The 122,840-nt window shown below is 34.0% G+C and overlaps 15 protein-coding genes across 23 annotated transcripts; 5 read left to right on the forward strand and 10 right to left on the reverse strand.

Moving 5' to 3' along the window:
* The first annotated feature begins 8,420 nt into the window (after positions 1–8,420).
* On the forward strand, positions 8,421–12,207 carry LOC110647457 (tubby-like F-box protein 3). The gene is made up of 6 exons (XM_021801299.2): positions 8,421–8,959; positions 10,100–10,187; positions 10,397–10,526; positions 10,614–10,793; positions 11,010–11,492; positions 11,931–12,207. Exons 1-5 carry the CDS (start codon positions 8,663–8,665, stop codon positions 11,479–11,481), a joined length of 1,167 nt encoding a protein of 388 aa, XP_021656991.2. The 5' UTR covers positions 8,421–8,662; the 3' UTR covers positions 11,482–11,492; positions 11,931–12,207.
* Positions 12,208–12,897: 690 nt separating this feature from the next.
* On the reverse strand, positions 12,898–18,076 carry LOC110647451 (inactive beta-amylase 9). Of its 2 annotated transcripts, XM_021801281.2 has the most exons (4): positions 17,868–18,076; positions 14,897–15,134; positions 14,019–14,501; positions 12,898–13,923 (listed from the first exon to the last, which is right to left on the reverse strand). In XM_021801281.2, the coding sequence occupies exons 2-4, from the start codon at positions 15,122–15,124 to the stop codon at positions 13,036–13,038; spliced, it is 1,599 nt and encodes a 532-aa protein (XP_021656973.2). In that variant the 5' UTR covers positions 15,125–15,134; positions 17,868–18,076; the 3' UTR covers positions 12,898–13,035. The 2 variants fall into 2 exon arrangements, with proteins under 2 accessions (XP_021656973.2, XP_057992557.1); XM_058136574.1 differs by lacking the exon at positions 17,868–18,076 and having other exon boundaries at positions 14,019–14,458; positions 14,907–15,113.
* A 1,085-nt stretch (positions 18,077–19,161) lies between these two features.
* Positions 19,162–23,646, reverse strand: LOC110647450 (probable serine/threonine-protein kinase At1g54610). The gene is made up of 7 exons (XM_021801280.2): positions 22,744–23,646; positions 22,138–22,422; positions 21,737–22,054; positions 21,084–21,311; positions 20,572–20,672; positions 20,045–20,162; positions 19,162–19,706 (listed from the first exon to the last, which is right to left on the reverse strand). The coding sequence occupies exons 1-7, from the start codon at positions 23,110–23,112 to the stop codon at positions 19,422–19,424; spliced, it is 1,704 nt and encodes a 567-aa protein (XP_021656972.2). The 5' UTR covers positions 23,113–23,646; the 3' UTR covers positions 19,162–19,421.
* Positions 23,647–26,353: 2,707 nt separating this feature from the next.
* On the forward strand, positions 26,354–39,374 carry LOC110647458 (uncharacterized). 3 transcript variants are annotated; one of them, XM_058136445.1, is made up of 9 exons: positions 26,354–26,648; positions 26,762–26,874; positions 36,793–36,968; positions 37,222–37,315; positions 37,529–37,636; positions 37,749–37,841; positions 38,487–38,572; positions 38,679–38,743; positions 38,924–39,374. In XM_058136445.1, the coding sequence occupies exons 1-9, from the start codon at positions 26,432–26,434 to the stop codon at positions 39,031–39,033; spliced, it is 1,062 nt and encodes a 353-aa protein (XP_057992428.1). In that variant the 5' UTR covers positions 26,354–26,431; the 3' UTR covers positions 39,034–39,374. The 3 variants fall into 3 exon arrangements, with proteins under 3 accessions (XP_057992428.1, XP_057992430.1, XP_057992429.1); XM_058136446.1 differs by having other exon boundaries at positions 26,355–26,648; positions 36,796–36,968; XM_058136447.1 differs by lacking the exon at positions 36,793–36,968 and having other exon boundaries at positions 26,762–26,912.
* A 3,258-nt stretch (positions 39,375–42,632) lies between these two features.
* LOC110647460 (uncharacterized) lies at positions 42,633–44,706 on the reverse strand. 2 transcript variants are annotated; one of them, XM_021801304.2, is made up of 5 exons: positions 44,491–44,706; positions 44,253–44,402; positions 43,809–44,057; positions 43,564–43,608; positions 42,633–43,180 (listed from the first exon to the last, which is right to left on the reverse strand). In XM_021801304.2, exons 1-5 carry the CDS (start codon positions 44,563–44,565, stop codon positions 42,908–42,910), a joined length of 792 nt encoding a protein of 263 aa, XP_021656996.2. In that variant the 5' UTR covers positions 44,566–44,706; the 3' UTR covers positions 42,633–42,907. The 2 variants fall into 2 exon arrangements, with proteins under 2 accessions (XP_021656996.2, XP_021656997.2); XM_021801305.2 differs by lacking the exon at positions 43,564–43,608 and having other exon boundaries at positions 44,491–44,701.
* Positions 44,707–45,282: 576 nt separating this feature from the next.
* Positions 45,283–48,880, reverse strand: LOC110647453 (double-stranded RNA-binding protein 2). Its single transcript, XM_021801286.2, has 3 exons — positions 48,081–48,880; positions 47,049–47,268; positions 45,283–46,624 (listed from the first exon to the last, which is right to left on the reverse strand). Exons 1-3 carry the CDS (start codon positions 48,324–48,326, stop codon positions 45,444–45,446), a joined length of 1,647 nt encoding a protein of 548 aa, XP_021656978.2. The 5' UTR covers positions 48,327–48,880; the 3' UTR covers positions 45,283–45,443.
* A 1,085-nt stretch (positions 48,881–49,965) lies between these two features.
* On the forward strand, positions 49,966–51,631 carry LOC110647459 (divinyl chlorophyllide a 8-vinyl-reductase, chloroplastic). The gene has a single exon (XM_021801303.2). The coding sequence runs from the start codon at positions 50,174–50,176 to the stop codon at positions 51,422–51,424; it is 1,251 nt and encodes a 416-aa protein (XP_021656995.2). The 5' UTR covers positions 49,966–50,173; the 3' UTR covers positions 51,425–51,631.
* A 9,198-nt stretch (positions 51,632–60,829) lies between these two features.
* On the reverse strand, positions 60,830–62,715 carry LOC110673941 (CASP-like protein 1D1). The gene is made up of 3 exons (XM_058136927.1): positions 62,384–62,715; positions 61,330–61,456; positions 60,830–61,237 (listed from the first exon to the last, which is right to left on the reverse strand). The coding sequence occupies exons 1-3, from the start codon at positions 62,629–62,631 to the stop codon at positions 61,013–61,015; spliced, it is 600 nt and encodes a 199-aa protein (XP_057992910.1). The 5' UTR covers positions 62,632–62,715; the 3' UTR covers positions 60,830–61,012.
* Positions 62,716–66,937: 4,222 nt separating this feature from the next.
* Positions 66,938–67,994, forward strand: LOC110673943 (CASP-like protein 1E1). Its single transcript, XM_021837191.2, has 2 exons — positions 66,938–67,283; positions 67,536–67,994. Exons 1-2 carry the CDS (start codon positions 67,036–67,038, stop codon positions 67,864–67,866), a joined length of 579 nt encoding a protein of 192 aa, XP_021692883.2. The 5' UTR covers positions 66,938–67,035; the 3' UTR covers positions 67,867–67,994.
* Positions 67,995–68,995: 1,001 nt separating this feature from the next.
* Positions 68,996–73,160, reverse strand: LOC110631472 (uncharacterized). The gene is made up of 11 exons (XM_021779311.2): positions 72,810–73,160; positions 72,495–72,590; positions 72,246–72,400; positions 72,030–72,123; positions 71,741–71,811; positions 71,494–71,600; positions 70,626–70,747; positions 70,281–70,369; positions 70,130–70,189; positions 69,586–69,690; positions 68,996–69,459 (listed from the first exon to the last, which is right to left on the reverse strand). The coding sequence occupies exons 1-11, from the start codon at positions 72,985–72,987 to the stop codon at positions 69,343–69,345; spliced, it is 1,194 nt and encodes a 397-aa protein (XP_021635003.2). The 5' UTR covers positions 72,988–73,160; the 3' UTR covers positions 68,996–69,342.
* A 1,131-nt stretch (positions 73,161–74,291) lies between these two features.
* Positions 74,292–77,959, reverse strand: LOC110631476 (E3 ubiquitin-protein ligase MIEL1). Of its 3 annotated transcripts, none has more exons than XM_058136819.1 (13): positions 77,717–77,959; positions 77,416–77,576; positions 77,230–77,317; positions 76,516–76,572; positions 76,379–76,411; positions 76,188–76,265; positions 75,968–76,011; positions 75,827–75,867; positions 75,546–75,628; positions 75,372–75,463; positions 75,202–75,271; positions 75,019–75,060; positions 74,292–74,614 (listed from the first exon to the last, which is right to left on the reverse strand). In XM_058136819.1, exons 2-13 carry the CDS (start codon positions 77,469–77,471, stop codon positions 74,489–74,491), a joined length of 810 nt encoding a protein of 269 aa, XP_057992802.1. In that variant the 5' UTR covers positions 77,472–77,576; positions 77,717–77,959; the 3' UTR covers positions 74,292–74,488. The 3 variants fall into 3 exon arrangements, with proteins under 3 accessions (XP_057992802.1, XP_057992803.1, XP_021635008.2); XM_058136820.1 differs by having other exon boundaries at positions 77,699–77,959; XM_021779316.2 differs by lacking the exon at positions 77,717–77,959 and having other exon boundaries at positions 77,416–77,692.
* A 3,678-nt stretch (positions 77,960–81,637) lies between these two features.
* Positions 81,638–87,245, reverse strand: LOC110631468 (lipase). Of its 2 annotated transcripts, none has more exons than XM_021779307.2 (11): positions 87,083–87,245; positions 86,881–86,953; positions 85,914–85,999; positions 85,701–85,766; positions 85,567–85,614; positions 85,381–85,448; positions 83,251–83,323; positions 82,998–83,159; positions 82,650–82,844; positions 82,410–82,498; positions 81,638–82,205 (listed from the first exon to the last, which is right to left on the reverse strand). In XM_021779307.2, exons 2-11 carry the CDS (start codon positions 86,948–86,950, stop codon positions 81,992–81,994), a joined length of 1,071 nt encoding a protein of 356 aa, XP_021634999.2. In that variant the 5' UTR covers positions 86,951–86,953; positions 87,083–87,245; the 3' UTR covers positions 81,638–81,991. The 2 variants fall into 2 exon arrangements, with proteins under 2 accessions (XP_021634999.2, XP_021634998.2); XM_021779306.2 differs by having other exon boundaries at positions 87,059–87,243.
* Positions 87,246–94,201: 6,956 nt separating this feature from the next.
* LOC110673954 (ISWI chromatin-remodeling complex ATPase CHR11) lies at positions 94,202–102,206 on the forward strand. Of its 2 annotated transcripts, none has more exons than XM_021837207.2 (25): positions 94,202–94,531; positions 95,123–95,245; positions 95,654–95,760; positions 96,279–96,391; positions 96,713–96,810; positions 96,961–97,140; positions 97,272–97,493; positions 97,687–97,821; positions 97,904–98,186; positions 98,276–98,349; positions 98,535–98,755; positions 98,884–98,971; positions 99,048–99,141; positions 99,232–99,420; positions 99,540–99,571; positions 99,680–99,756; positions 99,870–99,959; positions 100,043–100,112; positions 100,233–100,287; positions 100,362–100,420; positions 100,500–100,665; positions 100,991–101,169; positions 101,285–101,500; positions 101,700–101,798; positions 101,905–102,206. In XM_021837207.2, the coding sequence occupies exons 1-25, from the start codon at positions 94,322–94,324 to the stop codon at positions 101,920–101,922; spliced, it is 3,198 nt and encodes a 1,065-aa protein (XP_021692899.2). In that variant the 5' UTR covers positions 94,202–94,321; the 3' UTR covers positions 101,923–102,206. The 2 variants fall into 2 exon arrangements, with proteins under 2 accessions (XP_021692899.2, XP_021692896.2); XM_021837204.2 differs by having other exon boundaries at positions 94,212–94,531; positions 95,111–95,245.
* A 2,308-nt stretch (positions 102,207–104,514) lies between these two features.
* LOC110673955 (serine/threonine-protein kinase PBL27) lies at positions 104,515–111,063 on the reverse strand. Its single transcript, XM_021837208.2, has 5 exons — positions 110,608–111,063; positions 109,592–109,791; positions 109,178–109,367; positions 105,870–106,261; positions 104,515–105,704 (listed from the first exon to the last, which is right to left on the reverse strand). Exons 1-5 carry the CDS (start codon positions 110,744–110,746, stop codon positions 105,078–105,080), a joined length of 1,548 nt encoding a protein of 515 aa, XP_021692900.2. The 5' UTR covers positions 110,747–111,063; the 3' UTR covers positions 104,515–105,077.
* Positions 111,064–119,303: 8,240 nt separating this feature from the next.
* LOC110631461 (monothiol glutaredoxin-S10-like) lies at positions 119,304–120,182 on the reverse strand. Its single transcript, XM_021779297.2, has one exon. It carries the CDS (start codon positions 119,866–119,868, stop codon positions 119,560–119,562), a length of 309 nt encoding a protein of 102 aa, XP_021634989.1. The 5' UTR covers positions 119,869–120,182; the 3' UTR covers positions 119,304–119,559.
* Between the last annotated feature and the right edge of the window lie 2,658 nt (positions 120,183–122,840).

The raw sequence follows: 122,840 nt of genomic DNA on the forward strand, positions 1-122,840 counted from the left end.
TGTTTGCTCTTAAGATCTGGAGGCACTATTTGTATGGGGAAAAGTGTTACATCTACACAGATCATAAGAGTTTAAAGTATTTGGGCACCCAAAAAGAGCTGAATTTGAGACAGAAGAGATGGTTAGAGTTGATAAAAGACTATGATTGTCTGATAGACTATTAGCCAGGAAAAGCTAATGTTGTGGCTGACGCCTTAAGTCGCAAGACTATGGCAAGTCTACGGGTTACTCCTTTGTCTTTGATACATGAGTTGAGATCATTGCATGCCAGCTTAAAGATTAATGATGATGGGCAGATGGCAGTTGCATTGCATATTGATTGATCAGTTAGAATGCATTTGTTGGAAGAAGTCAATTCTCAATCGGAGATGATGGTCTCTTGCTACAAATATGTGTTCCTAATGATGTTGAATTGAGGAAGATCATTTTGAAGGAAGCACATGAGTCTCCTTTGCCATGCACGTGGCACAAAAATGTATAGAGGGCTAAAGGAGCATGTGGATGGGTATGAAAAGAGATGTGGCGAGTTTGTATCCAAATGCCTAATTTGTGTGAAGGTAGAGCATCAAGTACCGTTATTACATCCACTACGAATGGAAATGGGAGAGAATAACGATGGATTTTGTGATGGGATTAAGAGTCATGATGCGGTTTGGTCATGCTCATTTGGATGGACTTTAGAAAGATTGGCCAAGTTGTACATTGATGAGATTGTGAGCGCATGGAGTGCTATCCATCTTATCAGATCCTAGGTTCACTTCTAGATTCGGGTAGTCTTGAGAGCCCTAGGAACTAGATTGAACGATCGCATTCCATCCGAGAGGGTAATTCAAATTTTGGAGAACATGCTACGGGCTTTTGTGATTGAGTTTGAGGGCAGTTGGAATACACACTTACCTTTGATTGAGTTTGCTTACAACAACAGCTACCAATCAAGCATTGGGATGCCTCCATATGAAGCTTTGTATGGCAGAAAATGTAGAACCCCGTTGTGTTGGGATAACGTGGGCAAAAGAAAGATGATTGGACCCGAAATTGTTCAGCAGACTGAGGAGAAGATCAAGGTGATCCGAGATCGACTTAAGACTGCATCAGACCGTTAGAAGTCCTACATTGATCTGAAGAGAAGGGATATTGAGTATGTAGTGGGTGAGAAAGTTTTCCTCAAAGTTTCTCCTTGGAAGAGAATTATGAGATTGGGAAGCGAGTCCCCTTTCATTGGGCCATATGAGGTTACGGAAAGGGTGGGTCCTTTGGCATATCGGTTGGCACTACCTCGAGTTGGAGAAGATACATAATGTCTTCCATGTGTCTATGTTGAGGAGGTATCGACCCATCTCATGTACTGAGAAATTGAAGTGAATCCGGACCTCACATACGAAGAAGAACCCATAGGGATTTTGGCTTATGAGGTGAAACAAGCATATACCATTGGTGAAAGTGTGGAATCATCATTGAGGCTACTTGGGAGCGAGAAGAGGACATGAGGAGACAACACCCTATTAGATTAGTACCAAGTAAAATTTTGAGACGAAATTTATTTTAAGGGGGAGAATTATAACACCCCGTTTGCATGTAGATTTCGGACAATTAAGGAGATTAGAACCACACTTAAGTCAATTAGAGAAGCCATAAACACAAATAATTAGTAATGTTCAATTAGTTAAGTATAAATAAGAAAAGCAGAAGAAGTTAAGCGAGAGTCACGATGGGTGACCTTCTGAATGACTGCAAAGTCATTTTAAACTCAAATAAAATGTGACACCGCGGTCCTTAGGACCCTTATAAACGAAAATCATGAAACAAATAATTAGGTAAGAAATATGGAATTAATGGGCAATTTGGTCAATTGACCCAAATAAAATTAGAGAAAAGAAAATTTTGGAGTTGGGAATTAAATTAAAGAACTAATAGAAAAATAAAAAAAAAAGGAAAAGAAAAGAAAAAGCTAATTACATCACTTTATGACATTAAAATGATGTCAAAATACAATTTTAATTTGCCTACCCAAATTGACCAAGTTAATTCTTGTTAATAAGACATAAAATAACAAAAAAAAAAAGAAAAAAAATCACTTTTTGGTCTTCTTCTTTCTAAGTGTCGTCCCAATTTTCTCTCCACTCTTTCTCATTTTTTTCTTCCACCATTTTTAAGGAACAAAAGCTTGAACTCTTTGGTTCCTTTTCATAAATCCCCTAAATCCCAACATTAAATCTTACCCTTAAACCTAGATAAACACTTTGGGAGCAAGAAGGGAGAGAAAACTTGGAGAATTGAAGAACTAGGGAATCTACAAATTGAGGTAAGTGCAACTTCAAGTTAGATTCTTATTGAACTCATGAATTTAAGTTTATGTGTGATGAAATTGCATTAGAAATAAAGGAAACCATGCTTAAATAAGGAAAGAGAGAATGTGGCAGCCATGGAACCTTAAGGTTTTGATGGTATTTAGTTAGGCTAAACATGAAATCTTGGTGAGTAGATGTTAGATATGTGAATTGTATAATTAGATTACATGAATTGTGAAGATTGGACAAACTTAGGGTTTTGGACATTAGGGTTTGGAGACCAAAAATGTGAAAAACTTGTAAATGGTGTTTTTGACCTAATGTAAAGTGAGAAATGGTCATTTGTGACCTAATTAAATGTGTTAGAAGTGTTGGAATCAAAAGCCAATTCGGATTGGCTATGAAGCATGACAAAAAAACCTCCTTTGAGGGACCAAAAATGAAATTTTACAAGTCCAATGGATATGGGATCAATTGGGGATGAAAATAGGCACTAAATGACACAATTTTCATTTAGGAAGCCTGCCCAAAAAGTGACTTAGATTTTGTGATGGGACTTCCGAGGACACAGAAGAGTCATGATGCGGTTTCGGTCATTGTTGACAGACTGACCAAGTCTGCTCATTTGGATGGACTGATTGGCCAAGTTGTACATTGATGAGATTGTGAGGCGCATGGAGTGCGGTATCCATCTTATCCAGATCCTAGGTTCACTTCTAGATTCGGGTAGTCTTGAGAGCCCTAGGAACTAGATTGAACGATCGTTCCATCCGATGGCCACCCGAGAGGGTAATTCAAATTTTGGAGAACATGCTACGGGCTTTTGTGATTGAGTTTGAGGGCAGTTGGAATACACACTTACCTTTGATTGAGTTTGCTTACAACAACAGCTACCAATCAAGCATTGAGATGCCTCCATATGAAGCTTTGTATGGCAGAAAATGTAGAACCCCGTTGTGTTGGGATAACGTGAAAGATGATTGGACCAAATTGTGAGGAGAAGATCAAGGTGATCCGAGATCGACTAAGTCCTACATTGATCTGAAGAGAAGGGATCTTGAGTATGTAGTGGGTGAGAAAGTTTTCCTCAAAGTTTCTCCTTGGAAGAGAAGGATGAGGAGTCCCCTTTCATTGGGCCATATGAGGTGGAAAGGGTGGGTCCTTTGGCATATCGGTTGGCACTACCTCCAGAGTTGGAGAAGATACATAATGTCTTCCATGTGTCTATGTTGAGGAGGTATCGATCAGACCCATCTCATGTACTACCAGTAGAGGAAATTGAAGTGAATCCAGACCTCACATACGAAGAAGAACCCATAGGGATTTTGGCTTATGAGGTGAAGCAGCTACGGAACAAGCATATACCATTGGTGAAAGTGCTGTGGAATCATCATTCGGGCCAGGAGGCTACTTGGGAACGAGAAGAGGACATGAGGAGACAACACAGATTAGTACCAAGTAAAATTTTGAGACGAAATTTATTTTAAGGGGGAGAATTATAACACCCCGTTTGCATAACTGGTAGATTTCGACAATTAAGGAGATTAGAACCACACTTAAGTCAATTAGAGAAGCCATAAACACAAATAATTAGTAATGTTCAATTAGTTAAGTATAAATAAGAAAAATGGGTGACCTTTGAATGACTGCAAAGTCATTTTAAACTCAAATAATCGTAAAATGTGACACCTTAGGACCCTTATAAATCATGAAACAAATAATTAGAAATATGGAATTAATTGTAAGCAGGATGAGGCGTAGGGGCAATTTGGTCAATTGACCAAATAAAATTAGAAAAGAAAATTTTGGAGTTGGGAATTAAATTAAAGAACTAATAGAAAAATAAAAAAAAAGGAAAAGAAAAGAAAAAGCTAATTACATCACTTTATGACATTAAAATGATGTCAAAATACAATTTTAATTTGCCTACCCAAATTGACCAAGTTAATTCTTGTTAATAAGACATAAAATAACAAAAAAAAAAAGAAAAAAAATCACTTTTTGGTCTTCTTCTTTCTAAGTGTCGTCCCAATTTTCTCTCCACTCTTTCTCATTTTTTTCTTCCACCATTTTTAAGGAACAAAAGCTTGAACTCTTTGGTTCCTTTTCATAAATCCCCTAAATCCCAACATTAAATCTTACCCTTAAACCTAGATAAACACTTTGGGAGCAAGAAGGGAGAGAAAACTTGGAGAATTGAAGAACTAGGGAATCTACAAATTGAGGTAAGTGCAACTTCAAGTTAGATTCTTATTGAACTCATGAATTTAAGTTTATGTGTGATGAAATTGCATTAGAAATAAAGGAAACCATGCTTAAATAAGGAAAGAGAGAATGTGGCAGCCATGGAACCTTAAGGTTTTGATGGTATTTAGTTAGGCTAAACATGAAATCTTGGTGAGTAGATGTTAGATATGTGAATTGTATAATTAGATTACATGAATTGTGAAGATTGGACAAACTTAGGGTTTTGGACATTAGGGTTTGGAGACCAAAAATGTGAAAAACTTGTAAATGGTGTTTTTGACCTAATGTAAAGTGAGAAATGGTCATTTGTGACCTAATTAAGTGTGTTAGAAGTGTTGGAATAAAAAGCCAATTCGGATTGGCTATGAAGCATGACTAACAAAACCTCCTTTGAGGGACCAAAAATGAAATTTTACAAGTCCAATGGATATGGGATCAATTGGGGATGAAAATAGGCACTAAATGACACAATTTTCATTTAGGAAGCCTGCCCAAAAAGTGACTAAAACCTAGTGAACAAAGTGGCCGAAGTCGGAAAATCGCGACCAAATCAACAGTGTTTGTTCATTTGGTCATAACATGAGCTAGGCAGGTCAAAATGACCTGAAAATTTACCAGTAATTAGATAAGATATAAATCTAAAACTTTTATGAAGAACACCAACCCAAATTATGCCATTAACCCAATCAAAGATTTCCATATTAAAGTTTCAATGGCTATAACTCTCTCTAGAAAACTCCAATTTAGGTGATTCTTGAACCTATGGAAACCTAAGACATAGTAGAACATTTCATATGAAGAAAATTAGACCAAATTATGGATCTAACTTGATCAAATTGCTGAACGAAGTTGGAATCAATAATCTGCGAATAAATAAATATAATTTGCTTATAACTTGAGCTACAAAACTCCAATTGGGGTGATTCAAAAGAAGAATAAACTTAAGACAATAAGGAACATTTTCTATGAAGAAAGTTTTGCCAAATTTGACCAATGAAACAGTACAATTAGGGACACCAAAATTGAAAATTTGGCAATTTTGCCTAAAAGGCCTAAGTTTTGAGAAAATGACCAAAACCAACAAGTTTAGTGACCAAAATGTGGTATGTGGGTGAAGTTGGAATTTTCATACCTATTAAGCCTTAGAAAGTCAATAAATTGACTTGAATAGTGCAGTGAATAGTAACCCGAAACACAAAATTTCAAGAACGTCGAATTTTGAAGTTAAATTTATTATTGGATTTATGCTAAGTTATGGTACTGAAACACTGTGAAATTGTGTATTTCAGTGGAAAAGAATCACAGGAGTCGAGTCAAGGCCAATAGGCGACTCGTTTGAGGTTTGTATATTTTTATAATCATCTTTTGCTTTGTTTTGAATAATGTGAAATATTAAATTATGGCATTCTTATGATGTTTTGATTTAAATTGTTGAAAGTTATTATGTATATTGAAATGACAATGTTTAGCAAATTGTTAAGATAAGTTTTGAAACCACAGTGTCATGACCATATATTTGAACACCTGACTAGTGGAGGTAATTAGTTTAATTTTAATTCCTTCTCTAGAGAAGTGTTGAGGTGTGGAAGAGGATGTGAATGGATATCCATATATTTGAGCTAGCTAGCCTTGTGATGTGATTTCTCTTATTGAGATTCTATTTGTTTGAATGGCATGATCTTGGATTTTATGAAATGTGTTTTGATACTTCGAAATGAACTTAGTTTGCATTAAAATTTCATAATTCATGTTTTGTGTTTAATGCTCATGTTTAGTTAAATTTTTGAATAAATGTGATTTATATTCTGCATAAAGATTATTTTAGTATGTTGTACACTTGAGGTGTGAGGAGTTATCAGCTTAAAGTCTTCGGGTATAATTTATACCATAACTGTAAATATTTCTTTTGATGTATGTATTGCATATAAATGTATGGACATGTAAATGGGTATTGAGTAGCTTGTACAAAAATTTGTATGAAGTTTGTAATAAAGTTTAGTTTGTGTTTCTTTTGATATAAATTTGTAAGAATGTATATAAATTGTTTTGTCTCTAATGAAATATGAGTACAACTATTTTATTTAATTTAAATGAAATGTGTTGCTAGTATGCTGAGGATTATTGAATTTTGAACTTGAAAAATTTATTGAAATGATTGTGAAATTGATTGAGTTTGATTGTGAAATTGAAGTAGTAGTTGAGAAAAATTTTTAGAAGTGCTTTTTTTTTAAAATTTGCGTAAAAATAAAATGGGCTAAAATTTCCAACTAGCTTTCCACTTAATTACATGTTTTAAATACTTATTAGAAATGCTCACCACTTATCAAAAATAAGAAAATTATTTCAAAATCCAATGAGTTATCGATAGATGAAGTAGGTGTGACAAGATTAAGTTTTATGTGATCGTAAGATAATAAATTGAAACATCTAAGATAAGAGTTGCAGATATGAGAATGTTAAGGTGGATGAGTGGCCATACTAGACTAGATGAAGTCCATAATGAGAGTATTAGAGAAATTGAAGATAAGTTGAGAGAAATTGAGGTGGTTTGGTGTTGTGAGCGCGTACATCAGGGGAGCTCAGTTAGACAAGTAGAGCACATTAGGTTAGAGGATAGAAAGAAAACTTGGATGAGAGTAGACAACAATTATCCATTTATGATGATTTAACCCAAAATCGTTCAGAGTGGAGAAAGCGAATCCATATAGTCGACCCTAAATTTTTGGGATAAAGGCTTAATTGAGTTGAATTGAGTTGAGTTATAATTTGAGTTAAACTCAAAACTGATTAATGATTTAAAAGTCTAAATTAAACTATAATTACGACTCTAATTGTCAAATTTGGTTCTCCCCTCTTAATTTTATGATATAATATGGGAATAATTTCCTTTATATTTTATTTTAATTTTAAATTAAATTAAGTTAAAGGTGACCGGTTGCACACGGAAGGAATAATCGGAGACGCCAAGCAAGAGCAAGCACAGACAGCATTTAGGTTGTGCTATCCGCCCACGGTCTGAGACTGAGAGGGAGATAAGAGAAATGTCTTTTCTTCTTCATCCTCGTGTGTGTGTGGTCCCCACGTTTAGATATTACTAGGTCAGGACATTTCATTATTGATGTGGGCCCTCCTAATCACCCACTGCTTCTCTTAATTACCTTTCATTAATCCCTAATTATTGTTTGCTTAAACCATTTGATTTCTAATGAATGATTAGCAAGGTGGATGCAGACGCTAGACAATTCTCAAACCCATCAAATTAAATAAATAAAAAAATAAACGTTACCTTAAAGTTTTTGCAGAGATAATATTTAGTATTTTAATTATAATTAAAATATTATTTTTTTATAATTTAAAAGATTAATTTAATTAATTAAAATTAAATAAAATAATAATATTATTTTTATATTTAATAATTAATCTAATGATAATTTTTATGAATATTATATAAATATTGAATAAAAAATAATTTTATAATGAACGAATGATTTTATGTAAGTAAGTTAGATGAAATGATTAGTTATTATAAAATTAATATATAAATAATTATAATTATTAAAATTAATTGAAAAAAAATTATATTATAGTTCCACTTTTATAGGATCCATTTATGTATGTATATTTAATGCTAATTAGATAGCTATTACACTCAAGTTATCCCATATAGAATTGCAAATGTATTGTATAATTTCACGTTGAATAGATGATGGTGTTAGAGTTTGTTTAGAATTATGAGATTTTGAATTAAAATTAAAATTAAAATTAAATTATAATATATTTAAAATAAAAGGCAGATTGTTTTAAAAAAAATGGAATTAGGATGAAAAAAAAAAAAATTAGAGGATAAGGTACTAAAACTATAAGTGGTATCATTAAACAAGCAGACCATATGATTCAGCCTCCTACCACTGACCACTTCCCCTCAACTCTCTCTCTCTCTCTCTCTCTCTCGCTCTCTCTGTCTCTCCTTTTATCTTCGTTGAAAAAACAGTCATTCTCTTTCTCCTACCAGACCCAACAAAAATCCATATTTAAAGACATGGGATTCAATGTTCTTGGGTAATTTAATATTATATTACAGTTTCTAGATTTTTGTTTTCTTTTGTTGGGAAGAACAGGGTGGAAAAATGTCTGCAATTAGGAATATGATAATAAGGTCGAGGTCCCACCGGGTGGTGCAGGAAGGGCCGGCGCCGGAGGCGGAGGAGTGGCGTGGAGGGGATACGTCTTCCTGGGCAAACATGCCACAGGAGCTCTTAAGAGAGGTTCTATTGAGAATAGAAGCATCGGAAAGCAGTTGGCCACCCAGAAAAAGTGTGGTGGCTTGTGCGGGTGTTTGCAGGACCTGGAGACACATCACTAAGGATCTAGTTAAAGTCCCTGAACTTTCCGGCAGGCTTACTTTCCCCATCTCCGTCAAGCAGGTACCCCACTTACCAAATATGCGTGCTGTTATGATTTGTAAAATTAGGAATTTTTTTTTTTTTAAATGTATGGAGGTAATTTAACCTAGAAAAATTGTGTCTTTGATTTGTTATTGGCGGCGAAATTGTGGATTGAGTTCAAATTATGGGCATATAAACTCAGCTCAATTGTTTCCGGTTGATGTTGTGCAATTGTTCTTTTTGGGATTCTGAAAAAAATCCATGCTTTTTGTTCTTTTCTTGGAGGGGTTCGAATGGATTAACTGAGTAAAATTTTTCTCTGTGATTCGAAAAGAGCTGTTCCTATACAGGTATTGTTTCTTTCATTTCAAAGAGCGTTTTTCCCAGTGTAGTTTGGTTGCAATCTGGTGGAAACATGCTCACAACGGCTAATTTCGGAATACAAGGAATTGTGATTTCTCTTCTAAATCCTGATTTCAATAACTTGTAATATTTTTGCCTGGCGATTCAATTAGTCATTTGTGGTTGTCTGAGACATGTAGTTTTTTTCATGTTCTTTCGGTCCGTGATATAAAAGTTGGTATGGATAAGTATTGACTTGCTGTTGATCTCCGATTTCTGTATATTGGGAAAGTTGTGTGGGAAGTGATATCAGCATGTCTTGAGCCTTACCGTGGTGTTTATGGCAGCTTGTTTGTTCAGGATATTTCTGGATGAAGTTTTCAACAATTTCATGTGTAACTACTAATTGCAAGAGCTTGGGAGTTGGGACCACCTTTTCCAAGCACGACAATTTCCCAATTGCTGTGAGGTTTACACTGGAAATTGCTTGAAAACTTCCCTTATAAAGTGTTGCGTCCCCTTTAGGGACCACCTTTTGCTTCAGTAGCGCAGGTCCAATGCTTTTTTAGCTGCAACTTTGGCAAAACTGATGTGGATATTTTCTTCTATGGTTTCTAATTTTCCTAATTATAAAAAATGTTTGTAGTTTTTTGTGCCTTGAGATATATTCTGATTAATGCTCATGCTGATGAACCTCTAGTTCTTTAAGTGTTGTGGGTTGCGATATGAGAACTATATAATGGCTGCTTTTTTGAGTTTAGATTTCATTATAAACTTTTCTTTTCATTTGGAGTCTCCTTGTCATGCATTGTCACATTTTATGGCCATTGTTTGCAGCCTGGTCCAAGGGATTTTCTCCTCCAGTGCTTTATAAAGCGGTGCCGGTCCACTCAAACGTACTATCTCTACCTCAGTTTAACAAATGGTGAGAATTTGGTTCTCATTACTTATTTCTTCTGAGATTATTTTTACATCAGATCACAATTTATAAAATTCACCATCACTGATCCTTGTTTTATTTAGATGGGTTGTCTAAATAGTCAATGTGATTAAGCTCTTGATTGTATGAGGAATAGGCTATCTTAATCCTGGTAGTCGTTGAATTGAACTTACTTTCATTTTTCCCTAATGCAGCACTAGCTGATGATGGAAAGTTCCTTCTTGCTGCTCGCAAGTGTAGACGCCCCACCTTCACGGATTATATCATCTCTCTAGATGCTGACAATATGTCAAAGGGAAGTAGTACTTATGTTGGGAAGCTAAGGTATAATATGACTTTCATAGAGTACAACTTCTATTTTCTTACTCATATTTGCTAAAATCTTTAACATCTTCTCTTCCTTTTGGCAAGATCAAATTTTTGGGGAACCAAGTTCACAGTTTTTGATGGGCAGCTCCCTCATGCTGGGGCAAAGATGACAAAAAGTCGCTCCACTAGGCTAGTAAATTTGAAACAAGTTTCACCTAGGGTCCCTGCTGGCAACTATCCTGTGGCACACCTCTCATATGAATTGAATGTGTTGGGTTCCAGGTAAGATTTTAGTATATGCATTTATAGATTTACTTTGATAAGAAACAGACTAGTTGTTATCTTCCTCAATTCAGTGTCACTCAACTAGTAAATTTGTTGAACTGTGATTTTCTGCTGGCAGTAGCAGTGTGGTGCAACCAAATTAATAAGTTAGTAAGCTTGCTTTTCTACAGGCTAGCTAATACTTATGAAGTTCATTGTATATTAAAAAAACAGGGGTCCTAGGAGAATGCAGTGTGTTATGGATGGTATCCCGGCCACTTCTATTCAACCTGGTGGAGTGGCCCCCACACAGACTGAGTTTTCTCATCACAGTGTAGATTTCTTTCCATCACTCCCATTCTTCCTTTCAAAACCAAACTGTGCAGAGAATTTTCTATCAGGACCTTTGTCCAGTCAGAAAGATGGAGCATTGGTACTGAAAAACAAGGCTCCAAGGTGGCATGAGCAGCTTCAGTGTTGGTGTTTAAACTTCCATGGACGAGTGACAGTTGCTTCAGTTAAAAACTTTCAGCTGGTTGCTTCCCCAGAAAATGGACCTGCTGGTCCAGAACATGAGAAGATCATCCTTCAATTTGGGAAAGTGGGAAAGGATTTGTTTACCATGGATTACCGGTACCCAGTCTCCGCATTCCAAGCATTTGCAATTTGCCTCAGCAGCTTTGACACCAAGATTGCTTGTGAATGATGATCAAACAGGTTTGTAGTCTCTTATTGTGCATCTAAAACACCGAGAAGCGGCACTATATAGATATTTGTTGAACCACAAAAGAATATCTTTTTGTAACTCTGCTGCTTTGGATTCCCTTTTGTCCAATTTTGCCAATTATCAAGTCTTGCTGAGCTCCAGGCTTATTGGGATCATTTAATGGATAACATGTTAACCAGATATATACTGATCCTAGCATCAAACTTCAAAATGGATGAGAATGCCTAGGTTAATAGTAATTCTCTATTGCAGTTGTCTAACACTGTACAAGACTACAATTCAATAATAACAGATGGACTTCAAGCATAGAAAAGTTAAACCATATTCAGTAGCTAATCTGTCCTCACTAGCAGGCCAAGAATCGTCACCATCATACATGTGAAAACTTACCCCAATGAGCTTAACTGACCTCATCTTCTTTGGCCCAGGTGCAAAGTTCCAAGGTTCAGCCAGGGTCCCTGTGGTGATGCAACAGAGAGACTGCAGCTTGTCCTGTGGGATTAGATTGCATATGGAGCATTTTTGCAAATTAAATGGAAAGACTGCAGCTTGTTCGAGATTTTGATTATGTGGATTTTGAAATCTAGTCAGTTGAATTGTAGACCGTAGACTTTCAGCTTATAATATTGGAACTTTGTCATTCACGGTATATATTTTGCTGTGTATATAATAATAATAATATTGTGCAAGTATGTGCATTTTTTAGTGCTCCTGTAACTTGATTGCGTTAATGATTCTCTGAAATGCTAGGATGCATATCTGATAGATATTAGCTATTGTTGTTATTTAGCAAAATGCAAAAACTGACCTTTTGTTTTTTTTATATATATATATAACTTCAAATGATCGTTCTCATTACTGAGAAAGATAAGATACATTCACCAATAACAATCTATCCAATTCTCTTAATGCCTGTTGGGCATTGTTTCAAAATTGTTTTTCGAAAGGTAATATTTAATTTGAAAAAAGTTGTTTTATTATTTTAGTGTTTTTATTATTAAAATTTATTAATTTTAATTTTAAATTATTTTTTAATACTCTCTAATTAGTATATTTATAGTAGTGATTTTTTTGTCAGCAATTCCAAATAAGCTCTCAGAGGATTTACGAACCAGCCATGATGTCAAACACTCGGAAAGCTAAATATGCTGATTTATGTGTTTTGTTGTTCATGTGCTCAAAGCTAGGTTGTGTTCTGGTTTGTGCACATATAGGAAACGTTGAAAAAAGCTGAGTGCCTAGGAAAATCAAGTAATCCAGTAGACAGACACCTGTGCAGTTCTCCGAAATTTTGGTTTTATAGTAATTAAAAATCTTGCTGAATGACCATGCTTACGCAGTTCTCTGAAATTTGTTTTCAACTCGATTACCATTATTTAATAGCAGCCATGAGAATGATAGAAAAGGGAAAGTATCATTTGGCAAAGAATTTCATAATTTACAAAATGCAACTACTACTCTTGTATGATTTGCCTGATACAATGATAACTGCAAAATAATATTTCATATATACATATGCATGTGCACTTCATACTAAGCAGCTTGCATTTGAATGCTTGATTCTGAACTTCTCTGTAGAGATTCAGCAACTTCTTCCTCTTCCTCGGGAAGATCATCTGCATGCTTTTCTGGTAGATTAAGGCTTCTAACAAACTCAGTGAAAGCAGGAAAATGCTCTGGTGAGAAAAATTCAGCTCCCATTCTCTGATATGTGAACGAATCTACTACATTCTCACCCAACACATTTTTCCTCATCTTCTCGAAATGATGGGAAGCTTTAGAAACCAATGAGTTCTGGCCAGAAACAACAACCCCGTACTTTCTGCAAGCTGTTCTAATTTGTGCAAGTAATAACTCTGGGCTCGACAGGGACTCCTGCGGCTGATGTTCATCCGACAGGTTCATTCCTGGTAAAATCATTTTACACGAATTCCTTGCAAACATCTCCGCAACTGCCTCATAGCCATCTCTATTGTCTGTGTTATAAAACCCAGCCGTTAGCTCACAAGGGTGACTGCGAGTTTTGAACAAAGAGTGAATGAGTGGGACTTCGCCATAAGTTGTCACAGTAGAGCCGCCAAACTCATCAGAGGCAAGGGAAAGGAGACGATTTCCGTGAGACAAGAGCTGACTTGAATACCAGGAAAGGAAGAAGTTACCATATGGAGACTCCCACGATCCTCCATGGTCCTTAAAGAAGCTGTTAGAGTTTGGCATCTGGTCGTAACTGGGGGCATCATGGGGACCACCAAATCCCCATAACGGATTTCCCGTTGCCTCGGCATGTTGCTTTAGAAAGTTAAGCATATTTTTGTCATAACATTGAAACTCCCCAACTCCTAGGATTTTGCAACTTTTGCCTACACGACTATGAGAAGGAAATCGTAGTTCACCATTTGGACCAAGTCCCATTTTTATGCCCTGCGAAAGCAGCAATCAATAAGCCGAGGACAATACGCCAAATCTTAATATATTTACTCCTTAGTTATAGAGTTAATGAATAAAAAAATTCTTACTATGATTGTAGAACCCATGAAACCCGAGAATGAAGACTTGAAGCTCTTGCAAAATTGCTGGTAAACTTGGACCGGTGTCTTACCATCAAGAACAGGAAGATCATCAACAGCCAAAGACAAGCACTCTCTGAAATGATGCCCTGACCTATCCGCAAAGAAAATACCAGGATCTGACTCACCAATACGGGATACCCACTCAGGGAGTGGGATTTTAAGTTCTTCATTAGCATGGAAGCAGAGTGAGACATGAAGCTTGAGACCTGCATCCTGAACCATCTCTGCAAGAGTAAGGTAGCCTTCCCACTTGTACTTGCCCATCGCTTCCTTCTCAGCTATTCCCCACCACACAGGCATCTCTACGCCCTCAACCCCCAATAATTTCAAAGCTTTAAGTCCTGCTGAGATTGCTTTTGCATGGTTGATCGTATTGCATTCAGAAACTGCATCAAAGGGCAGCCCAACAAATAATCTTACATCATCAAGCTGCAAAAGACGATTATAAGAGAACTTTGCATTAAAATCTTGCAGCCAAAACTGACAAACTGCTATAAAAACGAACATTATAGCACAAAAATCGATTATTGTTTGCTTTCTTTTTGTAATCTATGAAACATCAATTCCACCCAGCTTCAATTGACTAGATTTTTCATTCTAGGACTTCAAAATTTAACAAATTGATTTCCTTTCCGATTTTCAAGCATAAATATTTATTTAACATGTATTAAAGCAGAGCTCAGGAATAATATCAAGATCTACCCTTTAAATAAAAGAGGGAAAATACATACATATATATATATATATATATATATATATATATATATATATATATATATATATATATATATATATATATATGAATAAAAAAGAAAGAAACATACTGATTTGGACCTGGAAGCACAACCCCGAATCGAAAGGTTGTCGGACCGGAAGGGTTCTGCTTGAATCGCATTTAAGGTAAAGCGAAGGCCAGAGTTGCTCCACCTCGTTCCTGGATGAAAGAAAGAAACACTAGAGCGTCTTCGAGGAACACAGAACCTCTGCTCTCCATGCACTAATTCGCTTGTGCAAACAGTAGCCTGAGAGCTTCCGATCACCGACACCTCCATATCCAAAAATCTGAAATATTTCAGGGAATAAAAACCAAATAAAAAATAAAGTTATCCGGCGTTCTAAAATCTGGTAGGTGAATCGGCCTTAAATCAGGTACAGAGAGCGCCAAAAATAGAAAGAAAAATTTATGTTTGGATAAGAAAATATCGAATAGGAAACGAGAAAAATGGAGGGATGATTTCGCTTTTTCTCTTTCTAATTTCCCTTGAGCCGGAGATGGTGAGCTCCAACAGACGCGCTTTTTCCGGAGCCAACCGTCAGGGGGCAGTGGTGAACTGAATAGCATCTGCCACGTGTCACTTTTACAGACTGCCTAATTTCAACCACATGTTTCTCTGTTTTCTATCGACCCCAACTCAACCGCATTGTTCGGATCATTTGTAATAAACGACAAATTAAGCATAAACTTTAAAAATATAAGACAACTTTATGAAATGAAAAATCAATTACACATTTACCAAGTGAATAAATTTAGTTCATATAATCAAAATACTTATTTTTTTATTTATAATATTTTATAAAATAATATTTATATTAATATTTAAATATTAAAAAAATAATTTATAAAAAAATTATTCTCTTAATTTTTAAAAATTAAAAAATATTTTAACAATAATTAATAAAATGATATCACTATTTTTATATTTAATAATTATTTTTTTAAAAAAAATTTCATTTTAAATTATTAGATAAATAATTAATCACTAATATTTAATAATTAAAAGTTACTTGAATAATTAGATCATGTTCAATAATATTAATTATTCTAGTAGCTATTAGTTAATTTAGCAATGATTAGATGCTTTATCAACTGTTACATATTAACTGTTAGTAGTTAATTGTTTATATAACTGTTAAAACATAAATATTTAATAAAAATAACTGTTGGTTAAAACGTTTCCTCAACTTCTAAAAAGTTATAATGGGTAATTTTTTATAAATCACTTCCTCAATCCTTAAACACTAGTATAAACTCTATGTCACTAAATATTAGAAATGAAAGATATAACATTTTAATTATAATCAAAATATTAAATGCTATCTTAAAAATTATTATTGAGCAAGGCTAAGATATTACCCAACAAAGACTTATATCATCATTGAATCAAAGTTAATCTTAATTTAAAATTGATGTTGATTTGATTCAACAAAGATATTTAGTTTAGTTTTTCAAAAAGAGATGATCTTGATTTTGGGGGCAAGAAAATGAAAGATTGGACGGTGCTTATTCCCCACAACCATTTGTTTCCTTTGTGCACATCTCTTTCTCTTAATAAATTTCTTGATGTTGCAATTAGTTGTTTTTCACCCTATTTACATATCTCATAGAATTGAAACATTATTCAGTGTCAACGAGTACTTTGGCCTATAAATGACACACCGAACAACAAGCATACATGTGTTTGTTTGCTCAAGGATTCATGCCATAATTCACTTACTGAGCTTGGAAATATGGTCTCATTGATTGCTTATGATGTGACCCGTCTTTTGATTTTAGGTTTCTCAAGTCCTGAATCTTGATTAGTAGTTAGGGGATTTCAACAGCCAATTTCCTTTCATTATTAATCAGTTAATATATTTCTGATAAGTAAAAGTTTTTTTTTTTTGTAATATTAATTAAATACGACGATTTAGGTTGAATTTTGATAATTTAGGAATTTTAAATGAATTTAAATAATAAAATTATTAATTAAATATAAATTCAAATAAGATAACTTTCCGTTGCCATTCCTAATATCATGTACTGTACACCACTGGACAAAGCATACAGTGAATTGAATCTCTTATGCAATTTTAGGCCTTAATTCATTTCAACAATGGATCAGGCCTCGGGCTAAACAGCCCAACTGAGGCCTTGAATTGATTTGCCTGTGAAATCTCCAAAGCCAATCAACATTGTATAACGTCCGCCCATCAATGAAAAGTTTAAAAATGATGGTGATCATTAAAAGAAAAGGGGTATTTGCGATTAATTTGTATGGATCAGTGAAAACAAATGATTAACTGTTCTTAATGACACTCTGTAAATTGTGATTACTTATATATACTTGTTCAACAATGTCGTATTATTGCATGCACATCAAACAAGCTTTTTTGATAGCATAAGATTAGCAAGTTAACAATCTTTTAGCATATCTTCAAGGCACGATAACAATCATTCAAACTTCCCTCATGTAGTAATCACTTACAGTTAGATCCTAAGGATTTTGGGAAGTCATGGGATCATGGAGGAGGTGGTCCTGGAGAACCAGGAGACCTGGGTGGAGGAGGTGGTCCTGGAGGACCAGGAGAACTGGGTGGAGGAGGTCCTGGAGGACCAGGTGGGGCAACAGGAGGTCCAGGCGGTCCAGGTGGAGGAGGACCAAGAGGCACAGGAGGAGCAGGTGGAGCTGGAGGGGAAGGGGCAGGTGGCTCCACTGGAGGTGCTGGTGGGGCACCAAAACAGTCTCGAAACAAGCAGCAACAACATAAGATGTTGCAGCTGCCAGATACAATGATAACGCAACAGCTAGTTGTTATGAACTACTAATTATATTAGCATGCTAAATATGCACTCAAAAGCAAGATTACAACTTTGATTTGCTTTGGACACAAACATTGCCCTCTCAACGTTAGTCCTAAAAAGAGATGCTCTAATTATCAGAATTTGGAGTTCAATTAAAAGATTGTGGAGTCTAAAATGAAATAAATAATTAAAATACTCAAGTGTGGAGAGCATTGTATAGAATTGTTACTGACCAAGTTGATACCGCGCTAAAAAAGCCATTGAAGAAGCCGCCAGGGAAACCAGGCCCTGATAAAGGATCAACAGGCTCGGGTGGCCTCATTTAGCAGGCTACTAGCACTGTGGTGCCACTGGAAAGAATGCAAATTCCAGAATTTTGCAGGAGACGAGGCAAAGGGAGGCAACAGATTCCTACTGAAAAGCTGCATATAGTTCTGAGTTCTGAGAGGTTGGGCTCAGACCACTTGGAAACTTATAGAGAGCATAAATTCAAGGACACATGCCAACTACTTCCTTGAGTAAAGTTAGAAAGTTAACAATGGACATGAACACGTAAAGCAAATTGCTCCAAGCTGTGACTGCCAAACCTGCCCGTCAAACCCACTCCTACTCCTGTTCTTCGACCTACCCTCTTTTGAGGAAAAAGTAAAAGAAACATATCAAGAGAGGCTTTTGTTGGATGATGGTTTCATGATGATTGAATAAAGATTGTCAGCTTGACGTTTTGAAAATTGTGAGTTCAGCTGAAAGACAAAAAGGAACAATCCTTTTGGATAGCATCTGCTGGTCTGCTGGTTTGGGATTTAATTTTCTCATGTTGCAAAGCATGCGCTATATCATATAAACCTTCACATTCCATTTCCTTTACAACCAAAGCAATAGTTCACTTTGGTCAATAAATTTTAATATTCATCTTTCGCTTGGTTACGAATCTCTAATTATATTACGAATTTATGTAACGGTATATAGTTTTCTCTTTCAACCTTGGGGGTTCAGACTTCAGACCATCCAAAAGAATGAACTGCTAAAACAGTTGCAGAGACATTGGATGCTCCTCAAAGATACTGAACGCTATTTTCATATAAAACGGTAACAATTAATTGCATTTATAACATCCTTTTATACCTTCACCAAAGGGCGACAAAAGCAGCTTTCTGAAGTGGCCTTTCACCATCGTATCTTAGGGCAAATGAGAACAGCATTGTTACAATCTAGGCAACAGAATAACCTGTTGGGCTGTCTCACTACTAACCAGCAACAAGAAGACAATCAGTGCACGTTGTACAGTTGAAAGCATTGGAATTTGGAAGGTCATAAATTTATCCTCAATTATGATGTCTGTGTAATTTTGCTCTGCTAATAATTAACATATTCACTCTGCAACTGCAGACCTTGATATCCATGAGCTGGAATACTTATTACATGGGAACATACAGCTCTTGAGGAAAATCCTTAAGAGTAACAACTGGAATATATAGGAATCCTTCAAGAACTAACAAAATCAGAGTAAATACCTGAAACACAAAATTCCGAGTTCCCAACACATTTATTAATTTTTTCCACTAACCTACATAGAGTTTTTCAAAAGAAAGCAAAAGAACATATACAATACTAGATCAACTTCTCGCGCAATACAAAATAATAGAACAAGGACAAAGAAAAAATGAATTTAAAGATATTTTACCTCTCCTTGAAGTTTAACTGGCTTTCCCGGAACGATACATGAAAGGCTGGATCTGCAGCTTTTGCAGCCTCATGAAAAGTCTCACGAATGAGCAGAAATTATATTACATGCCTTCCTTCTCTTTCACCTGAGCAGAACTTCTATCTTTCTGTTTCTTTCTTCTTGGAGCACCAACTGAAGCTCGGTCCACCAATGGGCCTGACCATGTCTGGATGGGTGCTTTTGAATATGAGAAATTTGTGGAACTGAATGGGACATCAGGGGGATCAAAGATAGGATCAATGTGATGTGAAGAGCCCAAAGGATAACCAAGTGTTCCATCTTGATGTGGTGGAGGAAATTTCTCACTCTTGCTCTTAGCATTTGCATGTGTTATCAAACGCCGCCGCTGTTTCAGGGGGGAAAAGCGTTAGTTACAGGTGGTAGATAGTAGAACAGTCGGTTGAGGCTTAACAGCTGATTAAGGTCTCATATCAAGTTCAATTCATTAGGATATGATGCATATGATTACAATTCAAAACCATTTCATGTGACAATCGAGCTATAGGATGCATTTCTTAGGACTTGACTAAGGCAACTGAATTCATTACCCATAATTTTCTTTTCTTTTTTTTTTTTTCTTCTTTTGATCCATTAAAACCAATGAAGCACTAGCAAATTTATCATGACAGTGAAAACAGTAAAAGCATTACAAAGATTTTTAAAGAAGCAGCTTATCAGACATACATCAAGATTGGCTTGAAGCTCAGCATTGGCTTCTGGAGCAGGAAATGCCTTTACAGCTCGATCACGTGGACGTGACTTCTTCACACCATCAGCATTAGCCTTTCCGGCAGCTCTCAATCTGCATTGATAAATATCATTACAGCCTACATATAAATGTAGAGTCATAGAGAGAAAGAAAGGAAGGAAAAGAAACCAACATATGCACAAGGGGCAGAGATAGTAACGGAGAGAAGAAAAGAAATATAAATTTGAAAGATCATGCAAGCTCTCGCTATTACCAAAGAAGATGAGGACAAACAACAAGAATCCACAGAATCAATTAAGTATTATATTAGACATGCTAAACATGAAAAACTCCTTTAAGATTATAAAAGCACAGAAAATGTTACAACATTTTTCTGTAATTTGTGTTTCACATTGTTTAGTATGATAAGATATTCACATATAAAGCTAGGCATCCATTGAAAATAAAAGGTCAATCTAGCTTAACTTAAAAAGAGTTTTTCAAAGTTAGTTAAGCAACCCACCTTCGAGCTTCTTCATCACGTAGTTTCGCATCCATCTCCTTGCTTGGAGGATAATTAGGAAGACTAGAAGGCTCACAAGCATAAGGCTTGGTACTGAAGAACTGCAAAACAAGGAACAATCAATCAAACATGAAACCCATGCTGCATTATTTAACTACCCAAGCTTGAACAATGTTAATTTTCACTTGATTTCAGACAAATCATGCATTAAGAGGGATGGCTGATCAAGGAGGCATCCAATCTTGGTTCCAGCTCAATAAAACTCCAACTAGGGATGAGACTGAAAAGCTAAGTCTCCTTGATTTGTTTGCTTGCATTAAACATCAAGTCTCAGTATAAGTTTGCTTAAGGGGCAAATTTGCCAAAAAGCAAAGACAGGTCTTAGTAGAACTGTCCACAAGAGATACACATTTACCAATGAGCATATTTTATCCATCAAAACAGAAAACAACCAAATAACAACAGGAAAGGAGAAGACACAGAAAATAATGCATCATGAGAAAGAAACTCACTTCACTCTTCAATGCAGCAGTAGCAGTTTGACGTTCAGCTGGGTCAATTGCGAGAAGGGTCTCAATTAGGGGCAATGAAGATGGTGGGAAGTCTTTAAAAGTCTCTGCTATACATCGCTTGTATGATTGTTGGGGCTTAAATATGGTTGCATGAGGCAATTTTGACTTTTTCCAGTATTCTTCAGAAGGAGAGCCACATAGTTTAAATATCTTATGTAATTGTTCCACCTGTGCAATAAGATGAGTGTTTGCATCAAAAGGCCACTTTAATCATATGCACAGTAATCAATTTCTTTATGTTAAATTATATAGTCAGCCATTTATGAGAAAGACCACTTCCAATAGACCTAAGGAAATGCACAAGAATAGACTGATCTAAATGAAAGTAAATTCAGTTATAGTTCCTCTAGGAACATATTTATGACTGGATAAATATCACCAGATATCATCTTTACAAAATGTGCTATTATCCTCAAATAAGGCCTATTTAGGACAAGGGGTTCTCCAAGTGACTGTTGGACATGTTAGATTAATGGCAAATGTGCAAAAACAACCTACAATTTGCAACTGAAACAACCGAACTAAGAAAACTCTAAGTGAAGGAACAATACCAGGGCAGAGGTCCCTAAATAAATAAAGGACTTAGAAGTTACCTCAGTGCGACCAGGCATGATCGGCTTCCCAGCCAACAGCTCAGCAAGAATGCAACCAGCACTCCAAAGGTCCACACCCACACCATAGTCAGTGGCCCCAAGGAGCAGTTCAGGAGGTCGATACCATAAGGTAACTACCCTGCTAGTCATGGGCTGCTTGTGATTAGGATCAAAAAAGGAAGCCAACCCAAAATCAGCAATTCTAAGGATTCCATCATTGCCAATAAGAAGATTTGACCCCTTAATATCACGATGCAGCACATGGTGGTTGTGACAGTGTTCAAGGCCAGATAACAACTGATGCATATAACATTTGACCTGCCATGTTCTTATACATAAGATATGGAGCATATATATCCACCCACCAACAACCAAAAACTAGAAAGATACAATTTTACCACCTGAGGCTCTGTGAAATTGATATTTGGGCTTGCTGCTAGTCCAGCCAAATCATGCTCCATGTATTCAAAAACAAGGTACAAACTACAAGACATCCTTGAGGTGACCAAACCTTCCAGTTTTACAACATTGGGATGATCTAAACGGCGCAAAATCAAAATTTCCCTAGCCATAAATTTTACACTCTCCGGCTCCAAATTGTCAAACCGAACCTTCTTCAATGCAACAATTTTCCCTGTCATAGTATCCCTAGCTTTGTACACATTACTATAAGTACCCTGCCCAATCTGGAGAGAAGCAAAACAAACACATAATTCATACTCGAAAATGAAATAAAAATACTAAAAATTAAATTGAGTTTCTAGTTGTTGACGTGTTGTCTTCTCTAAATCCAGGAAAACAGAAGCCCCAATTTAATCCCCTACTTTCCTTTGACACTGAATAAAATAAGCTCAATTGTATTTCAAAACTAGCCGTGTATTCTAATTATGGAAACTAAACAGCATATAAGATGCTATTTTCTATTTCTTTCTCTACATATTCTCAACGATCTCGAAAACCATTAATACTTGCTCAAGAACAAAATAATTTTTTCTTTTATTGTTTACCTTGTCAATCTTCTCAAAAGTATCAGCACGTCGCGGGGTCCATCCATTGATAGCTTCACCGGCAACGGCGGAGAGCCAAGAGGGCCATCCAGCCGCCACCTGTTCACCTTGCACGTGCTTGGGAGGATTACTCAACCTCGGATTCGGTCTAGATGACCTCCTCCTCTCACCCCGAGGTCGCGCCCTCACCTCCTCCTCTTCCACCTCCACCTCATTTTTCTCCTTCCGATTCTCTTCTCCATTTCTAACCTGACTACTTTCCTCCTGAGCTCTCGCAACCCTAGCTTCCTCCCTCTCTCTTCTCCCTTCCCTCTCCGCCGAAGCAGCCGCCTTCCTAGGAGTCACCTCTCTCCCAAAGACGCAACCCATTTCTCATTCCTCATGACATTCCCACACCAACCCACATTTTCTTTCCTGGTTCTGAGCACAGTATACAAAGGAAGAAAAACCCTAAAAGGAGAAATGGGATTAATTAGAGCAATGAAGGGACGTGCATACGCTAATCGAAGAGAGAGTGCTTTTTGAAGACAAAAGGAAAACCGAGTAATGATTTGGAATTGGAGCTGTCCACAGTAAAAAAATATGAGCTAGAAATCACTATACACAAACCCAAAAAAGAGATATAACTATCTTAATTAAAAATTAAAAAGAAGAAAAGCAAAACCACAAACACAGAGACTATCTTTTGTGGGTTTTTCTTAATAGTGTGAGGTTTTAGTTGGACTTCCAGATTGTGAGATTTTTCCCCAAACAAAAAAGAGAAAGAAAAGCTTAAAAAGGGAAAAGAAAAGAATGTTTAGCAGAGAGAGAAAGAATGGATCTCATCTGTTTTCTACTTTCTAGTGGGTCTGACTCTCTCTCTCTCTCTCTCTCTCTCTCTCCCTCTCTGGTCTTTGTTTTTTTGACACTCTGAGTGAGAAGAGCAGAGCTCACCCTGCTTGCCTGCCTGGTGTACAGATTTCACAGTAGACTGGTCGCATTATTTGTGGAGATTCTATACCCTGCGAAAGCTTCTATTTTGTGCATGAAATAACCAATAGAAAATTGCCACGTTAACGTGGCCGCTATCTATTGGACAGGATTTATGAGTTGCAAAGAAATTATTTAATTTAATTTAATTAATTTAATCTGATTTAATTAGTGATTAAAAATAAATAATTTATATGATAAATTCATAATTAAATATTATTTTATTATTTTTTAGTAAAAGTAATTTAATTAATTAAATTTATTTTAAATTAAATTAAAATTAATTAATTTAATTTTATTTAAAATTATATTTTTTTAAAAATTCAGTTATTCAATTTAAATAAAATTAAAACATAAATTAATGGGAATATTGTAATCTTATTCTAATATTCTGAACTTCATATTAAAAATATCAATTTTAATGGGTCGTGGTGATCCCTACACATACCCAATAATGTGGTGAGATGTGGAAGAAAAAAAGAAAATAAAATAAAACTTTTAGAAATTAAAAAATAAAATAAAAATGTAACTATGTGCTCGTGAACTGAATGGAGAATGATTGAAAAATAGTTAGGAGAATTGGATTAATTTTGATCATTGAATTTTGGACCAAAATTGGAAGTGATTGGATTTGCTAGCATCTTTTGATCATTGAAATTTTGGAGTAAATTGGGATTGTTGGATGGTTTTTATTTTTATTTATTTTTTTTTGAGATTTGGACCACCTTTTAATTTAATGCAAATATTTCCTTGAGATCTGTTGCTTATGGAATCTAATTATTATGGAAAATGTTGCAAAGAGTATTGCATTGGATAAAGGCAGTTGAATTGAGTAGGTGGAAGACAAGAGGGACAGCCCTTGTATTGGATCTATTGAGCATGAATAATTTAATGTATGTTGAAGAAATCCTAATAATAAAAAAGGCTGCAGCTAAAACATGATTTATCAAACAATTTGGAAGATAAAAGACAATGGTGTGTAGGCACAAAGTTGTTAAGTTAGGTAAGAATTTGTTTAACTACACATTACCTATATTTTCCAATATGTTTATTATTGTTATTATTACATAAGATGAAAGAGAAATCTACAGTGCATGTCTATGGAAAAGCAACCCCATACATAAGCATCATGAAATAACCATTGACCAATAGCAGGATGAGAAACTTGCAATTGATTGACAACTCAAATAGAGGAACTGTGCAAATTTGATAATAAAGATGACAACAGATAGAACATAAAGTGGGAGTTTGTCTCTTTGGTGTTAGTGAGAAAGAGTTTCATTCTTCTCTCCAACAGTCTTCCCTTTAAACTGATGTGCTTATAGGCAGGGGATAACTTTTTCCCCAATCGAAAAGTGATCCTCCCCCTCACCTGTAATTGGGTTGTGAATAGTTTAATTTAAGTTTGTTTGATTAGATATGCAGATCCATGTAATAAGATGCCGATCTGCTCGTCGATGGTTAAGAGCTTATTACAGGAATTTCTCTCTACTGACTAGCATCTTTACAGAAGTGACAGTGCTGATCTAATAGTAGTCGCTAGTTCCGTCTGAACTTTATGAGATTGACAAACCCGAGTTTATGCCTTGCCTCTCACGGTGTTTTTTGGCTTTAGTTCTCAGCCTTCCCATTCAACGACTGTTTGCTACATTAGTCGCTCGTTTCTTCAAAGGTTTGAAGAATTTGTCTGCAAGCTCTTTGGGCGTGGGTGAGGCATTGTGTTTTTCTTCTAATTTAGTTGGGCTTCCCATGCTTGTGTGCTTCTTTGAGCAGTTGAGCTCTTGCAGTTCTCCTTATGGCAGCCAGAATCCTTTTGCTGGAGACGGTGGCTTCGATCCTTCGCTTTGGTTGCTAGAGAATCGCATTCGGGTCATGCACCCGTTTGTAGTCCTAAGGCTCCATGTGATATGGGTTGTGGCCCCTTTGTTTACGGGCTTTGGTTGGATTTTGTACTCCACAGAAAACACCTATTTCTAATTAATATTTGTATATATAACATGTATTTTTAATAATAATAATTTATATTTTAAATCTAATAATCATATAAAATATTTAACTCCCAGTTATTTAAAATATGATATTAAAAATTTATAAATATTATTATAAAATATATATTATATTTTATTAATTATTTATATAAATGAGTTAAGTGATAAATATTTAATATATTACTTAAATTTAATATATGTATTATTTTTTAAATGTAAATTTAGTTTAAATTTAATTATAAATTATTTAAATTTATTTTAATGAAATTTAATTAGATCAAATAAAAAAAAACTGAATAATTACTCTTTCTAGTTGGCAAGCCAATGTTTCGAACAAATTAGAAAACAAAATTGAGGCATTAAAAATATGTGAAAGAGATCTCTCAATACAATGGTTATTTCATTAATGTAAGCGCCTATAATGAAGCGCCAAAACGATGTCGGCTGGCTAATTTATCTGAAACGGCGTCGTTGTAAATAAGTCGACCATCCCTGACATTCCATCCAGATCTATAATCAGTGGTCCAATCTTTTTTCCAACCAAGGAGCAGAAGCCCACCCATGTTGCCACTTGTAATTCAATGATTGGAGGGTCGAAATCCTCCATAGCCGAGCCAACCCCACAAATCCTTCTCAACCAAAACCAGCAAAAAGGACCAAATAAATATAAAGGAGCTCCCGGTTCAAGAAAAACCCAGTAGTCACCACCCCTCACCACCTCCGATTTTTTAATGCCACACCGCATGGGAACCATTTCTTGGTGTTGCCCCCCTTCCAGAGTCGGACTTCATACCCTTGTGATTGTTGACCATTACTCGAAGCTCCCTAGTCTAAATCGCTCTATCTCATTACTCTCCTTGTCCAAAAAACTCAAAACCAGAGTAACTTTACCATCATCATCTTCATCACTGGCCAACCCATTGCAGTTTTCTTCGTCCTCTACGGTTGGTATGATTCTATGTGTGCAGTAGTTCAGTTCCTGATTAGTTGAGGTACTTTATCCTTTTTTTGGGACGGGGAGGTTGTATGTATAATTTGATTGATTAATTTGGTTGCTGAAGGTGCGCTGAATGAGGAATTGGGGGCTGCATCTTCTGGTCTTGTCGGAGAGAATGATCTACTAATTGTTGGCCCAGGTGTTCTTGGTCGCTTGGTCGCTAAGAAATGGCGCCAGGTACTGTTTGGTCAACGAAATCATTTGGTTATCGAAGGGTGCTTATCCATAATTCTGGTTCAGTTCATTAATCTCATATTCAATTCTGGAACTTTTATTGATGGATTATCATAGTTTTTAAAGTCGACAAGTTTAAATCAATTTTGGGGTCTTTAATTCCTTGCCTTGTATGTTAAGGCCTGTATGGGAATTGTTTGATTCTTTGGGGATTGATTTGCTTGAGAGTTGTGGAATGGGAGCATGACAATTATTAGATTATAACATTGAATTTAAAATTTTTCTTCTAGTGTCTCATGCACTAATTGATTTTAATATTCAATTGCATATTAAAACATTTTAATATGTATTAGGATCTAAATTTATCATTTAAGATTTTTGAATTAACAGATTAATTTATTAGAACCTTAGATGAATACAAGAACATGTATACTAAACTGCACTAACCTTTTGATGCAACGTAGATGTGTTTGGTACATTTTTTAAGCACCTAGGACCCCAAATGTTGTCCTTCTAATTTGTCCACATCAAAATCACCAATGACAGCCCCTTAAATAGCTTCTCAAGCCTTTCCAACCAATTAGAAAATAGGAATTTGCCTTTAGAGAGGTTGTAGACGTATATAGGACACTAAAAACAATTTCTAGCAATTTTAATTTAAGAGAATATGGACAATTCTCTTTGAATTGATGAGATGTGAAGAAGAAGAGAGGAAGAAAGAATATGGGTGGCGGCACCTTTTGATAAAAATCAAAATATTATTTTGTTCTTTCATTCTTTCCCTTTTATAATTAGGTCATCACTTAAAACTCTTGCCACATGTCATCTCCTGATCGCACCTTAATTTTAATTGACCTAATCACATTAAGCCAAGTGTCAAAGCTATGTTTAATATTGACTTTGATCATCATGCATGATAGGAAGACAAATGACAAATCATGATGCCATGTGTCACCATCTCATGGTGCCACATGTCACCCTGTGAAATGACCAAATTATCCTTGTATTGTAATTTTGAGTTATTAACCCAAAATAATTATTTTTCCTCTTCTAATCAATTTATATTAAGTATAAATTAATTAATTAATCTCTATTAATTAATTTCTCATAATTAAATTCATATTTAAACATTTTAAATATAAATTTAACTTATACTATACATCCAATAACCTAGATTTGGTTTTAAGCCATGTTAGAGACTTTGCAATCTTATTGCAAACCAAACCTATTTAATTAATCAATTAAACTCTTTAATTAATTAATTAAATCACATTTAATTTGGTGATTACTTGTGTATGTGTGTGACTCACTAGGCTCATCACTGATTGGCAATAAGATATGATATCAACTCTTAATATTATTAGAACTTTTTCTTACCATAAATGATAAATCATTTTAGGCATCTCATAGACTAAGATTAACACTTAGCATAACATGCCATGGCCACCTAATCAGTAATAAGAAATACCTTAAATGAACTTATAATCATATGTTACCATGCACTAGAATCTCTCTGTTACAAAATCCCAATTCGAGCTGGAATCATAGTTTATGTCAAACCTCAATTTGCTGTGAATATTATGTTCTTTTTTAATTCTAATTCTTGATTAAAAAGATTTTCTCATCAGAAACTCTTTTCTGATTATATCTGTCTGTCCTGGCCAGGAACTTGAAACATCAAGAACAATTAAATGAACATAGGATTTTATCCCTATTTACTTAGGGTAACAGATTCCATTTTGATCAACACTTACTTTCATATAAAACTAGTAGGAGCCAACACATGCCCATATACTCAAATCACCTATATATAAGATAATTGTGCTATATCAGGTCTAAAGATTATATGCACTGATATGATTTATAACAATGCATTGACAAAAGTAAACTCCACGTGCTTGTCATAAGTGTCACTGGTTCGGCCTACTTATCATGCATAAGTGCCTATCATGTTTGTTATATGGCATGAGATTCACCATTCCATCTTATTTACATCTCATGTAAATAACTTGGAAACAAACATGATTACAATATTTCTGGATAAGTCATGTTTTTATTGTGAAGTATCCTCGATTGTGAACCAATTTGTGATACTTTGTGCTAGAAATACTGTCACTCATATTCTTAACAACTTAAGAATAGAATTTCTAATAAAATATCAATGGACCTTTTCTATTACACGTAAATATATTAGGTAAACAGAAAAGTGAAAATGTCTTTTTTATTAATAAAACATGTACAAGATATATACTAAATGATATGCTCTAGGGCATACTACTAACAATCTTCCACTAGCACTAGAGTTATTCATTACAATACCTTAGACCCATCTTCTCAAGATGTCGGTCTAACTGAGCTTGTGACATAGGCTTAGTGAATGGATCAGCTGGATTTTCAGCTGATGCTATTTTCTGCATGGCTACATCGCCTCGCCAACTATCTCTCTGATAATGTGGTAGCGCCTTTTTATGTGTTTGGATTTCTGGTGAGACTGGGATTCCTTAGACTGTATGACTGCTCCATTGTTGTCACAGTAGAGTGGAACTGCTGACTCAATGGAAGGAACTACTGCAAGTTCTGTTACGAACTTCTTTATCCAAATAGCTTCCTTTGCAGCATCTGATGCAGCAATATAGTCGGTCTCTGTAGTAGAATCTGCAGTCGTACTCTGTTTGGAACTTTTCCAATTGACTGTACCTCCATTACAAATGAACACATACCCAGAGGTAGACTTTCTATCATCGATATCTGACTGAAAATCAGAATCAGTATAACCATCCAATTGCAAGTCATTATCTCCATATATCAAGAATAAATCCTTAGTTCTTCTCAAGTACTTAAGGATATTCTTGACAGCTATCCAGTATTCCAAACCTGTATTGGATTGAAACCTGCTAGTCAAACTAACAGCATATGTAATATCCGGCCTAGTGCACAACATTGCATACATCAAACTTCCAATAGTCGAAGCATATGGAATCCTGGCCATTTTATCTCTTTCTTCAGGTGTCTTTGGAGACATCTCTTTAGAAAGGTGGATACCATGTCTCACTGGTAACAATCCTCTCTTGGAATCAAGCATGTTAAACCTCTTTAACGCATTTTCCAAGTATAGGCTTTGGGATAAACCAATTATTCTTTTTGCTCTATCTCTATGGATGCGAATCCCAAGAATATGGGTTGCCTCCCCTAAGTCTTTAATGGAGAATGTATTTGACAACCATACATTTACAGCTGTCAACATACCTGTATCATTAACCATCAACAAAATGTTATCCACGTATAAGACAAAGAAAGTGACAGCACTATCACTAACCTTCTTATATACACATGGCTCATCCTCATTTTTGATGAAACCAAATGACTTAATGGCTTCATCAAAACAGATGTTCCAACTCCTCGAAGCTTGTTTCAACCCATAAATGGATCGCTTTAGTTTGCATACCTTGGAACCATCTTGGGATTCAAAACCCCTAGGTTGTTCCATGAAAATGTTTTCTTCAATGTATCCATTGAGAAAAGCTGTTTTAACATTCATCTGTCACATCTCATAATCATAGTATGCAGTAATTGCTAATAGAATCCTAATTGATTTAAGCATGGTAACAGGCGAGAAAGTCTTCTCATATTCGATTCCTTGCTTTTGGAGAAACCCTTTCACTACTAGCCTTGCTTTATAGGTCTCTACCTTTCCATCAGAACCAATTTTCTTCTTGAAAACCTATTTGTTCCCTATAGGTACAATACCTTCAGGTGGGTCAACAAGATCTCAAACTTGATTCTTATATATGGAATCAATCTCGGATTTCATAGCATCAATCCATTTTGAAGAATCTATATCTGATATAGCTTCTTCATAGGTAAGTGGATCATCTCCATGATCTACTTCTTCATGAGTAGACAACTCTTGTTCTTCTTCATGAAGAAAATCATATCTCACTGGTGAGTGAGATATCCTGGTTGATCTGTGAGGAATAGTTGTATATGTTTCAACAATAGTTGTAGGTTGACTAGATGAATCTATATCCATCTGATCTGTTGGTTGGTCAGAATTCTCCAATTTTAATTCTATTTGCCTTCCTTTGCCTCTTTCTTGAACAAACTGTTATTCAAGAAATGTGGCATCTCTACTTACCACAACCTTTTGTGATGTAGGCAAATAAAAATAATATCCAAAATTCTCTTTTGGATATCCAACAAATCGACCATTTTCTAATCTGGTTTTCAATTTATCAGTGTTCAGCTTTTTGATATGAGCTGGACAACCCCAAATCTTAACATGCTTAAGACTTGATTTTCTTCCATGCCATATCTCATAAGGTGTGGAAGATACTGATTTTGATGGAATCCTATTCAGAATATGCAAAACTGATTCTAATGCAAATCCCTAAAAGGAGATTGGCATATCAGTGTAGCTTATCATACTATGTACCATATCTAATAGGGTACGATTTCTCCTTTCAGATACACCATTCAGCTGTTGTGTCCCTGGAGGAGTCAGCTGGGAAACAATGCCATGCTCTTTCAAGTATTCATCAAATTCAGTACTCAAGTATTTACCTCCACGATCTGATCGAAGAGTTTTAATACTTTTTCCTGTTTGATTTTCTACTTCAGATTTAAATTATTTGAACTTTTCAAAGGATTAATGTTTGTATTTCATCAAATACAAATACCCAAACCTTGATTTATCCTCAGTAAAGATAATAAAGTAATGAAAACCGCCTTTAGCCATTTCTTTAAATGGACCACATACATCACTATGTATTAGCTCCAAAATATTTTCAGCTCTTAGCTCTTGTCCAACGAAGGGTGATCTAGTCATTTTGTCTTGAATGCAGGATTCACAAGTTGGAGTAGGTTCAGAACCCAATGAGGATAGAATCCCCATTTTCTTCAGTTTTGCAATCTTATCTTCTGCAACATTACCTAATCTTAAGTGCCAAATATATTTTGAACTTGAGTTGATTTTCACCATGGCATTGCATTCTTTTAGATTGCTTGCATTCATTTTGTGTTTATCATTATTATCCAAATAATAAAGACCATCATGCATATAACCCGAGTCAACATATTTATTTTCAAAATAAATATTGCAAATATCATCTGTAAACTGAAATTCATAGCCATTTCTAGTCAAACTAGATATAGAAATGATGTTCTTAAAAGCATCAGTTACATATAATATATTATTCAAACACAAAACATGTCCAGACATGTAAAAAGATTTAGATTTTATAGCTAAAATTTCAACAGTTGAGCCATCACCAATCCGGAGTCTTAACATCTCGAGAACGCAAACTGCTACTGTTTGCTAGTTCCTACATATCATAAGAAATGTGAGAACTGACACCAGTATCTAAAATCCAAGTTGTAGATGAACTATGAGTATCATCACAATCTAAATAACAAGATATGGACATACCTTCCGAAGGTGTATTCTTCTTGTCTTTCACAGAAGTAAGATATCCTGAGCAGTTCTTTTTCCAGTGCCCATCCTGCTGGCACTGGAAACACTTTCCTTTGCCTCCATCAGCTTTGGTCATCCCTTTCTGTTTAGCTATCTTATTAGAAGGACAAGGACTTTGAGGTTTCTTTTTCTTATTGCCCTTCTTCTTGTTGGACTTTCCCGCAGAAGAAGATGCAATCAAAGCTACCTCTTTTCCTTTATTGCCCGGCATATTCTTTTGGGCAATAACCAGCATGTTAAGTAAACCAACCAAGGTGTGTTCCTGCTTAGTCATATGGAAATTTGTCACAAAATTCCCAAATGATTCAGGAAGGGACTGAAAGATCAAATCCGTCTGCAGTTGGAAATCCATGTGAAAGTCAAGATGTTCCAGCTGCTCAATCAGCTGAATCATCTTGTGGACATGATCCCCAACATTTTGTCCCTCAGACATCCTCATGTGAAATAGCTGCCTAGATATCTCATACCTGGCATTCCTGCTATGTTCACCATACAACTCTTGTAGGTGAAGGAGGATCTCACTTGCATATTGCATGTTCTCATGTTGCTTCTGTAGCTCATTACTCATAGAAACAAGCATGTAACACTTGGCTCTCATATCATACTCCTTTCACTTGTCCAAAGTATCATGTTCCTCTTGAGTAGCCTCTGGAGGTAAGGGACCAGGAACCTGTGAGTCTAGAATATATCCTATATGTTCAAGGTTCAGGACAACTTTCAAATTTCTTAGTTAATCAGAAATATTAGGTCCTATCAACCTATTGTGATCAAGTATGCTCGCAATGATATTGGATGGTGGTGGTTGTGGTGTGCTCATTATTATTAGAAAATTAACTGCAGAAAATAATTAGATTAATTAGTGAATGTATCATGTATTTAACCAAAATGATTATGGTCTTTTAATGAAATTGGTCCTCCCACTAACTTAGCGAATCCTACACTTCCAAAATAGAAAACGGAAATCCTAGTTGGATGGATTTCTAGTGGGTGATTGAATTCTTATAGTCTTATTGATCATCCTCAGGCACATCTACTATTGGAATTATAATAAACTGTAAGTGAGCAACTCATTGCCCATCACATCTCATGTGAGGTTCAATCCTTTTACCTAGCCCCTAATGCTCAAAATCTCAGGCACATCTATTATTGACTTATCTTGCATTAGTTAAGTTGATCCCATTGAACCAGTAAACATGTAAATAATTTAATGTCCTCAGGCACATCCATTATTGACTACCAAACCATTTACATATTTACAACATCTCATGCTTAACAATTATTCTTAAGAAAATCTCTTAAATTAATTGCACCATATGCAAGTATTTAAAATTTCTTAAAATAATTGCCTCAATAGAGGGCCCATGATATAATTACTTTAATTATACCATTTCCAACTTAATCATTTGTTTGGAAGATTTAATAGTCGGCTTAATTACTATTATGGTCTTACTTTGCACATTATCCAATTAGCATGCATATATCATATACTTGCATACATTTCTATACATCTCATGCATACATGGATAAACAATAAATATGGTATGATCATGGACTTTCTAAGGAATTCAATTCTGAGCCACCAAGAATTGAATCAGGGCATTCCTAGGTGCATTTCATTCATTCATATTACAAGAGTTGCTGAAAGAGTACATAATCAATACTTGATCTTGAATTCCTCCCACTGGTCACACCAATGCTCTTGACCTCCTTGATCTTCTTGCAATCCATTACATTGTAATCCTTGGCATACCAAGTCGAATTTACAAGAACATAAACTTCAAAGTCTTTAAATAAATGAAATTACAACTCAAAAATATTACAACCTTTATAATACATGCCACCAAAAATAAAATTAATTATTTTACAACCCAAAGAAAAATAAAAGAAATAAATCCAATCACATTGGTCTTTTATTTTCCATGATCATCCATCATGCATATTACCATTTAACAATTAAATAAAACATACATACTAAAATTAAATTGAATATTTCATATTCAACTAAAAAATTCAGATTTGAATCTCATTCAAACAAATTTAAAAATTCAGATTTTAATCAAAATTTAATTGTGTGATTAAAACTCCTAATTAAACATTTTAATTAGTCATAGGATAGGCTTCAGATCATACAACAATTGCACATTCAAAACCCAAACACCATGCGTATGCTTAGACCCATCAAACATGGCCAAACCATGCGCACCATCTGGTGATAACAAAGCCGCCACCTTTGTTGGTCTAACCAGCAATGAAACAATCATCTTATGATCAAATCATATAATTAAATCATATATTAAATAATCCAAATTGCAAATATAGTGGCTCTGATACCAATTGAAGGAGCGGAAGCATGAAAATTATTAGATTAGAATATTGAATTCAAAATTTTTCTTCTAGGGTCTCATGCATCATGCAAGATTCATTATATACCTAATTGATTTCAATGTTCAATTACATATTAAAACCCTTTTAATATGTATTAGGATCTACATTTGCCATTTAAGATTTTTGAATTAACAGATTAATTTATTAGAACCCTAGATTAATACAAGAACATGTGCACTAATCTTTTGATGTACTGTAGATGTGTTTGGTACCTTTGTGAAGCACCTAGGACCCCATATTTTGTCCCTCTAGCTTGTCCACACCAAGATCACCAATGGCAGCCCCTTGAACAGCTTCTCAAGTCTTTCTAACCAATTAGAAAATAGGGATTGCCTTTAGAGAGGTTGTAAATGTATATAGGACACTAGAAATAATTTCTAGCAATTTTAATTCAAGAGAATATGGCCAATTTTCTTTGAATTGATAAGAGATGAAGAAGAAAAAAGGAAGAGAGAATATGGGTGGCAGCACCTTTTGATAAAAATCAGAATATTATTTTGTTCTTTCATTCTTTCCCTTTTATAATTAGGTCATCACTTAAAACCCTTGCCACATGTCATCACCTGATTGCACCTTAATTTTAATTGACCTAATCACATTAAGCCAATTGTCAAATCTAGGTTTAATCTTGACTTTGATCATCATGCATGATAGGAAGGCAAATGACAAACCATGATGCCATGGTGACACGTGTCACCCTATGAAATGACCAAATTACTCTTGCATTGTAATTTTAAGTTATTAACCTAAAATAATTATTTCTCATCTTCTAATCAATTTATATCAAATATAAATTAATTAATTAATCTCTATTAATAAATTTCTCATAATTAAATTCATATTTAAACACTTTAAATATAAATTTAACTTATACTATACATCCAATAACCTAGATTTGGTTTCAAGCCATGCTAGGGGCTTTACAATCTTATTGCAAACCAAACCTATTTAATTAATCAATTAAACTTTTTAATTAATTAATTAAATCACATTTAATTTGGTGATTACTTGTGTATGTGTGTGACTCACTAGGCTCATCACTGATTGGCAATAAGATATGATATCAACTCTTAATATCATCAGAACTTTTTCTTACCATAAATGATTTAGACTCAGACCAAGGTTAACATCTAGCATAGCATGTCATGACCACCCAATCAGTAATAAGGAATACCTTAAATGAACCTATAATCATATGTTACCATGCACTAGAATCTCTCTGTTACAAAATCCTAATTCGAGCTGGAGTCATGGTTTATGTCAAACCCCAATTTGCTATGAATATTATGTTCTCTTTTAATTCTAATTCTTGATTAAAAAGATTTTCTCATCAGAAATTCTTTTCTGATTAAATCCGTCTGTCCTGGCCAGGAACTTGAAACATCAAGAACAATTAAATGAACATAGGATTTTATCCCTATTTACTTAGGGTAACAGATTCCATCTTGATCAACACCTACCTCCATATATAACTAGTAGGAGGCAACACATGCCCATATACCCATACACAGTACAAGTATGAAAGCAGTATCAAACTCAAACCACCTATATACAAGATAATTGTGTTATCTCAGGTCTAAAGATTATATGTACTGATATGATTTATAACAATGCATTGACGAAAGTAAACTCCACGTGCTTGTCATAAGTGTCACTGGTTCGGCCTACTTATCATGCATAAGTACCTATCATATTTGTTATATGGCATGAGACTCACAATTCCATCTTATTTACATCTCATATAAATAACTTAGGAACAAACATGATTACAATCTTTCTGGATAAGTCATGTACTTATTGTGAAGTATCCTCGATTGTGAACCAATTTATAATACTTTATGCTAGAAATACTGTCATTCATATTCTTAACAACTTAAGAATAGAATTTCTAACAAAATATCAATGGACATTTTCTATTACACATAAACATATTATGTAAACGGAAAAGTGAAAATATCTTTTTTATTAATAAAATATGTACAAGATACATACTAAATGATATGCTCTAAGGCATACTACTAACAGAGAGATTAGTGGAATTGGTTTTGATTATATATATTGTTTAGCAGGAACATCCGGGCTGTCAAGTTTATGGGCAGACAGTGACTACAGACCATCATGATGATCTGATAAAAATAGGGATCAATCCATCTTTGAAGGGAACCAAACTAAATCATCAGTTCCCTTACGTCATTTTCTGCGCTCCTCCCTCACGAACTTCTGACTATATTGGTGATGTCAGGTTATAAGCTTGAGAATCATTGTTTCTAAAATTAATTAACTTATAATAAGAAGTGTAATTTCACGGTAGAAAATGCCTTTGTCTTGTGGATTTGACTTCAGAAAGACTTTGGATGTCCACAGGATCATTTATTCGTCTATAATTATTGGCAAGGAGCCAAAGAGTTTCCCATATGTATGAGGGAGGAAAAATTGCTAAGTTTGATTGATTTTAATATTTTCCCCTCCAACCTTATGCTATTACTTTGGACCAGGGAAGCTGCTTTGAGCTGGAACGGAGAAGGTTGTTTCCTGTTTACATCAAGCTCTGCACCATATGATTGCAATAACAATGGACAATGTGATGAGGTGGTACTGATACCCCTAACTATCTAACAGGAGTAATTATCTTGCTACTTCTCTCAATCTTTTGGGGCTTAAAAGAAGTTATTTCCTGGCCTACTTTTAGATATGGTCTTTATCTTGTGAATATATACTATTGCACTGTCAACTGGATCAGTGGACATTATACTTAATATAAGTATTATGTATGTCATAAATTCTCAATATGTTTCCTTGCAGGACTCTCCAGTTGTGCCATTTGGGAGAAGCCCAAGGACTGATGTGCTTCTAAAGGCAGAAAAAGTGGTGCTGGAGAGCAGTGGCTGTGTACTGAGATTGGCAGGACTTTACATATCCTTTCTTAGACTTGAATTATGAGGATTTCACGTACATTTGGATGGGCAATTCCAGGCATTTGCCTTGAATTTTGGCTTTATATTCATTTAACCTTAACTGGCCCTACAAAGAAGATAGAGGCGCACATGTTTACTGGTTGAAGAAGGGGACTGCTGAAGTTCGTCCAGATCACATCCTAAATCTCATACACTATGAGGTGAACTTTTTTCTTTCAAATTTATAATTTCTGCTTCTTGAATTATGTTTAATGTCCATTATCTGTTAAGCCCCAAGAAGCTGGTAACTTAACCAAGGCGTTTGGGCAGCTAGAAAGAGAGGGAAAGTGAGCATGAAGGAGAGGAAAAAAAAAAAAAGAAGGGAGGAGAGGAGAGAGAATAAGGGAATTTAGTCTATTTAGACAGAAACAAATTGACTTTGTTATTGACTGAAGGATTATTTATCTCTTTGCAGCTCATTTAAAATCAAGTTTCTATTCTATACTACTTGTTCTTTTTTTTTTTTTAATCAATTATATTCTATACTTGCTACAATTCTGTTACAATTCAGTTTCTTTACTAATAGCCTGTAAGGCTATAAGAGTAAGTATTTCCTCTTACCATCACAGTTGCAACATTATCATGCTGAGTTATGTGTATGCCCCTTCTCCAGTTATTTGCTGTCTACCTTTTTTAAAACAAGATGTTTCATTGTTGGTTGACTTTATTACTTATCATGCTTTCGATGGTATTTGTGCATTTTTGAAAGCATTTCAGTGTTAAGGGTCTTTGTGCTACAATTATCAGTGGCATCATAAAATAATGAAATTGGTTTTTTTGGCTTGGCACTGGTGCTACTCTAACAGGATGCAGCTTCCCTCTCTGTTGCAATCTTGAAGAAAAAATTCCGTGGCCGAATTTTATTGGGTTGTGACAATCATCCATTATCCAGGTGCATCATTGTTGATTATAACCATCTTTTGTTTTCAAGGAGTTGATTAGATAAATTAGTGATGCTCCAGAATAACTTTGCCCTGCCTCTGTAAATCTCTCTGCAGGCAGGAAGTGATGGATTTGGTTGCTAAAAGTGGGAAATTCAGTAAAAAGTTTGAAGGCTTTACTGGTAAGCTTCTTTATGATATTTGGAAAGCCTATGTCTGATTAAGGATCAAGTATGAGTTCCCTTTCATTTCTGCTTCATTAATCATTATCCTCTAATACGAGCAAGGAACTTCATTTTTCCCCTTCCCTTTTTGTTATTTGATCCATGGAAATTCACACATTGCTCATTTTGTTATTGCAGGAACCAGTGATCCTCTAGGCAAGAAATTAAACAACATGAAAACTCGAGAGGAAGTAGGATGGGAACCACAATACCCCAGCTTTACTCATTTTCTTGGAGTATCTGACTAACTGCTGTCTTTTGCACTGGTATGGAATATAATTGATGTGCAAGAACAGTTGACTGGCGCAAAGAACGCTCAGAGATGGAGCCACTGACCTCCTTTAAAATTTTTCAGCTATTTCCTGAAATAATTCATGCAGTAGAATCTCACGACAGTATGATCAGGTTGCCTCTGAAAAATCACACTTCAGAATACATTTAGCAAGGTCAGAACTATTTGTACTGGGGAGATACTGGAAATAATTAGCTTATGTGGTTTAATTGCATTAAGATTTTATGAGATTTATGTATCTGTACGTCACGTTGTTGTATAGTGAGAGCTTCAAGGTTCACACGTATTTTCTGGCAATGCTGCAAGTTTTAAGAACAGTTAGACATTTAGACTTCTGCTTTACCCCACATTCTCGAATGCAAATTTGATTGGTGGCAGGAAAGTTGTAAAGGTGGATCTATTGCAAGAGTTGAATCATCCCAGGTCGTTCTAGCAAGGGATTCACGGGCATAAGTTCCACTCACCAGTCAGTGACAAGAAAAGGTTTCTTTTAGTGTTTCTGAAATTATAAATTAATGGCATTTTCTGGTAAATGAAGAACAAAGGAGAAAAGGAAATTAATGCGTTCTGCTTCCCAAACGCTTTCTAGAGATGTGTAAGAAGGCATTGCATATTTGCATTTGGAAAGTAAACAAATTCATAGGGCTTTGAAGCACCTGAAGCCTGAAGGAACTTAAAACCCATATAAGAGTATAGCTTGGAGACAATGAGACCTTGACAAGTTGTAGCTAGCACACTTATATCTCTACCAACCTGTGAACGTGGATTTTCTGCCACCCAACTGCAAACTTAATAAAATTTTGATTACAGCCTATAACTTTACACCACCCTAGAAGTGAGGATTAAAAAAGTGAAGGAAATCAAGCTGTAATCATGGGACTTGCAAGCTGGAACACGGACATTTATTGTTTACGCTAGACCCGGTAATGGTCTGGTTTGAAATTGGAATCAGAATTGAACCGCTTTAATTGAAAATTGAATCAAAATTTTATTGAAAACATCCAGTTTGGTTCGCTTTCAAGGCAATTTTTTTTTTTCTCTTTTCAAAAATTGTAAAAAAAAAATTTTAATGTTAAACTTGATCCAAATCAAAATTAAATTGAAACCAAAATCAAAGAAGAACCCATTCATTAATTATCATCAGCATCGTTTATCTTTTCACTACATTGTATTTACTTATTAGCATATGAGCTATATTACATTATTTAGCATGCATTGGATCACGAATCTGATGGGTTGATGAGATACTAGTAAGATTTTAACCGACTTTCAGTCTGCAATTGGCTGGAGGTGTAGGTGTGCAATAAATTTTTTCTGTACCAGTGTTCCGCGCGTTTTCTTGAATTTAGTTTTAAAAAAAAAAATTTTACAAGCCAAAATCATTGGTATTAGAGATGCCCTTGTCCAATGGTAAATTTCCATGCAGTAACTACGTTGGTTGTGGCAAATTGCTATCTTCCGTTCAAATCTCCGAATTAAACAATTCAAAGTCAACTTGACTTGGTAACCTGATTTATCATCTCCTACCAGCTTTTATTGCATTCCCTTATCTTCTTTCTCTTTTCCTCTAGTACTCAAGAAAGACAAGAGGCAGGTGTATGTACGCGTTTGCCATGGGGAAGATATGCTGCGCGGAATCAGATGATGATAGCGGTTTGGATCTTAAAGTGATTCTGGTTTTGATTGTATTAGCTTTTTTGGTAATGTCAATCTGCATACCTCCAAGGCAGCCAAGGGTTTATGCTGTGTATCGCTGTTGTTAGGCACTATCCTTCAAGCTTAACTCTCTGTTTTCATTATTTCTTGTGCAGCAATAATGGGTTGCTCACAGAAATTATTTAGCGTTTACTATCTTTTTTCTGATGTTGTGTAGCTATTCTTGCGGAAAGTAGTCACAGAAATAGATTTTTTTTTCTTTGCAATTAAACATATTGTACTATTATTCATGTTTCTTGCCTCTTGTTTCTCAAATAACCAGTTTGTTCTTGAGAAATTTCGCCTCAGCTTGCAGGCGTTGGTTTTTAATCTTTTTGCTAATCGGAACAATAAAAATTTTGGACGTCCGATTGTCCAGTGAAAGCCACAGATCCTCTGTGAGGACACCTCGTTCTGCTTGAAAAAATAGTCTGCCAACACCAACGTGGTTTACAGAAAACCTCATCTATCGAAAATCATTGGTTGAACAAAACCACAAATAAGATGATGCAAAGATAGGGTGGTTGGCCACGTCAAAGGAAGCAGTAAAGTCAAGTTTTTAAACCCTGTAAATGAGTTATTTTCAAATGAACGTTTTCAACAACTTGTCATTAACTAATGATACTAACGTAATACACCTCAAAGGTTTCCTTTTTAAATGTCTTCTTGACTAAACAATGCTGCATTGATGCGTTAGGTACTAACTAACGAAGAAAGAAAGATTAAAATGAGTGTCCTTTGCATTTTCAAATTAAAATACCCACATGGTGTTAGATGCCCAATTAATTTGACTACTTTGAGATTGGAAATTTGATGGAATTTTCCATTTTTATCATCAACAATACAGTTGAATTGTAAATCCCTTTTAGCTTTCTTGATGAATTTACTTGGCTGTTTCCACGTTAAAGTCCACTTTGACTTCTAACAGCTCCCGAATAAAAGTCCACTTGGGTTTGGAAATCGATCTTCTGCCTTTCCTTCTTCTCTTCTTACTGATTCATAGAGATCAAGAAGAAAACACAAGGCACAGGTGCCAGCTATGGGGAAGATTTACATCGTGGAATCTGAAGACAAAGGTATAGATCTTGATCTTTCCGGATTTTTGATAGTGGTTATACTAGCTCTTGTGATCATGATTGTTTGCATCCCTCCTCCGCGAGGACGAAGGTGTTATGCTGTATATCGTTGTTGAGAGGGAGAATCTTCCAAATATGCTTTCTGTTTACTCTGTTTTCTGCACTTCTGGGGGTCAACTAGTGCAAGGGAACAAAAATTTGAATATTTTCACTTTGTTGGAACAATAATCTTGTTTCTTTTATTTTGTACTTGAGAAAAAATGATTAATGATACATGCTTGTTTTGTTCTTATTACTTATTTCCAGCTTCCTTCTTGTTGTGGAGGAACTTCACCTTTATTTTGAACTTGAGAGCCTGAATTCAATATCTGAAAGAACTATCAAATTACAGTTTTCAATATCTGAAAGAATTATCAAATTACAGTTTTCTTGCAATAAATAATATGCTGTTTATACCAGTCATCCCAAAAAACAGAAAAACTGCAATGCTTCTAATTTCATTCTTCAATCTTCAATGCCCTTCTAATCATAGATTTACCCTCTTGAGGAAGCAACTATCCAATGGATATCCGCTCACAGGAAGTGTGACAAGATCTTGCTGCTAGTGGCATCTTAATCAACCTTGTAAATAAAACATTATAGTTGAACAAAATAATCCTAATAAAATAAATACAGAGATGTCAAAACAATTAAATGTATCCATGACTAAACGCTTAATTTGAAGACTTAACATTTTGACAATTGCACGAGGCTTCATCTTCAGTTCTTAGAAGACAGGCCAGAGGAAAACAAACATGTCAACTTAGATAAATATCACCGATCATTTGGACCCAGACAATAAAAATTATGAACACGCTATAATCTCGGTGGCATTCAGCAGCCTTTTCTTTACATCATTTTGCAATGTCAGAGATTACATGCGGAATTAGCAACAGAAAATCTAAATGCATGATGGCTGGGAAATGCCACCTTGGAAAAGCACCTCCTTCTTTGGCAATTGCAAGATAAAACATAAGAGAGAATAAGCATTATATACATAAGCCCATTATTGCACCATTCCTAATCTTGTTGCTGTGAGCTCGACCATGGGGTAGATGCCACATTTGAAATGCAGATCTCAACATGTAACACCTCATGAATGGCACCACGGCGAAGGACACCCAAAACCTCCTCCCCCTTGTTTGTTAGAAGATCTGCCAAAGATACCATACGAGAATGAGATTCATCTCTCATGCGGAAGCCATAAAACCATCTGCCTAGCTTCCACCATTTCACACAAACTTGTCGTTCTGAGATTTTGCAACTCAGGAGTGCATCCATGACATGCCTAACCTGCCCATTATTACATCCAAATATCAAACAAGGAACAGCACATAATAGGAAAAAGCCATGGACCATCTAAAGGTAAATCTATAAAGATAATGGAGCATGAGCTGCCACTTTTAGATTAATGCACATGAGTTCCACATATCTAGATGAGATGAGCATGCATACTTCATTTTATCTATAAGCAAATCAGGCAGCCATATTTCTGCATTAGATGTTGATTAGTTCCTCAATTAAGAGGTCATTCTTCTGACTCTCTCTGGCCAAATTTCTAAAACAGCAGCACAGTACTTGCTGATATTAAACATAGCCCAGAACACCTGTGCTAGCTGTTCCTCAAAGGTGGGCTAGTTATGAAGCATGGGACTTGGAACTTGTGATTTCTTTACCTGATGAATCAACTTGATCAAAACCATGTTCAAGCTGGGTGAAAGCTGCAAGGGAACCGCTTACTTATTTGTCAGCTGAACTCAAAGACCCAGAATTTTGGGCTAATCCAACTTAACAAAATCTTAGAGAATTTTACATAGAGCCTATTGCTTGTTTACATGGCTACACGCATGACGCATCCATGTAAACAAAAGGAACATTGAATACAGTGAAATAAACTACAAACAATGCAAGAGGAGTTTACCGGCACTTGAAGGCAGAAAATGCAGTAGTGCAAGCCAACCAAGTTAAGTAGCACATTCAGCGTTGGTTTGAAAAGAAACATTTGAACATCTCTAAATGCAAGCTGCATCGAGCATAAATCTTCAATTGCTTTATAATAATCCCCAACCTCGAGCAACTCAGACGAAGAACAATTCTCCACAAACTCAACCACAGTGGTAGCTTTACCTGCCGTCTCTCTGTGCATCTTTATGTAAATCTCCCTCCATCCCTTCATCAATAAATTAAAATACAAAAAAAGGAAACAAAAACCAATCAACGGATACAAAAGTGTGAAGCAATAATCAAGAGAGTTTTATTCAGAAATTCATGAAAAGATTCGATAGGGCAACAGCAAAGAAATAACAAACAAACAAAATGCTATGAAAACCAGAATAAACTGATTCCAAAATAGAAAAGAACGAACCTTGGTAACAGGATCCGAAGAAGAAGAAGACTTGTTGGGAAAAGTAAGTAAAGGCCATCTCTCCCTGGTAAGAGATTCCCATACGCAATCCGACCCGCATATCTCCCTCCAAAATCGAGAGCAACCACCCAATGCACACACATCCAATACCTTCATAAACAGAAATGGAACCATTAAAAAATTAAAAAAAAAAAAAAAGCAAAGAAACCATCACAAATAGGAGGAGAAATCATTGAACCTCAAGAGTGGAAGCGATTTTCAGGGCAATGTCGAGGGGAAGGGAGCTCTGTATATTACTTGATATTTGTTTCATTTCTTGTTCTTCGTGGAAGAATTGTTTGGCTTTCAATAAACGAGTTCTGGAGTTTACATATGATCGATAATAGAATGATTTTATTTTCTGTTAGATTTCCTCCTGATTCTTGAATTGGGGTCAAACTCTCAAGAGTCAAAAGCAGAAAACGGAATCCTAAACTACAAGTCGTTTCATACAAATAGTATCAGGCCAGTATCATTTTCTGGAATAAAAAAGAACGGTCAAATAGACACTGGCCACGTCAAGGGTAGACGTAGGAGTTATAAGTGATGAGGGAAGCAGATAATTTTAATTTCTTTTGAGATTAGCTTAAACGCGTATCTTCCAAAGCACGCGATCAGTCGTTTACCCACGGCTAAATGCTCAATAACATGCTAATCGTATCGTTTCATCCAACCAGCATCTGACGGCATGTCGTCTTAGACGAACTGCAAAAGACGCAATTTTTATGGTTTTATCCACTCCTCCACCGTGTTTCCGCATTGAAGAATGAAAATTGCAGCACAGCTGCTCCTAATAATGACAACCAACGAAAGATTAAGGCCACCAAATTATTTTATTTTTACTCCAAGAAATGCATTGGTAGTCACACTTATTCCAGTTCGTTTCAGTCATTTTTATATGTAAATCCTTGCTGACCTGTTTTCTGTCATCTTCTTTAACTTCTGGTAATCCTGGCAATGCCGCATTCAAGACTCTTCAACAAAATAGGTATGAAAAAGAATAGGTTCTCCTATTTTGTGATTCTTTGCCAGTTTATTTCTGTCTCTATATGTATCATATTGAATCAACAACAAACAAAATTCACACAATTTACTAATGGAAAGCGCTTAGATAAATTTCAAAAAAAAAAAAATCACATGCTGGCAGGCTGCTCATATTTGAAGCTTATGGAACTTCAAACTTGTAGCTGCAATGTCCCCTCTTGGTTCTTTGGTTCCCTTCTTCTCCCCTTCAGAAAATGTTAATAGTTCCTCTTGGCTCTTAACCAGAGTTTTCTTAGCTGGAGGTGCTGAATAGACTGGTAAAACTGTGCGGATGTGAACAGGTGGTGCGATAAAATTACCAGAATTTGTATTTCTTGTTGTCAAACTATGCATAAAAGGGCTTGAACTCTTTGGTCTGAGACCACAAGTCGATATAAAACCAGATGTTGTACCTGTCACAGGAACTGCAGTTGTACATGGTACAAAACCATCCACTGGAATGTTTTGTGGTCTGTTACTAGGCATCAAGTGGATCAGGCTGTGTGGGTTTTCTTTGACCTCAGCAGTGCTGATAACTCCGGGTCTAAATCTTTCATCTGTGAGTCTGGGTGAAAGCAAGTAATGCTGGCGCATGCAGAAATTTACTTTTTCATTTCCCTGTAGCATTTCTTGCATCCTCTGTTCAGAATGATCCTTTAGAGAAGCCAGAGAATTAGGAACTTTAACTGGAGACAGACCAGATGCATTTGTTGAGAACTCATCAGAATCTCCATCACTATGAAGCCGCTTCTTTTCCACCGGAGGGTTTTCCTCTATCTGTCGCATGGAGACCTGGGAGACATTACTAACTTGTATAGGCATTGGATGACTTGCCAAACGGAGAAATTGACTGATTCCTGGAACAAGGGAGACAGGTTCTTGCTCCTGTGCTAGGCAATGCCGTTGATAATTTGGCTGGAATATGGACTGAATAAATGGGAAAATATGAGGGTGTGGTAAAGATGCAAGTGCCAATAAATGGTTCTGCTGTTGGGATGCTCTTTGTTGGAGCCAAGTTGGGTACAAGGGCACTTCTCGGAAAAAGTGAGAGTATGCCCACTTTTGGCACTCCAAAGAGTGCAATGATCTAATACTACCATTACTATCACCACCATATTGGACAATATCCCCCTGAAAAGCAGCAGAGCCTGGACCAGACTGCCGGTCTCTTCGTGCTAACTTCTTTATCACTGGTGGTCGCAGTATAGAAAGATAACGAGCAACAGTTACTTGATCTTGTTCATCATTGCCTTCAAATACTCGTAAAGGATGAGAAGAATAGGAAGAGGAAGAAGAGCCGGGCTTTGACACTGTGCAAGCATCACAAGTAGTATCAGATGGCAGTTAAGATTTCATAAACACTGATACTTCCTGTTACTAAAAATCCTGCTGCTTAAGGATTCAACTATCTGACTGACAAATCAAACAGTCAATTTGTTAAGGAAAGTGGGAGCGGCAATGTTCATGCAATTCAACTAGGTTAAGGAAAAAAAGAGGTATTTTGAAATCAATCAAGAAGATTCTAAAGATGTCAAAAGAGCCACTAGCATCAAAAGCAATAATTTCAATCACTGCATACTTTAAGGAGAAATTCAAGGTCATTATCTCCAAGCCCAAGCCAACTAAGTGATTCTACCAAAAGTCAAAATATGCATGGAATTTATACCTGGTAGTTCTTGGCTGAAACATACCAGAACACCACGAAGAAGGTAACAAGAGGAAGAAAACACATACACTCTTTCAAGGCAGACCATGCAGTCATTGCTGCATTTTTCTGAGCTTGCTTCTTGGTTTTAGCTTGTTCTCCTGTAAAACTTATTCCAGCAAGTTCTACGGTACAAGAAAAAACAGGAACATGGCTTGGCCCATATCGAACTGTAGTATAAACTGGATTTTTCAATCCAGCTTTGTGAGCAGTCTCTTGAAGCAGATTCTTGTAAACTCCAGTTTCATCCTGGGTGGCAGAAATTGCCAGAAATGCACACAACAATACAGCACGAGAAGTAATTAAACCAAACCCAACCAAAAAAAATCTGACAATGGAATTCAAACATGATCAGAGGTTTTGTGCCAGGTCTTTTGCACCAAATAAGGAATCCGAGTAGAGATCAAGAAAATAGGTTCAGATGTTACTACAAGACAAACAAAAACAAACACATCTCCAATAGATATTATCTGGAACCATTCCTTTTAATCTCATTACTTTATGATTTGCAGTACAGATACCTGAGATGTTGAATATGCAACATAAACTAACTCTTACTCCACTCCAAAAATGAATTCACATCAGTATTTGACCAGTCTACCAGGTCAGCAACACAAACTTTGTCATTAAGGAAATAATGCCATAATATAGGGCGATGGAGAAGAATCTAATCACTAATACTTATGCCAATGTCGTCATTTCTTCAACACCAAGAAACCATTGGAGACAATCTAAACTATATGAGACAGTCTAAACTAATTCAAAATGCAATGGAAGAGAGAAGATTTGCGCTTGGCACCTTCCTCTATTATCATTTCTTGTTTAGTACTAGTTTTGCAATAAACAGAAGGATCAGATAACACACTAGAATTGTATGGCCAATGACGTAGAACAGAAATGTCTTAGATTTATCATTCAGTTCTGCACAATTAACTAAAATTGAAAAGAGAATAAACAATAGTAGAATTAGAAGGAATAAAAGAAAAATACTGAATAGTCCATGCGTAAAGGTAATCAAGAAATAAAAGGAGAAGGGAGCATTTAGTCGATTTGATGTATACCAAAACTCTTGCAGCCAGTGCCTTAGAAGGGCCTTTTTTGGAGAGCATATTAAGAGCAACCTTGGCCGCTGCATGCTCTGCTTGTCTGAGGGTACTGCAAAAGGTCGGGCTCTCAAATGATTCCCCATTGAAGTTGACTGTTGCTTTGAAACGAGGGGCATGGTCTGGTCCTTCCCGTATACAGACATAAGACGGCAAGTTGAAGCAGCTTCTCTGAGCTAATTCTTGCAACTGGTTCTTATACATGCCTTCGGCACTAGACAATTACAAGATCTACACACGGAGGGGAAGGAAGAACTTAGCTATATATCTATAGAGTGAAAGATGGAGGGAGGGCGGTGAGACCTCAAAAGTCTACATGCCAACCCAATCCAGTCCATTTAAATATTTGCTTTCCTGTGCAGCTCATGAACCACTATGAAACAATATCAAATTACTATTCTTCATTTGAAGGCCATCCGATTCCAAACTAGTTCTTGAATCAAATCACTCATACATGGCTCCACCAAGAAAACTTAATCTTTAAAAACCAGATATTACAAAAACTCCAAAAAGAATAAATGAAGTTATGAATCATACAGTTTTAACAAAAGCCATTCATCAAGCTCACATTCACTAACCAACCACCCAATGAATTGAAATGACCAAGTATTTACTGCTCGTATTGAATTGAAAGTTATTTAAATAACCCAGTCAAATATAACATTTATTCAATTGCCCACCTCGATTACGTCGCTCCTATGTACGCTGCCACACAAAATTGGCTCAAATTCAAAGAAATCAATTCACAATGAACTCTATATGGTTCAATAATAAAAACCGATCAATCACATTTCAATTTGTAATTGGATATAGCTATTGTTATAACAAGTAAATTTAAGGTACATATATAAATTACATAATATGATTATTATTGATCAATAGTGAGTTTTAGGTCCGGGCCTATAGGCCTATACCCAATCAGATCGCAATATAAAATTTTCAAGTCGAATCACAATTTGAATTCATAAAAGTATATTTAAAATTCAAGCCATAAAAAATAACGACTATTAAACGAAGAAAAGAACACAGAAAAAAACTGTCCTCAAGAGATCCCTCTAGTGGGTCAATCACCGGAAAGTGACATCATCTCCTCTGAATTCAGAGTATTGAGCTAAAAGTGCTTGTCTTGTAAACGTAGCAACTACTGTTGAAGAAAAAGAGAGGGCGCTAGAGAGTAAATGGTAGAGCTGCTTCTAACATCAGTCATTAATGTAAGCATTAAGTTTTTGGGATTTGGGTGGTTTTTGCTCATTTGCACCTACCTCACTATACAATGAAAAGGTGAATTTATATATAGACCCATAATCATTTTTTTGAATGTTATTCCTTCCATCATTAATTTTTTAGTACTTCTTTAAGGTTCAAAACTCTACTTCTGTCAACCAAAAAATGATGGGGAAGCATGATTTAGGTCATGGACCATATAGAATATGACAAATATGGTATTAATGAAGTTGAATGATTGAATCAATATCAGTATGTGAGATGAACAAGCTGTTGATTATAATGGCTAGAACAATATCAACCGTAAGTTCATTTTATGGAAAAATGCATGCTTATTGTTGGTCTAATAATCTTGTGTTCTTTATTTTTCTTTTATTTAAAAAGTATGGCACTAGTGCATTTATTTATTATTAATAAATTATTTCACCTTTTTTATTAAAATTTAAGAATTTAAATTTTATTTATCCTAATTTAAGGTTAATTATTAATTATAGCATAATATCTGAACAAAAAGATTTTGTTTTTTCTTTTTTGCTTCACGTTGTGGAGTTTGGTCGCATGTATTGTAAACACGAAGGATCATAATGATATTTACCAGTTGCAAGCGAAATCCAAGAGATGTTATCCACCAATCGTTTTTAGATTCTACTTTGATAAAACGGCAAACGACCGCCATGAAAGCCTTCTCTCCTCCATAACCCGCCAACCATTTTCCTTTGCTTTCTTTTCTTTTCTCCTTGATTTTCCCTTGACACCCACAACGATATTTTCGCTCTTCCCCACGCTAAGCATCTTGATCTAAAAGGTAACAAATAGGAAGAAAAAAAATGTCCCTTTGTTTCTCTTCCAATCTGTTCACTCTCCATTCACCCAAGTTTCAAAGCTATAAAACTCGCTTCTCTTCTCAGTTCATCAATCAAATCCAGGTAACCTCTCTTTCCTGTTATTTATCACCTTCTTTAAATTTATCATTACCCTTTAAGTTTAATAGACAAAGATTCAATCCCATCAATGCTTCAACAACTACTGTTGAAACAACCCAGTCTTCGTTTAGAAGCAAGAATCCTAAAGATATTAACATTTTGGTGGTGGGTTCAACTGGGTACATTGGAAATTTTGTGGTTAAAGAGTTGGTTAATAGAGGGTTTAATGTTATAGCCATTGCTAGAGAAAGGAGTGGGATTAGAGGTAGAAACAGTAAAGAAGAGACCTTGAATCAGTTGCAAGGAGCCAATGTTTGCTTCTCTGATGTGACCAATTTAGATTCTTTGGAGAAATCAGTGAATGATTTAGGTGTTTCAATAGATGTTGTAGTGTCATGTCTGGCTAGCCGTACTGGTGGTGTTAAGGATTCGTGGAAGATTGATTATGAGGCAACAAAGAATAGTCTTATTGCTGGAAGAAATCATGGAGCTCAGCATTTTGTACTACTTTCTGCAATATGTGTGCAAAAGCCCCTTCTTGAATTTCAGCGAGCGAAGCTGAAATTTGAGGCAGAATTGATGAAAAAAGCTGAAGAGGATGATGGATTCACTTACAGTATTGTGCGGCCAACTGCATTCTTCAAGAGCTTAGGGGGTCAAGTTGAGTTGGTAAAAGATGGGAAACCTTATGTGATGTTTGGAGATGGGAAGTTGTGTGCTTGTAAACCGATTAGTGAGCCAGATTTGGCTTCATTTATTGCAGATTGTGTGTTGAGTGAGGATAAAATTAATCAGGTTTTGCCAATTGGAGGGCCAGGCAAGGCATTGACACCATTGGAACAAGGGGAACTGCTATTTAGACTATTGGGAAAGGAACCAAAGTTCCTGAAAGTTCCTATTGGGATAATGGATTTTGCTATTGGCATTCTTGATTCCCTTTTTAAGGTTTTTCCTTCAATGGAAGACGCAGCTGAGTTTGGTAAAATCGGAAGGTATTATGCAGCTGAGAGCATGCTGGTATTGGATCCTGAGACTGGAGACTATAGTGCTGAGAAAACACCAAGTTATGGGAAGGACACTCTGGAAGAATTCTTTGAAAGGGTGCTGAGGGAAGGGATGGCTGGTCAAGAATTAGGGGAACAAACAATCTTGTAATTGTTGCTGGCTGATAGATGTTTGTAAATTTGAATGTGAAATAGAGTCAGCAACCAGTTTTGTGACAAGGCCTGCTTGAGGTTATGCAATTTGCTAATTTCTACTTTCTCGATGCTACTATGCAAAATTGCAAGCAAAATTATTTTGTGAAGATAAAGAAAATTATAAATTTTGTCATGTTGAATGCTTGAAAACTCTTGAAGGCAATTGTTCCTGTTGTATGGATTTGTTCCTCTTGAAGGCAATTGTTCCTGTGAAGAAATTAAGTTTAATGTCTTAAAACCCAATTGAGTTGTCATACCTATTGACCCAATTAAGTTTGTGCCATGTAGAATTTGGATTTCTTTCAGTAATTTCCTGTTGCATTTGAGGCTTGAGCCATCCAGTCGGGTCTTAAGTTATCCGTAACCTCATAAAATAAAGAGATTGAATATCTTCTGTAACATAGCGGGAATTGTGATAACAGAAATCAGAGTTTTCCAATTTATTTTCCCACTTTAACTTATAGAAACCTCCTCAGATTTTTCTGGGGTATGTAGAAAATGATGTTTTGGCTCTTTGAAGCTCCTCAAAACCACCATGCTTGTTTCTCCCAATAAGGTATTGAAATGAGGCATTGCATTTTTGCAAGCTCTGTTCTGGTCCAACCTATGATTGGATTTGTATGTTACCATTTTCTCCTTGAAATTCTGGGTGAAAATTCCTCAAGACTGGTTGGCTCATGACTTTGCATTTAATCTCTTTCCTGTTTGACAAATTAAAGAGAAAATCTTCTACTGATTCACGGGCAAGTCTGATTTGAGTGGTTTTGCTTCCTTCATCTTGGTTCTATTGTGAACTTGTCATATGCTGCTTTTATTCTCGAAACTTCCTGCATTCAGTAGATCAGCAATGCAAAAATTTCAGGTTAAGACATGTGGCATTGATCATCTGCTGCTAATTTCATCACAAAATTTACCACCTTAGAATAAATGAGTTATGTTGGTTTATGTTAAATTGCTTATTTCTGAGCTTCAAGATTTTCTTTCTTCATCTTTCCCCACCATTCTTTTTTATTTTTCCAAAGGTTGTGCAAAAGATGGCTTAGTGATAAGAATCAAGTTACATCAACGCAAAAGAAATTCATCCAAGGTCCAATTACTAGAGCTAGAGTTAAATCACTTCAGAATTTAATTTGTGAAATCTTAAGGAGCAAGAATTATAAGCTGGAATGGCATGAACAAAATTATAAAGGATTAAATTTGGTAAAAATTAAGCTTGGAAGTGATCAGGTGTCATGTGGAGCATTAGGTTACATGGAATAACCTGTGGCACCTTTTTAAAAAAATATTCCTTGCTGTTATAACTACCTCTATTTTAGACTTAAATGTCCTTATTTGCTGCTGTATTAAATTTACTTTTTCTTAGGAGTTTTTAATCTTTTGATTGATTAATTTTTGTTTGGACTTAAAGCCCCTTGCAGCTGTTATTAAAGTAGGGATATTTTTGTCTTTAGCTTTGGAGCCAAGAGACTATAAATACAAGTGTAATGAGAGAGTGGATGACACACTTTGAATATTAATGAAAGATTGTTTCTGCTCTATTAGTGAGTAAATTGGTTGTTGCCTTTGTTCTTGTGAAGCTCATTAACTTGCTAAGATTTCTATCTTGCAAGGTTTAATGTGTATAATATTCTTGGTTTATTCATTCTCCATATGAATTAGGTCAAGAATCCCATTTCTGACATTTTCTTTGAATTACAAAGATGTCGATTGTCTTTGGTTCAAAGAATCAAATTCATACATCTTGATTTAGTGCTTTCCATATTGTTCCTTTAATTCTTGAATATGGATTTTCAAGTTATCAATTACTTGAGGGTTCACATCAGTTTTGGTATCAGAGCAAAGGGACGTCCAAACAAGGTAGATTCTCGATTTTCTTCTTATTCTTTGTGCCTACTTTGTGTTTGTTGCCTTTTTCATATTTGTTATTTGGCTCTAGTTCCATATTTGCTTCTACTTCTTCATCTTGCACCTGGTTCTTTCTTGCTAAACCTTGTTTTGCTTCTTATTGTGTTTCTGTTATTCACATTTTTATTCATTGTATGCTTGACCGAAATTGGCTCTTGGGGTTTAGTATGACCTATTTGTTTAAAAATTTATTTTGTTGAGTTTGTCTTAGGGTTTTGGGTTAATCAAGCTAAACCCATTATTCTAGCTATTTATTTTGCTTCCTTCATTTTGATATCAAGCATGAGAGCTTATTTGGGTCATTGAGTTCGGCTTACCTATTTGGCCTGAAACTATACCAGCATTATTTGGGTGTGTTTAAGATGTTGGGTATAAATTTTGGGGGTTGTTTGATTTTGTTTGCCTGCTGAACCAAAATTTTGCGGCAGACCCGATCAAATTATGTTCACATAGCAAATTGACCCAGAAATTCCTAAAAATTTATAGGGTGTTTATACCCCACTTTAGTAGTTCCCAAATTAAATTTCAACTTAAAATTCAACCGTTTGTGTGGGGAACCAAAATTTTGCAGGAGAATCGATCAAATTAACTTCACATAGCAAATATACTCAGAAATTTCTGAAAATTTATTGGTTGTTTATACCCCATTTCAGTAGTCCTCGAATTAAATTTCAGCTTAAAATTCTACCGTTTGTGTGGGGAACCAAAATTTTGCGGCAGACGCGATCAAATTAAGTTCACATTGCAAATCAGCCCAGAAATTCCTGAATATTTACAGGCTGTTTGTGCCACATTTGAGCTGTTCTCAAATTAAATCTCAGCTCACAATTTAATCGTTTGTGCGGGGAACTAAAATTTTGCGGCAAACACAATTAAATTTGGTTTACATAGTAAACCTGTCAAGAAAGCCTGAAATTCTAGCAGCAATTAGTCAGTATTGGATTGCATTTGTCTTCTCAATTTCAGATCAAAATACACTCGTTTGCTTGGTGATCCTAAATTTATGCAATTCTTGGTGTATTATGTGAACTGCTAGTAATTGTGATAAGTTGGTGGCAAATTTGGATATTTAAGCTTGATATCACTTCTTTAGGTTGTCTCTTTTCCAGCTTACTACTCTTTTATTTTGGTGTCTTCTTTCTTGATTCCTTATTGCATTATATTTTCATGCTTGAGCTTTTCTTTTCTTGAATTCTTGAGTCACATTATTGCTTTCTTTACTACTCGTTTTGATCCATTACGTTCAAGAATTTTATTGTGTGTTAAATTTTTGTGAGTACAATCTTGGTTTGAGTTACTTGAGTTTGATAAGAACTTGTGGACATAGCCAAGAGAGGTAAAAGGCACAGAGTGGTGAGTTCATAAGAGGGAAAAAGCCTTGTTGAGTTAAACACGAGTGGAGTGTCCCCTGTTGAGTGTAAGCACGTAAGGGAGTGAGTGAGGTGTTTTCTTTACACTAACCATTTTCTTACAGGTCTGAAAACATGTCTAGAAGGGGTGATGATAGTGAGGGGGAAGGTGAAAATCCATTCTACATGCAAGCTGTCAGACAACAATTTGAAAGAATGAATGTTGTGTGCAATGGAATCATAGATAGGTTGGAAAGATTGGAGCAAAGAGATAGGCAAAATGAGAGAAGGCCAAATAGGAGGGATCTTGTACCTCCAGTAATTGAATCTGATGAAGATGAGGTTGATAACTATGATTTTGAGGTTGAAAGACCTAGGAGGGGTAGGTATAAGAGAAGAGCTAAAGATAGGAGGAATGGGGATAGGAGGATAAGAAGAGAGGAAAGAGAGAGGAATAGGGTAGATGACAATATCAAAAGTATTAAAATGAGCATCCCTTCTTTCCAAGGGAAAAATGATCCAGATGTATATCTAGAATGGGAAAGGAAGGTAGAAGCTGTCTTTAATTGTCATCACTATTCAGAGGAGAAGAAAGTAAAGTTAGCAGCAGTAGAATTTACTGATTATGCTTTGATATGGTGGGATCAAGTGTTGATTAGTAGAAGGAGAAATTATGAGCAATCAATTGCAACCTAGGGTGAGATGAAAACTATAATGAGAAGGAGATTTGTTCCTAGTCATTACTATAGAGAGCTACATCAGAGGTTACAAAGATTGACTCAAGGTTCTAAAAGTATTAAAAATTATCATAAAGAAATGGAAATTGCTATGATTAGAGCAAATGTGGAGGAGGATAGAGAAGCCACCATGGCTAGATTCTTGAATGGGCTAAACAAGGAGATTGCTCATATTGTTGAGTTACATCACTATGTTGAGTTGGAGGATATAGTCCACATGGCTATGAAAGTATAAAGGCAACTTAAAAGCAAGTCAAAATTTGGAGGAAATGCAGGTACTTCTTCATCTTAGAAGTCTAACTGGAAGAAGGAGGATAGGGAAAAGGCTGTTAGCAATTATAAGAAAAATGAGGATAAGGAAAAGAAGGTGGAGAAGAAATTTGTAGAAAGTAAAGGAAAGGAGATTGCAACTGCTACCCGAAATAGAGATGTGAAGTGTTTTAGGTGTTTGGGCAGTGGACACATAGCTTCTCAATGCCCTAACAAGAGAGTCATGGCCATGAGAGAAAATGGTGAGATAGAAACGGAGGAGGAAATTGTGAGTGATTCCACATCTTCAGGGGAGGAGGATGCAGAGGTAGAATATGCTGCTGAAGGAAGTGCTCTAGTGATTATGAGAGCATTAAATACTCAAGTAAAGGAGGATGTTGGTGATGAATTGCAAAGAGAAATAATTTTCCATATAAGGTGTCTTATTCAAGACAAAGCTTGTAGTGTCATCATTGATGGGGGAAGTTGTGCCAATGTTGCTAGTACTATTTTGGTACAGAGATTAGGGTTAAGGACTTTGAAACACCCTAAACCCTATAAATTGCAGTGGTTGAATGAATGCGGTGAGGTGAAAGTAACAAAATAAGTACTGATTTCCTTTGCAATAGGAAAGTATCAAGATGAGGTTATGTGTGACGTGGTTCTAATGCAAGCTGGCCATTTATTACTTGGCCGATCATGGCAATTTGATAGAAAGGTGATCCATGATAGGTATAAAAATAGGTATTCTTTTGAAATGAATGGAAGGAAAATTATTTTGAAACCTATGACACCAAAACAGATTTATGAAGACCAAACAAGGCTTAAGCAAGCAATGGGTGAGGTAAAATCAAGAGTGGCCAAAAAGAGAGCAGAGAAGAAAAGAAGGAGTGAAAAGAAATTGACTGAAAATGTTGTGAGTGAGCAAGACAAGGGTGGTTGTGAGGAAAGAAAAGAGAGTAAAGAAAACATTCCAAGAGTGCTTGAAAAAGGTGAATCTTCGGCGCAAAAGGAAAGCTGTGTAGAAAGAGGGGAGAGAAAATTAAGCTTATATGCTAAAGGAAGAGATGTGAGGAATGCCATGTTTGCCGACAAGCAAATGTTATTAATTGTGTTTAAAGACTCTTATTTATCCACATCTGACCTTGACCCCAATTTGCCTAGTGTTGTTGTCTCCTTTTTGCAGGAATATGAGGATGTACTACCTGAGGAGATGCCAGCTAGACTACCACCTATTCAAGGGATTGAGCACCAAATTGATTTTGTACCTGGAGCAATTATTCCCAACCGTCTAGCCTATAGAACTAACCCTGAAGAAACCAAAGAATTACAAAGGCAAGTTGAGGAATTGCTAGCTAAGGGTTATGTGAGAGAAAGTATGAGCCCTCATGTTGTACCTGTCCTTTTGGTACCAAAGAAAGATGGCACATGGCGCATGTGTGTAGATTGTAGGGCGGTCAACAAAATCACTGTAAATTATCGCCACCCTATACCTAGATTGGATGATATGTTGGATGAACTTTGTGGTGCTTGTGTGTTTACCAAAATTGACTTGAAAAGCGGATATCATCAAATTTGCATGAAAGTAGGTGATGAATGGAAGACTGCATTTAAAACAAAGCATGGACTATATGAGTGGTTAGTGATGCCTTTTGGTCTAACTAATGCTCCTAGCACTTTTATGAGATTGATGAATCATGTGTTGCGTGCTTTTATTGGAAAATTTGTTGTTGTTTATTTTGATGATATATTAGTTTACAATAGAGGCATGAATGAACATATGCATCATTTAAGAGCTGTATTCGATGTGTTAAGAAAGGAAAAATTATATGCTAACTTGAAGAAATGTTCATTTTGCATGGAAAAGGTTGTCTTTTTAGGATTTGTCATTAGTGCTAATGGTGTTGAAGTCGATGATGAAAAAATTAGAGCTATTAAAGACTAGCCCATTCCAAAGTCTGCATCTGAAGTACGTAGTTTCCATGGACTAGCTAGTTTCTATAGAAGATTTATTAAGAATTTCAGTACCATTGCAGCACCATTGAATGATCTTGTCAAAAAGAATGTTAATTTTGTTTGGGAACAAAAACAAGATGATGTTTTTCACAAAATTAAAGACATGTTATGTTCCACTCCTGTGTTGGCTTTACCTAATTTTTCTAAGACTTTTGAGATTGAGTGTGATGCATCAGGAATAGGTATTGGAGCCGTTTTAATGCAGGATAAGAGACCAATAGCATACTTTAGTGAGAAGCTTAATGGAGCAGCTTTGAACTATTCTACATATGACAAGGAGTTGTATGCATTGGTATGTGCCTTGGAAACATGGCAACATTACCTTTGGCCAAAGCAATTTGTCATCCACATAGATCATGAGTCATTGAAAGCATATCAAGGGGCAAAATAAGTTGAGTAGGCATCATGCAAAATGGGTTGAGTTCCTTGAGATCTTCCCATATGTGATTCAATACAAACATGGGAAAGAAAATGTGGTAGCTGATGCCTTATCTCGAAGGTATAACCTTCTTGCCCTTCTTGATGCAAAGTTATTGGGATTCGAATATGTGAAAGAATTATATGCTGAAGATGATGACTCTGCTAGAGTGTATGCAGCTTGTGAAAAGAATGCTTTTGAGAAGTTTTATAGGCATGATGGATATTTATTTAGAGAAAATAGATTGTATGTGCCTAAGAGTTCCATGCGTGAATTACTTGTGAATGAGTCTCATGCTGGTGGATTAATGGGTCATTTTGGTGTTGCCAAAACTTTAGATGTGTTAAAGGAACATTTTTATTGGCCGAATATGAAAAGAGATGTTGAAAGAGTATGTGTTAGGTGCATTGTGTGTGCTAAGGCTAAATCTAGAGTTTTGCCACAAGGTTTGTATACACCTTTACCTACCCCTAGTGATCCTTGGGTTCATTTGTCTATGAATTTTGTATTAGGATTACCAAGGTCTAAACAAGGCCATGATTCAATTTTTGTTGTTATTGATAGGTTTTCAAAAATAGCACATTTTATTCCATGCCATAAAACTGATGATGCTACAAATGTTGCAAATTTATTCTTTAGAGATATTGTTAGGTTGCATGGCATACCTAAGAGTTTAGTTAGTGATAGGGATGTTAAATTCCTTAGTCATTTTTGGAAGGTTTTATGGGGAAAATTGGGCACCAAGTTATTATTTTCCACCACTTGTCACCCACAAACCGATGGTCAAACTGAAGTAGTAAATAGAACACTAACTACTCTTTTGCTTGCTGTGGTTAAGCAAAATTCGAAGTCATGGGAAGATTGCATTCCACTTGTTGAATTTGCATACAATAGAAATGTGCATTCTTCTATTGGCTATTCTCCATTTGAAATTGTGTATGGTTTCAATCCTTCAACTCCTTTGGATCTTTTACCTTTGCCTGTGAACGAGCTTGCTAGTTTAGATGGAAAAAGAAAAGCAGAATTGGTGAAGAAAATCCATGAACAAGCCAAGCTTCAAATTGAAAAGAAAAATAAAAAATATGCTAGTCACGCCAACAAAGGAAGGAAGAAAGTTACATTTCAACTTGGAGATTGGGTATGGGTTCACTTGCGCAAAGAAAGGTTTCCCTCTCGAAGGTAATAAAAATTACAATCAAGATGTGATGGACCTTTCCAAGTGCTAACCAAAATTAATGATAATGCCTACAAAATAAACCTGCCCGGTGAGTATAATGTCAATGCCACCTTTAATGTTGCTGATTTATCTCCTTGTGTTGATGCAGGAACAGATTTGAGGACGAATCCTTTTGAAGCGGAGGGGAATGATGAGAATCAAGCTACATCCACGCTAAAGGAATTCATCCAAGGTCCAATTACTAGAGCTAAAGCTAAATCACTTTAGAATTTAATTTGTGAAATCTTAAGGAGCAAGGATTATAAGCTGAAATGGCATGAAGAAAATTATAAAGGATTAAATTTGGTGAAAATTAAGCTTGGAAGTGACCAGGTGTCATGTGGAGCATTAGGTTACATAAAATAACCTGTGAACATGCATGCCCCAAATCCAACCCATGTACATGCATATGTTGGCACCTTTTAAAAAGAATATTCCTTGCTATTATAACTACCTCTATTTTGGACTTAAATGCCCTTATTTGCTGCTGTATTAAATTTAATTTTTTTTAGGAGTTTTTAGTCTTTTGATTGATTAATTTTTGTTTGGACTTAAAGCTCCTTGCAGCTGTTATTAAAGTAGTGATATTTTTGTCTTTAGCTTTAGAGCCAATAGATTATAAATACAAGTGTAATGAGAGAGTGGAGGACACACTTTGAATATTAATGAAAGATTGTTTCTGCTCCATTAGTGAGTAAATTGACTTTTGCCTTTGTTCTTGTGAAGCTCATTAACTTGCTGAGATTTCTATCTTACAAGGTTTAATGTGCATAATATTCTTGGTTTATTCATTCTCCATATGAATTAGGTCAAGAATCCCATTTCTGATATTTTCTTTGAATTACACAGCAATTTGATTGTGCTGGTTCAAAGAATCAAATTCATACATCTTGATTTGGTGCTTTTCATATTGTTCCTTTAATTCTTGAATATGGGTTTTTAAGCTATCAATTACTTGATGGTTCACATCACTTAGCAAAGGGTTGTTAGAAAAGGAATTTTGCAGGGTATAATCGTTGCAGCATATGTGCTATTATTTTTTTATATTTATATATTTAATTTCTGTAATTACTATAATACTGTTCATTATAATGACTCACTAAACTAAGGATTTTTGTGAAAGAAGTCCAAAAACACTTGAAAAGAAATTGTAAACAATTGATTAAGCAGCTGGGCGAAGGAGCAAATGAGCTGACCAACCAAAATGCCTTTCCACATTCATTATTCAACCGTGGAGGCACATTTTGGCACTAATCCATTTCTTTTTGTTTAAAACTGTCTGTTAATGCTTGTGATGGGATTGTCTTTTGACAGAATCAAAATCTATAACTGCTAGTGTCATGTGAACAAATTTTTGCTTTCTTTAATCGCTTGGATTTATGAAATTAGATGCAGCCCTTTTTTTTTTTTTTTTTTTTTTTTGGTGGGGGGGGGGGGTGTGGGGTGGGAGATGGGGGTCTTCAAACACAGATAAATAAATAAAAGCTTAACATTAGAAACAGAATTACACCAGTGTACAAGATTTGGGCTTTACAAACTAGACTTCCAGCTATGCACAAGACACAAAACTACATAAAAGGTACAACATTTCACACACAGACACAATTGAGGTGGCAACGAATAATTCAGATTTTAGACTTTGTAAAGCATGTCTCTACTCACGGATCCGACTATGAAGAGAGAAGACTGAAAGCATAATGAGCAGAACCAGAAGAACTGAAGCGAATAATGCGATCGGTATGGAGCTTCCCAGATGTCTGCAGAATTTGTCATAAACAGGGCACACCTTCACCCAGCCTGTATGTTTGTTCCCCCTCAAACCAATATACGCTACTCCTCCAGCCGCCCCCGTAGCCGCCGCTACTATTCCCAGCATCAACTGCATCATTTCAACATCCATCATTCAAGTTCAGGCAGTAGTGTTTGAAAGAAATAATCCAAAGTAACTAGAGATGTGAAATAAAAGCTTACCACGTCCCAAAATACATAATAAAGCAAGAATGTTGTTGCATAAGTTGGCTTAGCGATGACTCCGAGGGATGCAAGCGTTGTGATGATACTGTACAGGCAGGCAACAGATAATGCTGCAACAAAGTATCTGCATAATGATTTCTGTATTAGCTAGGCTACAAGTAATAACACTTTTCATTTTAAACTTTTCGGAATCATTGAGAAATTTCCTTTTAGACTTTGTCTATCATCGACATTATATATAATTCATGTAATGAAATTTATATATTTACATTTTGATTTTTCATGGAATTTAAGCATGGTCACTGCTTATTATCAGAGGAGCTAGATTTCTTGATAGCGAATTTTTAATTTAAATTATTTTGACTAAATATACGAAATTACCAATAAGCAAACACGTAAAGGATTTTTTTTATTTTTTGGTTCTTTTGAAAAGTCCTTTTTTCTCAAAAGGTTCTTCAAAATCTTATTATTAATAATGATTTTCAGTGCAGTTATTCAAAACATTAGCTAATAAAAATTCAAATTAATGAATTTGGTGCATTATTAGTTAGGTTGTTCATCAACATCATAATACCAAATTTCTCATATGCGATGATGATTATATATATATATATATATATATATATATAATCCTTTTACAACCCTGTATATATGCTCATTTTTCTTAAAATTCAAGGATATTAATAATTATTTGGAGATGGGAAATTTTAATTTATTAAAAAAAAAGGTAGAAATTTAATAGTGAATATGTACCAATCTTGTGGGTTCTGGGAAATTTTTACCTAAATACATATCATAAAAGATCATACAAAAATTTGAAGAGAATTTTACCTATTGAAGTAATTAACTACATAATATCTATCACCACCATAAATCTAACACTAATTAATTGACTAACCAACATATCTTAATTAGGACATTGAATTTAGCATTAAATAGATCGGATTGAAGCTAACTAACAAGAACAATTTCCTTTAGTTATTAATTGCATGAACATAAAGCCAAAAATCCCATGCACATGCGCATATATATATATAATTAATTTACTCACATGAAGGCCGGCGAGTGATTGAATTTGGCTTTAACAGGCACTCTGACAGGTGATCCTGGCACAGAAGCCAACTCCGTTTGCTTGGCAGTGGACATGACCACGAGCGCAGTTAGGGTGGCAGCAAACAATAAGACCCTAAGACCAACATCAATGGCAAAATAGTCGACACGTTTAGGAGGAGGAGGTGGCAGGGGTGACACCTCAGACTTGGTGGCTGCTTCTGGGTCAGGCTTATCGGTGGATGCCATGAACTAGCTAGGGTTTTGGGTTTGTGGGTGGGTAGCCAGATAGCAAGCCAATATATAGGTAGTGCAGTGTTTGAGAGTAGTGGTTGATGGTCCATTAATACTTGATATGCTTCATCTTATCAACACAAAAAATTTGGTGGCAAGAAATAAAAAATTACTTTGGAGTTCCCTGCACGTCATCATGGTTTTGGATATTATTGAATTTTATATGCTGGTAACTTGTAAGAAAGCCCTGATTAGCATTTTGTTTCAGGCTAAAATATTTTTATTATTGAATATATTAAATCTTATATTAATTTTAAATATTTTAATTAATATATTTTTAAAATAAAAATTTTAATAATAATAATAATAATAATAATAAAAGAGAAAATCCTTATTAATTAGGGCTGTATTAGAACTGTAATTTGACAATTCTTTTCTACATGTAGCTCCATTTTCTATATTTTTTATGATGATGAGTGGGACTTTGAAAAGAATTAATTAATACTATAATAAGCATTACTAATTTGTTTTTTATTGTGAATAAAGAAATGTCACCCTCATTTATATAATCATTGTTTATTAGAAATAATTGTGTTCTTTTTTTTATAATTTTTATTACATCAATAGAATTAACACAAATAATAAAGAATTCTATAAATAAGGTCAAATGTTTAACCCTTTTAAATAGAAAAAATTTTCATTTTATCTCATAATAAATCAACAAATTAAGTAATACCTGTGATTTATTAAAAATAAAACCTTGTTGTTATTTTTTTATTATAAAAAGAAAATAATAATTTTATTATTAACCATCATTAACCATAAGAAAATAAAAATATTTATAAATCCACAGCAATGTACATTGTCTTGACCACCAAGCTGGCTCTCTCTGTTGTGACATCTGTGTTGGTTGGTTTCTGCCATTGATTTTGCTTTTGCCTTTGACAGACATACCCCATTAAGGTTGGCCAGTATCTCACATCCCAATTTTAATTAATTCTCAACATTTATGAAGAGACATATAATTTGATTAATAAATATATCAAAGTACTTATATAATCAAATAAAATAGTATTGGCTATTTCATTGTTTATAGCACAACCCAAAAGGACTTTCTAGGGTTTTTCTTTCAACCATACTATGCATGATTGTGCGATAAAGCAGTGGAATCTGGAAATTTCTTTTTGAATTCCTCCAATTTTTTGCCTAACCCCACTAATTAATTAAATGAATTTTACAAAAAGCCAAACTCACCTTGGTGGGAATTGGGCTTTGAAAAAGCAGAGAAAAAAAAAAAAAAAAAAAAAAAAAACTCTTTCTTTCTTTGAAAATACCTACCATTCCCAAATATTTAAAAGTTTATTTTCCTCTCATTATTTGAAAGATTTCTAGTATGTCAACTATAGAACCTTCAAGAGATTCACATTTTGTTGATGGGTATTATTTATTTGTATTATTTGACTCAATTATACATCTAATTAATTTAAAATTATTACATTATAATAAAATATTTATTAATTTTTTAGACTAATATCGAATTTCTGATCTCTCAGTCACCTGTTTAAAAACAATATCTTACATTGATTAGATAATAGGATTAGTCCACAAACTCATTCGACAGATATGTGTACACGTCAGTCATAGTGAGAAGAGCTTATCCTTTTATTGACTGCGTAGGGGAAGATAAAAATCATACATTGTATTCCATATTTTCCTGTTAAGTGATATGCAAGAAAGTGGAAAAAAAAAATTTTCATGGAAAGTGCAATCATATGATTTTTGAAAGAGTGTGACAAATACCTAATCCTTTTTGAGTTTAATTTCCCTTCAATGCTCATAGTCAAAACCTAATCACTTGCTCTCAATAATGGATTTTTACTCTTACTTAAGTTATGCTTTAAATATATATTCTTGGAAAAACATATTCATTTTCTTACACAGGCCTAAGACCCAATGCATAAAGCCCAAGTTTTGCTGAGTAGAAATGGCCCAGACCCCAACAAAAGAAAACCCAATTTTGGAAAGAGACCTGCATCATGCTTGGAAGAGAAGACTGATTATTCGATTCAAACTGAATATAATTGTCTTAATTTAATAATTTGATTTAGTTTTTAATATAATTTAATTTGATTTAATTTTATATTATAAAAATTTTAATTATTTTGATTCGGTTCGATTTTAAAAATAAAAATCGATTAAACTGAACAGAACCAAATAGATTTATTAATTTTTGAATTGATTTATTTTTATAAGGAATTTATGAATTATATATAATTTTATAAATAAAAATTATTTAATTTAATTGATTAATAATTATTAAGTTCAAACCAATATCAAAATCAGATTAAATAACTTAAAAATCAAGTCTAAATTAAAAAATAATCAAAAATAAAACCAATTAGTTTGAATAAAATAGAATCAAACCGAAATAGATGATTCGATTCGATTTGATTTTTCATTTATTTCGATTCGATTCAATTCAATTTCTAAAATGTGTAATTTATTCGATTTTAAAATTTAATTTGATTCGATTCGAACTGAATGTTCACTTCTACTCCATTATCATCCCTGCTTATCATTCACTTACCACTTACAGATCAGATCAGATCAAATAAAATCAACTCATCCATTGTCATCAGCTCATTACAGCTCACTGCCTTTTATTTATTTTGCATATATGTTATATTTCCATAATTAGATTGTATAGCTTAAAGATTAGGAAAATTAGCATAAAAATCATTGTGTATTTCTATTTTTTTTGCTTGGCTGAGTAATTAAAATCAATCCCAAAAAAATTAAAATCATGAATTTGAAAAACACAAATTAATTTCCTATAAACACATATAGATGAATTTTATTTGAATATGTATATTTATATACACATATATAAATAAGTTTTTTATTTTGTGTTATAGAAATATACATGGGTATATATATATAATTAAAACTAGATTTGAAGAGGATATGGCTTTATCTAAATTTGAGTCAGGGGACATTAAGCCCTGGATTGGAGAGAGATTTCTATTGATGTCCAATGACACATGCAAGTTCTTCCAAAGTCACTATGCAAAATTCAACTCCTAAAAAGTTGTGCCTGCTCTCAAGTCTCAACTATGATAATTGCTAACCTAAAAACCCTCACCTTCCCTTGGCCTTGGTCAAGCTATTATTTTTCAAGTATTTGGGCTTACATTATTTTGAAGATATTTTTATTACTTTAATTAATGAATTGAAGGAAAAATTAAAACAAGAAATTAAGGGTGTGAAAGCAGGAGGGTCAAAACATGAATGCCACAAAATGGGAACAAAATCTGTGAATAGATTCCTCAATGTCGACGCCCTTCTGCTTTAAATAATTTAACAATACACAAGTGATCCAATATGGACACAGGCAGAGAGGTTGGCACACTTCAAAAAAAAAATTAAAGGCCAGAGGCTTCTTCTAGGCAATCTCGTAGCCAGCTAGTCTCCTTTGAACAATCCAAAGGCAACAGAAGTCACAAAAGGGCATGACTTTGTACGCTTTTCTTTTGTACACTCTTCTTTGCTCATACATGGGTGAATGGTTCTACATGTGTTCTTTCATATAATAGGGGGCAAAAAAATTGAGGGGTTTGCTCATTTCTGCCCTTGGGAAGTGGCAAGTTCCTCAGAAACTGACTGGCTTTGCATTATTTCACAACACCAACTTCTTCTATGCATTTTTCTCTAGGGGAAAGATAGAGGAAAATAGCAAGTAAGGAAAAAAAAGTAATCTCTTTGTTTTATTGGAAGCAAAAATTAAAAGTAATTTCTCAAGGGAAAATAAAAAAAGGAAAAAAATTATAAGAATTTATATGGAAAATACTTGGATAGCATTTTAATCCATTTTATTTTTGTCTAAATTAGACAGAAAAGAATGAAAAATAATATTAATTTTTTTCTTTATTTCATTTTTTATTTAATAATTATTTTTTAATATATTTAATATGAATATAATAATAGAAATATAATAAATTTTTTTCTTACTCTTCTTTTTATCAAAACATGCAAAATAAATAAAATATTTCAATTTTTCTTTTTTTATAAGGAAAATAATAAAATTTTTTATAAAAATATTAATTTTTTTACAATTACACCCACCTTTCTTTCTCAGTCCACAAAACGGGGTTAAATATCATTCACACTGCTCCCCTTCTTTGCCTTAAATGCTTTTGACCCGATTTATTATGGCCTCCCTCCATGCAGCGACAAGGAAAAAAAATAAAAAAAGAAAGAACATTTCCCTTTCACATTTTCTTTCTTGACATTTCTTCTTCCTCTCTATTTAAAGCCACTACTGCCCTCTTAGCCCTCTATTCTCCAATTCTTCCTTACCATTCTCTCTTTCTTTCTATTTCTCCACTTAAGGCTAGCTAGGTTTCTTGGGCTACTGTAACCATGGATACCGAAAACAAATTTAGTCATGGTGCCATGGATGGTGTGGAGAATAGAAGAGCAAAGGAAGGAAGAGCTTGGAGGATTAGTTTCTTTCTTCTAAGAGTTATGGCCTTGGTGCTAACTTTGGCTGCTTGTATAGTTCTTGGGGTTAATAAGCAGAGCACAGTTGCCCAAATTCAGGCTGTGGATGGCTTGCCACCTTTACGTGTTCCTGTTACTGCTAAGTGGCATTATCTCTCTGCCTTTGTGTAAGTTAATATCCTGCTCTTACCATTTTCTTCATCTCATGCACAATTTATTAAGAATTTAAATATATTATTATTATTATTATTATTATGAAATGAACAATTAGCAGACTTCAGATAAATTAGCCATGCACAATTTCATTCATTAATGGAAACTAGTCAAATTTAAACAATCTGATAAATAAAATTTGATCAAAGCGTTTAATGAGTGAAATTAAAAACATGAACTCTCATGAAAAAATTTTGCATGGGCAGGTTCTTTGTGGTATCAAATGCCATAGCTTGCGCATATGCAGCAGTGTCTCTACTCCTTTCTTTTAGTAGGAAGAAAAGCTTGGTGCCTATTACCATAATTCTAGACCTATTGGCGGTGGCCTTGCTATTTTCCGGCAACGGAGCAGCTTTAGCTGTTGGAGTTTTAGGATACAAAGGGAATTCACATGTGAGGTGGAACAAAGTGTGCAACGTGTTTGGGAGATTCTGCAACCAAGTAGCAGCTGCTATTGCCCTCTCCTTGGTTGGTTCAATAGTTTTTGTGTTGCTGGTTATGCTTGCTGCTCTTCGCCTTCATAAGAAATCTAAATGAAATGGAACGGATTTGGACCCTATTGGTAACAGAGGTCTTTTGTAATTTCTATCCATGTATCTGAAGCTGCTTATTTAATTTTTTTTAACCTCAATAAAATGCAAGTTAATTACTAGTTCTACATTTAATTGTCTGTTTCCTCTCTTATGCAAAAGTTTAGTTTCTGTCAGGAATTAAATTGCATTTTAGATTATCTTAATTGGTTGGAATTAAATTGTATTAGCATAGTAATTTCAAAAAAAAAAATGTATTAGTATAGTAGTTGTTCAGGAAAAGTAGCCTTGCTGTTAGAGGCCCTAAAAGATCATCAAGCTTGTAACTTTATCAGGTGTAATTCTATTTAATACTATGTCTGGCTTGGAGGATGCAAAGAGAGGAAAGGAAAGAAAGAGGGAAAGCACTCGAGAGAAAAGTCATATTTGATATTTGGTTTCACTGTTTGGTTGGAGAGAAAGTTTTGGAAGGACAAGTAATCTTATATTCTTCCATGATGCCCACAAAATCAATCCTGCTTCCAAATTGGAAGGATTGGAGAGAAGCTATAAATTGTTTTTAGATAGCCAATTTGTCAATGCTTTAAAAATGAAGATTTTGATCATTTCCCTTCATTTGTTCCCAAACAACATAGATGAAATCTAAATAATCCTTCCCTACTCTCTTCACTTTATTCTCTTCCTTCCTCTCTAATTTCCTTTCACAGAAATACATATCACACAAATTTTAATAACGGGAAACATGACATTTTGGTACAAAGTTAATAAAAAATAATTATTACTTTTATAATTTTTTAATATTATTTAGATATTTAAAAGAAAAAAAGTTAATATATTAACTTTTTTACCTCATTAACGTTTACTTAATAACTTTTTAATAAAATATTTTACTTAAGACATAAAAGTTAATCTTAAGATCTAAATTAATAATTATCTCTTTTAAATATTAATAATATTTAATTCTTAATCTTTTAAACACATCCTTATAATAATAATAATAATGAACTGGAACCAACTCCGGGATGGTTGGGCAGCGATATAATAATAATGCGCCGAAAAAAATTTTAATTAGCACAAACGACGGAAGGATGCTCTGCTGCCCCACCCTGGGATCCACAGAGAACCACAATTCAATGTGAAAGTGAAGGAACAATTAATATTTTGAGAGTTGAAACATAGATGCCGAATACAACTAAACATCATCTTTGGTTCCTCCAATGTCTATTCCTGAGTTCAAAAAATGAAAATGTCAACTTTTGACAGAAAATTGAACAGGGCACAACTGATTGGCCCTAATGACTTGCAATCATGAACAGTAATCCACTATTCTATACTTCTCTTGCCAGATCAAAGGATGCTAACAATATCTTGTGTAGACAGGTAATTATTGAATTGCTTGTCATAATGTTGAAATGGCTGATTCTCCTTCATTCAACAGCGACTACAGAAGTTTCAGAATGCCATGCTCACATGTTTTGACAATTCAGGATGGAATTTCTTCTTTACTCGTTAGATCTTCCAAATTGACATTCAACTCTAAGCCCATGTTTAATAGACCGACGATGGCAGGTATGTCTGATTTCAAGGCAGCAGCTACTGCCTGATCAATCACATAATAATTGGAAAGGCACCATGTAAATTTAGATTCTAAAACACATACAACCCAAAATGATAGAATTTTTTGTAGTAGTCAAAATTCACATAAAATTATTAGCAAACATCATACCTTCTTATTCTCCTCTGGCTGGTGCTTAACTACATCCAAAGGCCACTCACTGACTAGTTTCTGAAGTTGAACGTTAACTCCAGACTTCTTGGCGTCAGGTAAAGTCTGCAAGCACATAGAGTAAATTTGTATCTTATAGAACTCTATAAAAGAACATCATACCAAAAGAAAAGGTTTCAACCCTAAACCATATGTTTCTGATTACTCATTCAAATTCACAAGTACAAAAAGATTATCTGAGTTATTTTAAGGCTTTCAATATCTTTTCCCTAATGCTACAAGATGTTGGCTAAACTTGATGACATTCAAGATATCAGCAAAGGCAAAATTTTTATCTTTAATTGATTTGATTTAGAAAAAATTTAGCTATTTGTTGAACTCCCCTGTCCTCCCTTTCTCCCCCTTTCCTTTCCCTTGTTCTCTTTCAGAGGAAAAAAGAGGGAAAAAAAAAACCTTCGAAAGGGATTCTGGGTGACCAGCTTTTTTGGGTCAGGGAATCTACCAATCTAATATAAAGTTATAAACAACAGGTAATCATATGCACCTGATTAAGGACTTGAATGACAGCAGCAGCATCCTCAAGCTTATGTTCTAGTATTAGACCCTGCAAAATCAGGCACAACTGAACACTTGAAAATTCTCTCTTCACACATGTGAGATTCACACAAGCAACTGGATGACATAAGATCAATTACCTTGGCACATGAAAAAGCACTCACAAGAGTGTGCTGTTGCATTAACTCAGATCTCAACTTCTCAATTTGCCATAACGATTCAGTATCTCCTATAAAGAAAAGGTAGAATTCAGGGCTAATCAGAAGAGTTAATCTACACTAGCAATATGCAACAGAAATGTATGATAGAAAGTAACCCCAAAAACCTATTTATTTCTGAAATATGAAGGACTCAATGTTCAAAATGGGAAGCCCAACTAACAACCATTACTAGACCACTAAGAGATGGCAAATAGATATAAAAATATAAATATAAACAATATAAAATTGTGAGTAAGAAAAAGAGAATTGGGAATTCAGAGGGACCTCTTTTGATAGCAAAATCCATCCATATGTCAAATGCAGTTTTTCGTAGTTTTACTCCAGCCTTGAGAAACTTTTTTGAATACTTCGAGATCAACTCCCAATTGCCGGCATTGTAACAAATACTGCAAATGTTAAGTCCAATATCATACTCATAGTTAAAGCAGTTCTAAAGCAATGGGCTAAATACCCAAATCAGCCTTCTAACTTTACTTCAAAAGTCAATTAGACCCTCATGTTTCAATTTGGCTCAATTAGGTCCTCAGAGAATTTAAGATTGAGCAATAAGCCCCATTTCCTCTAAATAAAGGAACATACAGACACGTGAAATAGATGGATATTAGTCTGATATGACATCTGTTGTCTAAAATACATGCAAAATGTGCAGAAAACAAAAATTCCCATATTTAGAATTTGGGGAGTTTTTTTTTGTTTTTGCACCTTTAATGTGTATTTTAGACAACAAACATAATATCGTACTAACATTCCTCCGTTTCATGTGCCTCATGTATTCTAATTTAACGGAAATGGAGCTTAATTGCTTATTCTAGAAATGTACAAGGGTCTTATCGAGTCAAATTGAAATATGAGGGCCATTTTGACTTTTAAGTAAAAGTTGAAGGGCTAAACTGAGCTTTCAACCAAAGCATATAGTAGTCTTTTTGACAAGAAGATATTTTAGTTGAGAAAAATCCATATTCTTTGTGATCAGAAAACATCAAAGACCACTTGTTATTTTTCCAAATCATGGAATCTAGGACTTCAAAAGGAGAGAGCAGGATTTGCATCCAGTAATGCATTCAACCAAACAACAGTTTTTCATATTAAATAATATGTCGAGATATCATATCCAAAATCTAGGTCATTTTACCTGAAAACAATGTCTGCTGTACTAGGTTGTAATGGGATGTTATTCTTTTTCAACAGTTTCATCACTTCAACCATGAAACTTACATTATTGTGTTCCTTAGCATATGACTGCAATCCAATTACAACAAGCATTTAATATTTTATAGATATACAAACAACAACAACTAAGCCTTAATTCCAAACTTTATAGATATACAAAGTAGGAAAAAATTCTGCAACATAAATAAAGAGTCAAACATTACTTATACCAGCAAATGGTTGGCAGAGCCTATGTTAGGAGTCAATCCATATACATTATGCTTCCACAAGGCCATTTTCCCTGCATTTATTGCAACTTATGGTCATGTAATTACATGCTACGCACTACTTTATTAAATAGCTTTCCAAGTGCAAAACTGCAAATATTCAAATGCAGCACCAGTATATATTTTTTTTTCTCCACATGGTTCTTGATAGTATATATGAAACCAATTAAATAAGGAAGAATGAATGACGGAATGTGGTTTCAAAATGAAAAGAATTCCCAAGTATACATACCAAAGTCAATGGCCCCAACTCGAGCACATGCTTTAGTAACTTCACGGCAAAGATGGCAATTAAAATTATCATGTATACGAAGATTCGAAAGCCGCTGCATGGTAAAAGCCACAGGATTCAAACTTCCAAGAATCCACAAATTAAACTCATTCATATATAGATACTCATTAGGGGAGAAGGAAAAACAAGCTTTAAAGCTGTGAGGTCAGGACTAACAAATCTCCGGAGATTCTGCAAACTGTCAAAGAGAAGCTTAATATCCTCATGGTTTTTACAGTTTTCTATCAAAGACCACAACCAAGCATTTGGAGCCATCGTCCGTCTAACATTCACAGATTCAAGAATTTTATCGTAAAGCTCCTTCACAGCCTCTGCATTCAACAAAACAAAACATCCATACCCAGTAAGTCCTTCATAACCAACTCAGTAAGAGGGAAATAAACATAAAGATAAATCAACAAGAACCTGTTGGGGTTCTCTCAGCACTAGTAGCTTCAGTAGAAAATGATGCTTTTGCAGCCCATGAGTTAATTTGTTGTTGCGCCATTAGCAAAGAAGTGCCTTGAAAAGTACATTCGAAATTCAGTACCTTTACACCACAAAATAATTTGCTGGAAAAAGTTCTCACAAATTACTTAACTACACATCTTAATTAACATCATTTCCCATTTTATTTCATTTTTCCCTCTCATTTCCCAAATTTGTTAGCAAAAAAACAAAGCACCAAGAAGAAAATGGAGGCAAATCCCTATTTCATTAAACAAGAGGAACAAAGAGTACCAGAGAAGTAGAGGGACTGGGAAGAAAAAGAGTTGTAATTTTGCCATTGATGAGGAGTGGGAGGAGAAAACGCGATTTGAATATCGTATGGGAGCAACTTATGATTCGCAGCCGACCTAAGGAGAACCAGCGGCTTCAAAACCCTAGCCAGTCGACGCGCGCTTGAGAGGACTTGCATAGCTTTGAATCGCTCCAGTTAAGAGTCACAAGGTTGATTCGGCTTCACGAGTGAACTCAGCGAGAGTGCAGGGAGAGAAGCAGGTAACCAATAAAATGACCAGGGTTTAGAAAGGGGAGAAAAGAGGGTGTGTGCGCGTAGAACGGCGGCCTACCATTGTTCCCTGCACTTGCGTTCGCTAATTTAATTTGATTAAATAAGTAGAAAATTAAGTTTGTACTAAAGCTAAATAAGAGCTTAAAAAAATATTATTTTTTTATAATAAAATATTATTTTTTAAATTTTTAAATATTAGAAATAATTTATTATTTTAATTAATAATAAAATTAAACAAAATTAAAGTACATGATAAATAAAAATTATTTAATATTAAAATTATTATTTTTAATATTTTATTATTAAAAATAAAAAAATAACATTCTAATTTTTTAGAATAGTCTTTTTTATCGTAATTAAAAAAAAATTATCTTTATTTAATCTGGATAGAAAGTATAGAGACTTATTTAATTTTTATTTCAATTTAATTTCTACTTTCTCATTCTCATTTTCATTTTTATTAGAAAATTAAGATAAAAATAAATTTGTTCCAAAAATAAATTTGTTCCAACTTCCTATTTAAACAAAAAAATTGGTATTAAAAATTAAAAATAAAATATATTTCTTTCCTTATTTTAATTTTCCTATTTTTTAAAAAAATTATTTATAAACTTAAAAATAAAATATAAAAAAAATAATATTTAATATCTCTATAAAATAATCTAATTATCTACGCATCATCATCTCAAAGATTAAAAAATAAATCCTTATTGTCTTTAAGAAATTGATGCTTAATTGAGTGTATTTACACATCAATTCCCACGTGAGAGGCAGGGTAAGCATCTCGCAAGATGAATGCAGATAATCATTTTATTTATATTAAAATTTTAAATATTATTATAATAATATTATAATAATTTTTCAGCTTTTTAAAGGAAATACACACTCAGAATTTAAATTTTTAATCTCATCCATTATAGATAGGCATTCATCTACCAACTCAATCAAGGGTCATATATGATGAACATAGAAAATTTAGTATCATCAGAACTTCTCGCCAACGATTAGCAATGCTTTTCCCAGGTTATTGAAGATGTCACAGGGGGAACAACTATTGCACAGCCCAACCAGTTATCCAAAACAATCACTGAGAATTCATAGTAAGGAAACAACATTCCTGTATATGGATTGCTGTATATGTAATGTCTACATCAACCCAGAGACTTAATACCAGGGTTTTAATTCTGTAAATTGGAGGAAGAATAACCTGAGAAAAACGTTTCTGAGGCATCAATGCAAATGCTACAGTTGAATCATGTTGTAATGGTACAGAATTCTGTTTAATAAGCAATAATCATTGAAAATGCTAGAGCTGCAATTATGTGTACACCATTTGTTTTATGCTTGGGATGCAAGCTCTCAATGCTCTTACATGGCTGGATATTTTCCCATAACCATAACTCCGTCATTGGGGAAGAACAGGAGGTGCTATTGTGCGGGTATTGTATGATTTGCAGTGGCTGCACTTCTGCCCAATTATGTGGAAGTAGACTTCTGTTGTGTCATTGCAGTCATTACAGAGGATCCAAACCTGCAAATCGTCCTTGCTTTTTAGAGGTCTTTCAGTGAATATTACTTGAAAAGATTAACAATGCAGCCAATTTCAGTGCCACTGATACAAATTACTTGATTCAAACATAGGAGACAGGCTAGCATGACTGATGCAAATCAGATTATATGTAAGTTCACAAGCTTAACTTACATCTATTTTCTATGTAGGTTTTCCTTTTTTGGTAACTCATAATGATGTGTTATGAAAAGTACCCCCAAAATCACATTAAATCCCTGACAGCACATCATATAGCACACTGGTAGACTCTTAGATCAGGGCTGCAGCATTCTTTAAAGCAATACATAGAGGGTAAACTAACTGAACTAGATAGAGTAGATACATAAATCAGGTAAATATATGTTAATAAGGATGGAAGCAAGAACCTTCTTGTAGCGGTAATCCTCAGGCATGATGGTTGCTTCTATCTGAGAATGATTGACAATGAATCAGTGTTGTATCATTTACAGAAAATGTCTTGTGGATAATCCAACCAACAAAAATAACTTTCAAGAACATGCAAACTATTGAAACCACGTGGAGCATATGGGACAACAGTATCTGCCTACCTCCTCATCTATTCTCTTCCAGGTTTTGGACATGTCAATCACTGATTTGGAGCATATGGGACAACAGTATCTGCCGATTAAAGTTAAAACCAAGTTTTGACTTGAGAATCACAAAAACAAAACTAAAGTACAACTTCCAGAGAACTTACTTATCACGCCAGAGAACTTACTTATCACGCTTTATCATCTCGCAATAACATTCAAAATGCATTGTGTGCCCGCATTTCATTACACTAGTGTCTTTTAGCGAGTCAAACAAGTACTGCAGAAGTATATTATGGAAGGTGTCAGTACATAACAAAAAAGTTAACTTCTCCAGAAGATTAAGCAATCACAACACATACCTCATAACATATGGGGCAGTGGTGGCGCATGGAGTTCTCCACACATGAATGATTACCGCACAGGCTAATTGAATAGCAAGAACCTGCATATACATTAAACATTGTCAGCATACAGGAGATTCTGGCAAAAGGATCTAAATGCATATCAGGAAGGGATGGAATCTACAGTTAAAAAACTAGTATGCATAAGAGCTCCAATGCCATCAGAAGGAAGAAACATAAACTGTAACTAATTGCAAGATGCGCATGAACAGCAAAGCAATGAGGGAGCTAGTGCATACCACACTTATTGCAGTGAAAATAATTCTCAAGGCCACCAACTCTGTTTTACATCACAGACACAGGAATTTAATTTCATGAATTCATTGGCAACATTTAAGGGAGACAAAAAGAACTAACGAACCAAAACTAGGATCACTTACCTACAGATCCCACAATCATCACAATGGAACTGCCCTTTCTCTGTCTGCATCATAGATTACCACAAGCTAACATCAGTTACTAATATCAACTACTCAAGTGATCCGAACATAAGAGAGACTCATAAGTATCTACCAGAAACAAAATAAATATTAGAAACAGCAAAGGAGTAATTTTTCAATAAACCAATATTGATTATTCAATTTCAAAAGGTAAGATTACATCGTCATCGTAGAATTTGCAGACTCCACAGAAGTATTCCCCCATATTGACCCCACAGTTCGTACAAACTTTAGCAACCTGCAATTTAAGTTAATTTGATTTGAGATAACAAAGAAGATTTTAAAAAATTAATAAAAATAAAAAAATAAGAACAAGAAATTTGTGCATTACAAATGTAGAAGTATACACACCGGCTGCTCTGTGTCACAAACTGAACATATTACCTGAAACGTCAATACAAACACCATGGATCTCATCAGTTCCTATTCATAACCCAGTAATTTAAGAACAATTAAATACTAACAGAAAGAGACTTAGATTAACATACTTGCTTGACATCGTAGCGATTGAGCTCGTGCCGATCATAGGGGTTCTTCAACATGCTCTAATGAATAAAACGAAGGGAAGATAAATGATAATCCATATCAGAACAAGGTTCACTTACATATTTACAAGGTAGAAAGACAAGAAGTGCCAAGGAATATTGGCTAGCATGATCCAGCAATTTAAGGCAAAGAAAAATAATTAACAAACACCAAGACCAGCTTAAGCATCCATCCTTAAATGTTCAGAACTACAGATTAAGCAAAATAAAAGGAAACATGTTGTGAAAACAACACCCACACAAAATAAAGAAATTGGTTAGGCGTAAACCTATTCCCCCAAACAAATTCACTTTCAAAAGAAAAAATAATTACAACTATTTTTTTTTTTTGACCCTCAAACACTTCTCCTGAGCTCTTCATAACAAATTCCATGTAATAGCCAACCAACTACATATACATAGACCACTAAAAAAGAAAAACTAATCCTCTTAAAACTCTGATTATTAAAGTTCATACATTAAATTCTACTAAACTTCATAAATTTATTATAATTCCTAATTTCAATTTGACTTGTTCTCTAACAAAACAGAGCCCGACATGCTCCAATGAAGAAGATAAAAGGAAAATATAGATCACCCAGATCAAGACAAGGTATAAAGGAAAAGGATTTGTGCTGAGCGAAAAAGAGAAGAAGGGAAAACAAAGAGAAATAATACCGCGGCCTCGTTGTGACAATGGCGACAAGGGAAGACCTCGTTGCAGCACGGAGCTCGAATCTTGCATCTTCTCCTGTAATGCTCGCATCTATCAAAGAAAAAGAAAAGAAAGTAAATACGAAAACGATAATTGAAGAAGGAAAACAAAGAAAACAGAGGGGGGAAAAAAGGAAATGAACAAAGTACCCATAGCCCATCTTCCCAAAATCAAGACGTCCATTAGATGGGGTGGTGCCTTCCATTAGTTTTGGAGAGAAATGGATAATAGATAGATTTGCGAAGAGAGCGCAGAACAAGGAAGGCTAAAAGCAAAGAAAGCAGTTTCCTTCCTTTGGTTTGTAGCAATCCTGCAAACAAATAAAGAAAGAAAGCAACCCATCATGAGAATACATAACCTTTAGAGTGAAATCAATTCATTTCCCATAAAAAACGTGAGAAGGAAAATAATTTCTGGAATAATGGCATTAACCAAGGCATGGAAGCCCACTTGAAGGATAAGAGGATAAGGTGGGGCGGCAGTGGCTGTTGATGACTTGGCAGGCACCGTAATCTGGGCGAATTGGAAATCGCAACATCGGCAAAACCAAATGTAGAAAAACATCAGCTGTTTGGGCATTTCCACAAACGGTTAGAAGACTCGTCGAGCTACCGTTTTTTACTCCCAACTTGGAGGGAGAGGCCAGAGGAGGGCATGAATCCAATAGAAAACAACAGGTAAATATGGAATTTGACTTTGTAGATGACATATTTGATTATTTCTATACTGGGAGTATAGGGAGAATTACTTTATTTTAATAAAATTATTTATTTTATTTTTAAAAATTACATTAGGCTATTCTTATATTTTTTATGTTTCCTAAAATAGGCAGTGCAGAAAGTAAAATAAAACAATATTTGGAATGTTTTAATTAATAAAACTTTACTGCTTCAATTTTTAATATTTTTTGTGGGGTATGGGCCCGTCCAATATATATATATATATATATATATATATATATATATATATATATATATATATATATTTCTTAGAGTAGACGGCTCATTTTATGTGAGATCATCAATTATGAAGAGACCAGAAGAGATGCTCTTTTCTTTATTAAATTTGCACAGCCGTGCATAGAATTCTGTGCAGCAGTAGTCCGTAGATTGGATCTTCACAACAGCACATTGCACCTATCCGAACTGCACTGCAAGTGGATCGCTGAATTTTAAAAATATATATAAAAATATAAATATTTAGTTTGCCTATTTAAATGACTGAATTATATGCATAAGATCAGATATAGATGCGAATTGCTGATTTCTGTTGTTAATTTAGCATGGTTTGATGGGCAAGAAGGACCCACAATCCTTACGTTTCCAGTTGATTTCGTCATTCTGGTATGGAGTTTTGGATAGCAGAACCAGCAGGCCTCAATCCTCATACAATTGCCTAAAAATAGACCCGTGTGTGTTCATCTCAGCCTCCAAAGCACAACGGAAAAAACTGGCTAAGACACCAAATTACAACCCCATGCAGGGTGCCTCTGCATCCCTTATCACCAGAATAACGGAAATACACAGGCAATTAGAATCTCTCTCCCTCTATAAGAAAGGGAGAGGACAGAATTCTGCCTCACCATATGCATCTTTTCCCTTTCAAGATTCACAGAAATGGGTTGTGGAGAATCAAAACATGCTGTTGCCACAGGAAACACCATAACTCGAAAGAAATCTGATGCCGCTAGCAGGAAAAGCGAAGTCATAAAAACTGTCGATGAAACAAGGGAGAAAGGAAACAAGACTGACTCATTGGTGCGGCAAGAAGGAAGCCAAAATTTAGGCGATGAGAATGTAGTGCCCGTTGCTAATGAATATAAAGAATCGAAAGGAGAAAAAGAAATGAACAAGGAAGATGGTGTTGCTGTTGAAGACCAAGAACCAGCTGGGAGATTGATTTCAAAAGGGTCACCAAATCGATCCTTTTCGTCGAGGAAATTTAAGGATGTGGAGGGATTTACATCTGAGGGAAGGTCTGACGAGTCTGAATATTCCTCTCCACGACTTGGATCAGAAAAGGATAGCTTCTTCAGTGATTGTTCTAAATCGGATGATATTGTGGAGGAGACATTGTCATTAGTTCAAGCAACTGAAAATGGTTTGGAGACTTTGCAGTACGGCAGTGCACAGTGCCAGTAGGCCTGGAGCCGGCCGAAAAACTATACTAAACCAAATTGAAATAAAAAAAGGATTATTACTGTAGAAATTGAATAATATTGTGCTAAATTTAATTTACTATTTTGATTTAATTCTGATTTTTTATGAATTGGAGCTTATCGAGAATGAACTGAAAAACTGAAATTAGACATATTTTTATAATTTTTTAAATATATTATACAGTTTCAATAAATTATATATTTTTATATGAATTAAGGTTGTATATATATGTGTATAACCTAATTTGTCCTTATGTAATTTAATATTAACTTTATTACTTTTAATCATAAATACTTTCTATTCATTAATTACATGATAAATTCACTTTTTATCATATAGTATATTTTTAAGTTAAAAATTATGTAATTGAAAATTATGTATAAGATAATATAAGTTATCTTATTTTTAATTTTAAAAAAATTTTAAACATAATGTACAAAATTTTTTATGAAGTGATTTATTGTTATTTTATAATTGAGAATATGGAAATATAACGTGACTTATTATAAATATTTGATATTATTTTATATTTTTACGTAAGAATTGTTAATTTTATTTTATGTTACTTTATTGATATTATATTTCTATATTAATATTAGTATTGTTATTTTTATTGATATTTTGATGTTAGAAATGTATAATTATTCTTATTTTTTTAAAATAAATATAATAATATAATAATATTATAATTTTGAGTATAGAAATAAATTCGAATCAAAACTAAAACTATAACTGAGCTGAAACCAAAAGTACTTAGAATCGAACTGAAACTGAACCAAAATTCAATCATGGTTTTGATTCTAAAAAGCAGAAGAACCAAATTTTGGTTTCAATTCTGATTTTTACTAGAACCAAACCAAAACCAAAACTACACACCTCACTTAGCACAACTCCGAGTTCCCATTAAAAACCTCTAACAATTTCTTCAGCCGTATGTTGCAGTTTCTAGGGAGATAGCTTTCTGTTGGTGGCAATATAGCAATTTCTTGTGATATATATTCGAAAGTTGATCCGTTTATACATGTACAAGAGAGACTAAACTTGTGAAGGAAGCAAAAGTGGTCTAGGAGACGAGATACAAATATTAATTGCTGAAAAGGTATATGAATATCTAATGATATAGTACACCCCAAAGTTTGAATTAAGTCCTTAAAAGGCTTTAATAATTTATGTTCAAGTTAGATTTGGATTCATCAACAATCAAACACAAAGTGTTCAAACAAGACACAAAGTATTTGAACAAGACATAAAGAGTTCGGATAAAACTAGAAATGACACCATTGAAATGATTTTAAAATACTGATTTGGATTAAGTTTGGCTAAGAAAGTATTATCTTAAAAATTGGATACAGGCTGTCGGGATGCATTATATTTTCACTGAGAATGTTACCTAATAAAGTGTTGCATTTTCTGTAATATATGAAGATAATAGTTGAATATGAGTTAGCGAAATTTCAAGTGTGACAGAAATGCATTATCCTTTGCATTGTCAATAGGAGTTATGACACCTACCAAGGTACGTAATTTATTTCTTTCATTCTTTTTTGGTATTTACTCACGCCACTAATCTCATATTTCTTTATATTTATAGGCTATTAAGAGTTTAGTCACTAACACAAGAACTATAGGCAACATCATCAAATCAGCTTAATCATAGGATAATCTCTTTGCATTAAGATGTTGCAAGCTCTTATTGTTCAAATTATAATATTTTTCAGCAAAAGAAATTCGAAGGAGCTGAAAGTAGCATTATTTTATGCAGGTGAAGTTGGCAGTATCTGAGGGCAATCTGAAGGAAATATTAGAAATGACAAGCTTGCCATGCATACCCCATTGTTTATCATGTTTATTGTACCAGGGCATATACACTCACCTAATCTAAAATTGACATCATTTAGAATTATAATGGATCCCACCTAAAATCATGGTGTTCATAGATTTGCTTCATGGCCAATTTGATGTAAATTTCTGTTTCCAGCTAAAATCAACTCGTTTACCTTTTAATTTCCAGTCGATCTCTGCTACTTCCAACAGTTAGCATTTGATTTCATCTCATCTCATCCAAGGATATTTTGAATCCAGAATGGGGGTAAAATAGTATAAGCAATGTTTTGAATATAATAATAATTATGATGAGGCATAGGACACAGTTAGGAGAACGCCCAAAAGTCTCGCATAAAAAACCCATATGCAATTCTAACACATTGATTCATTGGGCATAATTATATCAGATACATTAATTTGAGAACCTAACTCATCGTTTCCACAAGTCCAGGAGTACATATAAGTGATCACTCCAACAATTCACAGATTTTCTGAACTTACAACGGTATATGTGGAATATCTCACTAAAAATAGTTGAAACAATATGGTTATCTGTATTCATATGATATTAACAAGGCTTAAAATGTACAGAAGTCAATTTCTCTATACACGTTTCCTCCCTACCCTGAACAACAACATTCTCCATCCAAACCTCCTAAGGAAAAGTGCCAAAGAGACAATGAAGATTAACTTGGTTGGGGAGAAATCAACGTGAAAATCTTGCCCCGACCCAAATAATATTCTAACCATGATTGCCTCCAGCATTCACGTCTGTTTTCAGTTTAAGAATAGGTGAAGCAGGATCTCTAGACAATTTAAAATTTCCTTGGATATCTGTTCTGCCATATTCGTTTACACGAGAATCCATTACAATTCCACAAGAATTCAATGCCTTTCCCCTTAAATCAATACCATAATAAATTAAATGATCTGAAATGCTGGTCCCGCTTACTGACCTGCAAAAATAACAGAAGGTAAGCTATTGTTCCCAACAAAACCACATGAATTTAAAGTCTAAAGAACCCTCATTTTCCAGTGATCAGGAGCATTCAAATGCAAGTCCAAGAATTCTTTAATAGATCTTACCTAAATAATGGATGAAATATAAACCTAGTTCAGTATTTCAGTTATCACGATAACACATAAAAGGAAAGGCTCACCTGCTGCAAGTGGGATCTTCGCCGGTAACATCACATACCTTCTCTACTCTGTAGACCAGACTTCCTAATCCAATGTTATACAGCCACACCTGCAAAATTGCAATTTTGTAAGTTCAAAAAAAAATTTAAGTCGCATCCATGTATTAGAATTGTCTGATCCCAATATCTCAGGATATGGAGACATGGCAAGTGACGTTATGTCTTTGTCATTGATTATTCATCTAAGGATGGCAACATTACCTCTCTTGGGAAGTGATGGTACGTCTTCTGAGGGAAGTAACTGTAATATGGAGGCAAATGAGGCACAATATCATGGCCATTTGTTACTCGGATTGTATTTGGCACAAGTCGGCTATAATAAGATACAAAATCTGCATTTCCAATACGAGGCTGTCCAAATGTCATAACCATCACATTTTTGGCTTTGTGGTTAACCTGAGAAAAAACAGATATTCATTCAATGCAACTTCTACGTATTGAAAATCAAGCTTGAATAATAAGCTACAATAGTAATGTTATGGAAGAAAAGCAACAAACTAGAGACAAATATCATTTCAACTGTATTAAGAAAAGGATAATTCTGATTACAGTTAGATCAAGTCCACAAAAGGCAGCCATAGCCCCTCCCATTGAATGCCCTGTCACCATGATGTCAAGATCTCCATAATAATCCTTTGCTCTTTTGACTGCATTTAGAATTCCAGGGCGTAATGTTGTGTTATGATAAGCAGAATAAAATCCATGATGCACCTGAAATAATGCAACGGAGTAAAGATTGCAATTATTAACTATAAAACAGAACTTGTCAGCACATTCAGAAAAAATTTTCTGCAATACACACCATTGCATCAGGCATGCCAGGATAATTTAGATCAAGCTGTTTCCAGAATAAGTCTTCAACCCAATTCTGTATGCTGCAGAAATGTAATGAATAAATTAGGAAGCAATCAATAAGGGCATTTTACAAAAGACAACCTCCACTAAGAGGTTAAACTAAATCTATTGTCTTTTCAGTTTTGAGGAATAAGTAGGTTTAGCTCTGATTACCAAATCTTTCCATATTGTGTAAAATTCTAAGCACCATTTACCGGTCAAGTAGGAGATTTTTCTAAAATATATGCATGTGCTCACATGCAAACGATATATAGGTCTGTGTGTAACACTTGTGCAGGTGAATGCACTAGTGCAAAAATATTTTGGATGTTCACTGTGCTACTTGAGAATAATATTTTGATATGTCTTCTCATTCCCCAATATCTCCCTTCCCCCCGCGGCGCGCAACCCACCCCCCCCCCCGGCCAAAAAAAAAAAAACCAAAAAAAAATATATATCTCTACCTCCTCCTGTCACTTGTGTAAATTTTTTTACTATGGACAGCCAATTGAACTCTGAGAAATCCCTAACAGGTAGCTTAATAACCTCAAATGACATTATAAGCACGATTAACTCAACTCAATTCAACTAAGCCTTTATCCCAAGAATTTGTGGTCGATTATATGGATTCTCTTTCTCTATCCTAAACGATTTTGGATTAAATCCTCAGAAATGTGTAATACTTTTAGATCATGTTGTACTACTCTTCTCCAAGTCAGTTTAGGTCTACCCCTTCTTTTCTTTCTATCCTCTAAACTAATGTGCTCTACTTGTCTAACTGGAGCCTCCATATGTCTACGCTTCGCATGACCAAACCACGTCAATCTCACTTCTCTCAACTTATCCTCAATTGACACAACTCCTATCTTTTCTCTAATACTCTCATTACGGACTTTATCTAGTCTAGTATGACCACTCATCCACCTTAACATTTTTATCTCCGCAACTCTTATCTTAGACACATACGACTCCTTCAGTGTCCAACAATCACTACCATATAACATGACCGGTCATATGGCTATACAGTAAAATTTTCCTTTCAACTTATTGGAAATCTTGCGATCACATAAAACTCCCGTGGCACTTCTCCACTTCAACTATCCGGCTTTAATCCTATGACTAACATCCTCCTCACATCTCCCATCTACTTGAAGGATTGAGCCGAGATATTTAAAGTGATTACTTTGGGGCAATACCACTCCATCTAAATAAACTCTTTCCCTATCAGCAGTTCGGCCTTCACTGAACTTGCAATGCATGTATTTTGTTTTCGTTCTACTTAACTTAAAACCCTTTGACTCTAGAGTACTTCTCCAAAACTCTAACTTTCTATTGACTCTTTATTGTGTCTCATATATCAGAACTATATCATTTGCAAACATCATGCACCAAGGGATACTCTCTTGTATATATTTCGTCAACTCATCTAAAACTAATGTAAAAAGGTAAGGGCTTACAGCTGAACCTTGGTGTAATCCAATTGAGATAGGAAATTCTCTTGTATGCCCTCCCACTGTGGGCATAATAATAATTGCTCCTTCATACATATCTTTCAACACTTGTATGTACCTAATAGATACATTTTTTTGTTCTAACACTCTCCATAAGACATCTCTTGGAACACTATCATAAGCCTTCTCCAAATCAATAAAAACCATGTATAAATCTTTCTTCACATCTCTATATTTCTCCATCAAGCTTTTAATGAGAAAGATCGCTTCCATAGTTGAACGACCGGGCATGAAACCAAATTGATTGGGAGAGATAGAAGTGTCATGATGTAGTCGATGTTCCATAACTCTCTCCTACAACTTCATAGTATGGCTCATTAGTTTAATTTTCCTATAATTTGAGCAACTCTGTATGTCTCCCTTATTTTTAAAAATAGGTATTAAAATACTCCTCCATTCATCAGGCATTTTCTTTGAATTTAAAATCTTATTAAATAATTTAGTTAACCATGCCACTCCTATATCTCCCAATGTCACAAGGTGTGACGAAATTTTTATACTGGTTGTCACATATCGCAACCCTCCTCCTTTATTCAGGTTTGATACCGGCTAAGCACAAATTACTTAGGAGGAGTTAATATGCATACCTGTGTTCCTGAGTTCCTCGAAATGCAATAACTACAGCATTAAGATTCTTTGCCACACCAACAAATGCCTATTAGAGATAACCACAGAGAAGTCAGTACATAGGGAATAAGAAACTAATAGCAAAACAAAACAAGGGACATCTCACACTTTTAATTAAACAAGCAAGAGTGCCAAAAGAAATGCACCTGTAAGCAGTGCTGAATGTCAATAATCAGCTCTATAATCTCAAATCCCTGTTCCCATTCAAATGCGTATTAGGATCACTTAAATAAAATGAAAGCTTAGTTGAACTATGATTATATTATATTAATCAAAGTACCTCAGTCAAATCATTACATCTTGAGCATGTCCAAGTAAATAGTTCTGTCAAATCTGACATATATACCTGCAAGTTCAAAGCTTATTTCAGTTACCAAATAAGTTTTATGGAAACCTTCCACAATATAAAAACTTATGACACTCTGCAATTATAAAAGAATTAAGAGGCCATGTCCCAATTCATGGATTTGATTTGGTTCTATAAGGAACTTACAGCAGAAGCATATTCCACCAATATTGTTGCAAGAGTGTGATTGTAAATGGGGCGATGATCTATATGCTTGTGTGTGACCTTAAGCTCTGCAACGAGAACAAAATCCTTAGAAGATTTCATTTTAGAAATTCACACCACCAATTTAACTTCGGCCATCCACAATCCCATTCTTCATCAAGGGAAATATATGTTATCCTTACACTTGTAAATATTATACACAAGCATTCTGTAAGAGAGATAAAACAAATTACTTGGCGTTGGTGCATCATCTTTTCCTAAAACAGGACAAAGCAAGGAAAATCCACCTATTTAGCAACAAAATCCTATTAAATCTTTAAACATCACGTAGCCCTTCATAAACTTGCTCCAGCCCGCTTGGACAAGGGGGATGGAGGGAAGCCACTACTTTTTCCAATTTTCAAAATTCAAGCACAACCATCATGCGTCGTGCAAAAATAGGCAATTATTCCAATGTCCAAAAAACCTATGAACAATTCTTAGATCAAAATAACAGTCAAGGAGCCAAAGCTAGTTAGGCGTGAGAGACAATTATACAGATTGGTTATGCTACTATTAAGAGAAGTTCACATTCTGTTTTTTCTTTTCTGCTTGTACATAAGCTGTACTGTGTAACTTTTTATTAATTCAATGAGAATATTGTTTTCTCAAATTTTCCACAATAATTATTTATTTATATCAGCATGCACATTCAAAACCTCACCGTCATGAGTCATCATAGCAAAAGGCTGTCAATCCTGAGATTATAGGTAAAAATAAGAAGCAACCGTCCCTTCAAAAAATTTTAGCACCCAACATGGCAATACCATTAAGCCCAAAAATTGAATTGAAAGTTTAATTTTCCAGCAGCTTTCTGTATCTCATCCAAGTAATTAATCCAAACCATATTTCGTGAGCATATATATAAATATAGGAGAATAGTATTTTATGGACAGAATCGAAACAGCACCTCTTCCAGAAGAGAAAGCGAATAGAAAAACAATAAAAATTGCCAGTATCAAACGCCTTCTGTGCCCCATATTCTGCATCAACAAACGATTAAAATCGATTAATTACTCAAATTAAAACACAATTAGAGCAATTCTTAATCTAATATTTGAACGTTAAAAATAATCAAGTAATAGGACCGGGTAGCCTGCTACAGCACGCACGGCGATCTCGGAGCACCGAAATGATTGTCGATTGTATCGTCCTCCGGCGGCCGTACAGAGCAATTGATTTGCAACGGTCTCTTTCGAGTCCTCTTAGATTGGTGGAAAGCGTACTCGATAGACTAATTGATCTGGTGAAAATAACGATTGAGAAAAAAAAAAAAAAAAGACGGAGGAGGGAAATTAGAGAGTATGGATTTTGCTAGCTTTTGATTGATTACCTATATTGCCCTCTATTGTTGCGGTGTGTGTGAATTAGTTTTCTGAGGGTATTGTAGTAAAAGTAGATTTCGTCGCTGCAACGTCTAACGCTGCAGGTTCCCTTTTCGAGGTTGGCTGGTATTTCGTTGGGATTTTGATTGGGTGGGTTGGGTCTATCGTGTTCCTGCCTTTTCCTTTTTATATTCGGATTTCAATAAGATCTTTTTCATAAATAAAGTAGCTACTTTAATAATTCATTCTTTATTATTAAAAATTTCCTTTTAAATATGCTGAGGACTAAAAAAAAAAAAGAGAGAGGTTTTGAGTTTATGAAATAATTGAAGTATTGAAAGGGTAAAAAAAGGTTGGAATTAGAGGATAGAGGAGAATGACTGAGAAATGGAAGAGGAAAAGGAAAATAAAATTGATAATAAACGTTAGTATTATCAATTTAATTATAAACATTTTCAACTGTTTTCAATTTTAACAATAAATTAAATTAAAAACAATTAAACTTATTAATTGATAAAAATATTTAAATTATTTTATTAATTTTTTCAATAATTTTAGTATTTTCATTAATAACAACTTCATATTGATAAAAAAATACAATAAATAAATAATATATCTATTATTATTATTTTAATTTTTAATTTTTTCTCTATTTTTACTTATACTTTTAATTAATATCTTTCTAATTTTTTTTCAAATTTAAGACAAAAATAAAAAATAAAAAAATCAAATATTTATACAAAAAATATCAATAAATAATGTAACAAAAATAAATGTGATTATAATTTTCAACAATTAATTAAAATAATATTTGTTAAAATTGATATAAAAAATAAAAATTAATTAATGTTTTTTTTGGTCTTTTATAAAAAATAATTAATGTTAATAAGGTAGGTAAATGTTTAAATTATTTTATCAATTAAATAATATAATTAAGCTAATTGTTGAAATTGAAATTAATATGAAAGTTTGAAATTAAATTGATAAAAATAAAAGATTTGGTTAAAATTTAAAAAACTTATAAAAATTTTGATTTTTTAACCATTTAGTCTAAATATTATTATAAGAATATATATATTATATTTAATTAATTATTTATATAAACGGTCCGAATAACTAAATCTAACATGAAAAATTCAAATTCAAACTCATTATAAGTATTATTTTTTTTTTAATTCAAATAGTTCTAAATCTAGTTATATAATATTAAAATTTGTTTATTAGGGTTCAATTAAATCGAGTATTCGCAAATAATCAATCCATTGCCATCCCTACTCGAGACCTCCCACTTTATACATTTTTAAAATGTAAGAAAACTAATTAAATTGTCTGATAATTGAAGTTAAGCTTGTATTTTAATTATTTAATTTTTATTATTTGGTATGTTTTATTTATGAAATTTTTAAAAAATCATATTAAAATGTTGAAAACTACTAGCATTCTTTTTTTCTTTTTAACATCAGCCCTTATTTTCAAAGGAAATTATTATTTAATTTATATATTTTAACGAAATTAATTATTTAATTTAATATTTTAAAAAATATATTATTTAATCTTTTTATTTTTAATTTTTAGTCCATTTGTTCATAATTTATTAGTCAATACCAATCAAACTATTATTTAGTCTCTATATTTTAGTAAAACTAATTAATTAATTCTTGTATTTTAATAAATATATTAATTAGTTCTTATAATTTTATTTTATTTACTCTTTAGTCCCTCTCATTTTTTTTTATATCCAAATTATTATGACACTCTCCCTTTTGTTTCTCTTACCTTCTATTATTTATCTCTTCCCAGGTTTCTTTCTTTTTATACTCACATGTTTATTTCTTTCATTCTCTTTCTCTTTTCCATAGTTTGATAAAAAATAGTATAAACTGTTTGCACAAAAAAATAATAAGTTTTCTTAAATCTCTAAGTAATCAAGGCGATAATTCATAAAATTTATTTACCAATAAATACAGTACAAAATTAATGTTCAAGTAACTCAACTCAACTAAGCCTTTATCCCAAAAATTTGGTCGGCTATATGGATTCGCTTTTTCCACTCTGAACGATTTTGGGTTAAATCCTCAGAAATGTGTAATGCTTCTAAGTCATGCTGTACTACTCTCCTCCAAGTCAATTTAGGTCTACCCCTTTTTTTCTTTCTATCCTCTAGCCTAATGTGTTCTACTTATCTAACTGGAGCCTCCGTATGTCTACGCTTCACATGACCAAACCACCTCAATCTCCCTTCTCTCAACTTATCTTCAATTGGCACCACTCCTACCTTTTCTCTAATACTTTCATTACGGACTTTATCTAGTCTAGTATGACCACTCATCCACCTTAACATTCTCATCTCTGCAACTCTTATCTTAGATGCATACGACTCTTTCAACACTCACTACCATATAGCATAGCCATCGTATGGTCATGCGGTAAAATTTTCCTTTTAATTTATTGGGAATCTTACGATCACATAAAAATCTCGTGGCACGTCTCCACTTCAACCATCCGACTTTAATCCTATGACTAACATCCTCCTCACATCCCCCATCTACTTGAAGGACTGAGCCTAGATATTTAAAGTGATTACTTTGGGACAGTGCCACTCCATTCAAACTAACTCCTTCTCTATCACCAGTTTGGCCTTCACTGAACTTGCAATGCATGTATTCTGTCTTCGTTCTACTTAACTTAAAACCCTTTGACTCTAGAGTACTTCTCCAAAGTTCTAGCTTCGTATTGACTCCTTCTCGTGTCTCATCTATCGAACAATATCATCCAAAACATCATGCACCAAGGAATACTCTCTTGTATATGTTTCAGTTCATCTAAAACTAATGTAAAAGGTAAGGGCTTATGGTGATCATTGGTGTAATCCAATTGAGATCGGAAAATCTCTTGTGTCCCCTCCCTTTATGCACAATAGTAGTTGCTCCTTCATACATATCTTTCAATACTTGTATGTACCTAATAGATACCCTCTTTTGTTCTAACGCATTCCATAAGACCTCTCTTGGAACACTATCATAAGCCTTCTCCAAATCAATAAAAACCATGTGTAGATCTTTCTTCCCATCTCTATATTTCTCCATCAAGCTTCTAATGAGAAAGATCGCTTCCATAGTTGAGCGACTGTGCATGAAACCAAATTGATTGAGAGAGATAGAAGTATCATGACGTAGTCGATGCTCCACAACTCTCTCCCACAACTTCATAGTATGGCTCATGAGTTTAATTCCCCTATAGTTTGAGCAACTCTGTATGTCTCCCTTATTTTTAAAAATAGGTACTAAAATACTATTCCTCCATTCATCAGGCATTTTCTTTGAGTTTAGAATCTTATTAAATAATTTAGTTAACCATGCCACTCCCATATCTCCCAAATACTTCCACACTTCAATTTCATCGGGTCCACAGGCTTTACCTACTTTCATTCTCTTAAGTGCTTCCTTTACTTCTAAAGATATAATCCTTCTAGTATAATTTACATTATTTTCTATTGTTCTATAATCTATATTCACGCTATTTCCATTTTGACTATTATTAAAGAGATCATTAAAATAATTTCTCCATCTTTCTTTAATGTCCTCATCTTTCACCAACACTTATCCTTCTTTATCCTTAATGCACCTAACTTGATTGAGATCTTGACATTTCCTTTCTCTACTCCTTGCTAATCTATAAATATCTTTCTTTGAGTTTAGAATCTTATTAAATAATTTAGTTAACCATTGAATAAAAAATATTCAAATAATCTTATTAAAAAATGCAAGTTTAGATTTAGATTCCTAAATTTTCATTTTTATTTATAAAATTTTTCAAATTATTGTGTTCTTAAAAATATATAGACTAATTGCTTAGTTTAATTAAAATAGGGTGATAAAATAATAGTATTTTTTAAAATATATGAATTGATAAATTAATTTTATTAACATAAATATATTAAATAATAGTATGACTTGCATTAAAATCTATTAACTAATGAAAAATTTTAACGAAAAAATTAAAGAGTTTAATTAATGAAAATAAAAGAAATAAATTAAATAATATATTTTTTAAAATATATAAATTAAATAATTAATTTAATTAAAAAACGTAAATAAAATAATAATTTTTCCTATTTTTAGCTGCTGTCATCCTCTGGTCTATTTTTCCAATGGCATCGATTAGATTTAGAGCACTCCACGGCTCCACCAAACTAACAATTACTTATAATCAATTTTGGATGAGTAGCTACTGGCCACCTAGGGAATAAAGGCACATTATTATTATTATTATTATTATTATTATTATTATTATTATTAGAAGAAGAAGAAGAAATTGCATTACTAAGAATGGGAAATCTCCAACTCAACTAGATGGGCAACCGAGCTAGGCACATCTTCCATCTAAATGGAAACACGTCCTTGTTGTGGGCTTAGTTTAGCTAAGCTATTAGCCAACATATTGCAGTTTCTTGAAATAAAAACTACACCGAATAGAAGAAAAACACGACAAAAACAAAAGAATGTCCTCTACAAGCAACTGATGACAAGGATTGACAACAAGACCACCATTAAGAGCTCGAACAGTAGCAAGGCTATCACTTTCAACAAGCAAAGAAGCAAAACCCCCGTTGTGTGCCGCCTCTAGACCAAACTGGATTGCCATGGATTTCCGCAAAAGACGAATCAGCCTCTAACTGAACCACTTTAATGTCCTAGATGATCTCTCACAACCATTCCCAGATTCACAGAGCCATTCCCAGGAAGAGCAGCGTCAACAGTTAACTTAAAGGCATGCATCGAATGACATTGCCATCTCGCGGGACCAGGCCTGCATCTCCAACTGTTGAGCAGCTCTATAATCATTAAGAACATTAGAAGCTAGAGAAAGAACATGAATGTCATCCATAGGTTTGTCATTAAAAATCAAATCATTTCGAGCACTCCATATAGCCCATAATAACATTGTACAGAGTTCATAATTTTCTTTCTCCTTTTCTTTAAGCAACGGAAAGGAAAAGGAGCTAAAATCAGTACGTAAAGAGCTTATATCTAAATGCAATGGACTTACATACCATCTTCGAGAGGCAACCACACATTGGAGGAAGAGGTGATCCACATTCTCATGTTGCAAGCTACACCACTCAACCGTTTGGATCCCACGCAAGCATAGATTAGACTTTTGTATGTAGGATACTTTTGCAAGCTCTCCATATAAAATGATGCACTTTTGGTGGGAGATTGAGAGATCATACAGCACGCCAGTCATGAACCACATTCCCTGAAGAAGAAGCTCCTTCTCGATCGTATGAAGCTTATGCCTGAAGGAAATGGTAGGCAGTAGGCACTCCTCACAAAAAACAACCCACATTTTCTGGAAAATTTTTAAAATATAATAATAATAATAATAATAATAATAATAATAATAATAATTGTTATTATTATTATTAAATCATATAATTATTAATATTATTATATATATATTTTCTCTTTTACCATACAATGGACCATTGACTATTAGATTGATGTGTAATTTATGTTCACTACTCTTTAAAGTTTTGAAGACAGTTTTTTTTTTTATTACTATAATTTTAAATGTTGTTAACAAATTATTTAATTATTTTTAAATTTTTATTAAAGTATACCAAATTTAATTTTATATAAAGTTTTAATATATATATATATATATATATATATATATATATATATATATATATATATATATATATATTTGAGAAATAAGCTTTAATATATTTTAAGTAATATATTTAAAATTTTATTTTTATTAATTTCAATTTTAATAGTAAAGTTAGACATATTTTGTTTTTATTGAAACCATTAATATCTAAATTGATTTGTACAATGGATAAAACTTTAAATTTAAAGGAAATTTTCCCTAAAAAAATTTTTAAAGGAAATTTAATATTTTTTATAAAAGAAATGAGAGATTTTGTTAAATTTTTCACATTAAATGTTTTTAAAATGCAGCATCGAATTTCATTACAAAAAATGTACCCAACTCTTCATAAAAATAAATTTAATAATTATATACAATTAAAAAAAAAACTATGAGATTTGATAAAATTTATAACTTAATTTATAAAATTTGACAAAATTTATAATTTAATTCAGTTATTAAAATTTCAATTAATTTACTGTTAATTATAATAAAATTAATAAAAATGCACTTAATTTTTTTTTAATTAAAAAATAATTTAGTTCCTAAAATTTTATTTTATTAATAATTTAGTTTTTAATAAATGTTAATCCTGCTGTTAGAATTACAGTTGATGTATATATATAAATTAAAATAATAATTATATAAATAGAATTTGACAAAATTGTAAGGATTTATTTATATATAATTATAATATTTAAGAATCAATTTATAAAATATATGAATAATTTATAATTAACTAAAGTTTTTAAAGATTTTAAGTAATTAATTCATATTTTAATAATTAAATTTAAAATTTTTTTATTTAATCCATATTTTAAAATATAAGAATTAAATTGATAATAAAATAAAATTTTAAAAATTAAATTACTAATAAAATAAAATTTCAGGACTAAATTATTTTTTAAATTAAAAATAGTGATTAGCATATTTTAGTTACTTTTACTAAAATTAATATTAATTTAATAGAGTTTTATAGATTAAATTATAAATTTTATTAAATTTTATTATTAAGTTACTTAATTTTAAAAATATATAAATTAAATTAGAAGTTTAATTAAACTTCAAGAACCACCTTACAAAAAAATTAATCATTCGGAGCGAAGCAAGAGATCGAACCACCGGGCCATTGGGCTAACCGACTTCGATATAGGCGGGAAATCACATTTCCACTGCAATAAAAGGCGGGAAAATCCATTTCACTCCCGACCCGACTCAAAGCCACAAAGGCCCAACCTTTTACCCTAAAAACTCCAACAGATACAAATCACCAACTATCCCTCTTTATTTCATTCGAAGGTCTCTTCCAACTTGAGCTCTCTTCTGTCAATAGTGAAAACGAAACCATCTGAGGGAAAGGAAGCAAATACTATGGCGAAACCCTCGAAGCAACAGGAATACTCTGACGAGGCGCTATCTAGCGGCTCCAATTCGTCCGAAGAGGAGCAAATCAACGAACAGATCAACGAGGAGGACGAGGAGGAGATAGAAGCCGTGGCTCGCTCCGCTGATTCCGATGATGATGAAGCTGCTGACGAAACTGGAGACGACATCAGCGGCGACGCCGACGATGTTGACGAGGTGATTTTTTGGATTATGCTGGCTATTAGTAGTTCACTTTGTTTCAGGTGATACTCTTTTGAGGAAAATATTTTTGTTTTGGTCGGTGAAGAAGGCTTGATGGTGTAGGTTTCGGGGCTTGGCTTAGCATTTGATAGATTACGGATAAAATCGAAGAAGAGTACTTTTTGGCTTTTTTATTTGTGAATTCATTTGTAAACTAGGGGAGTTGCGCTTAAACGAAGCAGAAATAGTTGAATCAGTCTTGAATAATGTAGATGTGTTGAGTGTTAGTCTTAATTTTTCAAGTCTGCTGCCTCCCCTACCAAAAGAGGAAGAAAAAGAAGAGGAAAGGAAGATGCACAAACGCGTTTCATGCTGGGTTGTTTATTTTGCACCCGAAAATTTTAGAAATAGTAGATTGCTGGAGAAATTAAATAAGAGCAATTAACATAGGAGAACTGTTATATTCCGTTGCATTGTACTTGCGTTTGCAATTCTCCAGCGTGTGTTATTCATGCATCTAAGTTCATTTGATAATTTCACACCTGGCGTTGTTAATTTGGTGTTCAACATCCTGACAAAATGTTCCCCGCATAGTTTGACCTGCAGGATGAAAACAGCAATGAAATAAGCAAGCGTGAAAAGCAAAGACTCAAGGAACTGCAGAAATTGAAGAAGCAGAAGATTCAGGAGATGTTGGATGCACAAAATGCGGCTATAGATGCAGATATGGTATTATTTATATACTTGTTGCTTGTAGTCAGAGGTGGCTCCACTTGGATGAAAGAGGGGTCAATCGACCCTTTTTTTTTTTTTCTTAAATTACCCTTATATATTTATATATCTATTTAAATTGACACCTCCTTTTTTTACGGAGAATGTATTTTTACTAAATAAGAAATCAATTGACTGAGCAAATTATTGTGTGCTTCTATTGTATGATGTAGGTCTTTTTTTTCCTAAATTTAAGACTTAACTGCTTTTGCATGAGTATTAAATGCACTATTTTTTATTATGATGAATATATTATATAATTTATTTATATATTGATCCAAGGAAAATTTTCTTTTTGGAACCGCTACTGCTTTTAGTACATGGAAAAATTATTTTACAAGTTTGCTAATTTTAGTCTAACGGCAGAACAATAAAGGGAAGGGGCGCTTGAAGTATTTGCTGCAGCAAACTGAGTTGTTTGCTCATTTTGCCAAACCTGATCAACCTGCATCCCAGAAGAAAGCTAAGGGAAGGTATATTTGTGTTGCTTGACAACTGTGCTTTATTCAATCCTTGTCTGGTGAAAAATTATTTCTGTATGTCTAATTCAGTATTTTTTTTTTCAATTGTTGCATATATTAAGCTTTCCTGAGCTGGCTATCACTTATTAGAAGTATTTCCCTGTTTCAGTTTCAATCATCCAGATGATCATGCGGTACTCTATTAGTTATGTTGCATTATTTCATAATCGATTTTGGAGTTATGGATGCAAAGACTGATTGAAAATATATGGGAAGCTAGGTCTTTGACCCTAGCTTAAGTGGCTTAGTGGTGAGATTGGATGCCTAGGTTCAAATTCTTACCTATGTTAGAAAAAGGTTTGCATGTCAGGAAAAAGGTTGTTTTCTTTTATTTTTATTTGGTGGCAATGGCATGCCTCATACTTTTAATTGTTTATGTATTGTTGTTAGAAAGGATGCACACATGCGTACACCTAAATGCATTTAACTGCCCACCTATTCTGTTGATTTCTCAATTAACTTATATTTAGGGGTCGACATGCATCCAAAGTAACTGAAGAGGAAGAAGATGAAGAGTGTCTGAAGGAGGAAGAAGATGCTTTATCTGGGGCTGGAAACACAAGGCTGGTGGCACAACCCTCTTGTAAGTGCTCCATCTGTCCTTTTCAAATTATGCAAACATTGGTGGGATTTGTTATTGTTGTTTGTATAATGTCTTTTCATAATCACGGTTTGTGCATAATTCCTAGTTACAAATAGATGAATATTATTTTGTTAACTGGTCCATATGTTATTCACAGTGCATTTCTAATTTAATGTCATCGGACACAAAACTAACAGCTGAAATAGTGTCTGGCTAGTGGGAGATTCTTTTTAACTGATTGAATTTACGTTTAAGTTGATCTTCTGATGTTGCTGTTAAGTATAACTTAATTGGACGCTAATATTTTCACATGTTGTACAGGTATTCAGGGGAAGATGAGGGATTACCAACTTGCTGGGTTAAACTGGCTCATAAGACTCTATGAGAATGGTATAAATGGAATCCTTGCAGATGAAATGGTGTGTATCCAAACCATTTTTTTTTCATATCGTTTATCTAAAAACTTGAATTCACCATTATAGCTCAGTGCTTTGTTCTGTTGTGTTATAAGTGATTGCAATACTTTATTTATTGTGTTATAGTGATAAATTCTTATTTTTGAAATCTAGGGTCTTGGTAAAACTTTACAAACAATCTCCTTGTTGGGTTACCTGCACGAGTTTAGAGGAATAACTGGTCCTCATATGGTAGTTGCCCCAAAGTCTACTCTTGGTAACTGGATGAATGAAATTCGTCGTTTTTGTCCAGTTTTGCGTGCTGTAAAGTTTCTTGGCAATCCTGATGAAAGGGTAAGTCACTAAAATTATTCTCCTGTGAGTAATTCTTCTTCTTCCTCAAATTATTATATTATTGTGGGTAATTCTTTACTTCTCTGGTTTTGCAGTTCTAATGTGTTCTGTTGATTTATTGTTTTTGGCAGAAACACATACGTGAGAATTTACTGGTTGCAGGAAAGTTTGATGTGTGTGTTACAAGTTTTGAAATGGCCATCAAAGAAAAGTCAGCCTTGCGTCGCTTTAGCTGGCGCTACATAATCATAGATGAGGCCCATCGAATTAAGAATGAAAATTCTCTTCTTTCAAAAACAATGAGACTTTATAATACCAATTACCGTCTCCTCATTACTGGTACTCCTCTTCAGGTATGCATTCAACTCTTTAATTGCATGGAAATTTTTTAAGCTGGGGCTTGAGAGAATGTGTCAAATGTTGATGGACGATGGGCTGTAATTCATTGATTTCCTTCTATGTTCATGTGTTATCTTCTGTTTGTATTTACCTAGATCTGTTTCTTGTTATAGAAATTTATCTCTTATTATGTTTTTTGATTTGCAGAACAATCTTCATGAACTCTGGTCTCTTCTGAACTTTTTACTGCCAGAAATTTTTAGCTCAGCTGAAACCTTTGATGAATGGTTTCAAATTTCTGGTGAAAATGATCAGCAGGAGGTTGTTCAGCAACTGCACAAGGTAGGAATGTTACTGCTGTACCGTTGGACACAGATTTGTGCTTGAATGTGGTTATTGATTTTGTGGAATCTCAATTTTTAAGGTTCTACGGCCATTTCTTCTCCGAAGATTGAAATCAGATGTTGAGAAAGGATTGCCTCCAAAGAAGGAAACCATACTGAAGGTGGGCATGTCCCAGATGCAGAAACAGTATTATAGGGCTTTACTACAGAAAGATCTTGAAGTTGTTAATGCTGGTGGTGAACGTAAACGTCTTCTTAATATAGCAATGCAGCTGCGTAAATGCTGTAATCATCCATATCTTTTCCAGGGTGCTGAGCCTGGCCCACCATATACAACAGGAGATCATCTTATTATGAATGCTGGTAAGTCTGCAGAGCAGAATAAGTCTATTATTATTTATATTTCAGTTAGTAATGGAAATCATTCTTTACATTGTTATTCAATTTTCTAGGTAAGATGGTTCTCTTGGATAAGTTGCTTCCTAAGCTAAAAGAGCGTGATTCCAGGGTTTTGATATTTTCACAGGTTAGTTTGTTATAAACATGAATTGAGCAGGGTATCTTAAAATGGTTATGCTGTTCTTTTAATATTACTGATGATCTTTTTTAGCACATGACTGAGCATTATTTTCTATGTTTACAAGTCATTATGCTTGATGTTTTGGCTAGATAACTATGTTTTATTGTGGTTGGTTTTGGTTTAAAATGCAGATGACTAGGTTGCTTGACATTCTTGAAGACTACTTAATGTTTCGTGGCTATCTGTATTGTCGGATTGATGGCAATACTGGTGGAGAAGATCGTGATGCTTCCATTGATGCTTTCAACAAGCCAGGGAGTGAGAAATTCGTTTTCTTATTGTCAACTAGAGCAGGAGGACTTGGGATTAATCTTGCTACTGCAGATGTTGTCATACTTTATGATAGTGATTGGTGAGTGTTTGTCTTCTTTGTTTGTTTCTTTCTTTCTTTCTTTCTCGGCGAGTGTTTGTCTTCTTTCTCTTTTTTTCTTTTTCATTTTTCATTTTTGTGTCCTTGATGAGACTAAGCATTTATTGTAGGAATCCACAAGTTGATTTGCAAGCACAGGATCGTGCTCATAGGATTGGTCAGAAGAAAGAAGTTCAAGTGTTCCGATTTTGCACAGAGGTTTGCACTTATTTTCATGCGCTATTGTAGAAGCTAAGCTATGTCAATGTTTTTTCTCATTGTTATTATGGAACAGTATACCATTGAGGAAAAAGTGATTGAGAGGGCTTATAAAAAGCTTGCTCTTGATGCTTTAGTGATTCAACAAGGAAGGTTAGCAGAGCAGAAAAGTAAGCAGCACCACCACATTGAGCTTTACATATGTTTTAATGTTTTCATCTTTTTGGTTAATGTTTTAATGCCTTTTTTGTTTCATGCAGCTGTTAATAAAGATGAGCTGCTTCAAATGGTGAGGTTTGGCGCTGAAATGGTTTTCAGCTCAAAGGATAGCACAATTACAGATGAAGACATTGACAGAATTATTGCTAAAGGAGAAGAGGCAACAGCAGAGCTTGATGCCAAGATGAAGAAGTTTACAGAAGACGCAATAAAATTCAAAATGGATGACAGTATGTTGTCAATGAGTTCTACTGGTTTACATGCAATGACATTAAGTCATCTGTAATTTTTAATCACTATGCAAATTCACCATTTTAAGCGTGAATATCTTTTTCTTGGTTTTTGGCAGCTGCTGAATTGTATGATTTTGATGATGATAAGGTAGGCATGGTTCTCTCTCTCTCAACCATTACAGAATACTTAGATTTTATAGTATTTTTTGAGGCCTATTTTCTGTGACCCTGCTCATTGTGTTTTGGTTTTGTGAAGGATGAGAACAAGTTTGACTTCAAGAAGATTGTCAGTGAAAACTGGATCGAACCACCAAAGAGAGAGCGAAAGCGCAAGTAATGCCCTTTTCCATCTTTCTTTTGTCCTAAGTGTCTTGTTTGTAACTCTGTATATGTTGTTTTAGCATTATACTTAACATTGATTTTGTTGTAAATCTTTGTTTGATTAGCTACTCTGAATCTGAGTACTTTAAGCAAACAATGCGTCAAGGTGGTCCAGCAAAACCAAAAGAACCTCGAATTCCTCGCATGCCTCAATTGTAAGTGCTTCTGAAACTCATCGTTTGCTCTGTTGAATGGTTTGAATTGTCACATGACTTAAAATTTTTTCTTCTATTTTCAGACACGATTTTCAGTTTTTCAACACACAAAGATTGAGTGAATTGTATGAAAAAGAAGTACGCTACCTCATGGTGGGTACCATCCTTGTTCTATAACTTTTAATTCTGTTTTCTTGGTTATCTAGGTGGTGTGCTTTTAGAAATTTATTGTCTATGCTAATTTTTCTTTCATTTTATTGAACAAAATTTCAGCAAACGCATCAAAAGAATCAGTTGAAAGACACAATTGATGTTGATGAACCTGAAGGTATGTTTAATGAGATGCCTAATTATGTTCATTGCATCATCATATGTACTGTGGACTGATTATTGATTGTTTAGAGGGCGGAGAACCTTTGACTGCTGAAGAATTGGAAGAAAAGGAACGACTATTGGAAGAGGTGAGCCGAGTGTTCAATGTAGGTTCGTTTTATATTATATTACAGGCCTAACTGCTGACAATTGAGTGGACAATTTCAGGGTTTTTCTTCATGGAGTAGAAGAGACTTCAATACCTTTATCAGGGCTTGTGAGAAATATGGACGGAATGACATAAAAGGTATTGCTTCTGAAATGGAAGGAAAAACAGAGGAGGAAGTTGAAAGATATGCTAAAGTTTTTAAAGAGCGATACAAAGAGTTAAATGGTAAGTGATATCGTGTTTTATTCTTTTCTTACTTAAGCAAACTCTTTTTTCATCTTCTTCCTGGCTCACTCCGTTACTGTCAACCTTAGTTCATGTGGCATTTATTGGTGGCTGCAAAGATCTCTGCATAATGTGTCCACTCCATAGCTGGGCCTTTTCAGTTTCCATTATTGTCATTGGTCATCCTATCCACCCAACTCTTTCTCCTTACACTGTTGAAAGAACCATACTTGATTTGTGGCAAGAATTTATTGTTCATTGGATCTTGGCAATAATTTAATCATCTCTTTTTTTTTTGTTCCTCTGAATTGTGGTATGCCTGTAGATTATGATAGGATCATTAAGAATATTGAGAGAGGAGAGGCTAGAATTTCCCGTAAAGATGAGATCATGAAAGCAATTGGGAAGAAATTGGATAGATACAAGAATCCATGGCTTGAATTGAAGATCCAGTATGGTCAGAACAAAGGGAAGCTTTACAATGAAGAATGTGATCGGTTCATGGTGCGGTTCTTCATTTATACATCTCTCTAATTTGAATTCCTGCCCTTCTTCCTGCCCCTTCTCACTTGGATATTAGACATGTAGTGATGTTAATGCCTTCTGTTGCTACTGGCAGATTTGCATGGTTCACAAGCTTGGATATGGGAACTGGGATGAGCTAAAGGCCGCATTTCGTACATCACCTTTGTTTCGTTTTGATTGGTTTGTGAAGTCTCGCACAACTCAAGAACTTGCGAGGAGATGTGATACCCTTATTCGGCTGGTGGAGAAGGAAAACCAAGAATATGATGAGAGAGAGAGACAGGCACGGAAAGAGAAGAAGCTTGCCAAGGTTCTTTTTATACTATTCTTCAGCCAACTCACCAACTCGGCATGCACACAAGCACTGTACATGTGTTCTGGTTTATTTTATTCTATTTTTGTCTGGATTCTATAGAGATTTGCATTTGGTCTGTGGCAATTGGTAAGGCCATCTTCATCTTTTCATGCTACTGATAAACATTTTATTGTGATACTTTGTTATGTGCCAGAACATGACACCATCTAAGCGTGCAATGGGAAGGCAGACTGAGGGTCCCACTTTGCTAAAGAAGCGAAAGCAATTGACAATGGATGATTATGTGAGCTCAGTAAGTTGCTCGGTGCCGTTAATTTCTTAGTACATGACTTATTTATCATCGAGTGTTGCTCCCTGGAGAAAATGATTAACCGAGCCTTGTTATTTTCTTTTTGCAGGGAAAGAGGAGGAAGTAAAAGGAGCATAGACCCCTTCTTTTTTATTTTTGGTTTAATATATTTTTAGGGGGGAAAGCTTTTAAAAATATCTGGTAGTGAAAGTATCCCACTGATTATGATTTGGATCCCCATAGTTTTGCTCACTCAGGATCACAACGTATCTTGACAGTTGGTGAGGGAATGCAATGCTGCAAGTTGTGGATGAAGTTAGAGGTTGTATGGAGTTTTAACTAACACTTGCTATGTATTTATTGACCTTTACTGTTGTATTAAGAGTAATCTTTCTTGGGTTTATCTGTTAATTTTTGGTTAATAGTGGTTAAATTATTTCTCTGGTTTCCCATACGAGTTCTGTAAGATAACTGTGGGCTCGAAGTCTAGTAACTCTTCCCTTTCTATTCCCGCAATCAAATTACAAATGAGTACATGCTAATTGTTTCAATTATTGATGACAAGTCAAAAGATACAGAAAACAGATGGGATAGAGCTCAATTTGAAAGTTTAATTTAGTTTATTTTTAATTTTTAGTTTAATTTAACTTACGAGAATTTTGATTTAAGTTTAAATCAATTTAATTTCTTTATTTGATTACATGTATTTTTTTTTAATATTTAATAATTTTTTATTTTTAATATTAAATAATTATATTTATATTGTATAATTAATTAAATAAAAATATCAACCATTCACCTTATTTTAGCTGTCAACTCTTTTCCATTGATCTACTAAGCTTTTTCACAAAGTCATTCTCAGTCTTCCCAATCACTTGATCTCTCTATTAGATAATATTTTTCCTGGACGTGACTCGATGTTCATTTTTATTTGGGATGTTACTGGATCAGGAATGTATGACCCTGACTGTAATCGTGAAAATGAAGACTAGGAAAGAGCCTTTATTCCCTATCCTTTGGTGCGCATTTACGTCTTGTTCTCTAAGCACAATAGGCTTATCCTTGTTACTGGGGTTATTGATATAGGAGCACAAAATATAAAAAACATTATTTTTATATTTTCATATAATTAATTAAAAATAAAAATTATAATAATTATACTTAAATAATTAACATTAAAAAATAATTAATAAAGTAATTAACTTTAAAATTATTAAAAAAATTAAAAAAAAAAGCAACTCTCACATCATTTTGGTGAGCAAGTTGCACATTCTTTTATTTTGAGTTAAATTAGACATAAATTAAAAAATTTTAATTAAATTAAATTAAAATTTTAAAATGAATTAAATTGGGCATCTCTAACAAATATAAAAAGTAAATTAAGTTTTAATCTGAAAATATATATATTCTAACTGCCACACTTCTCGCACCTAATGTCGGATTTTTTTAATCCGCAAGTTGGGGGGTGTTGCTTATTAAGCGTTTGGGCAAAAGTTTCCTACTGTAGCAGGATGGTCAATTGATCAACTTGCATTTTTTTATTTAGTCTTTTTTTTTTTTTTTAAATCTTTGCTTCTTAAAATGTCATGATAATAAGTTTAATTTTTCTTTGTAAAATGTAATTTTTGTTATTTAAATATAATTTTTTATTGTTACCATTTTTTTTTTCAAGTCAAACAGAGTGTGTATTGGTTACTTTGGCAGTTGCCAGGGAGTTTACTATGATGTTCATTCTAGTGAATTATACATCCGGGGCAAAAGCTTAGTCTCTGCAAAGTGCAAACATTAGCCTCTTGAAAAACGTCCCTAATACAAACCACCAAATCTGACTCTAGCAGATGGCCAATTCTCATTACAAGCCTACTGACTCCTACCTAGAATCACTCTGATGTGGGTAATCATTTGAAAAATGCTTCCAACAAAACCAATGGAACTCCCTTGTTCCAAGCAAGCTACAAATCCTGAACAAGTCCCAAAAGTAAAACAGCCTATATTCATTGAAAACCTAGCATTACGCATAAGCAACCCCACTTCCTGATTTAAAGTTTCACGTTAATTTGTGCATCTAATGATAATTAATTTGTTTTGTAATAGTTGACATGCATTTCCAGTATTTAGTTTGGCTAACAGGAAGAAAAGAGCAATCAAGTTACTGCCATAAAAGGCGTTGGTTCAGCATTCGACTTATCCAGAGTATTAGCTATGATGGAATTTTGAGTAACCTCCAAGTGAATTAGCCTAGCTTTCCTGTTCTTCGAAAACGACACAAACGACAGGAAAACCACAGTAGCCTTTCTTTTTCACTTGTCCGCAAAACCATAGGCTGTTTGCCTACGTACGATTGTCATCTGCAGCTGGAAACCGTGACTAACACCTCTTGCTGGGACTCGGTTAATATATCTGATCTACAACCAGCGGGGAACCTCCAATTTTGTTCTTGGGTTAGGTGGCAGTGGCACCAAACAACGTTGGCAGCAAACTATATCATGTGATGTGGAGCTATGCTGGAGCCTACCACGAAAGGGATTTTGAAGTTCACTCGACCATCACAAAAAGTGGGCAGGCGTGATTCTTTTTCATCTTTTTCTTTTTGTATTGTAATTGGCTAAGTGATAACAATGAATTCTCACTGGGTAAGATGGTTTAATTGAAGAACATCATGAATAGGGGCACAGAAAAATAAAGGAGAGAGTAACATGATGAGATATGGAGAAGAATATCATGAAAACTTCCTGTATAAGCCGAAACATGACCCCACTCAGAAATCCATACACAAGACCGTATCGAGTACAAGATGTAACACCAACGAGATACCCACAACAAACCCGCCAAGTCTCCCCGCATTAGGACAGATACAAGGGGCAAAAATTAGCTATCTTCCCAGATTTCCTGTGACAACAACTTTAAAGAAACAAAAAAAAAAAGTCCTAAATACATAGATTGACATGTCGCATACATCAATTCTGCAGTGGGGTTTCCTGTAAATGCCTGAAACCAAACGCTACCCACTTTCCGTGAACCTTGCTTTAATTCTGTGTTTCCTTCCTTCAACCACATAATTGAAGCATTCAATTTCATACTCGACTACAAGAATGATACAGGACAAAACAACAGCAGTCAAAGTTGGATACAACAAGTCTTATTTTCTGGGTGGAAATGGAAACCAAGACAGTTATGGACGCTGTATCTGCAACTTCTTTTTTTCTTCATGATGTCCACTGGAAGCATACAACATATATTGCCCAGATCAAAGCAACATGAATTGGCCTTCTACTGCAACCATTACTCATTTGTACCATCAAAGCTACCCATTGCATTGGCTCGCCTTTTCTCTCTCCAATTTTCACCCCAAACTTTTGCCATTGCAACTGCACGCTCTCTATCTAAATCACGATTCCTGGGAGTTTCCCTTGCTCTGCTGGCATTTACTGGACTATCTCTTTGAGAATCCTGTCTCTCAGAGTCATCCAAACCCCATTTTCGGCCAGACCCACCACCGGTATCGCTCCTTCGTAACTCTGAGCCAGTGCCTAATTCCCTGACAGTATCACGCCTTCTATAATCAGGTGAATTTTTATGAGTAGAAGGAGAGCCATGCCGCCCACCACGTCCGTGCTCATCTGGGCTATCCACCCCATCTGCCATCCCCCTCGGATCGTCCCTGTTCCTAGGAGTAGATGGCCCAACTCTGTTACTTTGATTGGCAGCATTAGGGTCATGTGTTTGGGAAGCTAAGTAAGTGAGTGCAGTCACAACATCGCCTATTAGAGGCCTTGTGGCTGCTTGTTCTTGCAAGCACATGGCTGCAACTGCAAGAGCTTGATATAATCCTCGCATTGGATAACGGCCTTGAAGCAATGGATCAGCCATTTTGGGGAACTTCCTACGATCCTTGAAAAGTGGCCGCGCCTAAAAAATGCCATGTCCAACAGAATAACAAGAGAAAACAACAGAAATCTTGTTTTATGTTAATTCAACATTTAAAAAAGGGGGGATAAAAGGAAAATGCCACAATGCATCAATACAATTATTAGAACAGTTTCCTAATGAAGATGAAGGGGTAAAAAAGCTTACCCATGCCACAAGATTATTTTCTCCAGGAGCACGGGTATTATCGATGGCCTTGCGCCCAGTGATGAGTTCAAGAAAGACAACTCCAAAACTATAGACATCAGATTTTAAAGTAAGTTGACCAGTCATAGCATATTCAGGGGCACAATAGCCATATGTTCCCATCACACGTGTAGAGACATGGGTTTTATCACCAACAGGACCCAACTTTGCAAGTCCAAAATCTGATAACTTGGGGTGATAGCCCTCATCAAGAAGGATGTTGGATGATTTTAAGTCTCGGTAAATGACAGGCGGGTTTGCTTTGTCATGCAAGTACTCTAACCCCTTAGCTGCACCAGCTGCAATCTTCATCCTTGTGTTCCAGTCCAGAGGCTCCTTGTCCGGTGGAAGATCTGAAAACAAGATTAAAATACAGTAAAAGAATGAGAAACCATACTTATCCAATTCACACTTTAGACTTGTGTACAGTTGTAAGTATATAAGAATAGATTTAATAAGAATCATAATTGGTTGTAAGATATTTTACACTAACGATCTTTACTTACTAAGCATCACAGTTTAAAATTTGACAAAACACATTTTTAACTTAGCAACTCATTATGATCAGATATCCAGGTATTCAAAGACATGTTAATCATGGGACCCAGCATCCTTGTGAATGACACTTGTAATCTCAAAACAAAGAAATAGAAAAGACAAATTTTCACAAGGGGAAACACATCATAGAGAGAGAGAGAGAGAGAAGGGAAAGGAGGAAAGGCTGCACATGGGGTAGGGGCAGGATTAAGAGTTTTCAGAATATTGTCTCGAGGTAAAGACAGCTCCTGTAACTGTTTGGAAATCAAAAAAGAATTCAGAGATGGACTCATAATTGTCAAAACATTTAAGTGTCCCATTCACAGAGTAACATTTTCATCAGTGAATTAGGTAGTGATGCACATGCAAACATGAAAAGATATGTTTAATTAATGAAAAGATGAAACACAATCTTAAAATTACGCATATGATGCAAACAATCTATGTGTAATTTATTGGTTTCTCCACTTCAGATATCAGATTTTCTTTTTGAAGGGATTATACTCATAAGGTCCACCGTTTTCACCACAGTTCTATTTACCATCAAATTGATCAAGAGGCGATCTCCAAGAAGTAAGCACTGAAAGGTGGGTTTTCTATTTCATCCTTGCTTGCCTGAAAGGCATAAGAGCGTTGTTGGCTTCTTATTACTCATTCTAGACATACTCAAATCACAGGCTGCACTACCATCTTTAGCAGACTTCTGTAGGATGATCAACTGACAACTTAAAATTTAACAGATTTTACCTCAAACCTACCAAGCGTTATTCCAAGTGCTCGCATTAAGCAGCAAAGAACCTTCTTTTGCAATTAAGCTCCATCATCCTTGAATCCTTAAAAATCACTTATTTTCTAGGTATTCTTATCCAGGTTTTATGAGGATTTCCCTAGTCCTACATCAGAGAAGTCTGATATTTGGCCCATACCCAACACTGGCACAATACCATAGTCCGTAACTCCATGTAGTGTAGCAATAAATTTGTACTGGCATCATGTTTAAATATCACATTCTCCTGGTTGACCCCCATAACAATGGCTATCAATTTGATATGCTGTCAACCGTTTGATAATTTCATCAACAGACCTGCACTGCACTCAGGTCAAGAGGCAAACTTTGCAGAAAAATGAGCAATAAACTGCAGCTATCATCTATGCCTCACTTACACCAGTACATGCAGTTGCACAAGTTGAGGCAAAGTGCCTAGCATCAATTGAATAGTTCACGCATATAACCTACCAGCAGCATGTCAGATTAAAGTACAACTACTTATAGAACTACTGATAGTACCATTATAATCACTATGCCAAGTGACTAATTCTATAACACCAACTTTGGCCAAAGTTGAAACTATCACATCAACGTTAGCAACATCAGCAGTTGGTGCCACAGAATATGAACCACTCCCTTTCCCTCCTCTTTTCAGCTCTCTCTCTCTCTCTCTCTCTCTCTCTCTCTCTCTTGCATGCTATTTGCACTATTCCACTTTATTCAACTTTTTAAATCAATCAATCCAGTTCAATGTCTACAAATGTCAGACATCAGTTAGAGATAAGTCCTAGCTTATCCTAAATGCTTCTGTTCCACACCTTATCATTCCAATGACTGATCTCTACATCCCCATACCAATGAAGCTTATCATGTATAATGAAATTCACCCCAGTTGACATGCCATTCCACAAAACACTACACATGAAACTCGGTTATTGAATATTTCTCTCAAATACTGACTCACATATGTTCAGAGAAGCAACTGAATTCAACTCTGAATATTTTCCCTATGGTTTCATCCAAGTCTCAAGAGAACTGATCAAAAGGAAGATCACTGCTAGATACTCATTTGTATATTTTTCAACAGCATATTTATCAATGGCTTTGTGATTAGATGGTATTCAACCACAATATGGCATGTAGTATTAGAAAGCAAAACTCATATGGATGATTGCTCACAGTTTGACTTATCTTCCTTGCATTGAATTCAGCCAGTGGAATAGGAATATCTAAAAACAGTTGGTGTATGAAGAAAAAAAGTGGTTACAGCAAAAGTCGAGTGTTATAAGCTCCAATAAGGCAAAATATTCATTAATCATCTAGCTTAGAAGAAGCCAAAGGACATAAGTGGCACAATACATAAGATAGGGAAACTATTCAACACTCTTTGTCACTTGTTAAAATTCCAGAGCATGAAGCATAAATACTCTTCATACAGTAGAGAACTTTAAAGACACCTTATTTCCCTGATCCTTTATACAACATTACACAAGTAATATTGAAAAAAATATATATATATATATATATTTAGCAGCATTTCATAAAGTGTCACTCATTTTCAGCGCATACCATCTTTTTTATGTCCAAGTAATTCTAGATATACCAGAGTTAGAAGCAACCATACAAAGTACATAATAACTACACACATAATCATGTTAAATATAAGAAATAACAGAGCAAGCATGGCATTTCTAAATAGTATGTATTCAAGCTTAAGCAAGTGATTGGTCTATGTTCTCTAGAATGAATGATATTGCAATAATACAAAACTCTAAAAACCCTAGAAAAATTATAAGATTTGTACAGGAAAAATTAGTAAGATTAACACAAGTAAAAAACAACTAGTTCAGACTTGAAATGCCATTTTTTATGATGTATTATGATTTATAAGAACATAATTGCACTAGGAGCAGAAAGTTTCCATCAATATCATAAGTTGAAGCAAAAAAGGTGGATATCTAACCATGCAAGTGATCCTCCAACGATCCCAGTGGCATAAACTCATAAACAAGGAGGCGTTGATCCCCATCAGCACAATAACCAATCAAATTAACAAGATTGGGATGGTGCAAGAGGCTGAGCATGAGAACCTCCACGAGAAATTCCCTGTTTCCCTGAAGGCCATTCCGATCGAGCTGTTTTACAGCAACTACCTGCAAACAAAATTTCCATTCAGCCCAAAATCATCAAATGAGAGATAAAACTTAGCTTCTTGATTATTTTTATTCATAATAGGTGTAAACATACACAATGCAGGTCAAACCAAAAGAATTGCAACTCTAACAGGAAATACAGGCAACTATGGTATAAATAATGAGTCAAGGCACAATTCATTGCATAAAAATATGGACATTGATTTTAAGCAGTCTCAAATTACCTGTCCAGTGCTCTCCAAACGACCTTTGTAAACACGTCCAAAGCCGCCTTCACCTAACAGACACTCTGGTCTGAAGTTCTTTGTTGCAGCAGCAAGCTCTTTGAATGTAAATGTTTGTGCTGCAATATTAGCGGTTGGTCCATCTTTAGGAATGGTTGGCTCCTTCTTAGGATCAGAACCATTTCGGGATTTTGATTTGTCTGCATGAATAAGTCATTAGACAAAATGTAGAAGCGCAAAAAGAAGAAGGTAAATATGTGTATGAGCAAATCATTTTGAAAAATAATTGAACAGCCTAAAGGCTGAAAAAAGTATCCAAGCAATAAAACAAGATCTTTATGTTCCTTCTGTGTAGACTAAATGGCCTATTTCAGTATTTCCAGAGAATGCTTACACATGATAAGATATCGTTCATCAGATTTCTTACTACAATTAAATAATATAAAGCAGCTTTTTTGGTCCAAATAAATTGGCAGCGACGGTATAGCTTTAAATAAAATGCAAATTTAAACCTAACAGAATCCCATTTTACATTCTGCAAACAAGCACAAAACATCTAGACAAATTTGACCTAGCCTATCAATGCGCTATGTACTTGCAGGAGCACTAAAATTTTCCAAGCACTAGTCATCCAGTTCTTTTTTACCTTGTCAATTATGATAGAAAAGAAAAATATAATTACAAGAGAAACTCCGAAACAGAAGCTCCCAAAACTAAAAGCGGATCTCTAAATAATACTGGGCACCACCCCATTAGCATAAAAATCAAAAAGCACAATCAAGACGCAATTCCACAAGCAATAAATCCATCAAAGAACTGTAGCACTAAAGCTAAAAAAAACCCCAATTCAGGAAAACACAGATCAAAGTAGCAAAAAATTTTACCAGAAACACAATAAGAAAACACTCGAAACAAAACCCAAAAACGCATAATTCAAACACTTACAGCAGCCAAAATGATCCTTAAAAGAAGCCATAAATTATTCACCAAAATTTTTCCAAAAACGAGAACTTTACCTGAGCTAACTCTACGAACATGGTGAGTCTGGGCAACTGAGCCTTCCTTGACGGAATCCTTCTTGGCTAATTCTTTGACGGCACCACCACCACTACCCTCCTTGTTTGATGATCCAAAACAAGGAAAACACCCACCCATATCAAATCCAAACAAATCAAACCCGAACCACAACCTTAGACCATATACAACAACCCAAACAATTTTTTTTTTCCAATTTGCAATTAATTCTTCAAAAACTGATACAATTCACCATGAAGCCTCTCACTTTGCTTCAGTTCTTATGGTTTCTTTTCCTATGCTTTGTCTCTCCTTAGGATCTTTAGCGGCCATTGAAGGGAAAGATCGACAGAGCAAAAGTTAGATCAACGAATCGAAGAAACTGGTGTGTAAGCAAGCAAGAAGAGAAGGTAAAGAAAAGAAAAAGCTCAAAAGAAAAATAAAGAAAAATCGGTGAAAACACATTGAATTAAATAAAATAAAGAGTTCTTTTTTTCTCAAAGTTAGAAGTAAAATTAAAAAAATAATTAATTAATCTGTAATAATAAAATTTTTATTTAATAAAATTAATATATTATAATCATTAATTATAAGAAGATTATAAAATCGTTCTGTAATTAATTTTATTTTATAATTTTTTGTATAATTATTTGATGAAAATAAGATAAATATAAAATAAAATAAAAATTAAATGTTTTGAAAAAAAAAAAAACAAAGATGCCAAGTCATGATAATTACACACAAAGTACACGCTACTTTTGATTTTCATTTTTTATTTTTTTACTTTTTAACCCCTCAAAAAATGAGAAATTACAGTATGGGGGTGGTAATAATCATCATCATGGTCGGGGGGGAGTGGGTCCCACTTTAAGGGATGTGCTCCCACACTTGCGATGGAAATTCTTAAAGCTGTACCTTGCAGTAAGCAGCAACAAGTCTTGGGTTGGGGATTGTTTTCCTGTAGTGGGTTCTATTTTATCTTATGTGAGATATTGGTTTGGATCCCCTGAATTGGAATGTGATTTCGTGGATAAATTCAGGTCAGTGACGTCATGGCGACTGATCCAACGTCTGAGAGGCTTGTTGTCGGAAGTAAGAATTTTATTTAAAATATGATGAATGCACGCTCGAATTTATATAAAAAAATTAATATAATAATTTTTTATTACAAGTGCTGACATATATATATAAAAATAATAATAAACAAATAAAATTTAAGTTTTTTAACATTATTATTTGAATTGTTATTAAAAAAAACATCATTAAATATATTAATAAAAAATTAAAATTTAACTTAAAATTAAATTTAATATCAAATAAATATTTTTTTAATATCAATTAATTTTTTTTTTTTTTTGAAAAATTATTTGTTAACCTCTCACCCTCAACTATAAACGTAGCCTACTTCAAGGCTTGATAACAAATATTATGAATAATCTTTTTGGTTTCAAAGAAATATAATGAATAATCACACTATACTTATATAAATCTATGTTTATGGATTGTTTTTCTAGTAAGAAATAGAATTTTTTTTTTCGTCTTATAAGGTTCTGAGAATCTTGTCAAATTAGATTAGTATAATAAAAAATAAAATTATTTTAATAGCTGTTAACTGTTTTGATAGTTATCAGTTATTTTATTAGTTATTAGCAGTTAGATATTAACTATTAATGGGTTAACTATATATATAACTATTAAAATATAAGTATTCGATAAAAATAGTTATTGAATTTATTATTAAATATAAAAATAATAATATAATTTTATTGATTTTAGTTAAAACGCTTTCTAAATCTCTAAAAAAATGAATAGTTTTTTATGAACTACCTCATTAATTTTTAAATACTAATATAAACATTATGTTATCGAACAATATAAATAAGAGATACATACGTTACATGAGAAATCAAAATATCACTAAATTTATATTAATCCGTATTATAATAAATATGAGAAATCAACTACTATTTATAATATGTGAGAAATTATATTATATTATAATAAATAAAATCCAATTTAAATTCGATTCAAGAAAAACTAAATCTAACTTTGAGTATGACAGAACTTAATTTATAAAATTGGTTGCATGAGAGAAATGAATGGAAATGAGTATGGATGAGATATTTACGAAAATTATTATATTTAAATTATAATCTGATTATTATTTATAATATTTAAACTCTTCCCAAATTTAATTTAATAATACTTGAATCAGTTTAAATTTATATACTTTAATTAATAATCTATCCAATATATTTTTTTATAAATAATTTATATTTAAAAATTTTATAATTCTATAAAATATTTGAAATCTATTTATTTAAAATAATATATACCTATAAAAAATATATTTTATATTTAATCAATTATTTATATAAACAAAATCAAATAATTAAATATCCAATATATAAAACTCTAATCAAACCCAAACTCCTCAAACTTAAATTTGTCTCGCATCAATGTATAGAGTGGTTGATAAATGATGAAGAAGCATCAATGTCTATTCGAGAATCGCTTTCTTTCCACAATAGCGAGGCATCTTTACCCTTACACAGCCTTTCATTTCATGGATCTATTTCACCTTTCATATCCTTTTTTAACTAATTTTGAAATATTTGTAAATAAATGTAATTTTATTTTTTTTCTTAAATTAAAAAAATAAAAACCCAAACTTAAAGTATTATTTATTTTAAAATATTATATTTTTTTAAAATATATTTTTCAAAAATATACTTATAGAGAATTTATTTCATAAGAAATATGATATAAATATGTTTGATTTGCAAATTAATTTATCAGGAAGTAATTTACTTTTAAGTTATAAAAAATACATTCACCTATTAATGAAAAAATAATTTTTTATTTTAAAAAATTTGCATAATTAAAAAATATTATAAATATATTTAAATTTTTATTTTATTTGAATCTTTAAATATATATTATTATTTTTTAAATAATTACTTATTTTAAGTTATAAAAAAGTTATTATATAATTTTACTTATAGAAAATTTATTAAATTTCTATAATTTTTTTATATGTCTAAAGAAAGAGACTTTTTATTATAAGGGAAACTTCAAATTTTAGTTAAATGTTAAAATTCGGACTCAAATCTCATTAAAATCGAGATAAACATTTTTGAAAAGATGATTGATGGTAATAATTAAAAGTTAAAAAAATTAATTAATTAAGATGCGAAAATAATTAGAAGTTAAAAAAAATTAATTAATTAAGATGCGAATAACCCACCCATAAAAGTACTAATAATTAAGAGATATTAATGATAATCATTAAAAGTTAAATAAAAATAATAAATTATTGTCCTATTTTTTTTAAAGGAAGATCGTCCTCCAATTCGTATAACATTTTTTATAATAATATTAATAATTAAAATATTTTTTATATATAAATTATTTTTTACGAAACTATAAATAATATGTTTGTTATGTTTATTTGTATTCGTGTTAAATTCATATCGACCCATTTATAGTACAGTTATAATCGTATCGTGTCACGATTTAATATACTAATCCGACTTGACACGTTTATGACATGATTTAATATTCGTGTCACGTGTTGACCCGTTGCCCACTAATCCATTTGAACCACTATGACCTATGAAGTGTGCTAATTGGATTAAGTTGTGTCAACCGTTTTAAATAGATTATTTCATGTTAAATAGGTAATGTCAAATTGAATATACCTAATACAATTTAATATTAATCGTGTCGTGTAACCCGTATATTAGAAGAGTCGTGTCCGTATTTAAATTTTTGACACAATTTATTAATTGTGTTGTGTTCGTGTCGACCTTAATCGTATTTGTATCGTATATTGATACGATACGAACACGATCCGTTAACTAGAATTACCACCTCTACATGAGGCCTGAGGGTTCTTAAAAGTTCATTTGAAACAAAGCAAGTAATTCTTTAGAAAATTTGATGTCTCATTCTACTATCGCCTTCCATTGTATCACTAAGATATGCTAGTGTGAAGAGTAAAATTGGAGTGAAACAAAACCTGTTCACCAAGTTAATAATTAAAATACCACGCTCGGTGATATCATGTGATATATTTAGATTTTAATCAATTAAAAAAAATTATTTCAACAAATATTCAATAGAAAATTTACTGCCCTCAGTGGTGCATCTTCAAGATCACAAGCCTTGCCTTGAAGCAAAAGGAACAGAACTTCATGTCCCGCCGTTTCTTGCTCCAAGCTGCTTTGTTCACTCATCAGGAATTTAGTAAAGAAGGGATCATTCTTTGCTTTTCAACATCACTAATCTGACAACTACTCATCTTTAAGACTGGAGTAAAGACCAGCTTTGGATTGGAGATATTTTCAGGATTTGGGCCAGACTTCAAGGGATTCAAAACATCCTCCAATATTTGTTAAGTTAGAGAAGAGGCTTAAGAAAGATCTTGGTCTTGTTCTTCACCAAGAAGAATGCTCTGGTTTCAGAAGTCAAGGGAAGATTGGATTTATTCGGGTGATTGAAATGCTAAGTTCTTTTATAAAATTCATATTTTATAAAAGAGAAATCACTACATATTCTGCCTTTGAAAAAGATGTTATAATTTAAAATCATGAGTTTTCTATTTTATTAGATAAATATTTAATTATTAAAATATTAATTTAATTATGACATATATTATTCATATCTTTTTAAAAGTGAAAATAATAATAATAATAATTTAAATGATTTTACCTGCCTCTAATATGAAGCTATGAGTCCATATAGTATTGATTCAATTTTAATTGAAAACTAAAAAAATTGTAATTATTAATTACACAACATAAATTTGATTATCATCATTCCCCTTTTCGTGATAAAAATAATTATATTAATAATATTAAAATATTTATTTTGTAATATAAAAAAATTTTAAATGTCAAAAAACAAAGTTATCATTGGGATGCAAGATATGCGGGGTGGCGCTGGGGACAGCGGGGGCCAAAACGGGCTCGTATTAGTTGGGCCTAATGAAAGATTGGGTTGCATGCCATGGCATCTGCCACACACAACAAGTCATTCCAGCCCATGCAAGAAGATGACGAATTATGCGTAAGTAAATTCCATAAAATTATAATTATTTTTATTTAATTTTAATTAAAATTTAAAAATGTGATTTTATAGTTTTAAATTTAATTTTAATATAAAATATCATTAAATTAAAACTTAATAATAAATAATTTTTTTAAATTAATAATTATAATTATTTATTAAAAAATTATTGTCTGCTTATCATATCATTTACCTTATTTACTTATTTATTTTTTAACGATTTACCATTTTATATAATTTGTTCATATGAAATTATTATTTTACTAAATATAATTAATTTCTCCAACGAGGGTCTCTCTTTTCAATGATTTTGCGTTGAACACTGCTTCAACTTGTTACTATGTGATTTTGCGTTGCATGCCAATATTCAATTAAGATATGAAATAACTAAGAATATATATATATAATTAATAGGATTTTATTTTAAAATTTTAAAATCAGAATAAAATCGATCCGTGGATTTTAAAGAATAAAAATCAGAATTAAAATTGCTATACATAAATCTAGATAGAATTGGAGCCGTTGAAATTAAAATTGTTAGGAATGATTCGTTGGTGGCTGACCTACTTTGTTATCCCTTTTATATGTGAGGATTTGATATATATCATGCTTTATACCACCATTCCATTTGCACTTTTACATCATCAATTTTGCAGTAAACAAAATTAATTTTCTTTAGCTCCCACTAGACCCACACAACAATGCAATTAGTTTGATTGATTGGTTTCAAAGTGAATATAAATGAATTTCATATTTTGTAGCCTGTAACTCTACATGCACTACAATACCTTATAGAATTTCTCATGAGCTTCTTAATTACTTTACTTAGTACTTATCAACACACACATATATGTTAGCATTGGGTGGGAATGACTCACACTGGTCCAAATTCCTTCGGCTCATAGCACATTTGAACTATTATGCTATAAGGAGATAGAGTTTCGTATCTACTAATGGTTTAATCTTTTAGTACAGTGATAAGCGTTCAATTTTACAATTGGTATTAAGACTGAGATCATGAGTTTGAATCCTGACAGGTGCTGAGTGATTATTGACACTAAATGGTATAACTTAGTAGGCCAGCGTCTTATTTAATCTATGACATTTGAAGTGATTGTAAATATAAAATGAAATGATAAAAGCCGTACCAATACAACTAACTTGATATGGTATGCTAGGTTGTGGAGAGAAACTTAGCATAGATCAATGCATTTGAGGCTGTGGAGAGAATGCATATATAATATAACTCCATCAACTTTATGATAAAGTAGAATAAATTCCGTCACACCTTAGACAAGATGAATATTTGCTTATCTAGCTTTGGTGGGGGTAGGGGTGAAGAACACAAGGGCGCCATCTAAAGTTGAAGTATCGGTTTTTTTTATCTCTCTTTTTGGCATCTCATGCTGCTGTGGTTGGATAATCACTAGGCAGAAATCCAAATTAGCAAGAAAAAAAAATATTATTATTATATTTTATTTGATTGAATTTGAATCTACAGACGATGAATACGTAATATTGATTTATAAATCTCTCATGGATGATGATCGATCAAGAACACTTAATAGAGAAGAACATCAAGAAAGAATAAAAACCCTTGTTTTGTCAGCAGATGAAATGGTGGACCCATGATCAATTTGGAGATTGAAGAATAGTGGTGATCAATGGTCATGATCTGTTTGTGGATATATATCCCCAAAAAAGAAGAAAAATTCTCCAATGGTGTTCACGTGCCTTCATGTTTTCATCGTCTTCTTTACACACATGACACATCCAGATTTTGATGTATAAAACGTCTATCTCGATCTAATGGTATATTGCTTTTTGTAAATCCAAGCTTTGGTGCATATAATTTGATTAATTCACTTAACAATGTATGTATTAGCATTCACTTAGGATGCTCTCCTGTAAATAAAGAAAGAAAAGGTGATGGAACGTGGGCGTTGTATGATATAACGTATTACTAAACTTTACATCTTAATATTCTGAAAAAGGAATACCATGCCGATCACCCTTAATAGAATTCGAAATGCGATTACAAGATGATATTGGCATTAAGGATGTAGTGGTAGCGAAGATGGTGATGATGAGAATGAGAATGAAATTAATGTGCACGTAAATTCTAATAATCTAATATCAGCTAATGATCTTTGGCCTCTTGGAGGAACCTCACCAAACATCCAAAGGTCATGTCCTAATAAAAACAACATGCACTACCAGCAAGAATATAGTTTGCCAAATATTCAGATTTAGTTTTTGTGAAAGAATATATCCATTTCTTTATATGACTTTTACATTACATTTTCACCCCACGACACGTCCTACCTTGCGAATTTCAAACCTCACCCCAATTTGTTTGCGGCCCTTTTCACTGGATGTGACTTCAAAATCTTTAATAAAAATGCATCGTGTTCATCTATATTATATAACGTATAGTATATTTTTCCTGGCTTATAATATTTAATTAATTTATTTACATATATTGTATATGTATGAAGGAGCAATTACTATTGTGCACACAGTGGGAGGGGACACCAGAGATTTTCCGATCTCAATTGGATTACACCAAGGATCAGCTATAAGCCCTTACCTTTTTACATTAAATTTAGATGAATTGATGAAACATATACAAGAGAGTATTCCTTGGTGCATGATGTTTGCGGATGATATTGTTCTGATAGATGAAACGCCAGGAGGAGTCAATAAAAATCTAGAGCTTTGGAGAAGTACTCTAGAGTCAATGGGCTTTAAGTTAAATAGAACGAAGACAGAATACATGCATTGCAAGTTCGGTTAATGCCAAACTGGTGATAGGGAATGACTTAGTTTGGATGGAGTGGCACTGTCCTAAAGTAATCACTTTAAATATCTCGGCTCAGTCCTTCAAGTAGATGGGGGATGTGAATAGGATGTTAGTCATAAGATTAAAGCCGGATGGTTGAAGTGGAGACGTGCCACGGGAGTTTTATGTGATCACAAGATTCCCAATAAGTTGAAAGTAAAATTTTACCCTACAACCATATGGCCGGCTATGTTATATAGTAGTGAGTGTTGGGCATTGAAGGAGTTGTATGCGTCTAAAATAAGAGTTGCAGAGATGAGAATGTTAAGGTGGATGAGTGGCCATACTAGACTAGATAAAGTTCGTAATGAGAGTATTAGAGAAAAGGTAGGAGTGATACCAATTGAGGATAAGTTGAGAGAAGGGAGATTGAGTTGGTTTGGTCATGTAAAGCGTAGACATACGGAGGCTCCAGTTAGACAAGTAGAGCACAAGGTTAGAGGATAGGAAGAAAAAAAGGGATAGACCTAAATTGACTTGGAGGAAAGTAGTGCAACATGACCTAGAAACATTACAAATTTCTGAGGATTTAACCCAAAATCGTTTAGAGTAGAGAAAGTGAATCCATATAGCCGACCCTAAATTTTTGAAATAAAAGCTTAGTTGAGTTGAGTTATAATAAAAATATTGAAAGCTTTAATTAAACCGTTTTTTTTTTGTTCATATAATCAATATAAAAAGAACAAAATTGCGGATAAAACAATATCAATTATATTGAATTTAGAAGTTTATTAATAGTTAAACTTGTAATATTAAAAAATAGTCTGTATTTTAAACTTCAACAGTCTTCCTTGTTTACAAATTTCCAAGGATTAAAACATTACAGAAGTGTTTAGTCAAAACTTGTATATATATTCATATGTAAATACACTCGCATTGGGATCGATACAGACTCTAAAGACTATTTTGCATACAATTATAGTCTCCATACAGCCGCCAGATGTGAAAAAAAGAACAAAGGAAAACAGAGCTGAGTTAGCCTTATTAAACTCAGTTATACGTATAATAACAGTAAGCAATGGAACGGGTTGATTGATTGGTACTAAAGCCAAATAGCTCCAGCTTCCCTGAGCAATTTCTTCAGGGAACCATTAAGGTGAAGAGTCATGATAGTGTTAGCAGAGCCTACAAATTTGCCCCCAATGAACACTGCAGGGACTGAGGGGTTGCATCCTAACCTCATAAGAGCCCATTCCATTTCCCTCCCTCTTGAATCCTCATCAAGCTCATAAATTGCAGGGCTCACCCCTTGTTCATAGAACAACCTCTTGATTGCATGGCACATGCAGCAGGAACTTTTGCTGAAGATCACTACTGCCTTCTGGGACGCCAACTTGGCTACTCGATCCATATCTAATTCCTTTCAAAAAAAAAAAAGTGTAATAATGTATACAACAATAAGATTATAATAAAATGTGGGTGGATAATAATGATTGTTAATTTGAAGGCTTTGAGATCAAAATTTAAGAAGCCTTGACAGAAATGCGAGAGAGCACATTGAGAATAGAAGCAGGGGAAGTGCTGGTTGTAGGTGATCGATGATTAAGCTTGAGATTGTTAGTTGTGCTAGCTAGCTTGACATAGCTTATATATACATATACACACTCATAGAAACAGAGAGAGAGGGGCAAAGACGCAAAGTGATGAGGTTGGCGCATTGAATATTTCCTTGCACTATTCAACGCAAAGGCAAGAAATAAAGATGGAAAAGGGTGAAGGTTCCTTAAGATATTGGATTGATGCCCCATTTTATTTATTTATTTAATGTTCTTTCTTAGATCAGCTTGATGCTGAAAATTTAACCTTGTAACGGTAGGGACTTGTGTGGTTTGGTATTGAAAAATTTAACACCAGTTGTGGATATAGAATCTGGAGAAAGGCAATATATGGATAAGCCAAATGGTGCCGAAAGTAAAAGAAGAAAAGAAAAAAATATTTAGGTCATGTACGGTACTCTTTGTTTTTGTGGAGAGATCGATATGAATGTCACTCCCTCTGTTAAATCATTGGCTTGGGAATGTCAACTTTCCAGAAATTATATCGTCCAACCGGGCTTCCATATAAGATAATTTACATAAAAGTGGATTCTATAAAAAATAATTATCTAATAAATTTTTTAATTAATTTTTATAACTGTGATGATTCATATATTCATTTTATATTGATTTGCTATTTTATATAAATTGTTCATATAGAACCACAGTTATACTCTATTACAGGTGACAAATCAATCCATCAATGCTAATGTCGATTATCCTATAATTGCATCATATGGATTGCATTATGTGGGTCCACTGATATTAGAGTGAGGCTGAACGTGGATCAATTTGAGTGTGTTCACTCTATTTTACTAAATTAAACTAACAAATTAAATTTTAAAATTATGTACGTTTGATTTTCATATTAAGCGGATTTGATTTGATTTAAACAATTTTTACTTCTTTTACGACTCAACTCAACTCAACTAAGCCTTTATCCCAAAAATTTGGGGTCGGCTATATGGATTCGCTTTTTCCACTCTGAACGATTTTGGGTTAAATCCTCAGAAATGTGTAATACTTCTAAGTAATGTTGTACTACTCTCCTCCAAGTCAATTTAGGTCTTCCTCTTTTTTTCTTTCTATCCTCTAACCTAATGTGCTCTATTTGTCTAACTGGAGCCTCCGTATGTCTACGCTTCACATGACCAAACCACCTTAATCTCCCTTCTCTCAACTTATCTTCAATTGGCACCACTCCTACCTTTTCTCTAATACTTTCATTACGGACTTTATCTAGTCTAGTATGGCCACTCATCCACCTTAACATTCTCATCTCTGCAACTCTTAACTTAGATGCATACGACTCTTTCAGTGCCCAACACTCACTACTATATAACATAGCCGGTCGTATGGCTGTACGGTAAAATTTTCTTTTTAATTTATTGGGAATCTTACGATCACATAAAACTCCCGTGGCACGTCTCCACTTCAACCATCCGGCTTTAATTCTATGACTAACATCCTCCTCACATCCCCCATCTACTTGAAGGACTGAGCCTAGATATTTAAAGTGATTACTTTGGAACAATACCACTCCATTCAAACTAACTCCTTCCCTATCACCAGTTTGGCCTTCACTGAACTTGCAATGCATGTATTCTGTCTTCGTTCTACTTAACTTAAAACCCTTTGACTCTAGAGTACTTCTCCAAAGTCCTAGCTTCCTATTGACTCCTTCTCGTGTCTCATCTATCAGAACAATATCATCCGCAAACATCGTGCACCAAGGAATACTCTCTTGTATATGTTTCGTCAGTTCATCTAAAACTAATTTTTACTTCTTTTAATACTTTTTAAATTTTTATAATTCAATTGTTATTAAATTTTTTTTATATACATATTATCATACACTAACTGAAAAATAAATATTAATTCAAAATATACTTTTTAATAAAAATAAATAAAAATAAAAAATAAAATAAAGTTATTTACGTGTTTTTTAATATATATATCCTGTTTGGATTGGACTTTTATTATATTAACCTGAAACTCAAACTGAAAATTCGGTTTATAATTATTTTCAAACCTTAATCAATATTTAAATGTACAAAATCAATAATTTCGATTTGAATTCATTTGGGTTAATCGGATTGATCCATTTGATGATTTTTTTATACACACTAATATAATTAATTAAAAATGCATTTAGTATAAATCAATCTAAAAAGGATTTTAACAAACAAGGCTAATTATATAATATATTATGAGCACTAAATTGTACTCTTTTAAACATAATCTTTACCTTTTTCATATTTATAGGTAATAAAATCTATATTTTTATATAGAGAGATGTGTTTCAAGAGCACAATCATTCCTCAATGTTCAAACTTCCCATTCAATTTCTTTCTTTCAACTTCTTGTTGTTTTGTCAGTTTCCATATATCAGTGTCTATGGTAGCAAAAAGAGGCGGTGGTGGGGATAATACCAAATAAATTTGCTGGACATCTTCCATTCCCCCCGGGTACCTATAGAGCTTTGGTTTGCTCTATTCAAAACCTTCTTATAATCTGGATTAAGAAGTCAGGCTCGGGCGCATTTTCAAGAAAGCAAATTTTTGTGCTAATTCTTGGCCGCATGCCTTTGCTAATTCTTGGCCGCTGGGTGTTCATGCCCTGGAAGATCCTCCGCCTGGCATGTCAGTTTGGCTCCTTCATGATTCTGTGAGAATTGCTCATAGGCGAGTGATTACAGTGCATATAGCTTTGTGGTTTTTTAAAAGATATATTTTCTTACATAACTGCTAAATTTGATGAAAATTGAATGGAAACACTGTGAACTAAT

The sequence above is a fragment of the Hevea brasiliensis genome, chromosome 15 (genome assembly GCF_030052815.1).
Source record: "Hevea brasiliensis isolate MT/VB/25A 57/8 chromosome 15, ASM3005281v1, whole genome shotgun sequence".
In the NCBI taxonomy this organism is placed as follows: Eukaryota; Viridiplantae; Streptophyta; class Magnoliopsida; order Malpighiales; family Euphorbiaceae; genus Hevea; species Hevea brasiliensis.

Coding starts and splice junctions, on each gene's coding strand:
- LOC110673941 (XM_058136927.1), bottom strand. CDS start 62,631: ATGGCATCCACCGATAAGCCTGACCCAGAAGCAGCCACCAAGTCTGAG. Junction 61,457..62,383: donor AATCACTCGCCGGCCTTCAT/GTGAGTAAATTA, acceptor ATCATTATGCAG/ATACTTTGTTGCAGCATTAT. Junction 61,238..61,329: donor ATTATGTATTTTGGGACGTG/GTAAGCTTTTAT, acceptor GAAATGATGCAG/TTGATGCTGGGAATAGTAGC.
- LOC110673943 (XM_021837191.2), top strand. CDS start 67,036: ATGGATACCGAAAACAAATTTAGTCATGGTGCCATGGATGGTGTGGAG. Junction 67,284..67,535: donor CATTATCTCTCTGCCTTTGT/GTAAGTTAATAT, acceptor TTGCATGGGCAG/GTTCTTTGTGGTATCAAATG.
- LOC110673954 (XM_021837204.2), top strand. CDS start 94,322: ATGGCGAAACCCTCGAAGCAACAGGAATACTCTGACGAGGCGCTATCT. Junction 95,761..96,278: donor CAGAAGAAAGCTAAGGGAAG/GTATATTTGTGT, acceptor ACTTATATTTAG/GGGTCGACATGCATCCAAAG. Junction 100,113..100,232: donor AAGAAGTACGCTACCTCATG/GTGGGTACCATC, acceptor ACAAAATTTCAG/CAAACGCATCAAAAGAATCA.
- LOC110647453 (XM_021801286.2), bottom strand. CDS start 48,326: ATGTATAAGAACCAGTTGCAAGAATTAGCTCAGAGAAGCTGCTTCAAC. Junction 47,269..48,080: donor CACTGGCTGCAAGAGTTTTG/GTATACATCAAA, acceptor TCTGCCACCCAG/GATGAAACTGGAGTTTACAA. Junction 46,625..47,048: donor ATGGTCTGCCTTGAAAGAGT/GTATGTGTTTTC, acceptor ATGCTTGCACAG/TGTCAAAGCCCGGCTCTTCT.
- LOC110647451 (XM_021801281.2), bottom strand. CDS start 15,124: ATGGAGGTGTCGGTGATCGGAAGCTCTCAGGCTACTGTTTGCACAAGC. Junction 14,502..14,896: donor GTGCTTCCAGGTCCAAATCA/GTATGTTTCTTT, acceptor CGTCTTTTGCAG/CTTGATGATGTAAGATTATT. Junction 13,924..14,018: donor TCATGGGTTCTACAATCATA/GTAAGAATTTTT, acceptor CTGCTTTCGCAG/GGCATAAAAATGGGACTTGG.
- LOC110647458 (XM_058136445.1), top strand. CDS start 26,432: ATGCCACACCGCATGGGAACCATTTCTTGGTGTTGCCCCCCTTCCAGA. Junction 26,649..26,761: donor TTCTTCGTCCTCTACGGTTG/GTATGATTCTAT, acceptor TGGTTGCTGAAG/GTGCGCTGAATGAGGAATTG. Junction 38,573..38,678: donor GACAATCATCCATTATCCAG/GTGCATCATTGT, acceptor ATCTCTCTGCAG/GCAGGAAGTGATGGATTTGG.
- LOC110673955 (XM_021837208.2), bottom strand. CDS start 110,746: ATGGGTGGGTGTTTTCCTTGTTTTGGATCATCAAACAAGGAGGGTAGT. Junction 109,792..110,607: donor TGTTCGTAGAGTTAGCTCAG/GTAAAGTTCTCG, acceptor TTATTCATGCAG/ACAAATCAAAATCCCGAAAT. Junction 105,705..105,869: donor AAAATAATCTTGTGGCATGG/GTAAGCTTTTTT, acceptor GGCATTTTTTAG/GCGCGGCCACTTTTCAAGGA.
- LOC110631472 (XM_021779311.2), bottom strand. CDS start 72,987: ATGCAAGTCCTCTCAAGCGCGCGTCGACTGGCTAGGGTTTTGAAGCCG. Junction 72,401..72,494: donor TGCTGAGAGAACCCCAACAG/GTTCTTGTTGAT, acceptor TGTTGAATGCAG/AGGCTGTGAAGGAGCTTTAC. Junction 69,691..70,129: donor TCATTCAAGTCCTTAATCAG/GTGCATATGATT, acceptor ATGTGCTTGCAG/ACTTTACCTGACGCCAAGAA.
- LOC110631476 (XM_058136819.1), bottom strand. CDS start 77,471: ATGGAAGGCACCACCCCATCTAATGGACGTCTTGATTTTGGGAAGATG. Junction 75,629..75,826: donor TTTTCACTGCAATAAGTGTG/GTATGCACTAGC, acceptor ATGTATATGCAG/GTTCTTGCTATTCAATTAGC. Junction 74,615..75,018: donor AGGATTACCGCTACAAGAAG/GTTCTTGCTTCC, acceptor GACGATTTGCAG/GTTTGGATCCTCTGTAATGA.
- LOC110631461 (XM_021779297.2), bottom strand. CDS start 119,868: ATGGATCGAGTAGCCAAGTTGGCGTCCCAGAAGGCAGTAGTGATCTTC.
- LOC110647450 (XM_021801280.2), bottom strand. CDS start 23,112: ATGGGTTGCGTCTTTGGGAGAGAGGTGACTCCTAGGAAGGCGGCTGCT. Junction 22,423..22,743: donor CTTTTGAGAAGATTGACAAG/GTAAACAATAAA, acceptor GCTTCTCTCCAG/ATTGGGCAGGGTACTTATAG. Junction 22,055..22,137: donor TCAATTTCACAGAGCCTCAG/GTGGTAAAATTG, acceptor AGAACATGGCAG/GTCAAATGTTATATGCATCA.
- LOC110647460 (XM_021801304.2), bottom strand. CDS start 44,565: ATGAAACAAATATCAAGTAATATACAGAGCTCCCTTCCCCTCGACATT. Junction 44,403..44,490: donor AAATCGCTTCCACTCTTGAG/GTTCAATGATTT, acceptor CTGTTTATGAAG/GTATTGGATGTGTGTGCATT. Junction 44,058..44,252: donor CTTCGGATCCTGTTACCAAG/GTTCGTTCTTTT, acceptor TTATTGATGAAG/GGATGGAGGGAGATTTACAT.
- LOC110647459 (XM_021801303.2), top strand. CDS start 50,174: ATGTCCCTTTGTTTCTCTTCCAATCTGTTCACTCTCCATTCACCCAAG.
- LOC110631468 (XM_021779307.2), bottom strand. CDS start 86,950: ATGGGGCACAGAAGGCGTTTGATACTGGCAATTTTTATTGTTTTTCTA. Junction 86,000..86,880: donor CGCTTTCTCTTCTGGAAGAG/GTGCTGTTTCGA, acceptor TTCTCGTTGCAG/AGCTTAAGGTCACACACAAG. Junction 82,499..82,649: donor ACCATCACTTCCCAAGAGAG/GTAATGTTGCCA, acceptor GCAATTTTGCAG/GTGTGGCTGTATAACATTGG.
- LOC110647457 (XM_021801299.2), top strand. CDS start 8,663: ATGTCTGCAATTAGGAATATGATAATAAGGTCGAGGTCCCACCGGGTG. Junction 8,960..10,099: donor TCCCCATCTCCGTCAAGCAG/GTACCCCACTTA, acceptor CATTGTTTGCAG/CCTGGTCCAAGGGATTTTCT. Junction 10,188..10,396: donor CTACCTCAGTTTAACAAATG/GTGAGAATTTGG, acceptor TCCCTAATGCAG/CACTAGCTGATGATGGAAAG.